The sequence below is a fragment of the Gossypium arboreum genome, chromosome 7, assembly GCF_025698485.1.
Source record: "Gossypium arboreum isolate Shixiya-1 chromosome 7, ASM2569848v2, whole genome shotgun sequence".
Classification (NCBI taxonomy): domain Eukaryota; kingdom Viridiplantae; phylum Streptophyta; class Magnoliopsida; order Malvales; family Malvaceae; genus Gossypium; species Gossypium arboreum.
The window spans coordinates 2336678-2467058 of record NC_069076.1 but is presented as its reverse complement, the minus strand read 5'-3'; the positions used below and the strand labels follow the sequence as shown (position 1 = coordinate 2467058).

Sequence of the window (130381 nt, the reverse complement as noted above, 5' to 3'; positions counted from 1 at the left end):
TCACTCTAAAACATATCTCAAACATCAGTGTATCATTCCAACATAAATCATGTAACTATAAATCAAAACTTAATTTCACTTAAGCTTGAAAACTTAGCATGAACACATCCAAAACAAAAGATACATATTTGTTTAAAGAAACGTGAAAAAGGCTCAAGTTCATCATTTAACTTTACAATTGCTTGAGTAATCTAAGTTTTTGTTTACATGCCAATAATTCAATACGAATGGTATTTGAACACTTGAATTACAACCTTAGCAACTCGATGGATGATGCAATGTTCCTAGGCCAACACCATGACTTCTTGATAAGTCCAACCTTATGTGTTTTAAACAACTAATGCGTGAGCTTAAAAAGTTTATAAACAACTATGCGTGAGCTTAAAAAGTTTAGTAAGTGGCTAGGGATAAACTTAAATAAATCTTGGCGAATTTAATGAAAAAAGACTAAATTACATAAAGTACAATTTTTTTCTTATCTCTGTCATAGACGTTGGGAGCTTTCTGAAAGTACGAACAACTTTTTTCGTACTTTTTTTTTATAATTATCATATATATTAATTAAAATAATAAAATATCTTAATAAAATATTATTTAAAATAATAATAAAATATCACCAACATCATAATTATAATCCAAGGGTCCATATTCCTTTCCTTAATCTTCAAGTAAATCCAATGGTCATGATTCATCCATACACACAATGGCAATTTAGTAATTTTACCAAAACCATCTTTCTTGCAAAATGAGCATTTTGCCCTTGACACTTTTTAATATTTACAATTTCACCATTCACACATTTGGAAAAATTACACTTTAGTCCTTGAACTTTTCCACTTTTCACTTTGAATCCTCAAGTTTTGAGTATTTATTATTTATTCTCATTACTTTTCACTTCTTTACGATTTAGTCCTTGCTTCAAATCATTATCTCACAACATATTACTTGTTTTAACTTCCTTCAATATCCGATACTCTTTTCTACTAACATTGATAATTCACATTTTATTTACTCTTGAGATATCTTGATGCAAATATTCCCGAATTTACAATTCTTACTATCAATGAGACTTTAAGGATGTTACAATAAGGATGTTACAATAGTATTTTAATAAAAGAATATAACAGAAAATGAGAGAAGAGTCACTTACGGTATATTTCTTAAAGGTTGGTTTTGGCAAATTGGGAGAAACTAACCCTAAAGAAGAAGAAGAAAGGAAAAGGTAGAGCAAATCAATCTTGGATTTAAGCAATTGAGGTGCGTATCTACTTAGATTTTTTTTTTTTTTGAGATTTTTTTGTGTTTTGAATGGTTTGGTGTTACACCCAAAAATATATTTCAACAATCTTCTCTTTTAAAATTTTTAGTTGACTTTCCAGTGAGTTTCTGAAAACATTATTGGTACTAATTGAAAGGCTCTTTAAAATCTTTCTATTGTATGCGTGGCATCCATTTTTGTTGAGTAATTTAGAAGAAAATAATTGTTTGAAGTTTTTGATGCGTGTGTTTGGTTAGTTTTAAGTAGTTAACTTTGACTCGCTGAAAATCTTTAGGTGCTGGTTTGTTTCAAAATGTAGCTATTTTATATATATATATATATAGGATGAAGTATGTAGTGTGATTTGGTATAATTATCTTGGTCATATTAGTCATGTGTTAAGAGATATAAGACCCTAAAGAAATTTCTTAGGTTAATCAATTTTGACAAAAAAATTTAAGATATAATAACATTTTCTTTAAAACTTTTAAGACATTTCAAAATTTTAGATTTTGGATACCACTATACCATTAAAAGTTGAAGTTATATTTTGAACTTTTTAGATTACTATATATCTCAAAACTTAATTTCAAAACAAAATTTATAAATGTTTTATGAGATTATGAGATTATAATTTTTATGTCGAGTGTTTTGGTTTAGTTAAATTTTAATTACTTATCATAACTTTACATATTTGTAGATTATTTTCTTATAAATGTATTACGTCTGTTATACCTCGATTCGAAGTTTGAAGCAAATATAGGTGATGGAGTGTAACGTACATTGCTGCTAGCATGCTTGAAAAGCAAGCATTTAAAAGCAATAACTCCATGGTTGTATCCTCATCACATTCCTCATAATTCATCAAAAAATTTTTTCAAAAATTTCATTATATGCTATGAAATATCATGCATCAGTTTTTCATTAAAACAACTTAAAAAGTAATTAAAAAGAATATCATGCATTGCTAAGAAAGAAAATTTCTGTTCTTAGTGATCTAAATGGAATGAACTTGTTCGTCACATCCAAAGAAATCAACTTCCATGTCACCTTCTTTTTTTTCTTTTTCCTTTTTTTTCATTTTGCATTATTTTTAAAGGATCTCCCCTCCTAATTGACAACTATATCCACCCGGAACACCTGGGAACCCGACAAACACCACTTGGAGATAGCTTTTCTTGCCTAAAACTTTGTGTCTTGATCAAACTTTTCTTTCAGTTTGTGGAGAAATTAATGAAAGGAAATGATGGAAGATGGCGACTTGAGCTATTCTAGTGCAATATTACACCGTGTTGAGACTTTTTTTTTCTTCTTTTTTCTTTATATTCCCACTCTTTTTTCATCAGTTTTCTTCCATTCTTAAAAGCTCTTGCAGTGATCATGGCATACCTCACTTGACATTTATCTGAGTTTTGATTGGTGAAAATAATCTGAGTTTTGTAATATTGGCAGACCAGAAGCCATACTGGAAATATCAAAACCCTTTTCCTATTACATTATTCCAAACTGTATGTAATTGCAGATTAAATTGAATCTATCACAATCACAACATCACGTTACACCCTTTGCTAAAATATACGGTATGTTCTTAGTTGGAGAACATAAAAAGTGAACAATAGAAATAAGTAAAAGAAAAAGAAAAGGAAATAAGAAAATCTTTGCAGATTTTCAATGGAGAAGGAATATTATTAATTCATGATTCATTAGTGACAGTAAGAAGCAAAAGTGAAGAACTCTTCCACTATATTAAAGTTTCAATTGGATTTTAAATGACAAAATACATTGAATTCCACCAACTTTTATATTGTGATGAAATAAGACAACTTGTAGTTGCAGTTCAATCAGTCAATCTTTTCTGGTAAAGCTTTTGTATATAAACAGGTGTATATTATATATATATATTAAGCTAAAATTGGAAATCAACGTCAATTAAATCATCATCAGTTTCTATGAGATGAAATTTCATATTCTTGTTGTCTTCAAAGAGATTTCAAGATCCAAAATCTTGTGATCAGAAAGCATCTTTAGGCACCAACAATTATGGCAAAGATGCAATCTTTAGTGAGAGAATAACTATACCGTCATTTCGAATCCAGGGCGAATGCTTTTAAGATGCGTCAATCAAATTTATGATTTTTTTCGAACTTTTGTAATCTTTTTTCTAATCTTGATATTGTGATACTTTTTTATACTAGAAAAGATAAAAGTATTTCAAAGTTAAACCTCGGTAAAATTGATTCTAAATATAGATATATTACATTAATTGTTATTAAATTTTCTTTAAATTATGTTTCAATCATTTAATTTTTAAAAGTTACGTAATAATTATTAATATTATTGAATTGTTACATTTTGTTTATCCGATCGTTAACTTTTATTAAATAGTTTTTGATTGAAGTATCATTTGGTGTTGCGCCCATATCTTATGCCCCGTATCGGATGATGCCATTGGAGTTAAAGGAACTGAAGAAGCAACTACAAGATCTTTTGGATAAATGATTTATTTGACCAAGTGTCTCACCTTGGGGAGTACCAATCTTGTTCGTGAAAAAAGATGAGACTTTCCGCTTATGCATCAATTACCGCCAACTGAACAAAGCAACCGTGAAGAATAAGTATCTGCTACCTCGAATAGAAGGCTTGTTTGACCAACTAAGTGGAGCTACCATTTTCTCCAAGATTGACTTGCGGTCTTGTTACTACCAAGTAAAGATCAAGGGTAATGATGTTCTAAAAAATGCATTTCGTTCATGTTATAGACATTATGAGTTCTTAGTAATGTCGTTCGGATTAACGAATGCGCCAGCAATATTCATGGATATGATGAATGGATTTTCCAACCCTACTTGGACCGTTTTGTAGTCGTCTTTATCAATGATATTTTAGTCTACTTTAAAAGCGTAGAAGATCATGAAGAACACCTAGAGATTGTGCTAAGGACTCTGTGAGAGAACAAGTTATACACGAAATTCAATAAATGTAAATTTTGGCTAAGAGAAGTTCATTTCCTAGGTCATGTTATTTTTGCAGAAAGCATCAAGGTAGACCTTGATAAGATCAGAGTTGTGCTTAATTGGAATCTGCAAGGAAATGTCACTAAGGTACATAGTTTCTTGGGATTGGCAGGTTACTATAGACGGTTTGTAAAAGGGTTTGCCATGATGGCAACACCTCTCACACGACTGTTAAGAAAGAAAAAAAAAGTTCAAGTGGACAGAGGCATGTTAGAACAGCTTTGACAAGCTAAAAACAGTTTTAACGGAGGCCTCAATTTTAGCTCAACCAGAGTCTGGCGTAGAGTACACTTTGTTCATTGACGCATCCCTGAACAGGCTGGGATGTGTGCTCATGCAAAGAGGAAAGGTTGTGGCATATGCATCTCGCCAACTCAAGCGATACAAGAAAAATTATCCAACACATAAATTGGAGCTAGCAACTATAGTGCTAGCACTAAAGATCTGGAGACATCATCTCTATGGGAGAAGTGTTGCATGTTCTTAGACCACAAGAGCTTGAAGTACCTAATGACACAGAAAGATTTAAATCTACGCCAACGATATTGGATGGAGTTGCTGAAAGACTATGACTCAGCAATCGAGTACCACCTTGGAAAGGCTAACATAATGGCGGATGCTTTAAGCAGGAAGACTATAGCATAGATCGCTGCTTGTAGAATTGACTGCCCAACCTTTCTTTCTTTCTCAGATTTTAGAGGAACAATTAAAAGATGAGAAGTGTGATGATTACGATAGGCGAATGGAATATAGAGGTACTACAAACTTCACTTTGGGACAGGATGGCGAACTTTGATTTATGGGAAAGATGTACGTTCCAGTAGGAAGTGATTTGAGGCAAGTATTGTTAAAGGAGGCTTATTAAGGACCCTTCTCACTTTATTCAAAAAGTGTTAAGATGTATCGTGATTTAAAAAATTTATATTGGTGGCCTGGAATGAAAAAGGAGATATCAGAGTATATCTTGAGTTGTTTGACATGCTAGTAAGTGAAGTCAGAACATCAAGTTCCTTTTGGGAAGCTGTATCCTTTAGATATTCCTAAATAGAAGTAGGACAAAATTACCATGGAACAAAGGCTAAGCTTTTTGGGGGAGGGAGTGTTTACAGAAAAGATGAGTGAAATTTGTGTCACTCCATCCCCTATTTGTAGTACTGGGAAACTTAAGTTATTCCTAATTAAATTCTAAAAGATAAATAAAGATAAATGCTAAAATTAAATCTAAATAATAATCTTTAACAATTATCCTAATATAATTAAAATTTAAATAGAGTCTTGTGTTTATAAAATCTCTTCTTTGCACTTTTGTCCCCAAAGTCTTCCACACTTTGTATTTCCGGCACCACTTCTTTCCTATTTTGCAAGCTGGCCCATTTTATCTTTAAATTCATGTTTTTTTGCCCCTAAATTTCCTTTTGCTTTTGATTTAGTCCCTATAAGATAAAAAACCATATATATATAGCTCAAATTAGTAAGATCCTACTCAAAATAAATATGTAATTAATATATAAAAATATGTCATTCTAAAGTATTTTCAAAGAAAATGAGTTTTCATCCAATTAATACATTAATCTAATTCGTTAGGTATTTATATGTACTAATAATCGTTTCACATTTTTCCATTATTCTAACTTAAGTAGAGCTTCGTGGGAAGTTACTTAACTAGAATGATATTAAGTGTATGACCATCAACTTAACATTTATCATAACATGTACCATGAATGAGTCGTCTTAGGACAATCACCATGAGTAATATGCAAGATTAGTTATCCTCTTTAAATAGAAAAGAAAGCTTTCCTCAGTGAAATCACATGATAATACCTACCTCAAGACCAACAAATTATCATATGTCATTACAAGATAGTTATTTCTTTTAAAGAAATCTCCTTAGTGAAATCCACATGACATTACCTACCTCAAGGCTGGTAAATTGTCATGCCATCACAAGAGACCATTCATGGAGGTCATAGGTCTTGTTTAGGGACCTTCTCCCACTCAATCTTTTAAAAACCATACAAGGTTTCTATATCTGATTTCATTTATGAATGATTAAAATGTCATGAAAAATACATGTGACATTCGTTTTCCTAAACTATATGACATGCTTATCATGCATATGCATGAACATATTTTCCAGTAAATTTAAACGTCATCATGCTATATATAAAAGCATAAACTAAATTGACTTTGACCAGCTAAAGTTTCTATGAGCTCATCCTCGAAAAATTTTAAAATTAAATTTACATTTATTATCCTAAAGCATACTTTGGGTCTTCTGGGTGAAAGTCAAATATCCTGATTTTGGGTGTCCTAAAATCCAAAACTTTGAAAAAACCACTAAAGGGATCTATCGCCAAACTGTCGTCACCAACATGGGTCATCGTTGTCATCGCTGCAGACACCACCGTTGCTACTGTCGTCGACTGTTTGATCATTGTAGACCACTATTGCTTGGACCATTGCCGGTCTTTTACCAATTGGCTGGGTTGAGTTTGTGTCGTCCAATTGATTTTGGATATGTCTCGGTTCTCCGAGATTCACCAAAAAATTAGGTTGCAAAAACTCTAAAGTCTATTTTCGGCTCACATGAATTATTTTAAAAATAAAATAAGACCTAAATGAATATGATAGTCCACGATCTAATTACGTATTCCCAAAATATTTGGGTTATGCTAATACTTTGCTAAAAGTTATTGCTATAGGATTGTAATTTGAAAGTGAGGCAACTTTGTTGAGTATGTTACTGGAGTATAAGAAGGTCGTTGGATGGACTATTGTAAATATTAAAGATATTAGTCTATCTATTTATCAACACAATATCTTGTTAGAAAAGGTAAGAAACCAGTTTTGGATGCACAACAATGACTAAATCTAGCCATGGAGCCAGTTAAGAAAAAAAATCACCAAGTGGTTGGATGTTGGAACTGTTTATAAAAAATACTTTTTGCCATGTGCCAAAATGTGAGGCTACCATGTGTCACCATGCAATTGGTCGTCAATATCACGCCAACTTATTTTAATAGTGCTAGTTAAGTACCTAAAAAATATACTAGGTTTACAAATTTCAAGTTTAGGTACCAGTTAGGTCTAAAAAAAAGTTAATGTACTAAGTAGATATAAGTTGCTAAGTTCAAACACCTCCATATATATTAACTCTTTGTAAAAGTGTAGATTATTTTGTAATTAATTGTTACCTATTGGATGAGGATAAATTTACCCTTAGCTTCTTTTATAATATCTTGCATTAGGGGTATGTTTAGTTGGGTGGAAAAGTGGGCGAATGGGAGGAAGGAGTGAATAAGTAGAAAGAAAATAAATTGAGTGTAGTTGATTAGGGAGAAAATAAGAGAAATGAATTGTTCCAAATTGAAATGACGAGAAGAGATAAAATGAGATAAAAGTGTATGTTAGTTCAAAATTATGCATTTTTCTAAATTTTTTTTATTTCCTTTCCTTTCGTTTTTCAACTCTAACAAGTAATAGAAAGAAAAATTATATTTTTCATATTTCTATTTTTCCATCTTTCAATTAATTAAAAGTCCTCGATGAAAAGACATTAAAAACGAAAATTAAAATATTAGAAAGAAATTTTTAAAAAAAAGAATGGTGGTCGATTGAGTATCTCAATTGGTATGGGTTTTGTTGTCAATGCAAGAGGATGTGAGTTTGAGTGTGCTAAACTAAATTGCATTATCCTCTTATTTAAATGTTGAGAATAAACTAAGAGTAATTCTGAACATTAAGACACAAAAAGTAAAGTGTTACTAGATATTAGATATTAGGTTGATATAGAAACTCATAATTAATTCTTCATTATTTTAACAATATCATTAATCAAATACATATTTATATAATGGCGTTAGTCCATTAGCTAATGTACCCATAGATTTCAAGTATTTTGATTATGATTTTCTTTTTTCTCTTTTTAAGTACTAACTCATTAAAAAGTCCATAGTTTTAATTCACATATTTAGCCTAACTATGACACTTGACAAATTGTTGACCTTTTTTTTTTTTTTTTAGCATTTCAACTTTTGCTGATTTACCGATTTATAAAAATAAATTTAGTATTACTCTTCAAAACAAGTCGGATCAGTAGTTAAATCGGTTAGTTCGGTTCAATTAAAAATTATTAAAATTTTAAATAAAAAATTAGATTAATCGATTTTTTAGTCAATTCAATGGGTCTATACTGGTTCTCAATCTTACCGATTCAAAATCACTCTTCGAACTAACACCTTAGTTAGTTCCCAATTCAACAGGTCCAATCGACTAGTCCAATCCAATTCAAACAATATTAACTTTCCAATTACTGATAAAAAATCTATTTTTTAAAGTATGATCTCGATTTTAAATTTTATAAGTGAAAAAAAGAAGTAAACTTACAAGGCAAGGTGGATTTTCTTAAATCCACCCCCGTTTCATAGTTCATATGTTTAGCTCCACTCCCCGCCTCTAGACCTGCTCATGGGTCGAGCCACTCGGCCCGACCCGAAAGCCCGTCCGAAAAGTAGAAGGGTTTGGACAAAAATATAGACTCGAAAAATGGGCTTGAGAAAAAAAATAATGCCAGTTTTAAAGATGGATTGGGCTTCAGGTAAGACATTTTTTGCTCAAGCCTAGCCTAGCTTGACTCGATTTCACTAAATAAAAAAAAAATTGTTATTTTTTTATTATTTTAATGATATTTTCTTGTTATTTTCTCCCTATTTTGCTACCATTTCACTATTATATTGCTACTATTTTGTTGTTATTGTTTGGATATTGTATAACACTTATTTTATTGTTTATTTTATTATTATTTTAGAGACATTTTCTTGTTAAGTTGCATTTATTTTAATATTATTTAAGTATTATTTAAGTATACATAGTTTTTAAATTTTATTTTCAAATTGTTCAAAATATTTATTTTAATATTTTTAGTATTTTGGTGTATTATATATATTTAAAAATTATGTAAAAAATAATATAATATAAAAAATTTAATATGGGCGGGTCGGATCAAGCTCGGGTTTTAGCATTTTTATCCAGGGTGGGCTTGGGTAAATTTTTAGGCCCATTTTTATAGTTAGGCCAAACATGGGAATAGTAAATGGGCTTAAATTTTTACTTGGGCCCAGCCCATGATCACCTTTACCCGTCTCGCTCCATCATGGATATATAATTTTGAAAATCATTATCACTTCTATGGATTTCAACGTTTCCATCTCCACCCCAACATGCTCTGTTTCAATTTTATCTTTGTTGCTTTTCTTTATTATTTTCAATTTTTAAAAGTGAAATAAATATTTAAATATAATTCTTCATAAATTATTTAAACATTAAATCTATAATTTTTTTAAATACATTATTAAAATTTTACCCTTTTAATAGTTTATATATAAAAAAAGATAAAATAATAATTTTATATAATGAAGAGGGCGCGAGACAAGATAAACAATTACCACAATCCATTCTCACCATCCCAAAAAAATTCATCATGCATTACCCCCACGTTAATTTTTCAAAAAAGAAAATTTGTTCCATTTAAAGTAAATCATTTCGGAATCCATTAAACAGTTCAAAATTGTCATCCATAGTTTAAAGAATTTTTCTTTCTTTTATATTAAAACCAACTCAACTTTTATATAATTGATACTTCATGACTATTAAAAATGGAGAGATTCGAAATAAAGAAGGAGTCAGCTACACATTAGTTATTAAATTATGGATAATTTTTGTTTCGATCACTTAACCAAAAAGTTACATTTTGGCTCTTAAATTATTTAAAATTTTCATTTAAGTTATTAAATAATTCAAAAGTTTTTTTAAGCTAATTGAGTTGTTATTTTTTATATAATTCCACTAATAAAATTCAAGTGATAATTAAACAATCGATATGATAGATTGATACTCATCCAGAAATAAAAAAACATATTTTATATCCATTTAATGTGCTTCAATGTGATTAAGTTAATGTGGTGGTAAGGGTCCTTTACAACAAGCAAAAGAACGGGACAAGACTAGGCTAGGCCACTGTGAAGCAAATATAAAGCTCTATCACAGCTTTTTCTTATCACGATTTCTGATATCCGTAAGAACAGCTTCCATAGCTTTTGGCCGAATCTTTTCCCATTTTCAGGAAAACCCATCATTTTTAATTTTTTTAATTTTAGCTTTTGATTGTTGAGCTTTCAAGATATATATATATATATATATACATATCACAACCACCACTCTTTCCCATTCCCATTCCCCACCATCACCACACCGCCATCATCAGTTTCTAAAACAACAAAAGAAGGTATAACATAGACAGTAGTACTTTCACATTCCTGTCCATTATTCATGCAGAGAATTTGACCTTATCAGAAAAATAAAAGAAAGTTTTTTCTTGCAAGAACGTGCCCCAATGACCCACCAAATAATGGTTTCTCTTCTGGACTAAACCAAACTAAAATCCTATGTTGCCTCAATTTGGTAAAATTATTGTAGAAAATTTAACTCTTCTACTATAAAAATAGACGAGTTAATTTATGTACATTAAACAAAAAAATAAAATGATTTTTCTTTTAAATTTTATTCATTTCTACTGTTAAAAATTATTTCTTATACGTTAGAATGAGGTACATGTGGATGTCACGTATAACTATCTTATTCGGTCAACCATACTAGTTTTTAACAGTAAAAATCGATAGAATTTTTAACAAAAATGATCTGTTTGCTCTTTGATATAATATACATGAAATAATTTGTTTATTTTTTTAGTAAATTGGACAAAATACAATCTGGCTCCTAGTATAAAGATCTCCATAACATTTTTACCCTTCCATTTTATTTTCACGTGTTCAATAATTGTGCCTGACATATAAATATAAGGATATGATCTTTAAAGATCCTCCAGATACACGAAATAACATATAAATTTTGAACATAACTATAAACGATATTCACACCCAAATTCAAGTAACCCGTACATAAAAAGTATGGAACAATTTTGCAGCTATTTATGCAATAGTCCAAAAATTTCAAGGGTGAAACATTATCCCTCTGCAATTTGCTCTCCTTTCTTTTGCCTTTCGAGATTTACAACTAGGGTGTGATTGAGCCAGTGAAATGCTTTAGTTGATTCAAATTTTGAGACATGAGTTTGGTTGAATCTTCAGCTCGATTTGAGATAAAAATTAAATTCTTTTAATTAGTTTATTTAAGTATATTTATCTTATAAATTTTCATGTTTAATTTCTTTAAACTTGAGCTCAAATTACTTTAGTTGAGCAATCTACTCAGTGAAGTATTAGTACACTCAAATTCAGTCCATTCAATTGGTCAACTATATGAACTCACAAAGGTGAAGAGAGAGGCTCGCAATGGTTTTGACCCCCAAAATGCAAAATTTATCATATAATCCTTCTAAATTTTAGGTAATAAAAAATTATTATAATAATTAATTTGCATTTTCCCCCACATTTTATTCTTTTCTACTTTCCTAAAATAATTTTCTGGTTTACATCATTTGCTCTGTTAATTACAACCACTTGATAAAAGCACATTGAAATTGATGGAGTGGTGCTGCTTTTTATTGGGAATCCTGGCTGATACCAACTAAAAAATTGCCATCAACCAAGACAGAAAAAAGATGAGGGAAAACCTAATCAATCTGCTAATGATTTTCCCCGGAAAGGACACCCTTTTTTGTCCAATGAAACCAATCTTGTACGCTTAAGATTGGGAGCATAAAAATCCCTCCAAGTTCCTTCAACAAAGATTTCTCATAGTTGAGATTAGACAACCCAACTGGCAAACATCTATACTCCAGCAAGGACCTCTACTTTTTCTATTTAAACTTTTATATGTATAAATAATGTGTGAGAGGAATAATTTCCCTTGAATTTTATATAAAATTAAAGGTAATCTACATTATTAATCAATAAATTATGAATAATTTTTTTTTAGTTACTTAATTAAAAAATTTTATAATTTAGACACTAAATTATCAAAAAATTTCATTTAAGTCACTTAGCTATTAAAAGCTTAAAATTGATGTTATATGGCTTTCTATGTTAGTTTTGTCTTCACCAATCGAAAGTTTTTTTTTTTTTTACAGTTCAATTTTATTTTTTATGAAACAATTTTGGATGTCACAAATCTGCAACCAAAATTCAAACAACTTTTATCTTCAATCTTCGACACCAATTGTCAGATTAACTTGGATCTAAAGTATGTTCTTCTACTCATTGATAGATATTGATCCATCGTACCGATCATCAAATCGTTGCTTAAAGCTCAATGGTGAAACTTATTTAAAAAAAAAAAAAACTTAACATCCCAGTGACTTAGATAATTAAAAACTTTTGAATAGTTCATTGAGTAAATTGTAACGTTTTTTAGTTGACCAAAACAAAAATTTACCCATAGTTTAGTGATTAATAGTGTAGTTTACCCTAAAACTTAAGTAGTTTTGTACACTACTTTTACAATCTTTTGAATAATTAAGATTTCAACAATTCAACTGTCACATTTCATTTGTATTTACGTATATTGTATATTTCAAATTTTGAGTAACTATTTAATCAATTTAAACAACTTTCAAATGACTTTCAAATGTTTAATGTATATTGATAGAAAATAATTTTATCGGCAAACATGATAAAAATCGAATTGATTATAAATTTTACATGTATAACGAGTACAATTATATTACTAAATTGAATGGATAATTTGTTAAACTATTAAAAAAAAACAACAACTAAGATAATTTTACATTTCTCACATAATAATTTTTTCGACATTTATTATCATTACTTCAAAGACCTCTAATTCTTTTAAACAAACTAAGTGCAGATGGTGTCATAAAAGCAATAAGCTTAATCAACTTCTCCAATTGAGGACATTTGTTCATAAATCTGTACCACCTTGGGAGCAGCTTTGCCATACAATGTTTATCATTTTTCAAATATGTGGAAAAAAAAACTTGAAAAAGAAAAAGAATTTACTTATATTAGGAATATATTTTTATTCTGAACTTGGATATAATTTTTCCTAATTCGAGGCAAACTAGTCCGACCAAAAATATTATTTAAAATTAAAAATATTATTTTATTAAAATTTAAAATTTTAAAAATATAAAATTATTAGTACAAAACTAATTTTTAAACAGTTTATTAATGTATAAAAAAGTGATTCGAAGTTTTGAGTTTACCCAATTTGAACCATACTTAAGTAAAGAAGTTTCAAAATTTTCAGTCCAAAATTCAATCTAGTCCTACCTATAAGCGTTAATGGCTACGAGTTTTATTATTATTATTATTTTCATATGACATAACGATAAATTTAGTCCTCAATTTCAATTTAGCCCTTATTCTAGAGTTAAATTTGATTATTAAACTTTCAAAAAGTTGTCAAATTGTTTTTTTTTTAACTGACATGTCGATTAAAGCATTAATTTTTTAACCAAGTTGCTGTGACAATCCACGTGTGCTTTATGTTGACACGACACTATTTATCTTGTATGCCACATCAACAATACTTTAATAATCATAAAATATTCAAAAAAAGAAAATTGTATAAAATTGAAAAATAAATAGAAAACTCACATGAATTATTACACTAATTGTCATGTTTAAAAGTTTAACATTTTAATCAATATTTCTATTAAAAAATAACAAAAATTAATTGTCAAATACTAACCAAATTTAATTAAAAATAAAATTAACAAAAATATAAATATCAAAATTAAAATTATCATTATGCTTTCTCATACTTACTCCCTTAAATAAAAACTAACTGGAGATATTTGTGACTTCCAAAGTGATTGCTATTTATGATATTCCTTTCCTGGTCAAGATCATAAGTATGTTAAAGAATTGATTGATTTTATGTAACACACAAAAAGAAAAATTGATTGATTGAATTTTCTTTTTCCTTTCCAAAAAATTTGATAGAGGCCATAAAATCTCCTCACTTTATTAGGTAGCTGGCAAAGTGCTTGGAAGGATGCTTTTCTTGCATATGCACATTTAGTGACTAAAAGTTTAAAGAGTACAATTTTTTTTTTAACAATAAATATGATCAGCCTAATTTGAATTTAGGTCACATATACAGTGATAAATACATTAATCGTCAAGTCAACACATAGAATTTAAAAAGTATAATTTTTTTTTTTTGTGAAATATATGATGAAAATTGTCATTTAGCTCATGTGTTAAATAGGGTAAATATTCTATACTTCTCTTTGGGTTTAATTTGTTTCTTTTTATCGGTTGAATTAATCTTTGGCAGGTAAATCTAAATATTAAGAGTTAAATCATAAATATCATTAAGTAGTTAATTTATAATTAATTAAGGTAAATTATTTTGTTAGTCACCTTAAAATATATTCCTTGCTATTTTAGTCACTTCAAAAGAATTTTATCAATTTAGTCACTAACGTTAATTAATTTGCTCAAAATGGTCACTGTATTATTTTCTCCTAAACAGAAAAATAATCGAGCATGCCACATAATCATTTTATTCCGGGATTCTATTGTTTTTATAACAAAAAAAAGCCAAAATGGCGGTGCTAAAGGCGTTAGGCTAAAATGAAAAAGGGTTAAGGAGAAAATGACAAAACCCAAAAAACTAAACCATTAAATAGTTTAAATGAGGTAATATGTTAGGATCCAGTGCCCTTAGTGTAGTTGTTTCGTCATTAATGTTTGTAAATTTTTGAATAGATTGATTAATAAAATTCTATTGTTAAAATTATTATATTTTATATATTTGTTCTGAATGATTTTTGCTTGAAAAGTAAAATGTATAAGTAAATATTTGGCTCCTGATTACCTAACGTTAACTACTATTAAGTTGCATCATGTGGTCAAATCGTGATACAAAAGACAACTTATATTAGTAGGAAATCCAAATGGTCCATAGTTTAAAGAATCAGAATAAAGCAAATTGATGCAAAGGACTATTACGTTGTCTATTTAGTCCAATTAGGGTATTACATTGTCTTGAGTATCAGAATAGTTGACTCCCAGTAAGCTAGAGATATAGATGTGACATTCATTGTGTGACTTACCTTAATCTTGAGTAACTGACTATGTGTATGTAACTCATATACTTTAATACAGTGGAAACTCGAGTTCAATTGGCATCAAATTTGAAAGCTTATATATTGGGTATATGACTTATGTACGGTATTGATAGGTGCTAAAAGTAACATGTTTTAATCTTATTCTTAATGCATTTTTGGGTGATTATTCGATGTTATGGTGAATTTTATGCTCCTAATAATTTAAATTCATGTTTTTTGTAACGCCTCAAGTTTTATATCTTTGTTTTCGTGAAAAGCTAACAACAATTGTGTATCTGCTTCAGTGGTTAAGTGTTCTGGGTATGTGTAAGAGGTCCCAAGTTCAAGCCTTAACTTTGGCAAATTTTGATATTTTTCTGATATAAGCCTTGCATCTGGGGAGTGGGCTTATATTTAATTATTTGTAAATTATATCAGAACAGGCCTGTTGGTTTTGTGGTTAGGTGGAGTGTGGGTTTGCTAGAGGCTTTGTGTACTAATCCCTACGCGGGTATGGGAGTTTATTTTTGCTCTGTTGTCGGTGAGAGTTTCGATTGAACTGAAATTCTGTGTTGGTTGAGATGTAGTGTGTTTAGTGTGAGAAATTTGAGGGATTAGGGGATATCCTATTTTTATTTTTTATTTTTTATTTTTTTCTCAAATTTTCTCTCTTCTGCCAAATTTCTACTCAGATTCTTGACGTTTCTTCTCTAATTTCCCTTTTTTCTAAGTTTTGCCTTTGATTTCGATCTTCTTGCATTTATGTTCGTCTATTTGTTTTCTAATCACGGTGGTTGGGGTGCTGTAGCCTTCGTCCGGTCCGTTATGTTGTGCTCTTGGAAACTGATTTCGGGGTTTTTAATAACGTGGTGGGTTCTTGTTTAGGTGCTGTTTAATGGGGTTCAGGACATATCATTTAACAAGTAGTTTATTCGAGCGATCGTTTTCCTTTTGGTAAGAAATTTCGAGTTTGTCATTTGAGATTTTGGTTGGAATGGTCTCGATAAATGAAATTGATCGGGTTTTTGGTATTGTTCGTAGGTTCAAGAGTCTCGAGAGATCTGCACTGCAGAAACGACACTAGGTGTGTACCCGAAATGCAAAAAACAAGGTTTAGATAAAAGCTGAAAAAGGCTACTATCGACGCTATATAGGTGTGTGGTTACCTGTGTGATAGGCCATCTGAGAGGACACGGCCGTGTAATCGACGAAAGCATGGCCGTGTACAGCATATGGTCATGTGGTGGCTCGAGTGTGGCCGTGTAAGCTACACGGGGTAGGACACACAGGTATGTGGACGAATACAGGCATGACTTACAAGCGTGTCGATTATTAGGCCAGGCCGTGTAGGCCACACGGGCAAGACCAATCTAGACGTGTGGGCCACACGGGCATGTGGACCCATTATATTAAGATTTTTCATAGGGGCGCTCGGGTCGTACTAATCAACTGTGGGCCTACCTAGGGTCGGTAAATGCTATCTAACCCTAAAACCAAATGATCTATTAAACTGAAATATAGTTATGAGCATGCCTGTGTTTGTACATATGTTATCTGTTTATAAAAGCATGTTTAGTATAATATATTTGTTAATTCTGTATGTGTGTTATGTTATCTGATATTGGGTACGGGATGATGTTTATTGGAGGAAGTGTTCTAAAAGACATTTTTGAGCCTATTATCTAGTAGCATGGCTGCACTATATCTGTTATGTGCCGCATCAGTACAACATGGTGTGTAGGGTTGGGTGGGTGTTTTAAACCCCATATGGAGTGATGGGATGGTCGAAGATGGTGTGTAGAGGATGGGGGTAGGATATCTGATTTCTGATCCTGAATTGTATTTCTGTATCTGTATCTGAGATGGGCTTAGGCCGGAATATGAATCTGTGACTATAATAGGCTTAGGCCCGAATTTGTATCTAACTGGTTCTGATTCCTTGGTTGTGTTTATGCTTAATTCTGTGGGGTTACACACTGAGTTTATGTAAACTCACTCTTTTCTGTTTATTTTGTACAGGTAATCCACAGTCTTAGGCGGATCGGTGTTGCGAAGCCCCTCGGTGACCACATGTTCGAACTGATTATGGTTACGATTTCATTTTTATATTCTGGTTTATTCTGGTTTTTATTGTACTTTGGACTTTATGGACTATTTTCACTTTAATTTTGGTTTGACTGGTATTTTTTTATTTTATAAACTGCAAAACGCGATATAACTCAAATTTTTACCAAAAGCAAGAGTTTTTTAAAATCCAGAACGGTTTTCTAAACAAGCGATTTCAAAAGCTGCCGCTACAAATACGTTTTACCTCTAAGCGATTAAATGAATTAGAGCTCAAAATTGATAATAGCGATAATAGATAAGGAACTGGTATAGTTTTAGCTTAACGACAACAGTTTTTAACCTCATTTCATGTAACACATCCGGATTAGGTCATAACGTCTAGGTTGGGTTTGGGGTCTTACATTTTTATACTTAGAAGAATATTTGGGAGTAAAAGGAGCAAAAATCAAAAAATCGGAGCGAGTTACAAGAGTCACAGGGGCTAACCCTTTTCCACACAGCTAGTCACACGGTCGTGTGAGCCACACGAGCTACCACACAACCATGTGGAAAGTCGTGTCAATTTTGTAAATTTGGACCCTAAACTACGAGAAAATACAATTTTTAGGTTTTTCGGGCATTCTAAGACTTATATATGACAAAAATATGAATATAAGAGTGAGTCGTCATAGAATATTCAAGAAAACAACTTGAAAAACACCATTGAAGCGGATTCTGAAGCAAATTTCCGTCAAAATTAAAGACTCCCAATTGATTTCTCAAGAGATTATAACGAGTTTCTTTATTTCTTTCGGATATACTGTCTTTGGGATGTTTTTATTTGCAAGCATAAACTAATTTTCTAAATACCTAGGGAGATAAACCCTATGATGAATTTTGTCGTTTGATTTTTATTTTACGCAATAAAGACTTAGATCTTGTTCTCAATTATGTGTGCTTAATTCTTGGTTTGATATTTCTAGATTATTGTTCCATGTTTGATGTGCTTAAATTAGAGGAGGAATATACCCTATTTAAGAGTAAATCTTGTATAATTGAGTGGAATTGCATGCAATCTTAGAAATAGGACTATATAAATCTATCGGATTAGAGTCAAATCTAATAGGAGAATCCATAAATCGAGTTAATGCGATAATAGGGGTTTTAATTAGAAAGAAATTTCAATTAATCAACCTAAAGTTAGTTGCTCTTACTCTTGAAAAAGATATTAGCAGATATTAGCATAATTTAAGGATTTCTACGAATCAAGACACTAAGTGAAGAAATTACGTGATTTAGATCGATAATGACAAATGAAATCTAGGCGAATTTTTTCTTGGGTATTTTTTTGCTTTTTGGTTGTTAATAGATTATTTTCCTATTTTGTTCTTTGTAATGTTTGTTAGTTAATTAATTTAATTAATTTCAGTTTTCAATCAACCACTCGAATTTATTGGTTAAATAATAGAAAGACGGTAATTACTAGTACTTTTAGTCTTTGTGGGAACGATATTGGTGCTCACTTTAGCTATACTATTAATTGATATGTGCATTTGCCTTAGTCAGATTTTTAGTTGGTTTCGTGGATATCAAGTTTTTGGTATCATTGCCGAGGACTAAAATATTAGGAAAATTTTATTTCTATTAATTTACCCAATATTTATTTTTATTTTTATTTTAATATTTTTATTTTTAATTTAATTTTTACATTTTAATTTTCCGTTTCTTTGATTCTGATAGGTTCTTTTGGTTTATAACTAGAGGAAACCCGTTGGAACTGTTAGTTTATGATAGTGAGATCGAGAAAACTGCTCGTAGAAATCGGAGAGAAGTTAGAGAAGCAAGGACAAGTCAACAGAATTTAATACATGATCAAGAGGAAATGGATATTAATATGGAGATGGAAAATAATCAAATTAATCAGCAGCTCCTGCTCCTCGAACTATGTATGATTATGCTAAACTCACTCTGATTGGGGCTGAATTGAGTATCGTTAGACCAACTATTGCTGTAATCAATTTTGAGATTAAGCTGAACAAAATTCAAATGGTTCAACAATATGTTCAGTTTGATGAGTTGCAAGATGAAGATCCGAATGCTCATTTGGATGATTTTCTAGAGATTTGCGATACGTTAAAGATTAACGGTGTTACTAATGATGTCATACACTTACGGTTGTTCTCAACCCTTTTGAGGAGCAAAACAAAACAGTGGTTGAATTCACTTCCATGAGGTTCTATCACTACTTAGGCTCAAATGACTGAGAAGTTTTTGTTGAAATATTTTTCACCAACTAAAACAACTAAGTTCAAGAATGATATCTCTTCTTTTGTTCAAAATGATATTGAGACTCTTTATGATACATGAGAGAGATTTAAGGATTTGTTGAGAAGGTGTTCTCACCATGGACTACCTTTATGGATCCAAGTTCAAACTTTTTACAATGGTTTCAATCCCTCGACTAGACAGATGATTGATGCAGCAGCTGGCGGAACATTGAATAACAAAACACCTAAGGTAGCCCAAGAGTTTATTGAGGAGATGGCACTGAACAATTATTAATGGCAAGTTACGAGAGTAAAACCTGCCATGGTAGGTGGAGTTTTTTATATTAATGTAGTTTCTATGTTGGCAAGTCAGGTTGAAGCTCTTGGTAAGAAAATTGATGGTTTGAGTTTGGCTAAATAGGTGAATCCGATAATGCAATGCGATGTGACTGGAGCAGGAATGATCAATCCGAAATGTTTACCTTTCGATTCTAACATAGAGCATGAGCAAGTCAACTTTATGAGTAATAATTCTAAACCTCAGAACAACCTTTATAGCAATAATTATAATCCAGAATAGAAGAATCATCCAAATTTCTTTTAGGGTGGACAAGGTAATCAAAGGTCACAACCCCCTTCGGGTTTTCAACAATCTTATCAGTAAGAAAAGAAATCGAACCTTGAGAAGGTGTTAGTTAAATTTATTTTGGTGTCTGAAACTCGATTGTAAAACACCAAGACAGCTCTGAAAAATCAGCAAGCATCGATTCAAGGGCTTGAAAATCAGGACAACTCACTAAACTGGTTTCAGAAAGATAGCAAGTTATTTTACCTGGTCACACTAAAACTAACCCAAAGGAGCAAGTCCACACAATCATTATTCAAAGCGTGAAAGGTTAGTCGAGCCTGAAAAGAAGCTTAGTCTAGAAGCTGTTGAGAAAAAAGATTGGGTTGAAAAAAACAAGAAAGAGCATAAGTCGGAGGTTAGAGAATATAAACCACGAATTCCATAAGCAGCATTGAAGAAAGACCGCATAAACAACCAATAAGATAAATTTCTTGAACTTTTGAAAAAAATTACATATTAACTTACCTTTTGTTAAACCTATTTCACAGATGTCAACATGATTAAATAATTCAATAATATAAATAGTATACAATGTGAAATTTAATTCAATAATATAAATAGTAGACATAAATTTGAAAAAAAAGTTTTTAGGGTTCGGAGGAAATAAAAGTTTTGAGAGAAAGCAAAAGGGAAAAAAAATTGGGGGTTTGGGGAAGTAAAAGTTTTGAGGAGAAAGTAAAAGGAAATTTTTTTTAGGGGTTTGGAGGGAAGTAAAACTTTTGAGGGAAATCAAAAGGAAAAAAGTTTTGGGGGGTTTGGGGGAAGTAAAATTTTTAGGGGAAAAGTAAAAAGATTGGAGTGGGGTTGAGAGAAAGGGAAGTAAAAGGGTTTAATATTTGGTTTATTCGAATTATTCGAGTTATTCAAATTCGAAAATTTAACTGAATTTTAACTCGAAATTGGAAAAAAAATCAAGTTGATCCGATTAACTCAATTATTCAATTCAAATAATTAGAAATTCAAAAAAAATATTTTTTTTGAGTCGAATCAAATTTTGCTCACCCCTACTTGCACAAATGATATCTTCTAAACAACATTAGATAAGGCTTAAATCATCCAGATATGTTTCTATGGCCTAATTCGTTTTGATTCATGAATCAAGGGATGATAATTGCTTCGAATCCTAACCAAACAGATCTCCAAGATATTTTACTCAATGTAGTTTGGATATCCAGGATGAACCGTTAGATTTCCCAATCAATTAAAGAAATCACAGCCCAAACAACTTTATTACCAAAATTTGTCAACACAAATATAGCAGTTTTTCTGAGTGGTCACTGTTGTTACTATCAGTTGACACTCATTTAAACACAAATGTAAGCGCTCTCTAAAAAATACCTCAACAAAATAAAATTTTAAATCTTATTTAATGGTAACTTTTATTATTATAAATAAATAACTCTTAAAACGTTAAAAAAAAGAACTAAAAAAAATTTCGATTTGATTTATTCGATTTTGATAAGAAATCGATTCGGTTTAGTTCAATTTTGATAAATTAATCAATTTATCTAATAATTGATATATAAAAATTAAACTGACCGAATATATACCCTATTAATTTTCCATTGCAAATCAAGTCCTTTATTTGATATCAATAAATTTCGAAATACATCAAAATTCACAATATCATCGTATCACTACTATATTACAATAATGGTTAATTTTGTGGTATTGTAAAGTGTGATTGAAGTTTACACTAAACAACAAACCTGCCAAAGTCAAATATTAGCTATAAGTAGATTCTATAAAATTTGTATTTGCTTATAAACTTCCAAATCAATCAATTATCTGAAAATGAAAATCTATAATTATATAGCAAAATAAAATCATTGTCGGTACGTTATCACATCCATTCTTTTTCAAATAATTCTTTATAAGAATAAATCTCACTAATAAATCATCTTCATACCAAGTACTATTTTATATAAAGTTGATATCTATGTATGTCCTTCATTATTGTCTACACCCTAGAATTAGCTATTTTATTATTGATTATAAAACTCAATTTATTTTTTCAATTAATAATGTTTATACATGTATATGTACTATATATATATATATATATATACACAACATATACATATATATGTCATTTAGATCATTAACGTCATGCCATACGTAAAATTGTTTGTTGGGATGAACAAATATTTTATTGGGTCTTATATTTATAATCTCTAATCTAATCTCATGTTAGAATATAATTTGTGTAGGTTAAAATATTTTTAAACAATTTCTATATTTTATTATTTTATTTAAATAAGTTTAATAAGTTTAATAAGTTTTCACCTTTTTATTTATATAGTATACGTAAAATTTAAATTGATGTATTTTGATTTATATTTAAGTTTGTATTTGGTCGATTGACTCTTAGTTTGATTAGTATGGGTATTATTGCCAATGCAGGATGGCGCGTATTATCCTTTTGTTTATGGATTGAGGAGAGGTTCTGGGTAGTTCTAGGTATTGTGTCAAAAAGAGCAAATATAATTAAAAACTATAATGAGATTGTTAAAAAAAAACTGTATTTAATGTTAAAAGGTTGACTTATATTAAGGGCTAATTTAGGTATAAATTAAATGTTATGAGCCTACTTGATATATGCTAAAAGTTAGGTATAAATTAAAATATAATTTTTAATATTTTATTATTTTTAAAAAAGTATAATGAGTTTTTTGGGTAGATCGAGTTTGCTCGAAAACGGGCCTAGGCTTGAGATTTTTTTAGAATCGGGCCTTGGCTTAGCCCAGCCCATGGGCACCTACCCCATACTGATACCTTTTCCAAGTTTTGTAAGTGCTACAAATCAAGGCGCCCCTTCCTTGAACTGTAAATGATTTTTGCGGAGGTTGGGGGCAAAATCCTGGCATGGGGACAATATCTTTAATTGTTAGGGTCCAAGATCAATTGTCTGACAGATGACATTTTGAAGACTTTTTTTGAAGGATTCCACCCCTCAACAATTTTATTTATCAAATTATTTTTTCAATCAACTATAACTAAAAATAGATTCAGAGAAATTTAACTTAGTTTATTCATATTAACATTTTTAAAGTAATTTTAAAATTTTTACAATTTAATTTCTAAGTTATAAAATCAAATCAAGTTAAATTAAATATGCTTAATTATCACTCCAAACAACATCAAATTAAAAGTATAATTACTCGTTTTGCTTTCCAATTTTATAAAAAAATTATTTTAGTCTTTCATTTAACTTCTCGTCTTTTTTGGCCATTGAACTTGTATTCTTTGTCAAATCACTTTCAAAATGTATAAAAAAAATTAATGTATGTTAACTTTGTTAACATGACATACACGTGGATGCAATGTCAACAATTAATTAAATTTTTAGACTTAAAAAATTCAAAAAACCATAAAAATTATTTTTAATATCTTTTCACATTTTAAAAAATAATAATTGCTAACGTGACATACATGTAGACTATCACAGGAATGCCATACCAACAAAGTTAACAAGCAATTAACTTTTTCATATTTTTAGGATAATTTGATAAACAATGTAAATTCAGGAGCTAAAAAGACAAAAAATTTAAATAAATAACTAAAATAATTTTTATTTTTAAAGTTAAAAGGGTCAAGTAAATGATTATACCCAAATAAGTCAAATTAATTTTCTATCTTTTTTTTTCTCAGCCTATGCAGCACTTGGAATACAAGTCAATCAATAAATACCGACGGAAATTGGACAAAATATTAGAATATAATCGTAGATTCTTTGAAATTGATCTTATAAGACATGATGTCAAATTATAGGTTTGGTCCTTTTATTACATTCAAATTTAAAATTTAGTCCTTATAATTTAATTTAAAATCATTTGTAATGTACATTTATAATATAATTAATTAGCACAAATAATTAACACGGCTAACAATTTTAGTTAAAATGTACTAAAATGGATTTTTTCCTTAAGATTATCATTCCAACAAAAAAAATTTATATGTTAGTATGGTCAATTACAAGATGATTAAGCCATGATGCAGATAAAAGGGTGTTTTTAAAAAAAGATAAACATAATTTTTACTGGAATAGTTAAAAGGATTAGCTATTTAAATTAATTAGTGATAATATAAAATAAAAGACTAAATTATGTGTATAGAAACTTAATTAAATTTGAGCATAGTAGAAGGACCAAAATTATATTTTATATACACTAATAAGAACTTTTATATTTAAATTTTCCTATGTTACATTAAGAAGAAATATACAAAATATCCATATGCTTGTGTTCATAAATTTTAATATAAATTTTTACACATTAATATTTTTATATAGATAAAATTAATTATTTAATCTTTTATGGTCAACACATTGGCTCACAAGCTAATTTAATATCTATAATTGTTTTTAAATAATTAGCATAAATTTAATTTTAACAACTGATAAAATATGCTGAATGGAGGAGGAAATAGGTTTAAGTGCGTTTATCCTCTCATTTAAAGATTGCATAAGAGTTATGAATAATTCTAAAATTATATAAAAATAATTAACATATATTAATACTAATATTTTAATTTACCTTTAAATTATGATCTCAAAAGGGTTTGATTAGAATGTCCAATTGCAAGTTAATTTATGATCATACATGTTTCAAATGCAAAATTCTATTTTTAATGGTATATTTAAAAAGTCCTTCTATAAGTTTATTTAATATCTATAGTCAATACATTAGGGGATAAAAGAGGTAAAATATATAAATACTCATTTGAATTTGTTCGAACAAATGTATCATTAGTCTTTTGTTATTATTTAACAATAAAATAATTAATTTTTTTTAAAATGACTCTTATTTAAAATGACTAACAATATAATTTACCCAAAATACTCCGTTACAACATTTATTATATATTATGTAACACAAATTTAATATATTATCTAATAATAGTCAAGTGCTTAAGACAACGGGTGTTCTTGTTAGCAGAAGCCTATATTCAAGTGTTTCTTTTCCCTACAAATAAAAAATATAATAGATTTTGTACTTCCTCCTATAGTTTGTCTTATCACAATATATGTATCAGCTTATTACATGTAATATATTTTGAAAATGTCGACTTAGTGGCAAATATATTCATTATTGTTATATAGTTCGCACACATGTCAGTAGCATAAATAACGTTAGTTTCGTTGTTGATTTTGTTTGAGAAAACGTCTTATCGAATCATTTACCTTGATCAAGGGAGTATTAACCCTCCGTTCTTCTTAAAAAGGTTAGGTATCTATTTTTAAGTGTAAACGCTCCTCAACTATAAACATATCCTTTGGTTTATTAAGATTCACTTGGGCATAACAACTTTGTATGAATAGAAATAGAATGGGGTCCTCCATGAATATCTTTTATGTTCATGAATGCCCTTTACGTATCTGGCGGGCACTGAGTAGAGTTGCTCATGGATTAGGCCGGGCTTAAGTATAATATTAACATATTTTATACTTGACCTGACCTGAAATATGAGTCTAAAATTTTGTTCAAACTCACTCATATTTACAAAACGCTAACTCAAACCTATTTTAGGTTCCCCCTTAAAATTTATTATTTTAATTTAATAATTTTTATTTTTTAAAAATTTTTATATAGTTATCTTAATATTATTTTAATGTTTACATTAAAATAGTATTATATATTTAGTATAAGTTTATTTTTTAATGTATTATAAATTACATAATATATAAAATAATAAAATATAAACTTTAAAATGGTCTGGGCCGGGCTCAGACCCTAGATATTTAAGCTTGGGCCCAGCACATATCTTAAACCGGCCTAATATTATTTCTCAAATCCTCCCAAATTTTAAATGAGCCTTCGGGTTAAGGTGAGTAGCTCGATCCATAAACAGGTCTAGCGTTGAGCACTTATCTTGCTATGTCATAGTAGTGGATAAGAGAACCACTCTTATAAATATCTTTCCAATGATGAAGAACAGATTGATTTTCTAACCCTTAAAGTTACTCTGAACAATTATTTTTTTTTTCAATAATCAATTTGTTCTCTTATTTTTTTCGGTCTCTTCACTTCCTTAAATGAATCGATCTCCACAAAACCACCATTTACTCTTCCCTACTCTTCGCCCTTGTTGTGCCTCGTATCAACAGTCATATTAACTAAAAAAAATAAAAAATATATCAAAATCAACGGGTTTTATATTTGGATGAACATTGATGAAAACAATATGGTCAAAGGTCATCTATCCATTCCTATTGCACAATTCCCAAGCTTGAAATTTTTTAGTTTTAAAATATGAGAATACCAATTTTCAATGTTCATTTTCTACTATTATATATCCCCAACATCAAATTAATTTCCTCAATAAATGAAATCAAACTTAGGAAAGCCATTTTTTTAGGAATAACTTAAAAGCTAGGCAATGATAAAAACTTGAGGAAGAAAGTCTTGTGATTGGTGGAAAAGAAGAGCACGTTTCAAGTTAAATGAGGTAAGAGAAGACATCATTGATATAAAATAATATATAGAGAGAGAGATAGAGATAGAGAGAGAGATAGAGATAGAGAAATCGCATATAATTTTAATTACAATAAATCATATTATATCATTTACTAATAAAAATATAAAGCTTTAGTATTCTATAAATGATCAAAACCGAAATTATGGATTACATATAAATTAATTAAAATATATATTTGAAAGTAATAAATTATCAACAAATCTATAAATTTGAAAAATAATAGTAATTGTAACGTTTAATTGTGTTTTATTTATATTGCTTTTTCTTATACGTTTGATTTATATTACTTTGAAATCTAAATTCATGTCATGAAATTAATCATGTTCCTATCGTAACTTTAAAAGTTTTAAATAAATGAAACTTTTCTTATTAATAAGTATTATTATGTGATTCAGTAACCATGCTCCATGCATTACGTCGATAATGTGTTAGATATAAATCAATGAAAATCTTACATTTATTTTTATATTTTTTTTTATGATAATGGGTGATGAAGTTTGTTGCGGGTGTTTATCATTATTCATGGGTGGGCAAAATTTAATTTAATTAAAAAAAAGTTGAATTTCAAGTTAATCAAATCGAGCTATTCGAGTTATTCAAGTTAACTTGAAAAATAATTCGAGTTTCGAGTTAAATTTTACAATTCAAATAATTCGAATAATAAATTAGTGTAAATATCCTTTTGGTCCCTGTTAAGTTTGAAAATGAGGAAATTTGTCTCTTTCTCAATAAAAATTACAAAATAATTCAAAATAATTTTCAAAAATTCAATTTTTTAAAAATTATAAAATTTAAAAAAACTAAAAAGTATAAAAGAAAGTTAAAAATTAAAAATTTCTAGAATAATGATTTTGGGACCTAAATAAGTTAATTAATGATTCAAGTTTATCATACTAAAGTACTTTTTCTATTTTGCTTTGAAAAAGTTTTCAAATATATGTGGTTTCAAATTTATGTGCTCTAACATGGAATTAGTTATATTATAACAATATTTTAATTTAACATGTTTAGTTTTTAATTTAACTCAAACAATTTCACTCGATTCGACTTGAAAAAATTTCAAATCGAGTTAGGATGATAAAATAGAACTTGTCAACTCGATTAAATTGAACTTTTTTTACTTGACTCGATCAAACGCTCACCCCTAATTACCGACCCGCTACTTGACTAGAACCAACCCAACCCTCTTTACTTTAGTAGTGGCAGCCTATACAGTTCGCTTATATGAGTTCACACATGGCACAGTTCGCTCATATGAGTTTGTACGTGGTGGGTTCGCATCATCATGCAAGCGAACCCATACTTAGAGGGCACGTGTTAACCTTAGAATAACATACATGTTGACATGTATAGAGACCTACCTAATACGTCATATAAATAGTAAATTGGCCTCCATAAGATATAGACTCACAAAACACTTAATAAAGTTCATAATTTAATAACTTGGTGAATGAAAGAAAATGTGAGGAAAACAAGAAGCAAAAGCTCATAGTTTTTCAAAGCACTAATAGCACCTAAGCTATGAACTATTAGGAAGGATTTTTTAAGGCAAGTTATTATATCGTGTTTTTTTTTTGTTTTTTTTTATAAAAAAAATCCTATGTTAATAATTTGTATTAAATACATTTTGAAATATTGGTATGTGTGCAAATTATTTATTTACATAGTGTCATGTTTTATATATAATTTTTCATATTATATTTATGTGTCTAATATTACAATTCTCATGTTTCTTTAAACACACTATGTGAAGAAAATGATTATTGAGTTTTATAAATACAAAAACAATTTATATATTTGTATAACTATAATCATAATTAATTATTAAATGAACAAACAAAATTATAATTATAATTACAATTATTGCATTCGTATAATTGTGATCAGAATGAATTATTAGGATACACAAATGAACAAACTGATAAGCAAAAATATATTTGGACAAGGCGTAGTCAAACTTAAACCAAAATAAAATTTGTGTTATGCCTCCCACGTCTAGCACCCTTGTGCCGCGAAGGAAGCATCACTAGAACACCACAAATAGCATTGCCATGACACCATCAAGGATAGTCACCACATTAGATCCAATCCCATTAATGCTCCCTACTCCCCAAGCTTACCAACTCACATTAAGATACATCTAGGTCATGCCCTAAATAAGGTTTAATTTGAACTTTACTAAGAAGGCAATCATAATATAAGAGACCTCGTCCAAACCTCCTTATTCTATAAATACCCCATCTTCCAAAATTATGGAACACAAGATGGGATTATTAGCCATCTTTATACTAAAATACCACCTTGAACCTCTATACTTTAGTTGTTTTCTACACCACACACAGTGTGAACCGCTAATACCTCAATCAACCCTAACATCTTTTATAATTTAATTGTTACAACAATTGGCGTCATCTATGGGAAATTGGATGAAAAGCTATGGCTCAACCGACCCAAAACACCCTAAAAGTGAAAAAAAATGAAGTCAACTATAAGCAAATTGATCAACAATACCAAAACCAAAATTACAAATATTGCTATAGAGATAGCTACCATGGTTAGGATCAATATTATTTGCAACAACTAAGGGTGAAATATCAGGGTGGTAATCAATATGGTTAACCATTTGGTCAAGGAAACTACTATCAGCAACCTTGGGCAGAGTAGCCACCATGGTTCAAAACTATATGAATCAACTTGATCTAGTAGGAGGCAACCATCAACCACAACTTCAAAGGGTTAAGAACCTCACAATGCAAAATAGAACTCTTACAACACAACAATACACTAAACTACTATAGCAACTTAAGCTCTTGTTAGAGGAGTACAACCAATAATAAGAGACAATATAACAAAATGTCAAAATCATTAAGAAGTTAAGAGTAGAGCGAGGTCATCCAGAAACATAATTATTAAGAGGTTAAGAGCAAAGGAAGGCCATCCAAAAATGGTGAATGTAGCAAAAGAAATGATATCCAATAAGGAGTAGTTCTCAAAGGTAACTTAGGAAGTTATTAGATCATTTGCCTACCGGCTTGATGAAGCATAGTCTAGCTTTAAATATACCTTCAAAAGGTTTATTTCCTTTCTCAAGGTCTTCATTTGTTACTCAATGAAATCTAGTTGGGGCCATGCCCGCTCCTTTTGGGCCACAACTTACTCTCTTCTTCCTACATTGCCTTGGCAATCCCTGCGCCAGCTACAGATTATCCAAGAAAAATAGCGTGAAGTTAGATGTGCTAGCTAGGATCACATTCCTAATCAAGATTAAACAACGAGAGAAAATTCTATTAGAGTACTAAGAATTCCTAAGTTACAAAGCTCAAGTCTACATTTTAGATATATTAGGTTAACATACATGGATTATTTCCATAAAGAATTATCTAAAAGATAAACACCTTTCTACAAACCTAAAACAAGAAATCAAAAACTAAACAACAAATCCTACTTCAAGGTGTTTTGTCAAAGAAAAAGTTTTCTCAATTGTTGTTATGCTGCTTAGAACTTGAAGAGGTGAGGTATGTGCTATAAGAAATACACAAAGGTAATTGTGGGCATCACATAGGGCGAAGTATGTTTTAAGCTCCTTTAGGTGATTTCTAGCCTCTGCCCTTTGCAACATAAGGAATCGTCATACTAGGACCATTCCTCATTACCATAACTTAAAAGAAATTTATACTTGTAGTTAGAGAATACTTCACCAAGTGGCTCAAAGCTAAAGACATTACTACCATCACTAAGAAACAAGTAGATAAATTCTAATTGAAGCATATAGTTTGTGGGTTTGGGATCTTGAAGATTATCATCACTAATAACAACACACAATTTGAAAAAAAATTCAAATATTTTTGCTCCAACCACGATATAGTAATTGGCCACATATCTGTTAGGACACTCAGACCAGCAGACAGGCTTAGATAGCTAACAAGAAAATCTTCGAAGGATTGAAGAAGAAAATAAAGGATTCAAAAGAGTCTTGGTTAGAGGAACTCTCGAGAATATTATGGGCACTCAAAATAATGTTGTACACAGGAATAGGGAAATGCCATTCAACATGTTGTATGGGTTTAAGGTTATCATACCAACAAAAATTGGTGTTAATACATTCAAGAACACACATTTCCAAGAAAAACCAAATGTAGAAGCCTTTTATGCCAATTTAGATGTCTTGTAGAAGGTTAAGAAAGCAATTGAAATTAAGCTAGCCATTTGTTCTTAAAAGATAGCAAGATATTACAACACCAAAGTACGCCATCAACAATTTCAAGATAGGGACATATGGTCATGCGAAGTGTGGATGCTATTATCCTAAAAGGACAAATAGGAAAAATTGTAATGTCCCAAAAGTCATTGGTGTCAAATTATGGTTTTGGGACCTTATTTTCGTAAACTGAGCTCATGAATATCTGAAGTTATATTATTGGTGAATTGAATTTTGGGTAGGAAAATTTCTTGAATTAGTGATTTATTAGAGCATAAGGACTAAATTGCAAAAGTGATTGAAGTTCAATTGCTAAGGAAATTTTAATTATAACTTGAACTAGGAACTAAAGTTGTAATTATACCACCTTAATTATTGTAGTGGGCAGTGGCTTATGATGATATACTTTTATTATAAGGCCAAAATCATAAATTAATAAATATGTTTAAAACATAATAAAAATAATAAATATCAAAATGGATGGAAAGATAGAACATTTTTCTCTTTATTCATGTAAGGCAAATTTTGGCAAGAAAAGGAATAAAAAGCATTGGCCCTATGGTCTTGAATTTTAAAAATTCAATTGGTTAGTTCAATTTAGTCATTTTCTTGTATTTCTTATGTTTTTTGAAGTCTTGGGAGCTTAATCTATCTAACCCATGTTTTAATTTGTCAAACCCGAGTACTGATATTATACAAGAGTATCGATTTATTTGTATGATAATGAAATTTTGCAAAAAAAAAACAAATTCAAGTTTTGGTATCAATACAAGAAGTTGGTATTGATACTTTTAAGAAGGTATCAATACCATCAACCAAGTATCAATACTTGTTTCCTAAACTTTGTAATTTTGCCATTTTAGTCATATTTCATGCTCAGACAACAAATTTTGGTATACGTAAACTTGGTTTAGGACAATTCAAAATGTATGTATGTTTATAATTGTATGTTTGATTCATCTACGATATGTTTGATGGATGTTGCCCTGGTAACGAATGTAACATCCTATTGCTTGGACCCAACAATCAGGTAATAGGGTGTTACATTTAGTGGTATTGTATATTTGATTCATCTACGATATGCTTGACGGACATTACCCCGACAACGAATGTAACATCATGCTGCTCGGACCCGGTGATCGGGTCGGGTAATAGGGTGTTACAAAAATTATCATAAATTGGGAAAAACCTTACAAATAATTTAAAATTGAACATAGATTATATAACACACCTTAACAACTAAGTCATCCCAAGGATAGGGAATGTAAGGCACCTAAAGAGGGTAAAAGCTCTCTTGTTAAGGTATGTAAGACTAGGTATGTTTCTAAAAATAATAGAAGCAATTACTAGAAAGTGTATCAAGTTATCTAGTTGTATGTGTGTGCGTGGAATGTATAATATGTGTTGTAATTGTGTTGATATGTATGAAGCATGTATTGATGTATGATTTGGTTAAGAAAATGAGTTAACCTACCTGAATATATGTTTATATGGGATATGTGATGTGAGATTGAAAATGCTTGGGAATGGGGTGTATCTGAGTGTGGAGAGATTGTGATGTGAGTTTGGACACCGCGATGGTATTCAATGAAGTCTGTCGGGACAATAAAAAAATGAATTTTGATATGAAAATTTGGAAGAAAATTCATGGCCATAGCACATTCTGGAAAGGGCGGATGAACCGCATTTATCGATTGGGGTTCTTTGTGCGTCCCAAGGTGATGATGGGCAAACCTCACACGATGTGAGTTTAGGCAAATCCATATCGCAAACACAGTAGTTCATGAGGTGCATAGGTGGCATTTTGTTAGTCATTGTGGCATTATATTACCTTCTATAAATACTTTGTTTATTGCAGTTGTGGCATACTTTATATGTCACATTCATGGCGTATTCTGTCTAGCCCTATTGGCGTACTCTGGTAAGTCTCTGTTAAGGATATGATATGTCTGAAGCTTTAGTGTGAAAATTTTTGTGATAAATCAAATAAGTCTTAAAAGAAGTTTCTTGAAAAGAAGTATGATTCAATATGATCAAAGAGGGTATTCACCATGGTTATATGTTAGAATCGTAAATGGGCATATTCGATATAAGAGTCTGTCAATTTGAATTATCATTCTATTAAGGTGGAATTCTGAGTTAAGTAGTATTCGTTTTATATGCATAGTATTATGTTTTGTTCTAAGCTCTAATAGAATCAGATTTGTTCGTTATACTGGACGTCTTGTGCCCTATAATAAATATATGCATAATTCTTTTGAATGATCTGAAAGGTTCTCTATCAGTATGAGTATGCATTGGTATCAGCCAAATATATATATATATATATATATATATATATATAAGGAGATTCAAACATTTAAGATGAATAAATTATCAAGAAAGATTAAAAGGTATATTGTGATCAACACTCACTAAGTTCCTACGAACTCACTAGTGATATGTTTATGTTTCAGGTATTGTTGTTAATGTAAGAGGGCTAGGACAGACAACACTAGGAATGCGCTAGAGATGTTGCAAATGGGGATACTATGGATACAGAGGGATCATGGCATAGTTTAGTGTTACGCCCGAAGAGTCAGTTTTTAACAAACTTTTATACTGTCATAAGTTGTAACAAGTCTGTTGAAATATTTTATTTTATTTTATTTTATTTTGAATACTTTCCTTTGTTTTTAGATGTTCAGTTTCTCAGTTAAATTAATAAGAAAAATGTTTTTCGTAAAGAGTAATTGACAAATGTTTCAAAATTCAGTTAAGTATTTTGGGTAGTAACACTTGAGATCCGAACCCGACAAATCGGATCGGGTTGAGGGTGTACATACCAACCTACATTTGGATACATTTACATTATCCCTAACTTAAGTATAAATTGGAATTTACTGAGGTAATAAGGATATGAGCAACCCACTCCAAACCTCATTATCCTATAAGTAGCCCATTCCAAGATCATAGAGAACGCGATTGAACCATTAGCCGTCACTCTGCTAAAGCACCACCCTAAACCTCCATCCCTATATGGTTCTTCGTATCACAGGTAGCGTGAACCACCACCTTATTCAACCCTAGCACCTTGTATAACTTAATCCTTATAACAATCTGAACTAAAAGTCTACACACGATATAGATCTTTACCATTAAACCAATACTTCATTAGGACATACTATCAAGTTTAAGCAAGTCTTTTGAAAACCCATTCTATAAATTAAAGCATTTTAATTGTCATAATATATTAGATAAAATCAATCTAATTATGAGGATAACTGTCATCTCTTATATTTCAAATTTATTATTTAAGTATGACTTCAAATTTAAAAATAATATATATAATAGGTTTTATGCATAATTTATTTTTGAGTTTGACATTTTTAACGTGGTAATTGTGTTAATTTTTAGTGTAATATGGTACTTATATTTGACAAAGTTATACATTTTGGTATCTAAAGACAACAATGTTAATCTTTTAGTGTTAAATTCAAGTTTTAGAGTTGATTTTATGAAAATTCATAATTAGCTAATAATATTAGCAATAAAAATTTCGTCAAATCAACCCTAAAATCCGAATTAAAAATACGTCCGTCAGACCTTTGGATACCAAAATATGTAACTTTTCTCAAATATAAGTACTAGATTGGATAAAAAAACTAGCATAAGTATCACATTAGAAAAAAAAATGTCAAACTTAGGTACTAAATAATACATTAAGCCTATATAATATGACAGTCAGCTTTAATAGTATTGAAAAAGGTTTGAGTCTCACCATTCATAGATGTCATGTATGTGTTCTCCTTCATATTATTCTCAACTCAACTCCCATCATGTATCATGTGTAGCTCATGTCTAAATTTATTTTAAGCTAGATCCAAATATATTCTTTTTTTTTCAGATGTGCTTTAAGTTAATTTCAATTTTAGCAGATATATATTATTTGTGATTTGTAATATATTTGTAAATTTCTTTAAAATAAATTATATAATGTAAACAATTATAAATATTTTACATTCACAATGACTTAAAAATAATTTCTTTTTCATCAACTAGCTAGTAATGTGGTGGTAAAAAATATCAGTTGTTTAAATTTATGATATTAGGCCTCATATTTAAAGTTAGATGACTTTGAGATGGTAATTAAACTTACTTATGGACAAGAATTTAGGATCCTTTCCTTATTTATTTATTTATAGACATGAAATTTAAGATTATTAATTGAGAAATTAAATTTGTTGCTTTGGTATCCCATTCAAATACACGACTTAACGTCACTAATGACGCTTTGTTAGAAGAAATAAAAGTCAACCACGATACCTTCTCTCATTACCTTTGCATGTTCATCCCAATGTTTTTTTTTCTTTTTTTTATATATATATATTTATAATATAATCGCTCGTTTAAAGATTCATTTTATTATAAATACGTGCGTTTATTAATATTTGAATTTTGAATTTTGGGTAAGTCATCCGAGTTTATTCATATTTTTATTTTAGTCATTCATTTAAAAATTTGTTATTTTAATTATTCTTGTTTGATAAATTATAAGATTTAACCGTTCTTTTGTTAAATACTTTTGGTTACCAAATAGAATTCTAAGGTGGCTGCCTTTTGATTGGTAAAATAATAAATTTAATATTTAATATTTTACATTTTCTAATTTATTCTTAATTCTAAAAATTAAAAATTTTACTCATGATATTTGTAAATTTTGTTAATTTGATACCATCCTAAAATTATAAAAAATTATAATTTTAAAACTCCAAAAGGTTTAAAAATTATCATAGAAATGCATAAAATTTTATTTAAAAACATATAAAATTTGTTCCACCGTCCACTAGACTTTAAATCCTGGAGAGACTTAAGTTTTTAATTTAAATTCGGGAGAGATTAAGTCTAGAGCATGCATGGTGGAATAAATTTTATATGTTTTCTATGTATTTTTAATTTTGAAGTTTTAAAATTATATACATTTTAAAATTTTCGGATAAGATCAAATTAATAAAATTTGTAAATGTTGTGAGTAAAATTTATTTTAGAATTGAGATTAAATTGACAGAATGCATATAATATTAAAGACTAAATTAGTTATTTCACCAATCAAAAGATAACTATGTCAACATTTCGTCTAATGACCAAAGGAATTTAATGATATAATGACTAAATTTTACAATTTATCTAGTAGGAATGATTAAAATAACAAAATTCTGAAATAAGGGACTAAAATAAGAATGCAAGTAAACTCGGTGACTATCTAGGTAGTTTACCCTAGAATATTTAAGGGTATTCTCTTAATTTTGATTAAGTTTCACAACTAAAACAAAATTTTTAAAAGTATTATATATAATTATATACGTAGAATAAAGTTAAAGATAATTATTCGATATACTAATGAAAGAATTTTTTAACTTTACACACAAAATTAAAAAGTTAAGACATTAGTTAATTCTTAATCATGTTTGTATAGCTATTTTTAAAGCAATTTTTAGTTTTTATTTGAAATTTTAATAAGTATATTTATATTTTAAATTTTTATATACTTGTATACATGAATAATATTATTGATTGAGTTAGTGTCACAAATGAACACTATACCAACTCAATATTGATAAAAAAACAATAATAAACAATTGTATTCATTTAGTATTCTTAATCGACGTGTTTCGTGTTTAAATTTCATTTTACTCATAGTTTAATTTAATTTTTATTTTAATATAGTACATATTTCATGTATTATTATTAATTAATTTCAAATCATACTTTTCATATTTATTGTATGTTATTTTTAAAGACATATTCTAAATACATGGTTTCTATACACATATGTTTGTGATAAGATTTCTATATTAATAATGTTCTTAATCGAGTTAGTGTCACGAGACAGTTAGTGCATTTAATATTATTTATCTGATGTATTTATGTTTTTAAATTTCGTTTTACTCATAATTTAATCTATTTTCATCTTAATATCGTAAATATTTCATGTGTTATTATTATTAATTAATTTCAAACCATATGTTTCATTATTTATTATATAACAAATTTAAACATATATTTATATTCTAAATTTATGTTTTTAAATACATACGTGATAACATTTTTAATATATATAATATAGATTCAATTTTTAAAATTTTTATCCTCAATTAATGATCATAATTATTGACAAAAAAATAAACATCATAATTATCTTACCATAAAAAGTGAATAATCCCTGTGGGAAAAATTATTAATCTGTAGGCGCCCTTCCTTTTTGGTTTTTATTTCCTTTCTGAATTAATCAACTTTCCTTTAATAAATTTTTAAGTTACATGCTAGTTCGTGATTGTTTCTCTTAATAATGTTATTTTTAAAGCTTAAATTTAGATCTTCTCTTTAAGAATGCAATATATTTTATCATTGTACCCAATCACTTGTTGGTAAGTTACATGATTTTGGGTTCTTTCTTCTCTTCCTTTTGTTATTCATCAACTTGTTTCTAATAAATTATTATTAAAGTTAAATATTAATTGATTTTTTTTAAAATTATATTTGAACTAAACAATTTTAGAGTAATCGAGAGATTAATTGATAGTCAAAATGAAAATAGATAAATAAACAATAACCAAATTTATGGTTTATCCATTCATTTTTATGCCTTGGAGCAGACATTTTTATACTAGTAATTGAATTCTTGAATTGGGATTTGTGGTGTACCGATTCATTTATTCCTTCATAATTCTTTAAATAGGTAATGAACTTATGGACAAAATTGATATTTTATAGAATAACACCTATGTTTTACTTGTTTAACACTTTAACCAAATAAAATAATATATGTTTAATACATGATTAGCAATCTCCCTACCAAATAATGGGCTATTTATTCATCTTGTTAATACACTAGTTTTTCCTCATGTTAAAACATATCTATTAAACAAGCTTTTTTCACACTAGTAACAAACGAGACGTAAAAGTTGTGAAATCGGTTGTATTAATCTCTTTTCCTTTTCTAGATTTAGGGTTTGCAAATCATGGTGTCATTGTGTTTATGACTATATGTCTTAATTAATATATAGAAATCATGAGGTATGATATGGTGCGGTAGTTACTCACTTCATTCCTTAATTATGAGATCAAGGGTTTGATCATTACTCATAGGAATAGGGCACATTTCATGATTAGTTAATTACCTATTTAGAAAGCACCTGTGAAGAGGAAATTAATAAAAAATATGGTTCAAACCCATACCAAATAAATATTTGATAACAATTTTAACCACAGTTACATTAAAATTAAGACTTGAAAACAAATGTTCTGTATTATACATATATACATAATACATATTATATAATAGAATGCTAGGATTTAATACAATTTTTTAATGGCTAGAACAAAAAAATGAAAAAGAAAATGGCGAAATATAAAAGGAAATTATGCATCATATTTGTCGATTTGATGGTACCCATGTGGGTAGCACAAGTCATCTCTGGTTCGAACTACCCCACTAGATAACACCTATATATATAAGACGTTTCCCATGTTTGCTGCTTAGCCAAAAACATCTCCCTTCTCGTGTTTCCTTTCTCACTTGCCTTACAAGACGACACTCTTTTGAGGCAAGCAAAAAAAAAAAAAAAAAAAAAAACCAAACCTGTTTGAAACAAAACAAAACAGGTTGCACTGATCTTAGGTGGTCTGAGAATCTTGGGGTTTGTTTCGTTTCTATATATAATACATGGATGATGATCAGAGAGAGAAGCTGAAAACTGGTGCAGTCAAGAAAGTAAATGGGCCTATAAGGTCCATATTCATGCATGCTGACGCTGTGGATTTGTGGTTGATGACTCTCGGCTTCATCGGCGCCGTCGGTGATGGTTTCAGTACACCTCTTGTTTTGCTTGTTACTGGCAAGTTAATGAACAATTTTGGTGATGCTTCAGCTGTCACTTCAGACACGTTCATTCAAAATATCAACAAGGTCTCTCGTTTTTTTCACTTTGTAATTTTGTTTTTCCTTCTTTTCTTTTAAGACACACATGCAAACACGCCTGACAGGGCACGTTGACTCAAGCAGAAAGCTAACAGGTTTTATTTTATGGGTGGCAGAACTCGGTGGCTCTTTTGTATTTGGCTTGTGGGTCATGGTTTGCTTGTTTTCTAGGTAGGGTTTTTTTTTTCAATGTTTGTTTTTCCCAAGGAATTATAAATTGAATATATGATTCATTTTCATTGATTTTTGGGTTTTCAGAGGGGTTTTGTTGGTCAAGAACAGGTGAAAGACAAGCAACTAGAATGAGAGCCAGATATCTGAAAGCAGTTTTAAGACAAGATGTGGGGTACTTTGATTTGCATGTTAGCAGCACAGCTGAAGTGATCACTAGTGTTTCAAATGACAGCCTAGTAATCCAAGATGTCCTCAGTGAAAAGGTTTTTTTACTTTTATTTCCAAATTTAGACATTCATAAACAAAAAGACGCTAACGATGGGAAATTAATGTTATGTAGGTACCAAATTTTCTGATGAATGTTGCAATATTTGTGGGGTGCTACATGGTAGCATTTATAATGCTGTGGAGACTAGCAATAGTAGGCTTTCCTTTTGCTGTGCTTCTGGTGATTCCTGGTTTAATGTATGGAAGGGGATTGATAGGAATAGCTAGAAAGATAAGGGAGGAATATAACAAAGCTGGTACAATAGCAGAACAGGCAATATCTTCTATAAGAACAGTTTATGCCTTTGTTGGTGAGACCAAAACCATTGCAGAATTCTCAGCAGCTTTACAAGGGTCAGTCAAGTTGGGGTTAAAGCAAGGTTTGGCTAAAGGTCTAGCAATTGGAAGCAATGGGGTGGTTTTTGCAACTTGGTCGTTCATGGCTTATTATGGTAGTAGGATGGTCATGTACCAGGGTGCTAAAGGAGGAACTGTTTTCATTGTCGGTGCAGCCATTGCCATGGGAGGCTTGTAAATTTCTTTTAACCTTTTTTTGGATTATTTTTTGCTTTATAAAAGAAATACATTCAAATATGACGATCTTTTTTACTGGTTTTGATGGAATCATCAGGGCATTGGGGGCTAGTTTGTCAAACCTGAAGTATTTCTCTGAAGCATGTTCAGCTGGGGAGAGGATAATGGAAGTGATAAGAAGGGTCCCTAAGATTGATTCAGACAATTTAGAAGGTGAAATCATGGAAAAATTTTCAGGATCCGTGGAATTCAAGCATGTTGAATTTGCATATCCATCAAGGCCTGAAACCATGATTCTCAAAGATTTTTCCCTAACCATTCCAGCTGGAAAGACTGTGGCATTAGTGGGTGGGAGTGGCTCGGGGAAATCCACAGTCATAGCACTACTGCAAAGGTTTTATGACCCACTAGGGGGAGAGATACTCCTTGGTGGGGTCGCCATTGATAAGTTGCAGGTCAAGTGGCTAAGGTCACAAATGGGTTTGGTGAGTCAGGAGCCAGCACTTTTTGCAACAACCATAAAGGAGAACATACTTTTTGGCAAGGAAGATGCTACCATGGAAGAGATTATCGAAGCTGCCAAAGCCTCAAATGCCCACAATTTCATCTGCCAATTGCCACAGGGTTATGACACTCAGGTTAATCCTTGCCCCTTTAACTGCTTACTAAGCAATGAAAAATTAGCCATTACTTCCATTCTTAAAAAAAGGTAAAAATAATAAAAAATTCTTCACCACTGAAATTCTAAATTGTATTGAAGCATGTTCTTCTTAGGGTTAATTCAACATCAAGCTTCGGTAAGAAATGCATGGAAAAATATGGTTTAAGAAACAATATATAAATATTTGATATTGTCATGAAAATGTGTGTGATGAATTTAAATATTAAAAACGTTACATATAAAAATTAGTAATTTGAAGATGTGACTCATTTTTCTAGTCTAAACAGTAAAAAACATAAGTTAGGCTTTTTAATTTAGATTGTCAAAATCAAGGTTAAAATATGTTGTTAGTCTTTATATTTTGACAAAATTTAATATTTAATCTTTGTAATTAAAAATGTTAAAAATTAATTTATTCTATTTTTATTTAAAAATATCATTCAAGCCATTGAAATAGTAAGCATATAATTAGGTTGCTCACATTTGATGTGATATATAATTAATAGAAAATAAACAGGTTAAATTGATAAATTTGGATGAAACTACTAATGAAAATAATGATTGGACTAGAATTTTTAAATTGAAAAGTAGGAGGATTGAATTTTAACTTTTAAAGTACAAGGATCAAATCTCAAATTTTATACAAGTGCAGGGTCTAATAACAAATTTTACATATTATAGTAGCAAAAGTCATAATCATGTTACCAACTTAAATTAGGAAAATCACAACTCTTGGGCTCAAAGGCTATGCCAACAATAAAATTATATGGGGCCTTAGATCACCATTCTCCCTCAGCTGGACCAAAGTATGGTTCATTGAACACTTCTCACACATAATTGGCAAATAAAAAATTTTAAAAAGTTCAAAAATAATTCGAAATAATTTTTAAAAATTCAAAGATTTAGGATGATAAAATTCAACCGGTTAAAAAATTAAATCAAGTTAAAATGATAAAATGCTTGATTTGATCGAACATTCACCCCTATTTTTATGTGTTGTGATCATATATTCAAACCATAGATTTCAATAAGCTTGGACATGCTAAATAATGAAGTTCTGTTCTTTGAATAGGTTGGCGAAAGAGGAGTTCAAATGTCAGGAGGACAAAAGCAAAGAATTGCTATAGCAAGAGCAATTATAAAAGCACCCCAAATCCTTCTTTTAGATGAGGCAACAAGTGCACTAGACTCGGAATCTGAACGAGTGGTGCAAGAAGCAATAGACCAAGCCTCCATTGGCCGAACCACCATAGTAATCGCCCACCGCCTCTCTACAATCCGCAACGCTGACCTTATAGCAGTTTTCCAAAATGGCCAGGTTATAGAAATTGGATCACATGATGAGCTGATAGAAAATCAAAATGGTCATTACACTTCATTAGTCCACCTTCAACAAACAGAGAAAGAAATGAACCCTGAAGAAGCTAACTCAACTTTACCTACTTGTGCTTCATCTTCAATCACAAATATGGATATCAACAACACAAGTAGTAGAAGGCTTTCATTGGTTAGTGGATCAAGTTCTGCCAATTCTTTTTCTCAAAACCGTGCTCCACTGGCTGGCGATTCCGTGGTGGAAGATCAAGAAAAATTGCCAGTCCCCTCTTTTAGAAGATTGTTGGCATTGAACTTACCAGAATGGAAACAAGCAATGATGGGATGTTCATGTGCAATCCTATTTGGTGCAGTACAACCTGTTTATGCATTCTCACTAGGATCTATGATATCAGTATATTTTCTGACTAATCATGATGAGATCAAGGAAAAGACTAAGATCTATGCCTTATGCTTTCTCGGGTTGTCGGTGTTTTCATTTCTGATTAATGTTGGCCAACATTATAATTTTGCATACATGGGAGAGTACTTGACAAAGAGGATTAGAGAGCGCATGCTTTCAAAGATACTCACTTTCGAAGTAGGCTGGCTTGATCAAGATGAGAATTCAAGTGGGGCTATTTGCTCTAGACTTGCCAAGGATGCCAATGTGGTATGTATTTTCTTATGCTGATCTTTGATTAGGTTGAGTTTTCCAAGTTGTGACAATGATTTGCAGGATTTGTAGGGCCAATAATCTAGACCACTTTATCGATGGTCGGGAAGTAAGATGGTTTTGATGACTATCCTGCATCGTGGTTTTAATTGTTCTTTTTGTTTTTGAAGGTGAGATCTTTGGTTGGTGACAGAATGGCACTAGTTGTTCAAACCATTTCAGCAGTAACCATAGCTTTCACCATGGGGCTGGTCATAGCTTGGAGGCTTGCACTTGTGATGATAGCGGTCCAACCAATCATTATCGTTTGTTTCTACGCGAGACGTGTCTTGCTTAAAAGCATGTCTCAGAAGGCTATCAAAGCCCAAGAGGAAAGCAGCAAGCTAGCTGCAGAGGCAGTTTCCAACCTCCGAACCATCACTGCCTTCTCCTCCCAAGACCGAATCCTGAAAATGCTCGACAAAGCCCAAGAAGGCCCACGAAGAGAGAGCATTCGCCAATCATGGTTCGCTGGTATTGGCCTTGGCACATCAACAAGCCTAACAACTTGTACTTGGGCCTTAGACTTTTGGTATGGTGGTAAACTTATGTCACATGGCTACATCACTGCAAAGGCTTTGTTTGAAACCTTCATGATCTTAGTAAGCACAGGTCGAGTAATAGCCGATGCAGGAAGCATGACTTCTGACCTTGCGAAGGGCTCAGATGCAGTTGGATCAGTCTTTGCTATATTGGATCGATACACTAGAATTGAACCTGAAGACCCTGACGGTTACAAACCCGAAAAGATAACAGGCCATGTAGAACTTCGCGACATAGACTTCGCGTACCCCGCCCGACCAGATATTATGATCTTTAAAGGCTTCTCACTCAAAATTGAAGCAGGTAAATCAACAGCATTGGTAGGACAAAGCGGGTCGGGTAAGTCAACCATCATCGGATTAATTGAGAGATTTTATGATCCTCTTGAGGGAGCAGTGAAGATTGATGGTAGAGATATAAGGTCATACCACCTTAGGTCGCTAAGGAAACACATTGCACTTGTTAGCCAAGAGCCCACATTATTTGCTGGTACAATCCGAGAAAACATTGCATATGGTGCATCTGATGAGACAGATGAAGCAGAGATCATTGAGGCAGCTAGAGCAGCCAATTGCCATGATTTCATTTCAGGGTTAAAAGATGGGTATCATACATGGTGTGGTGACAGGGGAGTTCAGCTATCTGGTGGCCAAAAGCAACGCATTGCAATAGCAAGAGCCATATTGAGAAACCCTGCAATTTTACTCTTAGATGAGGCAACCAGTGCCCTTGACAGTCAATCAGAGAAAGCAGTACAAGATGCACTTGAAAGAGTAATGGTGGGGAGAACCAGTGTGATTGTGGCACATAGGTTAAGCACCATTCAGAACTGTGACCAAATTGCAGTGTTGGATAAAGGCAAGGTTATAGAGAAAGGGACCCATCAATCTTTGTTGGCTAAAGGACCCATTGGAGCATACTTCTCATTGGTTAATCTCCAAAGGGGACCCCACAACAACACTGCTCACTCCATCAACTAAAATTACTTGGGAAAAAGATACTGTTAGATTAGGCTTTTTATTTAAAGCAAACCATCCAAACTTTGATGGTGAAAGGCCTAACTTATTTACAATATTTTCTCCCCAAATTTTCCCTTTCTATTCCCTATGCTGAAAGGGAGATCTGCAATCACTGTAATATCAACTTTGATTTTTCAATAAAAGCCTATTTCTATCTCTTTTAAATGGTAAAGAAATTTATTTTAATATCAACTTTTTTTAGGAGTAAATAAGCAATTCTACTATAAAATGAGTAATTTAATCTAATTTTAATCAAATATTTTAAGGGAATAAAAGGGTGAATAATTTAATTTCTATATTTTAAAAGGTTAAAATATCGTCAAGTCTTTGTTTTAATCCCTTATTTTTATTTAAAATCTTTTGTTAAATTCAAGTTCATTACAACTCCATTTTTGTTACATAATTACTTGAGTGAATTTTTTAATTTCAAAATGTCACGCTAGCGAATTTAATAGACAAATTTTAATGATGTTAATAATTAGACCTACATTTTAAAAATTGAAAGGTTAATGGACTAAATTTGTATAAATAAAAGTAAAGAAATTAAATTTCAAATATACTAAGAGTACAAAGTCTTGAAACATATTTTAACTATTTTAAAATGAAAAAATATTATTTACACTTGCCAGTGGAGTTTTAGACTTAACAAGTAGGGTTAAGGGTTGACAAGTGTCCTATAAAGAGATATAGTAAAATACTTTTTTAAAAAATAAATATTTAAAAAAAAGTGACATGATAATTTTTTAAAATTATTTTTCGAATAAAAAAAAGTACACTGCTAGTGTACTAAATAATAACCTTTTTAAAATTATGTTGAATTTTGATACTTTACATATATAGTTTTTATTAAAAAGCCACAAAATGGGTTAAAGTATTATGGAAGCCCTTCCACGATAAGTCAGATTGTATTTTACGCCTCTACTCAAAAAATGAGCAAATTAGTCATTGTAGGATATATTAAAAAGCAAATTGGCCTTTTTTATTAAAAAAATTCATCTCTTTGTATTATTAAATATTGACATGACTGATGGAACAACCATATAGTGGCATGTGGCATGCCACGTGTACCTCATACTAATATATATGGATAAATTTTTAACAGTAAAAATAAATAGAATTTTTAATAAGACCAGTTTTTTCTTTGATCTAAACATACAATGACTAATTTATTTAATTTTTAAATAAATAAGACAAAATACAATCTGACTTTTAGTATGAAACTTTCGTAGTAGTTTTACCTCCAAAGCTATTCCATTAACCATGTGAAGCATCTGAATTAAAATGTCATGAAGCTCGAATGGATAGTATAAACCGAAGCAAATAACACACCCCTAGCTAAGCTCAATCGACAAGGATCCTTTTGGATGGACTTTTAGCTTTAGTGCGGTATGTTTAGTTTTTTTTTTTGTCTCACGCTACAGTATCGCTACAATATCTAATCTCACTATCACCAATATTTTTACACTAACCATAAATAAACCTTAAACCCTAAATTCACGTGAGGGGTCTAATACCCTCTAACTCCAAACCGTTACCAAAATAGGGTTACGAGGCATTACTGGACATATCAAACAACTTACGAATAATTCACAATTAATATAACATTCATAGTATAATTTAATAATTAAGTCCCTATAAACAACTTACGAATAATTCACAATTAATATAACATTCATAGTATAATTTAATAATTAAGTCCCTATATTGGACTCTCGAACCCCAAAACATGTATTAAAAGTAGAATGAGACTTGTTCGAGTATTCCGAAAAAAATTTCGTAAACTTTTTTTTTTTTACAAAAATTTCGACAGTATTTCTGCTTATTTTTACCTAAAACCCCTGCAAATTCAAACAAAAACCAAACCAATACCAATGTTTCAACTAAAGAATTTTGCATCTTAAACACTACTAGATCATACTTAATCCATTGATTTATTACTTAAATTTTAAAGTGTTAACATATAAGGAACTAATTCATATCTTTCATTTCATTTCAAAATTTAATACCAAGTTTACTAATTTATAGCTTTAAACTTACTTATCATCCAAAATTTCATAACTATCTAATTAAAACAAGATCATTTAACCTATATATATATATATATATATATATATATATATATACATATACATATGCATGACTCATGTACAACCACCTAGTACATGCCACTTAAACAAAAAGAAGAAATACATCACCAAAATTTTCTTGTTGGAGTTGGGATATTTCGGATCTTGAATGGATCTTGAACTCTAATGACTGCATGACGAAACAATCAGTATCTTTGAGTATTTCATACTCAGTGGTATTACTATAAACCAAACTATTTAACATTAATAAATTACAACATCAACCATAAGCTTTATAAATCATTTAAACCAATTATACATAATTATATATCACTTCATAAATCTTAAATTCATATTTCATTTTTTTTCACATACTAATTCAATTCATAATTTAATTCATACATTCTTTCTCGTACTTTCCACTAGTGCTAAATCAATCAATCTCATTTTCAAATTTTCATTTCAATTATTTACCCTATTAACAAGGCTCGGACTCTGATAGATACTCAGATTCCACCCAAACACACCAGAATATCTAACCCAAACACACTCGGAATAATATAAATCCTCATTAACACACCGGTATAATATAGCCTCCCAAACACACCGGTATATCATATCCTCCCAAATACACCAATAAGGCATTAAATGCTTATTCGGTTAAACCGAAGCATATAATAACAAAATCATCTTCTCAGCCGAGCTACAAATCTCCTCATCACATCACAATCCTATTGCATGACATTTGTATCCAATTTAGTCCGACAAGTTAATAGGGTATTATTTTACTTTTCCAATTTCGAATTCATTTCCACAACAATTTCAAATATTCAATCAATTCAAAACATCTATCATCTCAATTCACATATAATTCAATATTCACACATATTCTTACTTAATTTCAAATATTATTACTTACCTTATCTTAGATGTCCCATGATTACAAATTCAATATAACATTTAATAAATAGTTTGAGTTATAGTAATACAAACCTAGAATACGCATTTACTCCTCAACATCTTTTCTTTTCCTTTGGATGCCGATGCTTCGTTTTCCTTGTTAGCTACGAAAATAATAATAACAATTTACATTATTAATGACAGCATTAATTTAATAATCAATTGAATTTTTCTTCAATTTATTCCTTAATTCCAATTTAATCCTAATTAACTCTTTTATTTGTTTAACTTAATTTATACTTCATTTCTACTCAATTTCCTTCCATATTCACCCTAACAATCTAATGTTCATTATAAAACCCTAACTTAAAATTTCTTTCAATTTAATTTCCTAAAACACAAAATTTATAGCTTCTTTTACAATTTAATCCCTTTTTCAATTCTAACTTAAAATTCATTCAATTAAATCCCTAATTCTTCTTTTTGTTCAACATAACCCATGCTTAAAAACCTAAGAACTTCCAAAACCTTAATTTAATTTCAATAAAACTTTGTTTTAAAGCTTCTAAAACATCAAAATTAAGAGAAAAGGACTAAATTTAGCTTACCAATTAAACTTGAAGCTTTAAAATCCCAATTTCCCCCTTTTTTTTTCCCTTTTTCTTCCCCTGTTTCCATTTTGTTGTCTGCCTCTTTTCTGCTCTTTATTTTCTTTTTATTCTATTTACTTATTTCTTTTAGTTATTTTATATTACTTTAATATTAAGTAAACAAATTATTTTATAACAAATATACCAATATTTTTATTACAATTGTCATTATTCCATTTATTTATTATAAAAAAAATCTTATAATTTAATTATTATCATTTACTTATTATATAAGAAATTATATATATATTTTACACATATTCCAATAATAATTATGCACTTGTCTTATTTCATAATATAATATAAATTTAATAATTATTAATAAATATAAATATCTTTTACTTATTATTTAAGAAAATATACAAATATATATATTTTCTACATGTGTATAAATACACATATCACACATGTACACTTTTATCATCATATATTTGGCACAAATTTTAATTTATTTATAATCTAATAGCGAAATTTTAAATCAAATAATAATAATAATAGTAATAATATTAACAATAATAATTAATAAAATCTAAGAAAAACCTTACATTTTTCTATCCATTTTGCCGCCTCAATTATTACAAATGGCTTAATTCCATTTTAATCCCTTTTTCTTTCTATTGTTTTAGAATTAAACTTTTAATCTTTACTCAATCTAGTCTTTTTTACTAATTATTCTAAATTAAACTAGCTTCACCTAAATAAAACCTAATTAGACATATAACCAGACTCATAATTATTCCTAATAATTATTTACGAACTCGTTTCACTAAGACGGAGACCCGATAATATACTTCTCCGGTGCCCATGAATTTTGGGTCATTACAGGGAATTAAGTTTTCAAATAATTACATAAAAATCACTTTCTAAGATAATAAAATTTATAAAAATACCATATTTTAAAAATTATCTAGAAGAATAGGGTTATTTTTAGATTATTTAAAAAAAATGGTATTTTTTCTTCTTCCAAAAAGTAATTTTATCATGTCAAATGACGAGTTCACTGTATTTGTAACATGTGTCACACTTTTTAATTTTTGTAGAAAAAAATTGAATTAAATTATCATGTGTCAATTTCAGATGAAGCCGTCATGTCAAGTGACAATTTCACGTAAAGTTAATACATGACAACTCAGACTATTATTCTTATTTTAAAATTTTATAGTGTGACATGTGTCTCATGCTTAATGAACCTATTATTTAACATATACTTTTTAAAAAATCTAAAACAATGCCGTATTTTTTAAATAATTTTAAAATACAATAGTTTTATAAAATACTCGAACATTTCACTTTACTTTTGATTTATTTAAAATTGACCCATAACCCAAATTAATCTAAATTAAATTCAGCCCAATAAATAATTTAATTAAATAAAATCAAATTCAAATTCAAATTAATTCCTTATTAAATAAAAATTTTAATTTAATTTTAAAGCTAAATCAAAATTCAATTTTAACTCTGAATTAAATTTAGTCCAAAATTGGTATAAAACCCAATTTTGAACCAAATATTGCTAAACTCATATCAAATAACACCCTCTCCAAAAAAAATAAAAATTTACATAGGAAATAACAAATTATTAGATTATTATTGGTAAAAGTATTATGGAGACCTTTATATTAAGAGTCAAATTTAATTTTGCTTCTTAAATTTAAAAATTGTATAAATTAATCTTTATACGTTAAGTTAAAGAGCAAATTAATCATTTTTATAAAAAAATTTCATCTATTTTTATTGTTAAAAATTGACCTTACTAACAGAATAACCAAATAGTTGCACATGGCATGCCATGTGTGCCTTATTTTGACATACATGGATGAGCTTTTAATCATAGAAATGGATGAAATCTTTAATAGGATGACCTTTGCTGTTTGATTCAATGTACAATAATTAATTTTGTCATTTTTTTATTGGAGGAAGCAAAATATAATCCGACTCTTAGTATAAGGTCCTATACGACACTTTTGCCGAATGTTAGCAGGACATGGACTGGCCTCCATGGAATGATTAAGCTCATAGTGAAAGCTAAAAGCTAAGGGGCGTTTTATCACCCACTAGAGTACAAAAACAAACTATTAACACTAATGATTTTCATAATATCATAAATTCTTGATTTGAACTTTCATCTAAAATACACCAACTCATTTGAATGACTAAGTAGAATTATGTGCTCTACTTTGTAGATTAATCAAAGAGTAGTAAGCTCCTGTTGGCCCCTTGGCTAACAAAGATGAATGGTTGCCTTTCTCCACCACCTTCCCTTTGTCTAACACAACAATAAGATCACAGTTTTTAATGGTGCTCAGCCTATGTGCAACAACAACACTAGTTCTTCCCACCATCACTCGCTCTAATGCCTCTTGCACCACTTTCTCAGATTTACTGTCAAGTGCACTGGTTGCTTCATCTAACAATAACATTGCTGGGTTCCTTAATATGGCTCTGGCTATGGCGATCCGTTGCTTCTGGCCCCCAGATAGTTGCAGACCTCTGTCTCCACACCAGGTATCATAACCATCTACTAGACCTGCTATGAAATCATGTGCATTTGCTGCTTTGGCTGCCTCAATGATTTCGGACTCATCGATTTTATCAGGTGCTCCGTATAGAATGTTTTCCCTTATTGTGCTAGAAAATAGTGTTGGTTCTTGACTAACAAGTGCTATGTGTTTCCTCAATGACCTGAGGTTGTATGACTTGATATCTCGACCATCAATCTTCACAACTCCTTTTACAGGATCATAAAATCTCTCAATTAAACTAATGACTGTTGATTTACCAGATCCACTTTGTCCCACTAATGCTGTTGATTTCCCGGCTTCTATGCTAATTGAGAAATCTTTCAAAATGCTCACATTAGGTCGAGCCGGATATGCAAACTCAACATCACAGATTTCTACGCATCCTGTAATTTCTTGTGCAAGGTAACCACTAGATTCATCAGGTTCAATCCTTGTGCAGCGGTCTAATATCGCAAACAAAGATCTAACAACCTCAGCGCTCTTGGCCATGTCCGATGTCATGCTTGCAGCTTGAGCAATTACAACGCCGGTGCTAACCAAAATGAGGAATGTTTCAATAAGGGCTTTAGCAGTGATATATCCTTGAGATATGAGTTTTCCACCATACCAAAAATCAAAGGCCATAATACAAGCAGTAAGCAATTGAGCTGAACCAAGTCCTAGACCTGCAAACCAAGATTGTCTAACATTCTCTTTTCTTGGAACTTCTTGGGCTGCTTGCAACATTTTCATGATTTGGTCTTGAGATGAGAAGGCAGTAATAGTTCTGTGGTTGGAAACTGCCTCTGCAGCAAGCTTGCTACTCTCTTGTTGTGCTTTTCTGGCTTTCACAGACATTTTTTTAAGTATAACCATTTTAGTGTACATGCTAAGGATGATGAGCGGTTGGACAACAATCATGACAATGGCAAGTCTCCACGCAATGAATATGCCCATCGCACAAGCTATAGTTACACCCGAGATGGTTTGCACAAGGAGAGACACTACATCACCAAATAAAGATCTCACCTGGAAAAATACAAGAACATATAGTTAGGTGATGTCCATAATCAATTATATATAGTCATAAAGAAGGTTAGAAAATGCAGAACATACCACAGTAGCGTCTTTCTCTAACCTAGCACAAACAGTGCCACTGGAATTTTCATCTTGGTCAAACCACCCAACTTCAAAAGTCAACACCTTTGAAAGCATCTTCTCTCTTATCCTCTTTGTCAGGTGCTCTCCCATGTAAGAAAAATTGTAATGCTGGATAATATTTATTATCAAAGAAAACAACGAAAGCCCAAGGAAACTCAGAGCATAAACCTTTATCTTTTCTTTAATTTCACCATGATCTGTGAGAAAAAATATTGATATCATTGACGCCATTGTGAAGGCTGAAAGTGGTTGCACTGCACCAAATAAAATTGCGCTTAAGCATCCCAGAGTAGCTTGTTTCCACTCTGGTAAAGTCAAGGCCAACAATCTCCTAAAAGATGGTGCAGATGTTTTTTTATTCTCAACATTCATTTCTCCAACTAGTGAAGCATGATCTGGTGCTACAGAGTTGGCTGAACTTGTCCGACTGGGTAAAGAAAGTCTACGGCTGCTTGTAATATTGATTTCCGTGTTTGTTATGTAAGCGGAGTTATTCGTAGATAAATCTTTATTTCCTTTGTCTTGGACTTTTACTTGTTCTGTTTGTTGAAGTTGCACTAGCATGGGATAGAAGCCATTTTCGTTGACCATTAATTCATCATGTGACCCCATTTCCATGACCTGACCATCTTTGACGACAACAATTAAATCTGCATGTCTAATGGTAGAAAGACGATGTGCAACGATGATAGTTGTGCGTCCAACGGAGGCCTCGTTAAGAGCTTGTTGCACAATACGTTCAGATTCAGAGTCTAATGCACTTGTTGCCTCATCTAGTAGGAGGATTTTGGGTGCTTTAATCATGGCTCTTGCTATAGCAATTCGTTGTTTCTGTCCACCAGACATTTGAACCCCTCTTTCGCCAACCTGTTTAATATTAATCTTTAAACCATATATGATGCTAGTATAATCAAGTTTGTGCATTATAGTTTATATAATCTAATAAACACAAAAGGTAAGCAGACAAACCTGGGTGTCATATCCTTGAGGCAACTGAGAAATGAAGTTATGGGCATTGGAAGCTTTAGCAGCTTCAATAACCTCTTCCATTCCAGCATCCTCCTTTCCAAAAAGTATGTTCTCTTTAATGGTTGTTGCAAACAATGTAGGCTCTTGACTCACCAACCCCATTTGTGACCTTAACCACTTGAGCTGCAATTTATTAATAGAAACCCCATCAACAAGTATTTCCCCTCCAAGTGGGTCATAAAACCTTTCCAACAATGATATCACAGTTGATTTTCCTGATCCACTACTACCCACCAAGGCCACAGTCTTTCCTGCAGGAATTTTGAGACAAAAGTTCTTGAAAATTATGCTTTCAGGTCTTGAAGGGTATGCAAACTCTACTTGCTTGAATTCAATTTCTCCTAAAATATTATCCAAAATTTCCCCTTCCATGTTATCCACATCTATTTTTGGGGTTCTTCTTATCACTTCATTTATTCGTTCGGCAGCTGAACATGCTTCAGATAAAGGCTTCAGGTTGGATAAACTAGTACCAAGTTGTCTGTTCAATAAAAGGGAAAATAACACCAAAAATATCAATGAAAAAAAAAAGTTTTATATAATTATATAAAATACCATCTTAGATAAGAATTTAAAGTCCTATTCCTAATAGAACTTGAAGTTCAAAACTCTTACTGGCCACCAGTAGCAATGCAGGTGCCTACTATGAAAATAGTTCCTCCCTGAGCTCCATGGTACATGACCATTCTGCTACCATAGTAGGTAATGAAAGCCCAAATAGCAAAGGTAATGCCATTGCTTCCAATGGCCAAGCCTTTAGCCAGCCCTTGCCTCAGCCCTAACTTCAAGGATCCTTGTAGAGCTTCAGAGAATTCAGTTGTGGTTTTGTTTTCACCAACAAAGGCATAAACTGTCCTTATAGAAGCTATTGCCTGTTCTACTATTGTGCTGGCCTTATTGTACTCCACCCTAATCTTCCTTGCAAGACTTAGCAAAATCTTCCCATATATTAAACTAGGAACCACCAACAAAAAAACAGAAGGGAAAATCACAAGGGCTAATCTCCATAGGGTCAGAAAAGCTGCAATGTAAGTTCCAATAAATGTAGAACCTCTTGCTATTAAGTTTGGGACCTGATGCATATTCAAAGAAGTTAATCAACTTACAATCTGAAGGAAAGTAATTCTTTTATTTTTTCTCTTTTATTTTGATTGTTGAAGATTTTAGTTGAACTGACCTTCTCACTAATAACTTCTTGAATTATGAGACTGTCATTGGAAACACTTGTGACTACTTCAGCTGTGCTTGTTACATTCAAATCAAAGTAGCCTACATCTTGCCTTAGAACAGCTTTCAAATACCTTGTTCTCATTCTCGTAGCTTGTCTTTCACCGGTTCTTGTCCAACAAAATCCTTCTGAAATTTTAAAAAAACTTTTAGATAGCAAAATAAGAATTAATGTGGCTGTAGAACTTTGTATTAACTTCAAGCTCACCTAGGAAGGACCCAACCCATCCGCCACATGCACTCAGAACAACATACAGAGCAACCTGTCAACCAAAGAAGACAAACCAAATTGTATCTTATCAGATTATAAGCAAACATACTATATTACTATGTTGTAAGTTTGTAAGTAATAACATACTTCGCGAACGTCGTGGACGAGAATACCAACAGATGAAGCTTCATTAGCTCCACCAACACTGTTAAACATACGACCAGTCAAATATATAATCAAGGGTCCAACAGTGCCATCTGCAACAGCTCCAATGAAGCCTACAACCATCAAACACATATCTACACCATCAGCATGCATGAAAATGGAGCTTATAGATCCATTTTTATTCTTCTTAACAATGTTTCCAATATCTTTACCACTCATTTTCTTATCTGCCATTTTGGCCTTTCGTTTTCCTTCCTCCATTATCTATACCAGTTGATGTTATAAGGGCAGCTATAGAGATGCAGATTTGCAGCCTGACAAATGATAGCTTAAAAACCAGGAAAGAAATAAATAGAAGGCGGATTTTAAGCTAGGATCGTGGACTTCCATTATATTATTTTTATTCAATATAAAGCTCTGCCATCGTCACCCATCATTCATAACAGATATAAATTAATTAAATGACTTGGCTAATTTTATATGAATGTTGACAGGTAATCAACAACTTGTAGCATTTTTTTTTTTTAAATTCTTATCACGTGAAAAGGAACATAATCACACCAATGATTCGGATAATAGTTTAAGCAATAAACTTTCGGTAATGGTTAGTCGATCTACCTGAAATGGCATCTATCATTTCAGATTCCAAGCAGAAAATGAACAAATGTATAGGAAAAGACAAAGAAGTAGTTGGTTTGTAACAATTAATAAGTAAATTATGTGATGGGGTTCCTATGGGAAGCAAACTAATGAAATATAAGCTACATAAAGTTGGTCCCTTTACCATAAATGCTTAATGATTTCCTTTTCCCCATCACCTTCCTATATTCACCATAACAATTTGTTCAGTCTGGTAAGGTACTTAACCTATTACCTGGACTTATTTTTTTTCTAAAATTGTCGTATTTAAAATATGTCTCATGTATACATGTTCAATTATAAATTTATTGGTATCAGAAAATATGATTCTGGAAATCTCGTTTTCATAAATTGAATTCGTAAGAATAAAATAGGAAGATATACAAAATTAATAGAAAAATATATTAAATATCGATTAAATAATTTAATCGAGAAAATCGTTAATTAAAGCTTAGATTAAACTTCAAATAAGTTGTGTATTTTTAGATGATAGTTCGAGACAAAAATTTTTGATACTACGAAAATCATTACAGTAAAAGATCATTTTTATGCTTTAGTGGGTTAGCTTTTACCTTTTATCTACGAGCTTAGTCATTTCATGGAGGCTGGTTTATGTCCGGACACCATTAAAATCACCCATAATTTCCTGTGTAGATAAATTTTTTGGGGTTATTTTATTTGAGTTGAGCAATGTTGGGCATACATATGAATGGAAATTGGGTTTAATACCAATTTTGGACTAAATTTAATTTTGAGACAATTGAATTTGGATTTAATTTTAAAAGTAAATTAAAATTTTGATTTAATAAGGAATTAAAATGAATTTTAATTTGATTTTGGGATTAAACTAGAATTTTGATATCAAGATTTGATTTAATTAAATTATGTATTCTCGTTAATTGAGTTTATGGGCCTCACATTTTCAATTCCTAGCCGAGTTTACACAGTCCATTAGTCCTAAAGTTTCAACTTTTTCTAATTAGCGGTCACCTAGGTTAGTTTTAAGGTCAAAAGTAATTAATACTTTAATAGTAATTATAAATTATTACTAAATTATGACAATAGGTCTAAAACCCTTAAAATTGAGTTATAATGAAAAAAAAAAATCAATTAGGCCCTTTCATTAATAGTTTTTCTTGTTGACTGGTTTTATAGTTAATATATATTAGCTTGGTTGACGAAAATTGACACATGGACAAATTGTTGACCTGCCATGCCATATTAGCATATATTTAAAAATAATAAAATTTTAAAAAATATTTAAAATATTATTAAAACATTTACATCTAGAATTAACTTGGACAAAAGATTATCTAACTTCATTTGAATACAACTAATTATCCTAATTTACTCAATATGAAAAATTTGAATATTGTAATATATATATATATATATATAAAAGAATATAAAATTATTAAAATGGTAAAATTATAAACAATCATTAAAACATTCTAAAATAATAGAAATATGACAAAAAAATACACATTTAGAATGAACATATATATATATATATATATATCGTTGTTTAAGTCCATTTTGAGCCTGTTATAACCACTTGTCTAAATTTATTCGGACATGGATTCGAATATTATAAAATTGTTTAAAAAGTAAATAAATATTAATTATTAGTTATTAGTTATTTAAGATTTATTCCTAATTTTCTTCTATTTTAATATTTAAAATTAAATTGTTGTAAACTTAATAAGCCTACATTATAGAAGCAAATTATCATTAATTTTTGAAGTATAAATATTAAATTTCATTTGATTTCAAAATATAAGTGCATTATAGATTGTTCTAATAATTATTTGTAATTTTACCATTTTAAATATTTTTTATAATTTTTACAAGCTTAAAATTTTATGTTTTAAATTAACTTAGACAAATGGGAACTTAGATAACCATTTGTCCAAGTTTATTCTAGTGTCATGGGGCTAAGATTTTAGTCTAGCAATTCGTGCGGCCTTTGGCAATTCGTTTGTTTCAAATCCGCCTAAGTCAGCCTAACTCTCTCAAAGTGAAAATTCTCGATAGAAATTCTTTAAGGTACTAAAAATAAAGTGGAAGCAACTTAAAGACAAAAAAGCAACAAAATAACAGAAAAGCTACAAGAAAGAAAAACCACTCCAAGTGTTTGAGTAAATGCTTTCAATAGTACTCAATTACTATGAAGGATTATAACTGAGTGGTTACAAATGAGGGTGGAAACATCTATTTATAGTTGAGCTCCCCCAGATCCAACGGTACAGTTTGCTTTACATCGACGGTCAAGATTAAAACCTATACACAATTGAGATTCTTAAAGGATTGACGCAATCCTTTAAGATTACAAAATAAAATCTTATCATATTATAAATCTTCTAAGATTACTTTTCATATTTACCAAGGTAGCCCTAATTTTTTCTTAAGTGCTTCACTAGGCCATCAAAGCTTCAAGTATATGGGTTTCTCCACATATTTCATGAACCAGGCCAATTCAAGTGGGTTAAATAAGCCTTATTTAATCAATTGACCTCCATGGTATGCTTTTTGTGCATTAGTCACGAGCTTTGAATCGTGGCCCATGACACTTGACATGTGTTTTTACTAATTAAACACAATCTCTTAACAACAAATTGTTATTAAACAACCAAAATTCAATAATTCTATTTTCATACTTAATTCACATCTTTGGGTACTGAAAAATTTACTTTTACACTTTTCTCAACAAAATGGTAAATTTACGACTTAGTTCATATACTATCAAATCTTTACAATTTGGTTCCAAATGAAATTCTCATCATACCAATACATATTCCAACTTGTCCTTATGTTTATTAATCAATAGTAACTCACTTTTCACATTTTGGTCAAATTGTATTTTAATCCTCGAACTTTTCAAAATTCATGATTTGGTCTTTTCATCACACTTTCATGTCTAAAATTATTTTCATTCATTCTTATATCCAAAATCACTTATTTTCATAAGAATTCCTTTAACTAGCTTATTTTCCAATTTCTTCGAAAATTCACTATATCCACTACTAGAATAGCACTACATGTCTAATCGAAAATTTTGGGATGTTATAGAAGACTTTCAATGAAGTTTCATGCTTTGGTGTTCGCTTTCTTGATAATGTTTACCCTTTGGTGGAATTTGAGGTGAATCAACTCATACACTACTCAATATAAGGCATCTACAATCTTATAAAAAAAAGCATAAAGTGGAACAACATATTGTAATTTATGAAACTAACAATATGAACTTGCATTTACAAGTTGTCATTATAATTTCTTATCATTTGTTTCCTTGTAGAAATTTTGGACGATATAACATATTTATGAGACACGATATGCTCATGATTTATTCCAACCATTTTCAGAGTTTTGTGCCACGACTACAGTTTTGAGGCTGGGTTAGATATAAAAAACAATTTGTTAATATCTCGAGTCGTAGAAAGAATGCCCATGCCTAATTTTTTTTTCATTCTACCAAAGCGAAAGTAAGAAAAATAGTTTTCCAGGCTTATATTGAGAAACAGTCACCAACAATTTCTCTTGCATTTCTCATACAAGAATATGCCATCTATCTAGAAATGGGTTTGCAGTGCTTGAACCATTCAATAAGTGGCTTGAGTGTTCAAAATAGACAAAAGAATAAGTGCCCCCAAGCTAAATTATTGTTATTGTATGCAGGGATTGTTTCCATATTGAATACCAAGAACATGCTCTTGAGGCATAGCTCCATAACTATGTAGTTGGTTGTATGATTGCTCCTAGCCTTCATATAATCACTTTATGGCCCTTTACTTTACTTGCCATGCTTTCTTGTACAAGACAAAATAATGATATATATTCCAAATTTTTGCAATCAAGACTTAAATGAGTATGGAAGAATCTACTTCGACCAATGCAACAATAGAATCGTAAATTAAACTGTGATCCAACTTCGAATGATCCTACAATACACTTGTTACAAAATATGTATATGGATTGTTATATTTGTGAATTTCCCACATATGTTTGGTCTTAACATAGGTTGCCCAAATCATCTGTAAGGATCTATTATCCTAAGAATAGTTTATTTGTCATTTCTATTTGTAATTTTTTGAACAGATTGGTTTAATAAAATTTCATTATTCAAATTAATAATGTTTGTATTTGTCCTCAACGGTTTTTGCAAGCAAAGAAAAATTTATGCAAATATTGGCTCACTAATTACCTAACGTTTAACTAATGTTAAATTGCATTATGTGATCGAATCATAATGTGAGAAGACAAATTATATTAGTATGCAATATGAAAGGTTCATAGTCTAATGAATTGAAATTGAGCAAGTCGATTAAAGGATTGTTATAGTGTCTATCAAGCTCAATTGGGGATATACCTTGTCTTAGGTATCAGTATGGTTGACTCCTAAAACATAGAAACATAGATGTGATTGTCTGGATTAACAATACATCATACAAGACCTAAGTTGAATTAATCCTAGATCCACTTATGGATTAATTCATTTTTGATGTTCGTAGTGTAACTTATCTCAATCCTAAGTAGGTGACTAACTATGTGTGCGTGACTTGTATACTTTAATGTATTGAAAACTTGAGTTCAAACAATCAAAGAACCAAAAGCTAGTATGATGGGTATATGACTTCTGCATGACTTAACTTCATTTACAATAGTGGAATTCATAGCTCAATAAAGGGTTAATGGTATCCTCTCAATGGAATTACATGATAGGTGGAAAAGTAACGTTGCCTGGGTCATTTATCCAGGACAAATGATTTAATTACTATCTTTTAGTAATTGATTTTTTATGAAGGAAGATGTAATAGTTACCATGAGATAAAATAGGATCATATTAGGTGAACGAATTTAACCCAAAGGGATAATGATATCCTATGGGGACAACACACTTATGACAAGGTCATTGTGCAAACATCTATAAAGTTGTTTTAGTAATTGTATATAATAAGGGAGAGTTCAATTGTAACCGCCCATTTTCAGTGTTGTTGGAAATAGTGGTTTCGGGACCATAATTTTGATGAGTGAATTATTATTTTATTATTTATCTAATTTTTACAAGATTATATTAAGGTTGTATTAAGATTTCGTTAAGAAATTTTAATTTTTAAATGGTTAATTAAGTGAAAACAACTAAATTGTAAAAGGTGTAAAAGTTGAGTTTTATGTGTTAAAGGGGTCAAATGGCTATGGAAAGGAAATCTAAAGGATCTAAATAGTAATTATACCATCCTTAATATTAGTGGACAAATACGGACATGATTTAGTTGATTTTAAAGTTAATAATTAAGGTTAAAATGGTAATTTAATAATTAACTTAAACTAAAATAAGGCAAAATTGGTATCATCTTCCCTAATTGTTTTCTCCACCAAAATTAAATGAAGAAATAGCCATTTTTGTGCTTTAAAAGTTTAGCTAGTACAAATGCTTGCATGGTATGTGATTTCGGTCCCGTTTTTAATGATTTTTATGTTTTTGAGTTCGTTTCAGCTTAATCTAGCTAGCCAATGGGTTAATTTGCAAAATTGTTAAAGGTTGAGGACATTCCATGAATGTTTTTGAATAAGTTTTGATGTTATTTGATATATTATTGGTTTTGGTTGTAAAATAAACATGTTTTGTTAAGTGATTTTTGGTGAAATTGTAATTAGGGATTAAATTGTTAAAAATGTAAATATATGGGTTTTATTGTGAAATTTTTGTATTAATGGGTTGTTTCAAGGTCTCTTGTAATATTGGTTAAGTTGGATTTAGGCTCAAATATGTTATATTTAAGTTTTGAGCTTAAAGACTAAATTGTGAAAATTTAAAGTATTAGGGGTAATTTTGTAATTTTACATAAATATGAACTATGGATTGAATTGAATACTAGAATTACTTAATTGAATGAAATTATTTATTTAGATCAAGATAAACCACAATCGAACTTAAATCGAGGAAAAGCTAAAGCTTCAGATTAGTGTTCAATTCTACTTCTACGCCCTGGTTATCGAGGTAAGTTTGTATGAACTGTGATCATTTTAATGTTAGCTAAATTGAATGTTTTTTATGTTGTTTAAATATAAATTAATATATATTTGTATCCATGTTATGATGAATTGACGGATAACGAGCCCCGGTTGAACCTTAAGAATTCTTAGTATACAAATGACATGTCATTAGGGATTTCATGTTTTGGGTGCTGGTCTTGAATGTCTTATCAATGGCTGAGGTCCTACATTTATTGCGGATTCTCTTCAGCTCATGTGAGCAGCATCGTGTAGCTTACATTCTGACCCACAGCTCGTGTGAACAATGATGTAAATGAAATGTTACAGTTATATGGAAAGAGGTTACAGTTATATGGAAAGACACACTATATGTGTGAGTATTCTCGAGTATCCAATGCAATCCTAGATAGTTCAACGGGTAAGAAAAGGAATGGAAACATAAATAAGTTAGTGGAAATGTTCATGATTTTATGAAAAGGGTGATGCATATGTAATGTAACTTATGATATAAATGAGCTTATATGTGATGTTGATAAACCTACTAACATGTGAGCTCGATGATGCTCGAATAGGCATATACTAAGCTCTTCCCATTGGTAATGGTTTATGCTTAATCTATGAATTGTATTATTGATGTGGTAATTATGTTTAAGTTTATACGAGCTAACTAAGTACTTGTTGCTTACGTAGTTATTTTCCTTTGTTTTTTAGATTATTGGAAGCTTGATTGGTTGGAAGCTTGTCGGAGACCTATCACACTATCCAACAACTATTTTAGTAGATTTTGAGTATTTTGGCCAAGGTTAATAATGACATGTATAGGTCTTTTGTAATGGATGTTTTAGTATGTTTAAGCTTTTGAGGTTATGGTTGATTTGGTGAACTTTAGTGCCATATCAAGATATGTCATATTGGTTAATTTCAAGTGCTTGTATTGAAGGTCCTTTTGGTATATATGAGACAGTTTGTGAATGGTCATTTATGGTGATATGTAATGATTAAATGAACTAGGTTTGCATGATAGGAATATGACATTATTAGCATGTTTGGTAATTAATGTTTTGATACAATTGTGGTGCCTTTGAATGACATACTGGTTAGGTGATTTAAGATGTTTGATATGATACGTTTGTGTGTATTTGGATGGTTTTTGAATCCCTTGATTGTGTGCTCAAATGGTTTGAATGGTTAGTTATGAAATGGATTTGAAATGGCATGTTTTTAGGTAAATTTTGGGTTCACACAGCCTGGGACACGGGCTGTCACATAGCCATGTGTCATTTGAGATTTCTTAGTGTTACAAGTCAGTGAGTTACACGGCATGGCACATAGGCGTGTGTGGCAACTAAGATAGTTATACGGCTTGATATACGAGCTTGTGACACGACCGTGTGACACGACCGTGTGACCCTACTCAGTGAGTTACACGGGTGAGGACACAGCCATTTGTCCCTTTATTTGAATGTTACACGGTATGGGCTGTGTCACATGGCCATGTGACCCCTATTTTCACATTTTTTCATATTTTTCTTAAACTTCCCGTTTTATTTCAAATTAGTCCTGAATCACTTCTAAGCTATTATTAGGGCCTCGAAGGCTCGAATTAGAGAAAAAAATGCATGTGAATGAATGGTTTATTATATGTTTAATTTATTTAAATGCTATGATGTTAAATATTTTTTTATTGTATGGTAATACTCTATAATCCTAATTCGGCAACAAAGACGGGTTAGAGGTGTTACATCAATCATGATACTTTAGTGGAATCCCTCCATGATTAAATAATGTTATAATTAATAAATAAGAAGTCAAAATTTAATTACAAATTATTTGAACCCTAATTATGTATGTTCAATCGGTCTCTCCACTAGCTTGATATAACCCAAAATGGATTGCATATAGAACTAATACTCTAGAATAAATGATAACAACGATAAAAAGAAATAGGTTGCATGTATCACTATCCACAGTGAATGCGTTTTCTCACTAAGTACAAAAGATGAGTTTTAGGATAAATTAAATTGTTTAAATTATTATTTAATTGATTGAAATTGAATAATTGAAATTTGAAGTGAAATTAATTAATTAATCATCATAGTTTTTGTGAACGAGCAATTAAATATATTTCATCATAGATTATAATAAGATAAAGTTGTCATAACCTTAATGTAATTAGAATTGGGTTGATAAAATAATTTAATTGATTAAATTAATTTAATTAATTAATATTTTGAGAAATAGAAAAAGTGTTTATTGGGTTGGTTAAATTATATGAGTTTGTTAAAAGACCAGATAACACATATAATTGTACTCAGTATACGAGATGGGCCAGAACGTCCATCCCATTTTATAATGGGAGCCAAACCCTAGTTTCACTAAGGGTTATCGTCACCCCTTAATATTCCCTATATGACAAAACTAAATTTTCTATTAAAATATTATTATTTAATTACCCCTTATTCAAGGAAAACTATTGTACATTTTCCCTATAAATAGGAACTATGGGATGAGCTTAATAAAAACTAGTTATTCATATTTAAGTGTTGTTACTCTGTTAGAAAATAGTGGTAATTTATTTTAAGAACAAAATCTTTCTCCAATGAAAATTAATTAAATTTTTTATTCTATGCGACCTATTCGTGAAGTTAAAGCCCACACTCTAAGCAAGTTAAGGTCTGGGGATAGCCGAGAAGATCGTTTTGTAGAAAGCCAGAAAATGACCTACAACGCCTCACTCAAAGCACAAGTACTAATTCGGTCTTGGGTTTATTACTATAAATACCAAGAGGCTTAGTTTTAAGAAAAAAATTTAACTTCCTCTATGCAACAAACACTATTTTTTAAACCGATTTTTCCAACATCATCCATATGTAATCGTTGCCATATTTAATGCATTTGCACGCATAAAATGTTGGCAATAAACTTATTGAATTTGAAATCCATTGATGCCATAATGTTGTACACCTTGATTCTTCTTTGCATAACATCTTTGATGGAAAATTTTGATCAAGTGTAAGGTCACCATTATCTTCAAACTATCTAACAGTTCATGGGTATATTTGGAAAATTCATGCCCACAAGTGAAGATACCTAGCTTCCAATAATAGCTTGAGGGCTCATACATACGACTATTGCGACTCTTTGAGCAGAAACTATTAGTTTATCTTATGCCTTAGGATCATTAACACCTATAGTTTCAATATACACTCCTTCTTAGGCTTGGGTTTTTGTCAAGTCACCAATGTCTTCATTAGGACACTTTGGTTCTGGGATGTTGTCAAATGAATTTGATTGAGATTCCTCTTAGACTATATTTCTCTAACAGTATTCCCTACCATAACTATTAGGCGTCTCCAAACAATATGGTCCGTCCCCCAGAGCTAGTCTGAATAGTGACAGAGCTATCATCTTATCATACAACTCGTTAATATTTGACATCATGAACTCTTGAGTATAGTGCTCAGGATAGGTACCAAGAATATTTTATATTAAGGTAATATTTGACATTGTAGACCTTTAAGTATAGTATTGTGATATTTACCAATAATATTTGGCATTGAGAGATTCTTCAACATCGTGGACTCTTGAGTTTTTTGGTTGAGAAAGATACGCAAATTGTTTAACATTGATGGAATATTCAGATGATATGTAGGTGATTGCGCCCCAGCGTGCGTGAACCAAGTCTGTGAATCAACACAAAAACAATCAAGTGCAAGTGTGACAGGTTGAGTTGTAATATTTGTAGTGTTACAATGGAACACTCGAGTATTCCAAGGATCGAACCTAAGCGAGTTCGAGGATTAAGTAATTCCTAAGTAACAAGCATGCAACCAAGAAGTCTAGCTAGCTACTCACTAATACCTATATTATGATAATTCATAACTAAGGTTAATTATGCTAATGAATTACCTAATACTAAAAAGGACCAAATTGTAAAACAGAAAAAATTAAGAAATTAACAATTTAATAAACAAAAGTGGTTGGTTGACTTCCATATTGCTAATTAGTCCTTGGACTGGGGATCTAAAAAGCTTAAACTTGTAATTAATTCAATTTTACCTCTCGGTCCTTATTTTCCCAAATTAGACGATTTAGCCCGGTTTATCTCTCGACCTCACCAAACCAACTTGGGACAATAAAATTGGTGCTCAATATGATATCCTCTCGGTCTCACCTATTTATATTTTCCCTTAGAGGCGTCAATTCTAAGTTTTGAAGCTTATTCAATTTAGTCCAATTTTTACAATTTAGTCTCTGTACCAAAACTAACAAAATAACATTTCCATCAACCAACCACCATAAATTTAGCTACTCAACATCAACCCAAAATACATTCAAAGAATACATTAAAATAAGTGTAAAAATATGGTTAAAGAAAGTTTAGTATTTTCTTGATGGTTGCTCGAAGGAGATGAAGGTGTCAAGAATGGAAGTGAAAAGTAATACTAAAAATCATATTTTTATCCAAGAAAAAAAATAGAGTTGAGCTATATTAATGACTATGGATTAAATTGAAAATACAAAGAGAGTTTTGAGTATTAAATAATAATTGAGACAAAGCTACAGTAAAACTAACTAACTACCAACTAACACAATTAAAAACCTGAAAAGTTAAAACTAAACCCTAGTAAATTGAAGAAGAAGATAATTAGAAAGCTAAAAAGATTAAAGAAAAGTAAAGGCAGCAACTCCCTTTTTTGTTCTTACCAAAAGTGGCTTTTAACATCTGGTTACAGCCCAAAATTTTGGATCAAAATACCCCTGAACATTGTATTGTTTATTGGGGTTGGTGTTGGACAAAAACTATCCCGGCAGTAAATTTCCTCCCCGTCGGGTAATGGTATTACGACACCCAGGCTTTGGTGTCGCGATACCCAAAACAATAGCAAACTTGGGGTCTTGTTGGTCTTGGTGTCACGATACCCACTCATCGGTGTCGCAACATCACTAGAGTTAGCCCCAATTTTCTTTACTTCAGCACCTTTAGGGATATCACTACTTCCATGGAATCAGTACCGCGATACCCACTCTGAATGATGTTTTCCTCAAGTTTGAGCCGTTATGGTCTCCTTACACCAACTCAATCACATTGTTAGGTCTCTTATGGCATTGTTTGGCCAATTTGGGTCTCAAAAGGGTGTAGAACTAAGCAAAAATGTTTATTAATGCTTAAAACTAAAATATCGACAAAAACATATAAAAGACACTTAAATTACTTGAAAATAAGTTCTTCAAGAGTATTGGAAAGCCTAATGTTACATATCAAACTATAACAAATCAATAGGCATTGGCATAGTCAATTGACTTATGTAACTTGAAATCTCATACCCAATAATGGGATATTTTTTACCTCTACTAACAACTGCACAACAACATCCTCGCTTTCTCGATGCTCAAACTCCATTTTCTTAACATCTTCATTACTGTAACTCCCCAATATTCCTTGACTCGAAAATGGTGCTAAATCGAGAGCAAACAAGTTAGAATTTGAGAAGGCTATAAATTGGAAATTATCGATGTTAGCAGAGAGTGAATATAGATATTGCAAAGACTTGAAAAGGCTTATATTGTGAGAGATAAATTCAAGGTATTGACTAGATTGTAAGAGAGTAAAAAGTATTAGGGCAAAAGAGAGGAAAAATTAGTTAGAAGGATTGAATTGAATTGAAGGAAAAATGAGGGACTAGAGGTGAAAAATTACCGAAAAAGAATATGACTCATAAAAGGTATTATAGGAAAATTTGAAGGATAAAATAGTAAATGATCAAATAAAACAATTATGGGAATGTAATGATTAAGGATCAATTTGCGTAAAATTTTGATTAGTTGGAATATTTTAATATTAGATATTTTTAATCATTAAATTAATTAAATAATAGCATAGAAAAGTTGAGAAGGATGATGAAAATTCATTCATCTTTCTCCAAAAGTCATACGCTACTTCCATCCTCCACATTTCCAATATTTCCTTTTTTACAAATAGGTCATTTCCACCATTTTCAAGCCAATTAAGATTAATTCCTCCAATTTCCTTTATGAAAATCTAGTGAAATCAAAAGAGAAGCCTAGTAGCTGTTTTAATTTTATGAGGAGTCCAACAATAGTTCCCTTGGAGGAGACAGAAAATAAGAATTAGTGTTTGATTGTAAGTGATCAAGGTAAGTATGATAAATTTTTCATGAAATTCATAATAGTTTTATTTAAGGAATATAGACTGTGATATTTTATTATGATTTTAATGAGAACATATTGAGTTTTTTTTATGTATATGAACAAAAATAGAGAAGTGACATCAAGTTAGGGAGAATGGCAAAGTGATAGCTAAGGAGTATAAAAAGAAGAAAACAAGTTTGATTTCAAGCTTTTGGTTGTAAGTACAACTAGAATTTTACTTGGTTTAAATAATTTTAATTAGTATGTTTAATTAGATGTATAAATGTTTACATGATTTTTAATTATTAACTATTATGCTATACATAAATAAGAAGTTGATTAAGAATGATGAAATTGATTATTTAATATTGATGCGTCGCGAAACTAACTAAAAATTTGACTAAGTTAATTGCACCTATCAATTAATAGTATAGCTACGGTGAGTAAAGATATCGTTCCCATGAAAATTAAAAGTACTAGTAATTATTGTCTGTCTATTATTTAACCGAATAATTCGAGTGATTGATTATAAATTAAAATTAACTAAATTAATTAACTAATGAATACGGAAAAGAATAAATCACGAAAATAATCGAGTAACAACTAAGAAGCAAAACAATACCCAAGAAAGAATTCACCTAGATTTCATTTGTCACTATCAATCTAAATTATGCCCTTTTTTTACTCAGTATCTTAATACGCAGACCTAAATTATGCAAATATCTCTTTCAACATAAGAGTAATTGACTTTAGGTTGATTAATTGAAATTTCTTTCTAATTAAAACTCTAATTATCGCATTAACTCGTGCTATAGATTCCCTTATTAAATTTGACTCTAATCTGGTAGATTTATGTCGTCCTATTTCTAGAATTGCATGCAACTCCACTCAATTACGCAAGATCTACTCTTAAATAAGGTCTATTCAACCTCCGATTTAAGCACATAGAATATGGATCAATAATCTAGAAATATCAAACTAAGAATTATGCACACATAATTGAGAACAAGAAGCTAAGTATTTATTGTGTAAAATAAAAATCAAAGAAAAGAATCCATCATAAGGTTCATTTCCCTTAGGTATTTAGAAAATTAGTTTATACTTAAAAATAAAAATATTGAAGATACAATATAATCGAAAGAACTAAAGAAAACCACGATAACTTCAAAATCAGTTTTTGTGGTGTTTTTCGAGTTGTTTTCTTGAATATTCTCTGACAACTCTCTCCTATCTCCTTATTTTTGTCATATAGACGTCTTAGAATACCCGAAAATCTAAAAATTGTGATTTTTTGCAATTTGATACATAATTTTGTGAAATCAAAACGATTTACCACACGCTCATGTGGGTCACAGAGCAATATGGTCTAGCGGTGTGGAACAGTTCAGCCCGTGCGGCTCCTACAGCTTGTTTCGACGCTCTGGTTTTCACTCGTTTTTCACTCATTTTCTCTCAAATGCTCTATTAAACATTAAAACATGAATTTAAAGGATTAGGAGCATAAAATTCGCAATTAATATCAGATAATCTCCTAAAAACGCATTAAGAATGATGTTAAAACATGTTACTTTTAGCACTTGTCCTCAAGTAAAATTCTCAACCCACATTCAAATTAACTTCCCTCGATTTATTGTTTTCACCGACAATGTCTATAACACCCCTAAACTCGACCTAGAAGTCTAGACCAAATTCGGATTGTTACATAGGTCACCGAAGTGATCGTGAGGAAATTTTACAAATCAATTTATCCCAGTAAACCAAAAGCATTTAAAATTGTTTAATAACTAACTAGTTCAAATTTAAAATAAAACTCGAAGTAAAACCTGTTAAAAATATATGAGTAAAGGCATAAATTGGAAACAGTACCACCGTATTATAAATCCCTACAGTTCAAATTAAATCGAGTATCAAATAAAAACTAAAGTGAAACTTATAGTTTAATTTCTCTAAGCCTGCCCAAGACCTCTGCACACTAAGTCCAGTATCCAGAATCCAGAACTGTACCTGAAAAGGGGAAACAGAAGAGGGGGTGAGCTACTCGAGCTTAGTGTGGAATCAAAACTAGTAAAGCAATGGAAATGAAAATAGAATAGAGACTTAAAGGCTTTAGAACAGTTCAGGTTCAGTGGCGAAGCAGAACCAACCTACCGAACTACACGAAACCGGTCGATATATGCAAAGCAAACCTTACCATCAGATGATAGTCGAGTATGTACGCTTGTAATCAATTTACCCCATATGTAACTCTACAGTCATATGGTCCAATCAGTCACAGTAGTAGAAATTTCCAATAGTTACAGGTTGGGCCTAAGCTCTTTCCAGAATCAGTATCATTAGGGCCTTAGCCCATCACACTAACTATCTAGTCAAACAGTCGCAGTCAAATCTATGAGTTTCTCTTAGGCACTAGTTCCTTTCAGACAATCAGTCAATCACATCCAAATACAGTATCACGTTCAGTCAAATTTATCATTCAGACATCTCTATCGAGCAGTACAGTCACCTTCAGTCGCACAGATGCAATCAGATGTATATGAGTGCAAATGAGTTATAAAATAACCCACCCATCTAGCCAACACACTATCTCCATCCAACCCTACACTTCTTGTGGGGATTTAATCAACCCACCCATCCCTGCACTCCGAATAGGACCTCGAAAAGCCCATCCAACCTTATACTCCATAGGATGTCATCTCGGGTTGTCCAGAAACGATGATCATTAGCATTGTCCTTGACCCTTAGGGAATTAATACTGCCTTCAACCCTCTGGGAATTGGGGCTAACAGTGTGCAGATAAATTGCCAGTCTCATATATTACATAGCAATGCTAGCATATAAGCTGTGTAGTGCCATGTAGTAAACCGCGGTACAAACGTGCAGTATGAACTGCCAAATCAGATAATGGTATGTAGCGTAGCTAACGTACATGCGGTATAGTGCAATGCGGTAATCCGCTATACCGTTATAATGTCATCCTAGGTTGCCCGACAACGATGGTCATCCGTATTGTCCACGACCCTTAGGGTATTGAGACCGCCCCTGACCCTTTGGGAATTGGGGCTAATAGAATGCAGATAAACTGCCAAATTGTAAATCTCCCTTCTCTTCAACATCCCACCCCAAAAGCTTTGTATGCAAATGTACCAATTTAGAATGCAATTTCAAACAGTCATTCACAATTTTTCAATCAAATTCAGAAATGTACACACTCGTTACTTGAGTTCAATTTCAATTACAAAATAACCTCGCTTTTCAGTGACACGCAGTCAGACAGTCAGATAGAACTAGCTGCACACATGCTCACCCAGCTAACCAGGTTCAGAATCAAACATGTCACACAACCAATCACCAATAACGCATTATCCAAACTCAGAACAAAGTCATACCTACCCTCAATAAACCTCAGTCGAGGGTTGGAACACATAGAGATTTGATTGCACTTAATTTGCGCTAAAATCAGAACTTGGTGAGTTAGGGCCACACGATTGTGTGCTTTAGCCGTGTGAAGCAATCCAGGCCGTGTGAGGGTCCAAACACCCGTGTGAAGGGTTGCACATGGCCGTGTGACGGAGGCACACACTCGTGTGAAGCAGGGACACGACCGTGTGAACAGGTTGTGTAACTCTCTGTCCAAAATCACTAAAATAAAGTGGGGGGAAGACACGGCCTTGTGAAAGTCTCACACACCTGTGTGGCCACTAGACACGACTGTGTGTTTCGAAACACACAGCCGTGTGGAATCCCTAAATCCCCAAATCATCCACACGATCGTGTGGCACCCAAAATCGTCCGAAAACTCTAATTCCCAAATCCACACGGCCATGTGTCTCGGCACACGCTTGTATGGTCGTCAGGGAGGTCACAAAACCACCTCAAAAATAGCCCGAAACTACTATCTAAGCCACCAAAATCATCCTCAATCTTTTCCCTATCAAGAATATATTAGAAAGTAGCAGTTTCTTCTCACTTTCAATGTCTGGAACCCATGATCTTCAAGTTAACACAAAAACAAAAAATATGTCAAAACAGAAATTTTGCAAAAACGATAATGTAAGGACAAGGTTTCTAATCCCACACCTATTTCGACGATGAAGCAATCAGAGACGACGACAGGGGAGTGTAATTCCAGAAACCAAAAAACAAAAACTATTCTTTGAGTACTTTTTTTTTTCAAAAGCGAAAACAGTAAAAACCAAGAGAAAAGTAGAATAGAAAACACATTCAGAAAGAAAGAAAGTAAAAACAATAGAAATAAAAGTAATAATAATAAAATTAATAACAACAACCAAAAATATATTAAATTAAAACAAATAATTATACACTTTTAAATTAAAACATCAACAAAACAAAAAAATATCCTCCCAAGCGTGCACACAAGGACTCAAACCCAAAACCTAAAGGTTCGCAAACACTCACTCAACCACTAGACCAGCAGGCCCATTTTGACACTAAATTGCACAGCTAAACAAATATGTGCAACCTCCTCACTATCCTTACACTCAAAACCCAGAACTTCTAGGCCCAAAATTTAGGGTGTTACAATGTCTTAAGATAACTTACAAATAATCATGCATTAGAAATTTAAACTTAAATGGAACTAAAGAATACAAGTAATCCAAGTAGAAACTTTTAAAGCATAAAAAAATAGGTGATTACTTGAAATTCAACTCAATAAGAATGAACACCCTCACTAAGGTTCACTCAAAACAGTCAAAGTGTTTAAGGTTCAAGTAATGTGCACTCAACAGTCGAACAAAAAATGTTATTACCATAGGCTTGCTTGAAAATCAAATCTCTACCACTATATAACAAGGTGACAAACCAAACAAGAGGTATTTATAAGGGTGTAACGATGCTTAGGTTAAGAGTGTGGAAAAGGTTAGAAAATTTGTTACAATCGAGAGCTGAGTTAATAAGTTACCAAACTAGAAAAAAATCAGTTGTTGAATTAAAAGAATTTACATCAACAAGAAATAAAAGGCGGATGTGAGCTTTTATACAAACGATGAGACTCACGATTCAAGTAAAAAAAATTCTTTTTTTTCTTTTTCTTTTTATTTTCATTTATTATTTTAATATTTTTTTAAAATAAAGAGAAAATTCAACAATGCAAATGATGAAACATAGTTAGGCAACTAAGCAAATCGAATCTCGATAAAAAAAAGTCAATAAAAAAGATTATTTACAACATTAATATGGGTTACAAGTTAACACAAATAGGTGATAATAGTAAAAATGTGTTACGATCAATTGGGTTAACTAAGGTTTAATTCAACGAGTGAGCTATTTACAGATTAAGCGGATTAAATATTAAGTGTCTCTATCATCTCAATATATCAAATCGATAATGTGGTCTCGACATGTATACCCGAAGCAAGGTCTAGTTTAACAAATTAAGTTGACATACTCACAACTAAAAATAAAATTAGCATGAAATAAACATGTATGCTCTATAGGCTCAAAAGCTCACAAAAAATTATTGTTTTGATGTTAAACTTGTAAATTTAAAATTTCAAGATAATGCTTTTGTTTAGGGAGACAACTTAAAATAATAATAATTGTAAAAAAAAAACTTATCGTGCTTGACTCTCTCGTGTCTTAAAGTATAAATCACACAATGCATAAAAATTCACAAATTAATTCCCAATACAATTAATAAAAACTCCAAGTTAAAAAAATTAACTTCAATGTTAGGTTTGAGAAAACTACCTAAACAAGAAAAAAAAAATTCATGGACTATTTCGCATAAACATATAAAATCCTACCCACACTTAAGATGTACATTACTCTCAATGTACTAACAAATATAAACATAATAAGCAAAATGTCATAAGTGAGGAAGAGAACTGAAATTGTCCTAAATTTGGATGATTTTATCAGAATAGTGAAATCTGAAATCGTATGAGATCCTAAATTAAGTACATGGTTCAAAGCAAACTAATAAGAAAATAGAAAAAAATAAAATAAGATAAAGAGATAACAAAATAGAAAAGTAACTGACAAAATAATAATAGTAAAGTGCATAATAAAATAAAATAAAATAAAACATATAAGTCCGAAAAATAAAATAAAAACAAATAACAATAAAAATAAAAGATAGTTTGGGGGACTTTTGGGTGTGTGACGACAGTGAAGAAAAGACGGTTAGGGTTTGGGTTTGGTGAAATGAGGTTGAAAGGAAACAAAAAAAAAACTAGCTTTAAAAAAAAAGGTACATGGCCATGTGTCAGACCATGTAGGTCACATGGTCGTATATCTTTACCAGGCCGTGTTACCTATTAAAACCTTTTAAAAATTGCTCAAATGTTCACATGGCCTAGGACACGCCCGTGTTTTTAGGCCGTGTACACCACACAACCATATCGTCAAGCTGTATGAATCCACTCATACTGTGTATGTCAAAAGAAAATTCAAAAATTCACTCTAGTATTTACACGGTCCATGACACACCGGTGTGTCTAGGCCATGTGGATTCATTCAGGCCATGTGGGGTTAGTTTTTTGCTTTTCCTATGGTCATGTCAAAGGATGTGTGGGTCATATGGCTGTGTGGTCTACCCCAGACCATATGACACTTTTTTTGGTTTTTTAAATTAATAAAAAAAGTTACGTAAATAAGAAATTAAGCATACAACAAAATTAAATGAATGAAAAACATTCGAGTTGCCTCCCGAGAAGCGCTTGTTTAAAGTCTAAGCTCGACTTTCATTTTCAAGCTTACGGATAAGTTAGATTTTGGAGTCGAATCTCCTCTCTCCCGTTATCAATATCACCACTAAAATAAAGTTTGAGACCATGATTGTTTACATTGAATGTGTTGTAATTAAGGTGTGTTACCTCAATAGTTCCATATGGTAATATGTTTCATACCACAAATGGATTTGACCATATCAATTTTAGCTTTTCAAAGAACAATTGTGGATCTAGATTCTCCACCAATCTTTGTCTCCAACTTTGAATTGGGTCGTCCTCTTTACATGCACACCATGATGCTGCTTTGTTACTTCTTTGAATGTTCTCGAGTTCTCAACAACCTTTGTTCGCCATTCATCTAATTCATCGAGATGCATCATTCTCTCTTCACTTTTCCCTTGATTTCCATCACCTTAAAAATGATACGGTTATAACACATCTTTGTGATTGATTTCCTGCAAAGAACATTGAGTTGCATGATTACTAACATCAACAGAATAACAAGTATTATCTCACTCACTAGAAACTCTCACAGCATCACGTGCTTGAAAAGTAACATTTTCATCACCTACCCTCAGCACAAGTTCACCATTATCCACATCAATAATAGTTCTAGCAGTGGCTAAAAAGGGTCGACCTAAGATCATGGATACCTTAATATCCTCATCCATGTCTAATATAACGAAATCAATAGGGAATATGAATTTATCTACTTTAACATATACATCCTCAATAACACCCCTAGGATACTTAATCGATCTATCAGCTAATTGAATACTCATCCTAGTGGGTTTTGGTTTCCCAAGACCAAGTTCTTTGAACATTTTATAAAACATTAGATTTATACTAACACCCAAATCAGCCAAAAAATTTTCAACATTTAAGTTTCCAATAAAACAAAGGGACAGTAAAACTATCTACATCTTTAAGCTTGGTGGGTAGTTTGTTCTGGAAAATGGCCGAGAATTCCTCATTAAGCTCCATAGTGGACAGTTAGTCTAACTTCATTTTATTTGTTAGCAGCTCCTTTAAAAATTTTGTATATTGGGCATCTGTGAAAAGGCTTCAACAAAAAGTAAGTTAATATGCAGTTTTTTAAAAAAGTTCAAGAAATTTACCATATTGTTCATCCATGCGGTCTTTCTTCAACTTTGCCAGATATTGAATTGGTGGTTTGTATTTTCTGACCACCGGTTTATGCTCTTTCTTGCATTCTTCAACCCTATTATTTTTCTCAACAGCTTGTAGATTTAAATTCTTTTCAGGCTCGACTAACACCTTTCCACTTCATACAGTGATTGCATTGACTTGCTCTTTTGGGTTGGTTTCAGTGTTACTAGGTAAACTACCTTGTTGTCTCTCCAAAACCAATTTAGCAAGCTAGCTAATCTAATTCTCAAGCCTTGAATAGATGCTTGTTGATTCCTCAAAGTCATTTTAGTGTTATAGAATCTAGTTTCTGACACTAAAATAGATTTAGTTAACATCTCTTCCAGATTCTGCTTATTTTCTTACTGATAAGGTTATTAAAAACCCGGAAAGGGTTGTGACCTTTGATTTCCTTGATCACCCCAATAGAAATTTAAATGATTCCTCTATCCTAGATTCTAATTTTTGTTGTAAGGGTTATTCTGAGGTCTAGAATTATTATCTAGAAAATCGACTTTCTCATGCTCCATGTTAGACTTGAAGGGTAAGCATTCTGGATTGATCATCCCTACTCCAATCGCATCGTATTGCATTATTGGATTCACCTATTTACTGCAACTCAAACCATCAATCTTTTTACTCAGTGCTTCCACCTAACTCGCCAACATAACAATTGCATCTATATTAAAAATACCGACTGCTTTAGTAGACTTTATTTTTATAATTTTCCACTGATAGTTATTCAGTGTTATCTCCTCAATAAATTCTTGGGCAGCCTCAAGTGTTTTATTATTTAGTGTTCCACCAGCTACTACATCAATTATCTACCTAGTCAAGGGATTCAAACCATTATAAAAGGTTTGAAATTATAACCACAAAGGTAACCCATGATGAGGGCACCTTCCCAAAACATCATTAAATCACTCTCATACATCATACAATGTCTTAAGCTCAAATTGAGCTAAGGAAGAGATGTCATTTATCAACTTAGCTATTTTGGTCGGTAGAAAATACTTCAATAGAAACTTTTTAGTCATCTGAGCCCAAGTCATGATGTAACACCATGGAAGTGAATTCAACCACTGTTTCGCCTTATTCCTCAAAGAGAATGGGAACAACCGTAAGCGTATGGTATCATCAGTAACGTCATTGATCTTGAATGTGTCGTAAATCTCAAGAAAGTTAGCTATATAAGCGTTCGGATATTTATCTTGCAACTCATCAAACTGAATATACTGTTGCACCATCTAAATTGTGTTCGACTTAATCTAAAAATTATTTGCAGCAATAGTCAGTCTAACAATATTCGATTTAGCCCTAATCAGAGTGCGATTTGCATAATCATACATAGTTTGAGGAGCAGGACGTACTGGAAGTTACAGATTAAAGGATTATTATCCATATCCATAATAATGCCATTTTGATCTTAGTCGTCTATTAGAATTTGTTGACCTTTTCTTGCTTCTCTAACTTCTCTCTGATTTCTACAAGTAATTTTTTCGATCTCACAGTAAAAAATTAACAGTTTCAACAGGTTGCCTCTAGTCATAAACTAAGGGCACCTGTAGAAATCAAACAAAATGAAAATTAGAATGTAACAATTAAATTTGTTAAAAATATTAATATTAAAATAAAAATTGCTAAATTAATAGAAATAAAGTTTCCTTAATATTTTAGTCCCCGACAACGATGCCAAAAACTTAATGCGTTGCGAAACTAACTAAAATTTTGACTAAGACAAATGCACTTATCAATTAATAGTATAGCTATGTTCAGCAAATATATCTTTCCCACGAAGACTAAAAATACTAGTAATTACCCTCTTTTATTATTTAACTAAATAATTTGAGTGATTGATTACAAACTAAAATTAACTAAATTAATTAACTAACGAACATGACAAAGAACAAATCACAAAAATAATCGAGTAACAACTAAGAAGTGAAAAATACCCAGGAAAGAGTTCACCTAGATTTCATCTGTCACTATCAATCTAAATTATGCAATTTCTTTATTTAGTATCTTGATTCATAGAAATCCCTAAATTATACAAATATCTCTTTCAAGCATAAGAGCAACTGAATCTAGATTGATTAATCAAAAGACAGAATCCATCATAGGGTTCGTCTCCCCTAGGTATTTAGAAAGTTAGTTCATACTTGAAAATAAAAACATTTAAGATATAGTATAACCAAAAAAACTAAAGAAACCCATGATAACTTCCTCAGAAATTAACTGGGAATCTTCAATCTTGACTAAAATCTGGTTCAAAATCGAGTTCAATGGTGTTTTTTTTTAGTTGTTTCTTGAATATTCTCCAATGACTCTCTATTATCTTCTTATTTTTATCATATATACATATCTTAGAATGCACAAAAAACCTAAAAATCACAATTTTTCGAAGTTAAGTGCGCAGTTTCGTGAGATCAAGATGGCCTACCACACCTCTATGTGGGTCACACGACTATGTGGTTTGGCCGTGCAGAACGGTTCAGCTCGTGTGGCTCCTGCAGGTTGCTCAGGCAGCTTAACTTTCACTCATTTTCACTCCTTTTGCTCCCAAGTGCTTTGTTAAGCGTTAAATCATGAATTTAAAGGATTAGGAGTATAAAATTCATACTTAACATCGGACAATCAATCAAAAACACATTAAGAATGAGGTTAAAACATGTTACATTTAGCACTTATTAAATATCATTTGCTAAATGATTGTTAAAGAGAAATGAAAGAATAGTGAGAAAAATACTAAATTGTAAAATATAAAAAGTTGATAGAAAAAGTAAATATTATGATTGAATGTATAAATGAAGTGATATATACGTTTGAATGACATATAGAATGATATGAAAATGCTATGATAGTATTTGTTTAGTTTTGGAATAAGAGGATTAAATTGAAAAGAATTTAAAAGCATGAAAATTTTATTTTGAAATGCAAATATGATTTTATTTACTAATATTTGTGCTATATTTAGTTAAGAAATGAATAGTGAATAATAGAAATATTTATTAGATTATATTTATTATGTGAATTATTATAGTGAAATGAAAGAATTACGAAAAAGAAAAAGGAGTAAATTGTGAAATATGCAAAACTAGCACGTGGGAAGCTATGGTAAATTTTATTAATGAATATGGATTTTTTATAAGGTTGTGGATTTTGTTTCAGGTGACAAAGAAAGTGATAGTTTTGTTTATTGTTTATTGCAATAATTACTAAATTAAAGTAAATTCAAAATATGCAAATTCTGTTCTGAAATGTAAAAGTGAAGTGATTTTCGTCATAATTTCACAAAGTAGACAAGGTGAGAACTATTAAGATATAGATGACATGTCATTAAGGAAAACCTTAACACCCTCTATTCTAAAATTTACACTTCAACACTCTCTATTTTGTTCTATCGTAGCATTTTGATGCTACTCTATTCTGTTAATGTACATCGATGTATCTCTGAACTATTTTCATATATCATATGTGTTTTAATAAATTTACAATGAGCCTTTGTTAAACAATACAAGACATAAGTAAACCTCTAAATAAAATGGCAAAGTTAAGTGTTAAAAAATAGAATGGGATTGGAAAAAGCTATACTGACTGAGAAATGGTATGATGATACAACAAAAAAAAAATTGATAGGTACTAAACTTATTTAGTTTAAAGCTATTGAATTATGTTTTTCTATTAAAAAATATAATAACAAAATAAAAGGCTAAGTTTAATTCTCATTGTACTTACTAAGCTTTTACAAACTTATCGCTCTACTTTAACATGTAGGTAAAGACATGAAGTAAAGAAGTGCCACAGACTAATCTCTTCACATCTCATCACATCCAAAGAGTTCGGAGAAGAACATGTTGTTAAAAAAATCTGATATAAACTTAAAATTACAAATCATAATCTATCATGACAAATCATTAAAAATAAAATTAGATGCGGAAGCGTACCTAAATTCATTGATTTCTTGAAATATACAAATCATGGGTTTTTATCTTCCAAATTAGCACACAAGAAATTTAGAGAATATTTGATCTCTCTTTACTAAAGATGGGATATTAGAAAAGTTATGTTGTCTGAAATTGGGGACCATAACCCTAATATATAACTTTTGCACATTAACCCTAATTTCTAGTCAGCCCATTATTAATTAGAAACTAGTTACTAGGGTATCTACACATATTTGACTCATACTTTATTTAATAATTAAAACCCAATAAACCTTAACCAAATAAGATCACTTTTAATTTGGGCTAACCTATTATGATAGTAAATAATAACATGTAGTTACCCTTATTATATATGTGATATCCATATTTTCCAACACATGTTATCTCCATGTTATCTCCACTATTTTGTTATAAGTACATGGATGTATCTAGGTAAATGTGCATGTAAATGAATAAAGAACTAACAGAAATCTACACATTGATGAGATAATGTAAAGCATAAATGGTATATGAAATTGTTTAAGGTGTAAAAAGTTTAAGTACGAAAATAATATGAAAAACGGAGTTCACGTTGCGACGACATACCTCCCACCTCGTAACAGCCTGAAGTAAGTAGGTGACGTCACTACTTGGAGCTCTTGATGTCGTGGCATCCTTCCGAAATTTTTGAATTTTTTTACAAGTCTCTGACCAATCATTGGTGACCAAATGAATTGAATTAATTTCAAAAATAGTTCCAACATGAGTTTAATTAGTATTATAATTGTAAAATAATTTCCATTAAGTTTATAAAATGATAAATCGATTCGTAATTATTTGTAGTTGATTAAAAAACGAACGTGACATCTCGATGTCTTGACCCGATAATCAAGTCAAGTATAAGGGTGTTATAATTACCGTTGTGATCCATTGCAATGTATTTACGCACCTATCTATTGGACCTCAAAATTCTATACTTCATTTAGATTTGCACTTAATACTTCTAGCCTAGATTTTTCTCAAGATCTTTCTTTTCATGCTATCCAAGAAAGCATCAGTCTTAAAGGCTATGTTAAACATATTGTTCAATTAGAATCCAACTCTATCTGCAATCTCGCATTAGATTTCCTCAACTTTTCTACCTCATCTTCCAAAACCTTTAAATCTAACTTTGAATAAATATCATGATTATTTGTAAAAGTTAGGAGTTTTCACTCTTGTAATCTAGCAAACCTCATTTGAACATTTAGAATCAGGTTTTTATTCTACTCAGCCTTATGCCAAAGTTTTTCTTAAGCACCTTAATTGGCTAAGACTTTTGCATGATTAATAACTCGATTTTCTAAGCCAGGTGTTAAGATTATGTTCCCTCTCCCTAGACACTCTTACCATAATTCTAAGGTGCTTGACTCTTGCTTATAATCATCTTTTTCAACAGTTTAAATTCCTCAATAAGATCAATGAACTCTAGCAAGAGAAGCACATCTTCGTCATGTCTAACGCCTGAAGTAAGACCAACAAAAGTTGTTATCAGTAGTAATACATACACATATACATATTATAAGAAACTAAGTTAAATACCATCACCTCTTTTTGGATTGTCCGTCCGAAAAAGAAAAAAAAACAATGTTAAATGAAAGGTAAATTACACGAATAGTCACTCAACTTTAGGGTAGCTAACAAAATAGTCACCTAGGTTTCATTTCAGTCACCCAACTTTTGAAAAATAACAAAACAGTCACTAACGTTATAAAAAAGTGATAAAACAGTCACTGACTAACATTTTCCGTTAGTGTCTTAACAGAACTGCTGATGTGGCAAGTTAACTAGCTAATGTGGCCAGTTAACTTGCCACATTGGATGAAGAAATTAAAAAAAAAGCCTAAAAAACCCTTTAACAGAGAAGAAGAAGAGATTGTATGTCTTTGCTGAAGAAAAAGAGGAAGAAGAGGAGACTGTATGTCTTTGCTCCATGTCTGAATTCGGGGGCTGCTCAGCCTATTGAAGAGCATTCTCCATTACGTGTAAAGCAGGCTCTTTTCTCCATGTCTGAATTCGGGGGCTGCTCAGCCTATTGAAGAGCATTCTCCATTACATGTAAAGCAAGCAAAAAGTTTGATGCAGATCGAGGCTTCGGTAATGGGAACACCCAATAAAAGATTACCTAATATATTAGAAACCCCATTTTATTAGGTATCTTTCTTGCATTTCAATTCAGTTGGCTGAGCTAATATCTAATTTCTTGGGTATATAGTATCGATGTTGTTGTTTTTGGTGTATAAGAGGCTACCATACAGTGAAACCTCCAAATGATCTATTGACTTGATGAGAAATCCTTCTCTAGCTATGGGGGAGAAATAGATTCAAAGACATTGGTGGGTCGTGCTTGTGAATGCAGAAGAATTAGATGAGTTCTCGAACAACTGCGGACATCTCCTTCAAGCCATTGGTATTGCAGACAATTCCATAGTTTTCAGTAGTTCAAAGTTGCAGTTCCAGAATAACCGTAGTAACAATTAATATTGGGAGGTTTGGCGACCGACTTTCGTGTTTCTAAAATTATTGTTCCCTTCATTGATAGTATTTATGTTGTCTTGTTTGTGTTTTCTAATGTTCCTGTATGTAAATGGCAAAGGATTGCCTGTTTGTTTGTAAGCAGTTGTATCGTTGTGTTGGTAAAATGGCTGTAAACCTATCTTGCTCTTTTTTGTTCAATGAGCTTATGTACTAAAAAGGTGGATTTAATGACTCTTCTTTTCTTCTTCTTCTTCTTCTTCTTCTTCTTCTTCTTCTTCTTCTTCTTCTTCTTCTTCTTCTCTCTGTTAAAGGGTCTTTTTAGGGGATTTTTTTAATTTTTTCATCCAATGTGGCAAGTTAACTAGCCACGTCAGCTAGTTAACTTGCCACATCAACGGTTCTGTTAAGAAACTAACGGAAACTAACGGAAACTGTTATTCAGTGACTGTTTTGTCACTTTTTTATAACGTTAGTGACTGTTTTGTTATTTTTCAAAAGTTGGGTGACTGTTGGTGTAATTTACTCTTAAATTAACTAGTAAAATCATCAAAAAAAAATAAATAGTTAATGAAAAAATAGGTGGCATCTATTTAAAAATCCCATTATAGTAATATACTAAGGGAGAAAAAAAACACCAATTGACCATTGATCATGCCACAAAGGATTTACATTGAAAAATTAGAGTTTATCTTTCAATCAATTCAACCAATTCAACATTTAAAAAAAAAAAACTGATTTCTAAAAACAACCAAGAATATAATCTCTTCATTTTTATCTTTTTACCTTTAATTTAAAAAAAATTTCTACAATGTCAAAAATATATAGTTTAAGGCTTAAAAAACTATAATTTAGATTATGAAATTCCAATAAAATTGCAGGTTACTGGTAGGTTGTAATAGCACAAATCATGCGCCGAAAAAAATCGTTGTCTTTTAACGCTATAGATCTACACTTGAAAGAAAAAGCACTCAAAAAAATCCAAAATTTTCTTACATCTTAAAAGTCTTCACCAAAGAACAAGTTATAATCATAAACTTTGAAGTTAGATCCCACCAAATGAAGACTTAAGCATAGATAGAAAGACATAGGAAGAAGCTGTGTTGAAAAGTCCAAAGCATGCCTTTGTCTTCCTACCTTGGCAGCAACACCCGCCGTGGAGGAGGATGGGCTCAGTCATTACTCCCTTCTTCATCACCCACCGTCAAATCAACCCTCAAAGTCCACCCCACTCGAAAGTCACGAAAACGTACGGTTCTGATCAACTTCCTCCTCACCAACTTCTTCACCATAGCTCTTTTCCTTTCCTTCATCTTCTTCATCTTGACTCTCTTTTTCTTTGGAATCCCAAAGCCCATTTCATCCCATTTCCAGCCCCCATCCTCGACCCGAAGGCTCACAACCCGGAAACCAGTGACCCGGAAACAACCCCGGTTGAATCCAAACCAAACCGGTGCCGCAGTTGATATAACCACTAAAGATTTGTATGATAAAATTGAGTTCTTGGATAAACCTGGAGGGGCCTGGACTCAAGGGTGGAAAGTTAGCTATAAAGGAGATGAATGGGACAGTGAAAAATTGAAGATCTTTGTGGTACCTCATTCTCATAATGATCCAGGCTGGAAATTTACTGTGGAAGAGTATTATCAGAGGCAGTCAAGGCTTATACTTGATACCATTGTTCACACTTTATCAAAGGTAACTCTTTTTTTTTTATTTAAATTTCAATGGGTTCTTGTTAAGATGGTGAGATGTTTGAAAACAATTCGAATTTGATCAAAGCTTAGCTAGATTGGTTCATGTATTTATTTGTAATAGATGGTATCTAACAGGTCTGGAGTTAGCTAGTTTTGTTGTGTATATATATTTGGAGTTGAATGAATTTAGAGATTTGTTTGGGATTTTTGAGCGTTTTAGTATTTTTTGTTAATGGATGGTACTGAAGTAAAGTGAATCTCAATGAAATTGTGGGAATTTTTTATTATCTTTCTTTGCCTTTGTATAAATATAGAATTCCAGTTATCCTTCCGATTCCTTTGGGAAAGTAAAGTTTGATGTTTATTGGAGCTATGCTACCTTAGCTCATGGTAAGTGTAGGATATGTATATATATAAATATTTCTAAGATCATATGCTCGTAATCATGTTTGACCATGTGTTGACCATAGATAGACAAGGACACTCTTAGAAAAGTGAATTGTCTAAATAACATAACATGAGTATCAGTGAAGTAGATATGGGGTTCATTGTTGGAAGTTAATTTCGGCGAATTCAATGGTTGTCAATGTCGCTTTACCCTTTTAGTTCGAAGCTGATTTACATCTTGAATATGCGTATGTTACACCAAGATGATTTCTGTGCAACATTGATGTTTAGTTCTCTATCATGGATTTGTTGGATGCCTATTTAGTCTGGAAATTGAAAAACCTATAGGTATTTGTGATTTTGAGATTCATGTTCCTTGTGACTTTCAAATATTAATCATATTGAATCTCGACCAATTTATGTATGAAGTATGCATTTAGTTCTGACAATTTATATGGCAAATGAAACCCCAAATCCAATGTTTTGCAGGATCGTCGGCGGAAGTTCATATGGGAAGAGATGTCATATTTGGAAAGGTGGTGGAGAGATGCCTCGGAGGATAAAAGGGAGACTTTTACAAATTTGGTGAAGAATGGCCAGTTAGAAATAGTAGGAGGTGGCTGGGTTATGAATGATGAGGTATACCTACAAGCTGATGTAATCCTAGAAATTCTTTCATTATACTTCAGTGTAGCTATTTCTTACGTTACTCGGACTACGGTGTCTGTATTGGATATGGATGTGTCCCTCATGACTATGTTCAATATATATCCAATACCTCTTGTCTGAATATGCATTAGAAAAGGGTGTCAAACATGAATACTTTAAGAAAAATATTGAGTCAGGCCAACATTCATTTGGACTTTAACAACTTTATTTTCTTGTCCTGATACAGGCAAATTCACATTATTTTGCCATAATCGAGCAGGTAAACCTTGAATCCCCGGTTTCTTGATGATTTTATTTGGCTTTATGATCATCTTTTCAGAAGGTTTTCTTGTGATTTTATGTTCATGTCAATGATTATGATCCTTGATATCATGTGTGAAAATATCAACTTTTCATATATTTTTGGGTTCTCACTTGAAAAGCTCCTATACAATCCAGGGTTTCTCCTGCATTTGTGAAATCCATTAAATTGCTTTGTCTCTTTCTTCCTTTGCGTCCTCAAATTCTTTGTGAAATCCAGGGATTGTCTGTTTCTCGTAGTTTTTTATCCATAAAAATTCTTTGAAACCTTGTTCTTTATGTTGAATTTCCTATATATTTTCAAATGCAGATAACTGAGGGAAATATGTGGTTGAATGACACCATTGGGTTTGTTCCGAAAAATTCTTGGGCAATTGATCCATTTGGTTACTCACCTACCATGGCTTATCTCTTCCGTCGTATGGGGTTCGAGAATATGCTTATTCAAAGGACTCATTACGAGCTGAAGAAGGAACTTGCTTGGAATAAAAACTTGGAATATGTCTGGCGTCAGAGCTGGGATGCTAATGAAACAACTGACATTTTTGTTCATATGATGCCATTCTATTCATATGATATTCCACATACTTGTGGACCAGAGCCTGCAATTTGTTGTCAGTTTGATTTTGCTCGTTCACATGGTTTCTCTTATGAACTCTGTCCATGGGGACAATATCCTGTAGAGACTAACCCAGAAAATGTGCAGGAGAGGGCACTAAAACTATTAGATCAATATAGGAAGAAATCGACCCTGTACCGGACCAATACGCTTCTTGTACCTCTTGGAGATGATTTCCGCTACGTTACTGCTGAGGAAGCAGAAGCTCAATTTAGAAATTATCAAATGATATTTGACTACATCAACTCCACTCCCAGTTTAAATGCAGAAGCGAAATTTGGTACTTTGGATGACTATTTCCAGACCCTTCGGGAGGAGGCTGACAGAATAAACTATTCCGTTCCAAGAGAAATCGGCTCTGGTCAGATCAGTGGTTTTCCTTCTTTATCAGGTGACTTCTTTACTTATGCTGATAGGCAGAAAGATTATTGGAGCGGCTATTATGTGTCAAGACCTTTCTTTAAAGCTGTCGATCGGGTACTAGAACAAACGCTCCGTGCATCAGAAATGTTGATGGCATTCTTACTTGGTCATTGCCAGAGACCACAATGCGAAAAGTTGCCAATGAGGTATGCTTATAAGTTGACAGCTGCAAGAAGGAATTTAGCTCTTTTTCAGCATCATGACGGGGTGACGGGAACTGCTAAGGATCATGTTGTTCTCGATTATGGAACTCGGATGCACACTTCTTTGCAGGACCTGCAGATTTTCATGTCCAAAGCAATTGAAGTGTTGCTCGGAATTCGCCAAGAGAAATATGATCAGACCCCTGCGCTATTTGATCCTGAACAGGTGAGATCTAAATATGATGCTCTACCTATGCATAGAGCAATCAGTGCTCGCAAAGGAACTGTGCAGTCAGTTGTACTCTTTAATCCTCTTGAGCAAACACGAGAAGAGGTTGTGATGGTAGTTGTTAGCAGACCAGATGTTAGTGTTTTGGACTCAAATTGGACTTGTGTGCAGAGCCAGGTTTCTCCTGAATTGCAGCATGACGAAAGCAATATTTTTACAGGCAGGCATCGCATCCACTGGAAAGCTTCAATTCCTGCCATGGGTTTGCAGACATATTATATTGCTAATGGCTTTGCCGGATGCGAAAAAGCTAAGCCGGCAAAACTCAAATTCTTTTCAAAGTTGAGTTCGATTCCATGCCTTGCACCTTATGCTTGCTCAAAAGTAGAAGGAGATACGGTTGAAATCGTGAACCGGCATCAAGTTCTCACCTTTGATGTCAAGCATGGATTGTTGCAAAAAGTAATCCACAAAAATGGTCTGCAAAATGTCGTGGTTGAAGAGATAGCCCTTTACTCAAGTTCGGGAGGCGCATACCTTTTCTTACCGGATGGGGATGCTCAGCCTATAATTGAGTCGGGTGGGAATTTGGTTATCTCCGAGGGTCCCTTGATGCAAGAGGTGTACTCTTACCCGAAAACTTCATGGGAGAAAACACCTGTTTCTCATAGCACTCGCATTTACAATGGAGGCAATACAGTACAGGACTTTTTGATTGAGAAGGAGTATCATGTTGAGCTTCTTGGCAAGGATTTTAATGACAAAGAGTTAATTGTTCGATATAAGACAGATACCAATAATAAAAGAATTTTCTACTCCGACTTGAATGGCTTTCAAATGAGCCGGAGAGAAACATATGATAAGATTCCGTTGCAGGGAAACTACTATCCCATGCCTTCTCTTGCTTTCATGCAAGGGTCAAATGGCCAGAGATTTTCAGTTCATTCTCGACAAGCACTGGGTGCTGCAAGCCTTAAAGAAGGGTTGCTGGAGATTATGCTTGACCGTCGTTTGGTGAGAGATGATGGACGTGGCCTTGGGCAGGGAGTGATGGACAATCGTGTAATGAATGTTGTTTTCCATATCCTGATGGAATCCAACATTTCTTCAACTTCAGATCCTGTTTTGAACCCTCTTCCACTGAGTCCATCTCTTCTTTCTCATCGTGTTAATGCTCAATTGAACTATCCTTTACATGCATTCATTGCTAAGAAACCACAAGAAGTTTCTGCGCCGACACACTCAAGATCCTTTTCTCCTTTAGCTGCTCCCTTACCGTGTGATCTGCATATCTTGAGTTTCAAAGTCCCTCGACCATCAAAATATTCTCAGCAGCAGCAGCAACTTGGAGATCCTCGGCTTGTTTTAATGTTGCATAGGCGAAACTGGGATTCTTCTTACTGCAAGAAGGCCCGATCTCAATGTACTGCCGTGGCTGATGAGCCTGTAAATCTATTCAACATGTTCAAAGATCTTACAGTGCTGAATGCAAGAGCAACTTCTTTAAATCTTCTGCACGACGACACGGAAATGCTAGGGTACACTGAGCAATTCGGTGATGTTGCTCGAGATGGACGTGTAATCATCCCTCCCATGGAAATTCAAGCATACAAGTTTGAATTAAGGCCACACCAGTAAATGCAGTGAGTCGATTTAACTACTGTATACCCTAATGATCCGGATTGAATCAAGTTCATAGCAGAAGAGAGCAGATCTCTCGTGTCCCACTGTCGACACAGTTACGATCACAGGCTATTTACTCTGTGCTGTTATTTCAAGAAATATCAGGAAGGAACGGTAAGGTTTTCCTTCATCGAACTATCATTACAGGATAGTTTTGTAACACTGAGAAATTCATTTTTCTGTATTTGTTTCGAGAATGGAGGTTATTTCGAATCAACTGTCGGACCATAATCAACTTCAGATTTTGCTTAGTTAATTTGTAGTTTAGGCTTATATATATAGATGATATATGAAGTTTGTGTTCTCAGAAGTGAATTTTAAGAAGCATATGCTAGCATTAGTCATGGTTCCAATATATATTATATATATATATATAAAAAGTTGCAGATTCTTGCTTGTGTTAGAGAAGATGATATTTTATGCGGAGGTAAAAGTATCATAGAGGTCTCTAGTTAAGACTACATTTTGCTTTCTCTACCTAAAAAATAGGTAAATTAGTCTTCGTGCATTAGATTAAAGAATAATTTGGTCCTTTCTACTAAAAATTTTATCCATTTATACTAATAAAAATTGATCATTGTATATCAACATGAGACATACATAGCACACCACATGTTGAAAATTAATTTATCCTTGATATAACGTATAGGAATTAATTTGTACATATTTTCTTATCCAATGATAGGTTGATTAAGGTGGTCGGAGTACAGCTTTTAACTGCCAATCTTTTCTTGTAAATTAATTATGAAAACATCTTGAAAATTAACATGTCAATTGGAAAACCTTAAAGAAATGCTTCTGAAATTTAATTTATCTAATAGCTTTACGATTTAGAAAAAAACGAATCTAATTAACAAACTCAACTACGCGATTCATTTAAAATAAATCACTCACTCCTACAGCAAATAGCAACCATAAGAAAAAAACTCAGATCAGTCCAATCAATTCAACTAATAAATCATAAAATGACATTCAAATAAGTAAACTTTTTCTATTTCTCATTCGTATTTCAATCAAGAACAAAACTCCATATTGCAAAAATAAAATAAAAAACAAAAATAAAAAGGGACCAAACGAAAAGCAATAAAAGAATTCTAGTTTTTGCATTCTGGATTTGAAAACTTCGAAACTTCAAATTGATAATCACACACTAATATCTTACATCACGAAGCTTTCGTGGTAAAACTATCCCGCGGCTGTACTTTGATCTTGATTATGCTCTTACTCACCATTTCCAATATCCTTGCCGGTCTTTTTTCTTTTTCCGAGGCCAAAAAATCAGGACTGCGGTGACAAAGAGCCTTGTGGAGCGGCATTTCAATTGTCATAAAATGATCTCGTCTTGCACGCTCACATTAAGGGTCTTATTCGGAAGAACAATACTATTGATCACAACAACTTCATCTTCTACTATTACAGCCTCTCCTGCAACACAACACAAAGTAAACTAAAACTCAACATTTCTTCGACTGCATCGGAGATTTTATCCGCTAATGTTATATTTTACCAAACTGTCTAGAAATTTGTTAGTAAGAAAAACGTACCAAGGATAGTAATTCCGAGCTTTGCGTTGTAGTCTCCATCGGCCTGGAAAAATAAGGTTGAGCATCAGCCAGCCAAGCAAAATAAATCTGCCTAATGTACCAATGTTCGAGTATGATCTTTTGTTATGGCAAATTTTACTAGTTTCTTCCTAAAATTTGTTGAGCTGTTATCTGATCATGCATGCTACATTCATAAACAAGACTGACTGAACACAAATTTGTTTGATTCTATTTATGTGTGTGTCAATTTACGTATATATATTGCATCGATACATGGGAACTTGCCTGGACACGAGACCATTTTCCTATAGACGACTTCCATCCAACAATAGAATTAATAACAACCGCGTTTTCCTGCCAGAAGAAACATCAAATTATATTTTTCTCGACCAAGTAGAAACCAGCACCAGTTTAATACAATGAAAATCGTGGAAGTATTTTATTTTCAAGTTTTCACTTCCTTACCTGAACCTCAACATCATCCAAGATGATGCAACCTATAAGTCTCACCCCAGCTCCTACACGAACATTTGCCGAAATAGAGACATTGGCACCGATCTGTTCATGAAAATGACTTAGAACACAGTTTCCACATTTGGGCAACAAATACCGAGAACTGGGAGTACCTTTGCAGTCGGATGTACTTTGGCCGAGGGATGCACATAGACATCACCAACAATCGAAGCACTTTTGGTTCCATCTCCACCAGCTAATAGATCAGGGGAGGTATACCGGAATTGAGCAAGATAAAGACCAGAACATTTTAAAGACATCCTGTGTGGATAATAACAGGTTTAAATACAATGATAATTCATCAGGAGAAAACGCAACATCAACCCGAAACATTTTTACCCTGGAGTCTTGATCTGTTCCCAGAAATCCATAGTTTCGTACGTATATAATTGCTTCTTTCCAGCAAAAGGGGACAAGATATCTTGATCCAATCTAACAAAATCTTGGGGAAGAGCCCTACTGAGAGGAAATAGATATCGGCATTAAGATCAGAACTGTTTAAACACGGTAACACTAGTGACAGAGGACAACCTTGTTGGAGACTGCAGCGTTTCAAAGCTTGACAAATGGCGTAAATTAGCTGCAATACGACAAAAAAAAGGTCATTTACCGATAACAAGAGAAAATTTTTCCTCGTATATTAGCCAAAAAAGTATTGTAAAAGCACGAAGACAATACAACCTTGGTCTTCTCGGTGTGTGGAGACTTCTTGAATGGCAGTAAAGATATCAGGAGTAAAGACGTAAACTCCACAGTTAATTAAATCGCTTACCTGCAATCCATTGGAAAAGCCAGCTTAGGACTATTAATCAAGCTATAAGGGAAAGATTAAAATAGCACCATGAACATACAAAAGTCTCGGGCTTTTCGGTGTAGTGCAATAGCTCTTTTGTGATCGGGTCAGCAACCAACTCACCAAACTGACTAGCGGACTCAGCAGATACCTGAATGGGAAACAAGAAAATGTCAAAAGACGACCGCAGGTCCGCAACAAAGACCGAAAAAACGAAAAAGAAAAGAACTTTCCTTGATTACTAACACAGTTCCCATCCCACTGTATCTTTTGTGAGCCTCTACAGAAACGAGCATCTGATTAATATTCAGGGAATCATATTGATAACTATATAAAGTTTTACAAGGAACAGGGAAGTTACCGAGCATGTCTGTCAATGGAAAACTGCAACAAACATCACAGTTTAGCAGGAAGATATGTGACTGTACGAAAAGAAAACGATATGAGAAGTAAATCAAAGCTTCGCACATCAACTTATCAAAATGAACACGAATGAATATGAATAAAAGGAATGCAGAATTCGAACCGGATTGTCTTCCATTATAATATTTCTGAAGTAATAGAGGCCACCAGCTGAACCATGGGGTTTATCCTCTTTCAAGTATCTAACTCAATTTAAAAACCGGAAAAACAAATGTGAGATCCACCGTAGGATAGAAAACTAAAAATTAGAACAATATAATAAATCAGTGCACTAATCACCTCACTGGTATTTTCAGCTCGTTCGAGATCGAAGAGACATATAATGTGAACTCTCTTTCCTCGTAAAATCCAATTAGAAAAATTTGAGCCAAATTCGGTATCTATATAACAAACAAGAGGAAGGTATAGGAAATCAATGAACATAAACATAATGATTTCTAAGGGTATGCCTCAATAGAAGGTAAAAGTATCGTAGAGGCCCCTGCATTAAGAGTCGTATTGCATTTTGCCCCTTCTACTCAAAAAAAATGGAAAAACTAATCCCTATCCACTAAATCAAAGAGCAAACTGATCTTTTTGTTAAAATTTTCATCAATTTTTACTGTTAAAAACTTGTCCCTATACGAGCGACATATTATTATTTTGTTGGTCTGTAACAGCACAAAGAACCAATTTACTCGAGGTGTCCATATTTTGAGTGAAGGGACGAAATGCAATCATAGAATGAAGTGTTTGAATCATGGAATATAAGATCAAAGCGACAATGAAAATACAATAATGTGAGAAATTAGTATGAAAATTTTGAAAGAAATTAATTAAAAAAAGTACCCGTTTACAAGCAGAAATTGGGTGATGAACCATCGGCTGACCAGCTAAAGGGAATAAGGGTTTGGGAGTATTGAATGAAAGAGGTCTAAATCTAGTCCCTGGATAATGAATCCAATCATCAAACATTAAAAACCAAAATCCAAACTCAACCTGAAAGACAAAGGCTAAGGGTGTTGTCGTTACCTTTGGTGGGTCCACCAACCATGATCACAGCAACCACTTTCTCCATGTCTGAAAACCCTAGATCTTCTGAAATCAAAATTTAGGGAAGTGAGAGATCGGATTTCAGTTGAATTCTGGGGTTTTAGTTTGGACAGTGGAAGGAGTTTTGTTTTTTTTTATTTGGTTGTTGAGTTAGATTTGACTCACACTTTTCTCAGACCAAATACGATGTCGTCTGTCACCGTTTCAATTCACAGCTGTTTCGTAAACTTGAGTCCACATCCAGTTTAAATCTATGATTTGAGGGTAAATACTACCCTTCAATTAATTTAAATAAAAATTATTAAAAAATTATTTCAATCAATTTTTATTTAATCCAATCGATCTAATCAACTAATTAATTTGATTATAAAAGTACTAATTTAAAATACTACAATTTAATAAAATCATTTCAACTAGTTAAATGCATTAAAACTGTTAAATTATAAAATATAATTAAATATAAAAATATATATATGTATTTGATTATGTTCATATAATATTTTTATAAAAATTAAAAAGATTGAATTTTTATTTTATTGGCATTCACATCGTTGTATTATTATAAAGGTATAATAATTTATTTCGTTCACTAATTTTATAAAAATTATTATTTTAGCCCTTAATTTAATATTTTATCCTTTTAATCTTTAAATTTGTATATTTTATAAAATTAACTCAAAATAGATTGAAAGATAACGTTTTTAACTTTTTGATGTGGCATATACGTGAATAACACGTCAACATTTAATTAATTTTTAATTTTTTAAAATTCAAAAATATATAAAATTATTTTAAAAATAAAAAATCTCATGCATGACACGTCAGTAAAGTTAAATTTTAGAGTGAATTGATAAAAAATACAAATTTAAGGGTTAAAAGGTAAAATTTAAATAAATGACTAAAATAACTTATTTGTAAAGTTAGAGGGCCAAAAAATTATTATGCCATAAAGTCTAGAAATTAATTTCTCTGTTATGAAAGTCGTTGTAGCCTGCCACAATAGAGGACTAAAATGTCATTAAGTAAACCATTTTTCTTCTTCTTCTTTTTTGTAATAAATGTTGTTGCAATGTCATATTAAAGAAAGAAAGAAATTACATGTTGTATTTGAGATTAAAATTTAGCATTTTAAAATTAATTATATAATCAATTATGACTTTTAGGTATTCTTTCGTAAAGTTTTAAAACATTGTCATAATTTTTTTCTATTTTTAAGTAAATAAAAATAATAAATAGCTTTTATCTTATGTAGTATTTTTAAAAAAAATTATTTATATATAAAATTTTAACATACTTTTACTATTTTAAATATAAAATATTTATTTTAAAATAATAAAAATTAGAATTAATTATAATTAAATAAAAGAATTCAATTAATTTGTTTTCTAAACACCATGTTTGAACTTTTAACCATTTAGAATATGCATATGTTACATTAAGATGAATTTTGTGCAACATTAATGATTATTTCTCTATCGTAGATTTGTATTTGTATGTAAAAGTACTACAAAGATCTTCGTATTAGAAGTTAGATTGTATTTTATCTTTTTACTAAAAAAATGAGTAAACTAATTCTCAGCCATTAGATCAAAGAACAAACTGCATTTCTGTTAAAATTTTCATATATTTCTGCTATTTAAAAACTAGTGTAGCTAATGAAAGTCGTATAATTACACGTCCTTATGCTAACATACAAGGACCAATTATTAACGGTAAAAATAGATGGATCAATTTATTCTTTGATATAACGTATATAGAATTTTGAGTAAATAAAGCCAAATGTAATCCAACTTCTAGTATAGGAATCTTCATGATACTTTTACCTGGATTTGTGGTATCAAAAATCAATACAACTCAAACCCATCTAACCTGCTCAATTGCCATATCCAGCATGCAGCAATATCCATATATAAGCTTTCCAAAACAAGTATTTCAACATTCTTCTAACTTCTACTCAAACTATACTTCAATAAACATGCCAATAAATAATTATGAACCATAAAAACAAGTTCTTTTTAAATTATAAGCAGAAAGGTCATACAAGAAAATAATGTACCACTGTTGGTTTCATTACATAACCGATTACATCTTCTTGTTTGGATTTCACTCACCTGAACCTACGAGAAATTGACACTGATCTCATGTGTAACAAAAATAAACATTTCCCCTTTTTCACCCTTTCTACTGCTTCACAGAAAACATTGATGCTGAACTCAACTCTTACGAGTATATACATGCTCCGGGATAGAACCGACAAAGATGTACTCCTTACAACACAGCATATGGATTGGAGCTATCTGTTGCTTTTGATCATAATAAGACTCAGTCCTAAAGATGAATGACCTACTCTCTATTCTCGACAGTGTAACCTAAGATCAATTACTATAGTTCCACACATTCCACTTGCAACGTCAAATCCTTGATTCCAGCATCATGTAAGATGTGCGACACTTGTGATTTCATAGCAGCCTTGTCAGTTTCTGCTGATATATGAAGGTGGACTGTTCCAACGATATCTGTGTTTGTAAAGCTCCAAACATGCAAGTTCTGAACACGACAGACCCCTTTCATGTTCGAAATATCACTTATGGCCTTCTTCAAAACCGGCTCTTGAGCCCTTGGAACTCTTTGAAGCAAAATTTCGGAGGAGTTTCTAAGCAATGGGATAACCGATGATATAATTAAAACCGAAATGAATATTGAACATGCAGGATCAGCAACTAGCCACCCCTTGTACTTAATTAAGAGAGTCGACATAACAACTCCAACACTTCCCATGGTGTCTGCCAGAACATGCAGGAAAATCCCTTCCATATTGTGGTCGATGTGTCCATGCTGATGCTTCTGGGGCAACTTCCCTTCTGATTGAAGTTGGTTCTGTAGGGGTAACTTCCCATGGTTCGCACCTAGATCATGATGATGATCATTGTGATCATGATGATGGGCACAATCATGGTGGTCATGAGCATGGTCATGTTGATGTCCATGGCTGTGGTGATCATGATGGTGGGCACAATCATGAGGGGCATGATTGTGATCATGGCCATGGTGGACATGAAATTCGTGTTTCTTGTGATCTTCGGCATGGTAATTGTTGCTGTGATGTTTGTTCCCGTGATGATGTTCATGGCCAGAGCAAGAATCTTGGCATCCATCAGAAACATATACAAATTCATGGTGTTCAACATGACTCTCATGATCATGTGAATGCTGATGATGATGGTCGTGAGAGTGGGAATCAGAATGAGAATGCGAGTGCGAGTGCGAACATGATCCGCCATGTGCATGATGATGCTCCTCATGAAAGAATATCAAACCGACCACATTGACAACAAGCCCTCCAATCGAGACAGTTAAGAGACTGTTGGTTGATATTTCTTGAGGATCCAAAATCCTCTCGAAGGATTCCAACACAATTAATGCCCCGACTAGAACTAGGAAAACTGCATTAGTATACCCCGATAGAATCTCAAATCTGCCTCTACCATAATTGAATTGACTATTAGCAGGCAACCGTGAAATATACGAAGCATAAAGCCCAATAGCCAATGCCGCACAATCGAACAACATGTGACACGCATCCGATATCAACCCAAGACTATTACTCATGAAGCCAGCAGCAAATTCCACAACCATGTATGCAGTATTAATCAATAGAAACAATGCAATCTTCCGAGACTTTCGCTCACTCAATATATGTTGAATTGGTTTCATTATCGACATGCTAAAAGACTCCGATGATTCTACCCCCAATTCAATATAACTTGTATAAACCGGATCAAGCTCTCGAACAGCAAAGTACAACATCAAACCGCACAACAACAATCCCAAAAGCGATAACTCCTTGAAATAAAACAACTCCAAAACAATGGTACAAACAAAAGTAACCATAAACTCCCTCTGAAAATCTTTAGAACTCATTAACTTGTCATCATCATTGAAATTCTCACTCAAAATCACTCCAAAAACAACAATATTCACCAAAGGCCAACCTAAATTATCAATAGAAATATTTCCTCCTCCTTGACTTTCGTAAACAAAGAAACTAACAGCAGCAGGAACAAAAAGCATAACAGTGGTGAAAAACGATGAAATCAATCGAACCTTTTTTCGACCAAGCTGTCTAATGCTCCCCCAATTCATGGAAACCTTTTCATAACAACCTAAAAACCCTGATAAAAAGGGCAATAACATTGGCCAAATTCTAACACAACCATCCCTAGGATACATCGAAAACCCCGTCTTATTCAAAGGAAAACAATCTACTCTATCCCAACTTAAAGATAATAGCATTAACCCAATAAATAAAAAGCAAAACCCAATAATCTGAGACGAAAAAACCGACCTTTTCTTGGGGTTATTATTCTCCTTGGAAAATAGCCTGCCAGCAAGGTTTCCCGATAGTTCAGCTAAGATCATAGCAGCTGTACCACAGTATCTAAGAGCTTGGAACCTGAGAAGTAATATAATGGACAAAAGGAAGGACTTAGAGAGTAGGAGTTTGAGTTGAGGGGTGGAGAGAGAATTAATGGGGAAAATTGGATGGTTTCTGGGGTTCCTTTTGGAGAAGAGGGTAAAAGAGAGAGAGAGGAGGAAAGAGAGGAAGGAAAGGAGGAAAGAGAAAGGGAAGAGTGAGAAAGAAGGAGGGGAAGAGCGGATGAAAGGAAGGAGAGAGTAAAGAGAGCGAAGGGATAGGAGGAGGAGGAGAAGGAAAGAAATGGAGGATTTCTTTTGGGAGGAAGAAGAAAAAGAGGAAGATTGGAGGGAAAGGCGGTGTTTTGATGGAGTTGCAGTTGGGGTTGTGATGGAAGGAGGGTATGAATACGAAGGGTAAGATCTTGGGGTAGTTTGGGTTGGGGTTGTGAAAGCAGTGGCGCGTGGAGGGACGGACAGGCGGTTGGGACGGTGGTGATGGTGGTGGTGCTCCGCCATTTGGATTTTTCTTTTCCTTTGGTGACTTTGGGTTCAATTTTCCCGACTCTGATTTTGGGAGAAAAAGATACCTGTCGGGGCCAAACTTTAAATCTAATAAATTTCCTTCGATATGCATTTCCTAAAATCACCCAATGAAATAGTGACAAGTCTCAAATTAAACTCCAACGCTATAAGTTGAAAGTGAAAAAGGATAGGTGTCATTATTTCATTGGATTAAAAAAAGGATCTAATCAACTGTATGTAAATTTGCCCCGATCTGCCGAGGCTGAAAATTATGACTTGGACTGGGTCGCACCAGGAAGACAATTTTTATAATTTAATATCGGGATTAAGTCACATTTTGTATCTGTATTTTCACAAAATGTTTAGTATGGTATTCGTATTTTAAAAATGTTTAATATGGTACATAATATGAGTTTTATTACATGATACTTATGTTTTATAAATTATCTATGTGGTACATGTGCTTTGAAAAAGTTCAATGTGATATATGAATTATCAATATATATTTTATTATGATACTTAGTGTTAAGATCATCAGAAATTGCTAAATTAGCCAATGAAAATTTTACACGTATTAACCATATATTTAGTTATTTATTTTAATTTAATTTAATTTATTTTTATTTTATTTATTTTTCTACATAATTTTATATCATCTATGTGGACTTAGTAATTTGGAAAAAAGAAAGTTCTATGTTGAATTTGCATTAGATGTTTAGCAATTCACTAATAATGTTTACACTAGGTATCATAATAAAAACATATGTTGATAGTTCAAGTACCAAATTGGGTATTTTCAAAGTACAAGTACCTTATTTGACATTTTATGTAAATACAGATACCATAAAAAATACATATTAATAGTTCAGGTATCACATTGGACATGTACCCTAGCTAGCTTGATTGGCCTAACTCATTTTGGGTAGGCTTATGTAACAACCCAAAATTCAATGGTGTCGAAAATTGTGGTTTCGAGACCTCATTTCTGTAAACCGAGTAATGATATTTATGGAGTTCGTATATTAATGAATTGAAAATTGGTTAAGTGATTTAGCCAAAATTGTAAGTAATTAAGGCTCATGGACTAAATTATAAAAATTTAATCGCTATAAATTTTTTAATTAAGATAAGACTTAGGGACTTGAATTGCAATTATCGGTAGGGCCAAAATAAACCATTTCTAAAAGGATGTTAGTGGGCAGAGATGGATGGTGCCATTTACTTAATTTAAGTAGTGATTAAGCTTAAATAATTAAGGTTAACTTAATTAAACTAGTTTAATTAAAGTAAAATCATAGTATAAATAGAAATTGGTGGAAGGAGAGATGCAAGATTCATCTTATCCAACCAGCCAAGAAGAAAAGAAAAAGAAAAACAACATTTTGTACTTTCAAGCTTTTGGTTATTGAATTGGTAAAGTACAATCAAGTTATTTTCTTGTAATTTTTATAGATTTGAGGTCATGAGAGCTTGATTTAGCTAGCACATGTACCAATTTGTAAAACTGTTAAAGTTTTAAAGTTGCTACTATTGAGAATTGAAAGAAATTGGTGTGAAATTGTTAGAAACTAAGCTTAAATTAAGAAAAAGACTAAAATTTGAAGCTTAGTTGTTAGTTTTATAAATCAGGGACCAAATTGAATAAAATAAAAATTGTTATGAAATTGAGGTAGGAATAAAAAGTAGAGGGTCTCTAATGAGTATATGTGAAATCAAATTTTAATCCGAAGGTCTAGATCGAAAGTTTTGCTTGTCTCAGGTTTAAGGGCTAAATTCAATAAATTGCAAAATATATATGATTTTGAGTTTGAATGTGATTTGATGTGGAATTTGATATTGCCTTATTTTTGAATTATTATTCGTAGTTAAAGACGACGCAGGACCGTCAAAAGGAAAAGGAAAGACGAGAGCCGTGATGAGTGACGCGAGCTTTCAGTTTGTATCTCTATTACCCGAGATTAATCTAATTACTGCATATTCATGACATTATGCATTATATAATGTTGAGGTGAGTTGTTAATGGTTATTGAGTTGAAATTGAATATCGAGACATAAACTAAATTGAATAGAATAGAAAGTTGTATGACTTATCTGATATAGGATATTGGTATGAAATTGAGCTGAATTATGTTATATTATATGATGAATTGATGTTGAATTGAGAATGATGGGATTTTAATTGAACTATATAATGATTCGAAAATTGGTTACTCTATTAACTGTAAAGGTTTATACTTCGATTTAGTCGATGATGCACTTATGTACCAATATATTTACTTTAGTTTATCTGATGATGCACTTATGTGTTAGTATACTTGTTCGGTATATCCGATGATGCACTTACATGCTAGTATATTGCTTCAGTACATCCTATGATACACTTATGTGCCAACATGATTACTTTGTTTTATCCAATGATGCACTATGCATGGCAATATAATTGATTCGGTTTGTTCGATGATGCACCTCGTGTGCCAATATAATTGGTTTAGCTTGTCCGATGATGCACTATGTGTGCCAGTATGTTTCCTTCAGTATACCCGATGATGCACTGCAATTCTAGATTAAGATGTAAGTTGTCTATTTCGTGCACCCATCTTGAAATTCGAGTTAGGTTAATAGGGTTATATAAATATGATTTGGCTATATGGTTGATTGAAATGAAATGTGATATTCGATAGTATGTGAAAGACCATACGAAATGGCAGAAAACATGCCTTGGGGGCCGAATGTATTAAAAGAGCTTATAAGCTCGAAAATGATAGAAATGTGATGTGAAATGTTGATCATAGCAAATGAATGAGAATGTGTCTGTAGATGATAATGTGAATTGATTAAGTTGGATAAAATATGAATAAAAATGAGATTAAACATCATATTGGTACATAAATGCATATGTAAATAATTGAATTATTATATTGATCATGCTTATTTTGTAACTTGAAATATGGAAATTACCACTGAGCGTAATTGCTTAGCGTACGATTTGTTTTCTCCATGCGCAGGTATAGTAGATTCCAAATAATTCGAGCAGTTGTTCCAATGTCCAGCAAGTGATCTTTGACTCAACAAAGTTTGTAAAGTTCTCTTTTGATTAGTATATGGCACATACATAGGGTTTAAGTCGGTTTTGTATCGAAAACAATTGAATTTAAAACTTGGTTGCTCAATGTTGTTTTGAAGTATCACTTTGGCATATTTTAGCTTAAATGCAATTTACATATTGTTGTTTTGGTTATAACCGAAATGTAAAGTATTATTATAGGTCTCCCAAACTTGTACCATGTTGATTTTTATAGAAAAAGTATGTCACGTCGCGACAACATATCCCCAATGTCGCGATGATGAGTAGGCTACGATTCACGTCGTGACAACGTGTATTTGAGGTTACAACAAATCCTACTCAGTATGTTGTGTCACAATGAGGAACCTCAACGTCACGATGTCAACTAGATGTTTTAAAATTCTTACAATTTGGTCCTAATTCAACCTTGAGATAGCAATAGAGCTTTCGTAAGCTCATATAAGACCCAGAAATAAACACAAAACATTTTATATACATGTTTTCATATATTGAGATGTTTTATGTTATAAATTGAACAGTGAATTGATCGTAATTTCTTCAGCAACAAATGTGACACCTTACAACTCAGACCTGACGATCGGGTCGGGTATGGGGTTTTACAGACTTACAGTTTGGACTTATATTTTTAACCTCAGATAGCCCCGACTTAGTCTGTTTTACTATTTAAAATAATAAAAAAAATAAAAGTTTATATTAACATTATTTTATAATTAAATTAAAATAAAATAATTTGTTATTATTTTTAAAAAAGTGAAATGGTCCACTTGGACGAAAATAACTCAAAATTGGATTTTTTTTTTTCAAATTGGGCATCTGCTTTATCTCGCCCATGAACACCTCTAATGTTAATAAGGTCTTTCCAAAGTTTGAGCTACTAGTTTAGCCCATATTAAATTATATTTGAACAAGTATGTTTTTAATTAATTCAAGTATTTATATATCAAAATTATTTTTAATTAACTTTAATTATAAAGTATATGAAATACTAGTAAAATATTTTTTAAATAATGATACAAGCACTAAATGTAATTTTTACCATTAATCATTACTATTAAATATTTTAATGTACAATTTTATTCAACCACAACAAACACTTTTAGATATTTATAAAAAATAGAAAAATTCAGCAATGATCATCTACAATTTTATGTTAATAAAAATAGAGAAAATTTTATAGGAAAATGTAATTTCACGTCTGATAAATCAAATTTTTATTCAAATTTTTAATTTTAAAATTTAATTTATTTTCTCTTATTAGAAAGAGAATTTGAAATCACAATTTCAATGTGTATCCTTATCCTAAACAACTAAATTATCTTTAGAATTTCACCATAAATAAATAAAGATCGAAAAGCCAAAATCAATAGAGTTGGGGATGTTCATTGCCATGCTGATCGTTGCCTTGTTGGGACCCTGAAATCTATCCCAACTTAATCCATTTTCAAGTGCCCAAATCTTCTATGATTCAATACATTATAATATTGTTATATCGAAATATACTTATTGTACATGTTGGGCAAAGTTGATGGCTTTGACAAAAGGTACAATCGTAAGAAGCCAAAAGATTGTTGTCATAGCATGTGCTTGCCTACAGAGGATTAAAACACCCATTGCCCATCTTCAATCACTGCCTTTGCCCATACTCCTCATTAAAGTCCAAAGCTTGGTGTATAATATACGTACGGATACTGTCGATCATCTTCTTACATTTTGTTTGTCGTAAAAAAAAAAAACATGAAAACCAAAGTCTTTTACTGTTGTTTGGTCTTGTTTTTTCTGGGTTTTCAGGGTTATGTTGATGCAAGACTATTAGTAGAATCAAAACCGGATAGAGATGATACTGCTGCTTATGCTCGTTGGTTGGTCTCCCAGAATTCTTGGGGTATTTTAACGTAATTAATACCTCTTCTTCTTTTTCTCTCTCTTTGGACTCGTTATTACAAAACAATCAATAGCTGTTCTGATTCTTGTTTTGGGATTGTTATTTGGATTCTGTGTTTTGTTTTCTTGTTCTTTAATTGTTTGATTAAATGACTCAATTGACTGTTATTGTTAAATTCTGAGTTGCAATTGTTAAAAGTTGAAGCTTTGACTTCCTTCATTTTTGTTGTTCCATTGATAATATTTGTTGTTTGACAGCATTTTTGTTTAATTCAATTTCGAAATTGAGCAAATTAGTCCCTAAAAAAATAGGTGCAATTTAATCCCGTCAATTTTGAGAAAATTAGGTACAATTGATGGAAAACATTAATGTTGATTAATTCTCCTTGGTTGCTCACTGTCGAAATTGCCAAGATTAAATTGCTCTATTTTTTTTTGGGAGGACCAATTTGTTCAATTTCAAAATCGAGAGGGACTGGAGGGGTCCTTTTACCTTTATTATTATTGTTATTAGCTGAGCTTATTGTCATTTAATTTTGCAGTACATTATCAATTGAGTTGGAAGGGTCACCATTTGGGTAAGTTTCTCACTCCCTTGCACACACACATATGTATATATGTATATATATACTTATAGGTAATGAAATGAAGATAGTCCTCATGTTTAGGCTCAATGCATTTTGTTCCTGTCTTTGGCTTATGCTTATATTTGGTATCTTTGGTGGTAACCTATGTTATTTGGACTTGATGAGTGTCAGATATAGGTGTATATCCACAGTTTTACATATATTTGTTGGATTATACTCTCATTACTTGTGTCAAATATATGGTGGACATAGGTACTTTAGGGCAAAAGTCGAGTTTGATGATATCCCATTACATTTTTCAGAATATTAGGAGCTTTCATATACAATTCACCAGTTCGGCATCATTGAGAAAGCATAAGAGTGCTTTAAATCCGGAGTTAGGACATAGATGTATAGTTATTTACCTGTATGTCATCGCTCACAACTATACAGCAGGTCCCTGTTTTTTGTAATAAACATACAGTATTTGAATCTACTTGTATGAACATGTCAAGAGCTTTTAAAATTTGCTGCAGGAATGTCGTCTCGTTTAGTGATGGGGTACCTGGAAAAGGTACTGGTGTCCCATATTTCTATTTGACAACCCTTGATCCAACAGCAAGAAATGCATTAAAAGACCATCGGTCCTCACTTGCAATCAGTGAGTATCCGCTTGGAACCTGCAGCAATGCCGACCCAGAAAGCCCTGTGTGTGCAAAAATCACACTCACGGGAAGGGTATGTTGCTAAATCCAGCTTTGTTTTATCTCGATCGAGCTTATTTTGTTGCATATAGTATGTGGATATAAATAAACTCCCAAGTCTTTTCTATAAAGATGATAGCTTGTACCTTTTTTACTACTCGAACTGTTAGAAGGAAAAAGAAAGAGTGTAAAGAAGAACGAAATGACCTTTTTAATGATTGTTAAGCTAATTTAATTGTCTTGTCTTGTTTTAGTTGGTCCTACTTGAAGCAAACTCCAAAGAAGCAGAGTTCGCTCGAACTGCGCTGTTCACAAAGCATCCGGAAATGAAGGGTAATTCTTAACCAAAATATGTATATCCACCAATATGCATATATCAATATGTGGATATGACCCTCTCAATACATGGAAAAACTTGGTAACACATACCAATATTCTACTGATCAAAGTTTGCGTTGTTTGGACAATACAGGGTGGCCTAAAGGTCACGATTTCCAGGTTTTCAAATTGGAAATTGAAGACATTTTTATGATTAACTGGTTTGGCGGCCCTAAACCGCTCACAGTTGATCAATACCTCAAATACAAAATGTGAGTGTCAAAGCTGTATACCGTGTTTGCTTTTACGATTGTATGCTAATTAATTCTTTTGTCTGGTTGATATGGATTTTTGCTATCTACAGGAACATATTTGCCATCGATAAGTGAAAAAAGTGAAATACAATGCTGAACTCCATTCTTGTACATGATTATATTGCAAGTGAATGTAAACTGTGTTTAATGAAAACTTGTAAATAAATCGAACTATTGTTTATGGTTCATGTTATTGAAGTAAGAAATAATCCGAAGCCAAAAAAGAGAAAAGGTTATTTGATTATTGTTTTGAAATCTTTGAAAGTAAATGATGAAGTTGTATGTTCTTTAGAATCAATAGGTTGCAGTTTTCTATGTTTACCTCTAAATCTTTACGGCAAATGTGTAACAGGTGAGAGTTCACCTTTTAGTGTTTGAAAGTAAAGTTTGAGCTACTGCTTGATATCTATGTTATCGACTTACCGAGACTCTGGTTTGAGTATCATATCCTTATATGCATGTTGTCGGATATAAGTGTTGATACTTACGACAGATTTTTATCTGAAGTCTATATGTACTGCCTATGTATGAGTTTTGGAGAGCACAAACCTAGTCATTAGAAGAACGTATTTGAGTGCTATTTATGTTTAATCAAACTATTTTATCGACTTGTGCTAAGCTTTCAATAGAGAAAGTCTGGAAGTAAGGCTGGAACGAGTATGAATGAGGTTAAACTTAAATCATCTCTAATATTGTTGATATTATAATGAAATACTTTTTGAGTGAGGCTATATATATAATTAAGATTAAAAGTAATTAAATTTCGAATCTACATTTAATAATTACATAATTATTTATTTATTAAGTTAATCTATTAGAAGTATCATGACTGAATTTTTTTGGTTATATGCCACTACGAAAGTTACTCTTTTTCAAGCTTTAATTCAATGGATTTGTCATATGTGTTTCTCTCACGGGATATCTATGATATTTTTAGGTTAAATTTGTTTGTTTAATTTAATTCATTCCATCTTATGGTCATAGTGAATCTTTCGTTATGAAAATGATCATTACTCAAATCAATAATGATAAAATTATTTATCCGAGACAAATGACTCTATAGTCATGTTTCATTTTCATAATTTGCTTTGAGAGGATAACATTTACTTTACTTAATTTCTTTGTTTAGTGTTTTATCTCTAAGATAAAATACTCCAATTCCATGAAAGTGAATTGATTTAACACAAAAGGTCATGACATATAAAAAAGAATGTGGCGACCTCATCCCTTGGCTTCCCTGAGAGTCAAGGAATCCATAAGAGTGTCATAAAACAGGTAAAAGAATGTTGCAACTTTGAAGATTGACTTAAAAGATTAATTGCAAAGCATTTAATGTCACAACACCAACTTGTAAAGGGTTTAAGAGAACTTTATTTATTGATTTGAATATTGCAGAACTTAATTTTATCGATCCAAATCGATTGAGCTCATCAATTTTATTTTTATTTTAAAAAGTATATAGTATTTTAAACATTTTCACTAATTTAGATATAAAAAGTTTTATTTTATTTTATATAATAGTAAAAATTAATTATAAGTTAAAATTTAAATTTAGTTTGTTTCGGATTACAACTTATGAAATGCAAATTAAACCAAACCAAAAATATTCAAATAATAATAAAATCGGAATTGAATTAAAATAAATAAAATTATATCATTGTTTAAAAGTAAATATGAATCCTTCAAATAAAAAGTATTTATCAATTTTCTATTATATTAATTTTTTTAAGTGGAATACATAGAAATAGAATTACATCAAGTTGAATTGAATAAAAGCATCATTAATCTAATCTTATTGAAAGAGCTCTAGGACTTCAATCGGGGCACTATTATAAACATGAAGACTTGATTTCCCTGCTAGACTCAGTTTCGCCAAACAATCAACAACTTTCTTGAAATCTCTAGGGACATATCTGATACACCATTGCCCTTCAATTTTCATAAGTCTTCGAACTCTCCTGAGCATAATAATACCATAATTTGTCATCAAATTTTCTTGTAGGGCCCTAGCAACTCGAGATTATCTGTTTAAATCGTGACCCTTTTAAAACATTTGCTAAGCATCACGAGTAAACTATCCAAGATTCCTTTTAATTCTGCTTTGAAGACTGAACATCATCCCAAGAAATGATTAAACTCCAAGATCCAATTCCCATGTTGATCACGTAGAACACCCCCAATAGAAACACTTCCATCAACATTAACAATTGTACCATCAGCGAACAAATTAACCCACGTATTGGCCATGGCTGCCTAAGAATCAAAATATTGAGGGGAATGCTGGTTACTTTTGTAACACCCCATACCCGTATTTCGAGCCTAGAATAGGGTACGAGGCATTACCAAACTTAATATGATCAATCATGTAAAAAAAATCAGCCATAAAATTTTTTCTATATTAAAAACTTTCATACATATGTTTAACGTCCCTTATATGGGCCTACGGGGCCCAAAACATACATTCAGGGTGGTTCGGGACCAAACCGTAAACATATGAAACTTTTGCAACACTTAGAAATTTTTCACACTTTGGAGAGTCACACGCTCGTGTTTTCAACCCATGTAACTCTCTGTTTATAACTTCATCACCCTTGTCAGTCGTACACTTCATATAAATAACAAGAAACATGTATGGGCCTAATTCTCATTCAATTTCTCATATATATACACAATTTCACGTTATGTAATCATACAACATATATCAGCCATATCTCTGTAATCTAAATATATTTTCATAACAATTTATCTTGATTTGAGACTATTTCATATTTAAGCTTAAATAACTAAAGTATTTGAAATATCATCTTTATGCAAATAGTACACATGAGGTATATAATTCTATAATTATGAATAAACACATTTATCAAACATTTTCCATATTCATATATCAATGTCTCATGTCTCCATATATCAATAACCGTCATTTTCATGAATTCTGAGTTCAATTTCATAATTATTTGTCTCGTGTTCAATTTATTCCATATCAGAATTTTATTCATTAAAACATTTGAATTATCAATACATATGGACAGTACATTCAATATGAACAATTATATAATCACAAATGAATTCATTTATCAACCAAGTTCTATACTCGTATCTTATCAACTCGTACTTTCTTGTATTCCATGTAACACTTACCAAACTTTGTCAAATTAGTGAACATCTTACGAAATTGAGTACTTCGTTTTCTCGATGCCATAGTTCAACTATGGTCTTACATATCTTCACATAATGATGGCATAGCCCAGCTATGGTCTTACACATATTCATATATCGATGCCATAGCCCAGCTATGGTCTTACACAAATCACATATCTCACTGATTCCATATCTCAGATATGGTCTTATACAGTAGCATATATCACACCGATGCCATATCCCAGATACAGTCTTATACGGAAATCACTTGTCACTTGTCACTTGTAGCCGAAGTACCACTATTCACTGTTCAGGTAGCCGGAGCTACCATTTTTCACTGATCAGGTAGCCGGAGCTACCACTTTTCACTGATCAGGTAGCAGGAACTACCACTTTTCACTAATCAGGTAGCAGGAACTACCACTTTTCACTGATCAGGTAGCTGAAGCTACCACTTTTCACTTGTCATTTGTCATTGATCAGATAAGTGTAGCCGAAGCTATCACTTATCACTTTCACTTTTCCTTGATCAGATAAGTGTAGCCGAAGCTATCACTTATCACTTGTTGCCATGGTCCAACCATGGTCTTTTCCTTCAATTCATCTTGTCACTGAACTGAAATGCTCAATTTGATCATTTATTTAATTTTCATGCTTTTACATTATTCACGATTTTATCATCAATACATATGAAATAACACATCATGAAATTCATAAAATTAATAAATAATCACTAAAATTTAGTCATATAAACTCACAAGTTCAATTTTTGTATTATAACGATAATCATAATTTCATAATAAATATACCAAATAAAACATTATATCATTTCTAATCCAACACTTATCGATTATAATCGGGCATGTGATCAATTTATGCACGAGTTATTCATATATTTTTGTATATTTTCCTCCTCCTCTCCATCCATATCCTTAGTATAAACAACCACTTGTAGGTAACATTATCCATAATTTTCACTATCTACTTATGTGAATATTCAAGCTGTCCATCTATATCATAGTCACTAAATTATTTTTATCTTGAGCTACAGAACTCCAAATTAAGATCCATAAATTTTACCAGAAACTAGACTCATATGTCTTCTTACCATAAAAATTTCATAATTTTTGGTTGGGCCAATTAATACAGTTTATTCATTGAAGTCTCCCCTGTTCTGCTGTCTGACAGTTCTGACCCTTCTTCACTAAAAATTAATTATCTTCTCGTACAAGATTAGAATGATGTCCTAGTTTGTTTCTCTTGAAAATAGACTCATTCAGGATTCTAAACATATAAATTTAAGCCTCTAATTATTTTTTTCCAATTTTTGATGATTTTCCAAATTAAAAACAGTGGAACCCAAAATCATTCTGACTTTGTCTCACAAAAGTTATTGTATCTCATGATTTACAATTCCATTGCTTACATAATTTCTTTTATAAGAAACTAGACTCAATAAGCTTTAATTTCATATTTTATTCATCCTCTAATTCGATTTCTAAAATTTTTGGTGATTTTTCAAAGTTAAACTACTGCTGCTGCCCAAAACAGTTTTAGTGCAAAATGTTGATTTCCATTTTACCCCAAATTTCACAATTCATACAATTCAGTCCTTGCTTAATTAACCCCTCAATTAAGATAATTTTCTCAATTAATAATTTTTATAGACATTATAAGTTATTTCATAACTATTGAAATTCATAATTTCCACATAAAACTCTAACTTCAAACTCTTTTACAATTAGGTCCCAAACATTCACTTTCTATTCAATTCTTTCAATAAAATCAGAATATAAACAATTTAAAGCTCTAATTCCATTCCAAATCATCATATACTTCCAGCACTCATCCATAACAACTTCAAAAATTAGACATGGAATCAAAAACTAATGAAATAGTAAGTTGGACCCAATTGTAAAAGTCCAAAAACATAAAAATTTCAAGGAGAAAGCAAGAATTAAACTTACATGAAGCTAAAGTATGAAAACCATCTTGAACCCTCCTCCATGGCTATTTTTCAGCTGATGAATATGAAGAGAAATGAAGAGAATTCTAGATATTCTAATTTAGTCCCATTTTTATTTAGTCAATTTTCTCAATTTTCCAATTTAGCCCTTATTTCACCCATTTCCTGATTTTTCTCAGCTATTGCCGCCCAAAATATCTCCTTTGGGCTTATTTTCACTTTAGGTCCTTCCTCATTTGACAATTGAGCTATTTAATCCTTTTAGCAGCTTTTACACCATTTTCAATTTAGTCCTTTTTATTTAATTAACCACCCAAACGTCAAAATTTTCTGACTAAATTTTATTACTGCCTCACCAACACTCCATAAATATTTCTAAAAATATTTATGGTTCGATTTATGAATTCGAGGTCTCGATACCTCATTCTCGACCCAATTTACCTAATTAATTCTTTTAAATCACCAAATTCACTAATTCAAAAATGCATTTATATTCACATTTGACTCATAGGTATTAATTTATTAAATTTTCAACTCACCCGTCAGATTTAGTGATCTCAAATCTCTATTCCCGATACCACTGAAAATTAGGCTGTTACAACTTTTATGGTTGAGATCAAATTGCTGCGCCCAACTGATGGAAACCTTAACAATCTCAATAGCTGTCCAAGTGATGTCTTAAAAGATGAATAAGGTTATTGTTTTTCCAAATACGCCATGCAATTAGGCCAAAGAGACAAGACCAAGTTACCCCTTGTTCAGATAGTCGCACACAGGAGCCAAGATTAAAGGTCAACCAATCCTATAAGGATCCAGAGAAGAAATAGTGTTGCCTATCGAAAGGAATGACATGTAACCAAACTTCCTTCGCAGTCGAATAATCTCAAAGTACATGAAGAGTATCCTCAATTTCACAATCGCAAACAGGACAAGAGCTATTATGATCAATTCCCCGTTTAGAACGCTCCGAATTAGTCAGGAGCCTTTGCTTAGAAGCTAGCCAAAAGAAAATTTTTACTCATTGCAGCCCTTGAAACTTCTAACTATTCTTCCAGAAGACATCCTTAGCATTCCAAGAATTCTCCTTAAGAGACCAAAAGGCCCTACGAACCGAAAAAGATCCAAAAGCCGTGGGTGTCCAAATAATTTTGTCTGACCCTCAAGAGGGATGGGGAGGAGGGATACTAACTATCTGCTTAATCACTTCCTCAAACAACCAAACGCAAAACAAATCGAGGTTCCAACTACCATCTAACATAACCATATTACTAAGAATGCAATCCAAGTCAAGGTTGGCATGAGAAGGGCCTACAAACAGGACCCAATAATCTTTCAAGCAGCGAACGCTTTCCCCGTTACCTATTGACCAAGCTAAGTTCTCGAAGGGTTATACCTTAGACAGAGACTTCCAAAGATGCGAACTGTAGCACTTAGAGATGGATTCAAGAAGTTGATCCCTCATGTCATACTTTGCTTGAAGAACTTGAACCTATAAAGCACACTCCTTAGTCACTAAATTAAATCCAATATTCATAAGAAATGAGTTATTTTGGTCTCGTCAATGATGAAACCCAAGACCACCATGAGATCATGGTTGACAAATTGAGCCATATTAATTTCTAATGCAAATTTGTTGCATGTGATTTCAAGAATTTAATTCTTATTTAATTTTTAATTAATTTTAAATAACTTATTTTTAATTATTATTACCTATCATTGATAATGATAGTTTTTCATTATTTAAATAATATAAAATTTTAAAAATACATAAAAAGTAAACTATAATATTAGTGCAACAATTTTAATAATAATTCATGTAAAATACGAAAATTATTCACAATTAAAAAAACGATTTTAACAGTGCTTATTTCACAGAGAGGCTGGGACGATAGCATGTGAATCGACTGAGGCGCGCAACGGTGGTGTTGGAGACCGAATAGAGAAAAAGAAAGAAGATGAAAAGAAAAAGAGAAACGATAAATTGTGGGTTAAGGACCTCCAGTTTTGAGTGTGATTTTTTGTATTTTTTTTTTCCTTCTCATGCAAACTAACTCCCTAATTATAATAAAAAAAAATTCAAAAGTTCTAGATTAATCTAACTTAATGATTTAACCAATCTACAACATAAAAATTGAAAAAATAAATAAAAGCTATTGATATAAAATTAATCTAAATTATTTTAATAAAATAATATATTATATAAAATAATACCAATTCATCTATCTCCTAATTATCCTAATTAAGTAAAATATATTAATAAAATCCATAAGTATTATAGTATAATTTCTTTTTCCTTCAGATTTCTCCTCTGGTTTAACTTCATTGACTTCTATTCACTTTAACAACAACCCTTTTGAACCATGGGAGATCCCAGTGAGCTTAAAGGAAGCATCTTCTTGAGAACTTTCTCAGGCAAAAATGCCAATATCAAAGGCAAATTCCCGGATTTTTTACCCTATAACTTTCCCATCTTTGACTGAACTTCATTTGGATTTAAACCATCTTAAAAAGAAGAATTGCCTACTGAGTTTTCTAGTTCAATGATTCAACTTTATGGGTAAATTTTATTATGTATGGAATTTTATTTTATAAATTATTGTGTAATTATATTAAGTTTTAAAAAAATAAGCAACTAACTCGGCTTTCGAGCGTTGATCTAACAATAGTCGAATATCTTTGAGTTGCTCGGGTAGTCTCACGTAACTCGACTTATGGTTCCACCTATACAAACAATATGTTAATTTAAACATATAATAAATAAACAACAACTACCATACAAACTACATATTTATTAAGAAATGACTTTTACCTTGTTATCAATGGAAATATATATGGGTCATTCACTCGGGGACGTAAAAATGGTAGTCGCCACCAGACCCATGACTACAGTAAGAGTAGACAACCATTATTGATATATTATCCGATTTCGTCACTCGACACAACTCTCGGTACAATGTTGCCAACACGGTTGATCCCTAACTCATTCATCTGCATTTTTTGAAATAGACTAGGTGCAGTAGCTACCTTATGTGTACCAAATTATGAGATTTATCGGGCATTAAAATGCCCCTAATTAATCTCAAGATGAATGTCTGGGCGTATTATTCTTTGACGACATTAGGCACATTCAAAGGAAGATCTTTAAAATTGGTTGTCAACCACTTCATATCTATCTGACCACCTTGAAACTTGTTAAGCATCTTCTCCAAAGATGTCTTGCAGAGGTCCTCTTTACTAGGAACAACCATTGACCCCATGACGACTGACCCATCAACTGGTAAATCAAATTGTAAAGTTAAGTCCTCGAGTGTGATTGTACACTTGTCACATGGAAGATGGAAAATGTGTGTCTCACGCCTCCATCTTTCCACCAACGCGTTGATGAGCGTAGGATTGAGTTTACAGCCCTGAACATACGAGATGAATCCCTTCAAAACAAGATTATCTTCCTATTTATATTGACAAAAAAATTATTTAAAATATTTTAAGGTTAACTTAATTGAAAATAATGAAATTCAAAATTCCGTCTTACCATTATCACTTGAGTGGCAGAAATGTGTTTGTCGTCGAAATAAATCAGAGTTTTTGTTATTCATGATAATTTAATCAAAAAAAAATATTTTTAAACAAATATATTAAAAAATTTAGAACAAAACTTGAGAAAATTGAGAGAGTTGAGATAATTGAATTTGAGGGAAAATAATAAAAAATGGTCTAATATTTATAAAAAAAATGGTCACCGTTAAACCCTTCAAAAATTTTACTATAGTTAACGTTCAAAAGAATTACCGTTAATAAAAAATGCTTCCAACACCAACTGAACACGCCACAGTCCAACTGAACGCCCTTATTTAAAAAAAAAAACCTAAAATGCCAAATAAAAAAATTGACATATATGTGTACTAAATAATTTTTCTTAATATTATATATTGGTGGATTTTCTTTGTATTATATGTGCAAAGTTACAGTAATTTGATGGCATTGAACAAAAAAGAAAAACCATTAATTTGATGGCACATATTTTGACAACGAGTGCTAAACAGACAACAAAACATCAAATAATTCTCTGTTTCGATTGAAACAGAGAACTGAAGAACCAATGGAAATTTAATATAAAAAATCTGAAATTTTATAAAACAACAATAAAGATAAAAGGAGAGAACGGGTGGTGATTTGAGTTTGATTTGCAGTTAGCCAAAGTAAAGCGATGACACTTCAAGCAACTTCCTGCAACTTTGGAGCCATTTCATCTCTGCTTCGTCCTCCTAAAATTTCCCGTCATCGTTTCGTGATCAGGGCTGAAGGTAAAAACCATTTTTTTTCTTCATTTTATTGAATACCTAAGTTTCGTGTCTTCATTTTTATCTTGAATTTTATGGATTCGAGTTGCGTTTTTGGCTTTTTCGTCCTGGGGTTTGAAGATTATGTGATTATGTGGATTAAAGTTGCTTCCTTTTTGTTCTTATAGCTTGAATTTTACGCTGTTTTGCGTGATTTTGATATAATTCATTGGGTTTCGATGTTATCCATTTCGTGAGTTTTTTGTCTCTTGTTTTTGATGAATTGCTATTTCAGTGGAACCATCAGAGAAATCTGTGGAAATCATGAGGAAATTCTCAGAACAATATGCACGTCGCTCAGGAACCTATTTCTGTATGGATAAGGGAGTTACTTCTGTTGTAATCAAGGTATTCCTCCGATTCTTCATTTCTATCCAAGTATCCGTGTTCAAAACCCGCTGCATATCCGGATATGACTTGGGGGTGTGAATCAAACCCCCGAGAGAGGGCCGGAGGGTCTTGATACAAAGTCGCTTGGTAGCCTCCGTGTTGTCAAGTAATCTGGGTCCAAACTTCCTTGCGGACTACATTCTACAGGTTACGCTTGGTCTAGTGCCAAACCAAGTACATACCCGACAATTCAAGCAACATGGGACTTTAGGATCTGCTTATGGTTTGGTTTGAATTTCAGTTTCTGAAAACCTTCACATATGAGTCCTTATCCAGTTTTCTTCCCATCTAGATAAGATATTCAAAGGACTGAAATGCAGAAGGGTAAGCCCTTTAGTATTTCTGCTGATATGGAAGCTCAATATGCTTCACAATCTTAGCGCTCGATGTATTGTTAAAGTGAATTCGGCTTTCATAGTTGAGTTCAGGCCTATGTGAAGTTTCATACTATTAAGATCTATCCAGGAATTTTGAAAATGGTACTTGTGGACGGGGTTAAACTTGTATTAGATAATAATAGGCACAAAAGTAACTAGGGAAATCAAATCGGTCTTGTTCGAGCAAAGAAAAGTTGTTATAGTTTTTATTTATATTACCTGTTATGGCTTCATTCAAGTAAGCTCATGGGAAGGGTAATTTGAAAAAAGTCCTGCATTCTTTAGTATTTTATCCTAGAACTTTCCTAGTAGAAAGCTTATGCGGAGTTGGTGAACCTAGGTTGTAATTGAAGGAATTGAGTACCAACTTCTAATTTTAAATTGGTGATGAAATCTTCAGTTCAACAGCAGTTTTTGTTCTGTCGGAGAATTTAGAGCTGCATATTTTTAGTAGTTGTTGTACTCGAGAAGTTATGTTAAAAAACTTTTAGTTGTTTTGCATGCAAACTGCAAACAATGGATGGGAGGATCAAGACCTGTTCATTCATAAATGATAAGATAGATTGGAAAACAAATATATTGCAATACTCGATTTTTCCAACTATCTGTGCCTTAGTTGAGTTTTATCAAGTGTGATGTTGGTTCACTCATCTGCTCAAAATTTGGATATATTATACACAGGATAAAAAATTTGAAAAGGGGAATAAAAATCTCATTTTGGATTTTTGAACAGGGATTGGCGGAGCATAAAAATTCGTTGGGTGCGCCACTTTGCCCTTGTAGGTAAGTGTTTTCACTATGATCACTGACTCTTGTTTGGAACTATTACTCCTATTATTCTCACTTATTTTGATATTTATAGCTATATCAGATTTAATAACCATTTAAAAATCCTATATATTACAGGCATTATGATGACAAAGCTGCCGAGGCCAGTCAGGGATTTTGGAATTGTCCATGCGTTCCTATGAGAGAGAGGTAAATATTGTTGCAATAAATTTGATGTATATTCCTTGTATTAAATGGTGCACCTGCAAGTGTTGTAAGTAGAAACGTCTTTCGTTTCATCCTAGAAAAGCACACGCAATAAATTGCCCATCAAAAAAAATTGGCCAGGTATGGTATAAACACTTTCAAGCCTTAAAAATAATGGCTGCATTGTCATGCTGATTATGGATAAACACTTTCTGCCTTATAAATAATGGAAACTTTTGAACTGAGATAACTGTCCTAAAGAACTAGCTAGTAATTTTTTGAACTCATCATATGATATCAAATTACCATGCAAGGATATCTCCAAATTACATCTACGTATGAATAATTGAACAAAAAAACTTGCTGCAAAGTAAAGCCATATGTATCTTAGAGTTGATAATGTCGTTAGATGATAAGATTCCCCGTTGTGTTGTCTTTAATATCATGACAAAGGGTGTGTAACTCTGTTTGGCTTGGAGTTCCAATTCATGTTTGCACACCGACATTTCCTGCATTCGTAGTTGTACAATGAAAATTCAAGCTATTTTATGGGTTGAAACTTTAAAGTTTACGGTTTCCTTATATCTAGGATAACAGTTAAAACACGTCTTTGTTCAAGGCAGTTGCCTTGTACGGTTAAAAAGCTGGCTGATTAAGTTTAGCTCGAGAAACACTGATGCAGGTATTATGTTGATCTTTTCAATTTAATCCGAGTTCTTATTCACTTTCTACAACTATTTGGCAGGAAAGAATGTCACTGCATGCTCTTTCTCACTCCGGATAATGACTTTGCTGGCCAAGATCAGGTTTATATTGGGGCTACTATGTCTTTTTTATCTGTACTTACAAGCCGGACTTAGATATGAGTGTTATGTGTTCAAAAAGTTTTTCCATGTATTTGGAGGGCCGTCCTCATATCCAAGTCCAGATATACTTCATACACAGATGTCAAATACAGATACTTGAAGAAAAATGAAGAGTTGGAGCAACATGGCTTACGAGCAGGTAAAAGTACCATGGAGGCCCCTTACTAAGAGCCGGATTGCATTATGCCCCCCTGTACTCAAAAAATTGACAAATTAGTCCCTGTACATTAGATTAAAAAGTAAACTGGTCCTTCTGTTAAAAGTTTTATCCATTTTTGCTATTAAAAACTGGTCCCTGTACGTCAGTACGAGGTACATGTGGCACACCACATGTCACTATTTAGTTATTCCGTCAAGTATGCTAGTTCACATGTCACTATTTAGTTATTCCGTCAAGTATGCTAGTTTTTAACTGTACAAATGAATAGAAATTTTAATAAAGAAGATCAATTTCTTCTTTCATCTAATGGAAAGGGACTAGTTTGTCCATTTTGTAAGTAGATGAGGCAAAGTGCAATCCGATTCTTAATACAGCGCTCTCTATGGTACTTTTACCCTTACGAGTATCATATATATATATATATATATATATATATTAGAAGATTTCTTGTGGTGTTTGCTCTAACAACATTCATATTTTTCTTCTTTGTGTGCAGACCATAACATTGGAAGAAATCAAGGAAACAACAGCAAACATGTAACACTTGACCAAATTTTATTTCTTAAACAGTCATAACTTGTTTTTTGGCCCTCGAGAAAAGAAGAAAAACAGAACAGAAGTCGAATTTTATATGTATATTTGTATGTCAACAGGGGGATAAATTCATTTTTTTTGTTGCACCTCCTATAATATGCTATTATAATTATTAGCTATTTGTATCAACCTTCTAATTGCTGCCATTGATTTTGGAATTTCTTTTGGCTATAAAACTTGTGAGTTATACAATGCAATTGTTGAGATACGGTAAATAGTGCCATGAAGACACCTAATCTCTCTACGTAAAAACGGATAAATTAATTTTGTACATTAGATCATCCATTGTAGATCATCCATTGTAGGATTAAAAATTAACTTGGCAGATGTAAATAATCGGATAGTAATACATGACATGTTCCATGTAACTCATAACAATAGAAGATGATGAAATTTTTAACAAAATGATAAATTTGCTCCTTAATTTAAAAAATAAGGATTAATTTACTCATTTTTTAAGTAGAGAAGATAAAATATAATTCAATTCTTAGTAAATATTGAAGTCTTATAGATGATTCAAAGAATTAGCATTTACAATAGTGTCTCATAAACCATTAAAGTCCTAATAGGCCTTTAAAGATGGAGTAGTCGATGATGAAGGTCGCCCACTCTTGCCACAATCTTTCCCATTCCTTAAACCAAAAGCCACCAAGAACTTCTCGTTCCAGCTTCCTCTATCGGCTGCCGCTGGAGTGGTGGAGGAAGAAGCCTGTTTGCAAGCATGATCGGCTGGAAACCGGTGTTTTAAACAAACCTCCAATCGACATGTCTTGCAAATGGTTCTATTAGAGAATGTCAACGTTTCTTTGCATCTTTTAACAGGGCAAGTTGGTTTCTTCTTCTTTCTTGGATCACAATTCCCAGACTTCTCATGTTTGTCCAATATCATCTTCTCTTGATCTTCTTTTCCTGTTATTTCGATCGACGTCGAACAGATTTCACAAATAATCACCTTCCTACTGTTATGTTCCGGTTCCGGACATTCATGAGACTTACACGATCTATGTTCCACACAAAACACCTACATAGGTTGTACAAAAAGTTAATACCAACAAAAGTCAATAGAAAAAATATAAAAACCGATCTTTATCCTAACACAATAATATCTTAACAAAATTGACTCAAAAAGTTGAGTCCTTTAAAGACTGACATTCAATAAATTTTGAATCCAAATCTCTTATCTATGAAAAGAAAATATTAGAAAAAGCATAAACCCTATTTTCCTAATCCCAACAAAATTGATTCATGAAGTCGTATACTTTTAAGAGTTGATATTCACCAGATTTTGAATCCAAACTTGTTACCTACGAAATGAAAACATTAGAAAAAAACATAAACCCTGTTTTCCTATTTCTTAATATCTTCCATAGTGTCGTATCCTTTAAGAGTTGATCCAAACCTATTATCTACGAAAAGAAAACAGTAAAAAAAGCATAAAGCCTATGTTCTTAACGCAATAAAGTCTTAACAACATTAATTCATACGGTCGTATCCTTTAAGAGTTGATATGCAACAGATTTTGAATCTAAACCCATAATCAAAATTGAATTGTCTTAAACTTCATACAAATCGAATTACGAATGATAATATGAGAGAAGAGAATGTACCTTATGACAGGCTTGGCATTTGAAAGGAAGAAAATCTAATTGATGACAACCTGAAAGTTGACAATGTTTACCCAAATCAGGAAAAGCTTCGGTTCCTCCGGCCATGATGATATTTCTTTTTAATTTTCAGTGAGATGCCGGAGGAGGGGGATGACTTCCTTGTTATATAGAAAGGGTGTCTTGGGGGCTAAGCCAAGTCGTGTATTGAATACGAATGAATTCCGTGTTGAAATCGGCCTTTATAGTTTTGGGTAGGGGAGAGACACGGTGACCACTGGATTGTTGGGTTGAAATCCCAAAACTCTCCAATTATAAGACGCCACGTATTGTTTAAGAAGAACGCGTCGCCAATGATTTCGTAATCACTTCCGTACTTGAGTTCAGGCCCATCAGGAAGTTATTTGGGAGCCCATTTCAGCCCAAAATCTTTTTTTATATTATATATTTTCATAATTGAATCAGATCAAATTGATTGAATAAAAAATCAGAGCGTGAAATTGATTTGAAATAAAAAATTGAATAGAAATTATTTTTAAGTGTATTTTTAATATAGTTATGAATACAATGACTACAATTTAAAAATATAAAAGATTATTTCAAAATAAATACTAACTCATTTGCAAAATTAAATAAATTCAAAAATATCACAGTTGATTTGGGCCGAATATGGTAGGCCTTAAAGTAGTTCATCTTAGCATATTAAAAAATTATTATTTTACTTTTTTTTTTAATCTCTAAATCGTTTGTTTTGTTCAGCGGAAATACCAGCTTTTGGGTCGGTTATCGCCTGCCTTTTTCCTCTCCCATCAACCATATCTTTCTTTCTTCTTTTCATTCACTACACATATCTTCTTTCTTTTCAGTTTGCAGATCTATTTTGTGGGTATCTTTTTTTTTTCACAAGTTGTGATGGACAAATGACAGTGCCTGTCGTTAGCTAAAACTCCACCCGCCACCAGTAGTATTTTTCTTGGAAAGTGGGTGGCCCTTCGTCAACTTCTTAATTTGTTTATGTTCTGAGAGTATTTTAGAATAATAAATTATTTCACATGTCGATTTGGAACCATATTGTCTTAAGTTTTATATGTTTTTTTGGTTTGCTTTTCTATTGTTTAATAAGTCTTTAGTTTTAGCACTTTTTGTTTGCTCTTGTAGTACGTTTTTTAGTCTTACTTATACATGTAATATTAGTTTTATAAGTGATTTCAAGGATGATTTTGTTGTGGCCCTCTCTAGTTTAGTGAATGCTCAATTCTTTTATCAATTTTTGCTCGCCGCTTTGGACCATCCCGGGCTAATTTCTTTATCGTATTAAGTGTTTACAATCACTCTAGATATGTCGTGTTTAAGTTGTGACAAAGCCAATTTTCAACGTGTCATAATGTTCTATTGATGTTGAGGCTAAAGCCTTTATTATATTGATAGAGCTTATCATTCATCATCTACGACGAGTGTTTACTATTTTTTTTCCTGAATTATATGATTCCATTCATTAAATGAATTAATAAATTTATCTTAAAAGAGTTATTTATTTTGATCAATGAAATTTTAAAAATAGTATATGTTTTAAATTATTTTGAATGAATATGTTTTAAATTAATATTAAAAGATATCTTTTTTTTATTTGGGAAAAGTATTCAAACCTCAAAAGTTTGATAAAAAAATTCACTTACTTTTATGATTGAAAAACGCCCACTTATCCCTTTAAATATGATTTTAAAAATACATTAGCCTTAAAAGTTCATTTATTAAATAAATTTTGAATAAAAGATAATTTTACAATTTATTAATGGATTGTTATTTTATTTTTATTTTATCTTCAATCTTTATATTCATTTATTTTTAATTTAAAATAATAAAAATCCAATTAGTTATAAAAATGTTTTAATTATTATTAATTTAATTATTTTCCAAGTATTTTTCAGTTAATATATGTAAATATTTTTTGAAATTACACGTAGAATCATAAATACAAATACAATAAATACAGAATAACTATAACCAAACTTAGACCAAAAGAAATCTATATAGGGCCAACATTGGGTGAGACATAAACCGTAATAAATATGGACAAAAAATTCACACATGGTTTACATAAAGTAAGCCTTGAACTAGGCAATTGAACTAGACAAAGTAAACTTAAAATTTTAAAGTTCCTAGGATTTTAACCTTATCATTAAACTAAGGACTTATTTATACACTACTCAATTGGGCCCAGATATCTTAGTAATTGAACTAGGCAAGCTGAGTCCACCAAAGGCTGCAACAACTTGACCTAAAGGATCAAGGCCGCTTAAGTAAAGTTGGGAAAACAGGCTCGGGCTCGAAAGTTCGTCCATGCCGATTTTAACTCCAAAAAGCTTGAATCCATAATAAATTCTAGCCCAAGGAAAGCCCAAAATTTGTAAAAATCTAAGTTTGAGACCTATTTAACCCCAAGCCCGAGATAAATTAAAAATTTATTAATAAAGTTTTATGAAAATGTATTTATAATCATTAAAGATTCATATTAAAATTTTATTAATAAAGTTTTATGTTAAATTAAACAGTGAAACAATTTTTTTAAAATATTAATCTAATATAAAATATTTTTAATACTATAATTATATGTATAATAAATATATAAAATTAATAATTATTAACATTTATAAAATTTAACTTTAATAATAATATAAAATATATAATGACATAATGTATTAATTTAATAATGCGATAAGTTGTGTTATTCTTATCACAAATGACTAAACATGACCAAACATAGTTTATTATACGATATTAATAACATTATTAATAAATTTAATTTTAAACTATATATCTTTTAATAAAAAATTTATAACAATATAAATAAAAATTTAAAATTTGTTTATCAATTTAAAAATATCTTAACAGAATATATTAATAAAAAATATTTTAAAATTCATAAACATATAAATCCAATTCTTAATATAATTACGTAAAATCAATTCATCCAAAGTAAATGACCTATCCAATCAAATAAATTATGAGTAATAATCCACCATAATAATAATTAGGAAAATTTTAAATATTTTTCATGTTTAATTACCTGTATTAATATTAATTAAGGTTAATATTACTTGTCTTTTAACTAAACTCGATAATTGTATTTTGGAAAAATTAATAGCTAAAAGTTAAGAATAAAAGTGATTTATCGGTTGAGTCTAAATTTGATTGACATAGATATTATTACTAATATAGGTAAACGTAAATTTGAGTGTACTAAAACGTATTATTCTCTTATTTATGAGTTACGGAAGAACTACAAATAATTTTAAATATTATATAAAAAGAAAAAAAATTTATGTTATACTTCTTTTAAATTTTGTTTTATAAATGTTTAGGGACATTTCTTAAACATCTTTACTATCATTCAACTTTCAAAAAGAAACTTTTAACTTTTTTAATTGAAAACAAATTTTGACTTTTTGGTTTGTTTATTAATCTATTCTGTATAGTAAATCCTTAAGTTGGGTTCACTAGTTTATTTGGTATTAATTTAAATGAATAATGATTAAAATATTTTTATAAATTAAATTATATTATTATGAAGGTATTTTTATTTATATACATAATTTTTTCACCTATATCGTAAATATATCATAATTTAATTTATATTAATAGAGTTTCGAGATCAAATAATAACTCAAATAATATCATTTTAACTCTATTATGTAAATTTTTCTTACTCTGAATAATAACTGAATATTATAATATTTTTAAAATAAAATATTCAAATAAAAATTTATTTAAGAAAATAATCCAAAATACAAATCTATGAATTGCTTTAAAATCATTAACTAATTTGTGTATCATTCTTTTGACTTGTATACAAACAAAAAGGGTAAATGATGACAATTTGTAAAGGCATAGAATCTACTTTAATAAAAGTAAATATGGTAACATAAGATTAATTAGTAAAGCCAAAACCTAATGTCCAATCCAATTGATATCAATATCATGGGACCCTTGCTTGTGTTAGATTTTGGACATCCTTCACAATCAAAATAAGTTCAACATTATTTTGATTTAATTGACTCCTATAATCATTTTCAACATTTTTGTATTTATTATTCTCACCTTAGCACATCTTCTCCTTCATTTTTCTCTTTATCCGTTAAATAAAGGAAAAAAAATTAAAAACTGACTTAAATTAAAGTATTTGAATCATTTATGAAATATAAGTTAAAATTTCGTAATTACATGAGCTAAACAAAATGTTATCATTATTTAATTTATTTATAATATAAAAAATACCATATAAAAATTGTTGATTATTTTTCATTTGTTTAAAAATTATTTTTAAAAATATTTATAATAAAATATTTTTAAAATTTTATCAAATAATATTCAAGTAACGTGTTTTAAGCGTAGATGCCTTCCATAGTTTTTCTCTCTTACAATAATTTAGGTCACATAAATCCTCTTTTAAGACATCAATAATATCTAATAGATCTAAGGTTGAAATTTTAACAATTTTTTCTTTTATCATAAACAAAATGGAAAAAAGATGAACATTCTAAAGTGAATTCCAACCCATTTTCATTGTCTTAAATATTGAAAAGAAATCACTAAAGGGAAGGGGAAAGAAAAGGAAGAAGACATGACAAAGTCTAAAAAGGAGTGGCAATAAAGGTATAGTGTAATAAAGAATACATGTAATAAAATAAATATAAAAATTATTTTAAATCTATGGAGTTGGTGTATGGGTAATGATAAAGAAAAGAGATGTCATCCAGCCTAAAACACTTAAAAGGTCGTCAAATAAAAACCACTTTTCAAATGCTACAACAACTTAGCACTTAAGATTTCATTAATAAATTTAGTAAGGTTGTATTGCCCATTGCCTCACCACAAAACTAGGAAACATTTTATTTTCTTTTAGAATTGATGGGTTTTTCAATGTATCGATATTGTTATTGATCGAGTTGAGATTATCTCTTAATTTAATAGAGATAAATTTAATTGAAAAGGTAACGAATTTACATAACATTATCAAATTAAATTATTATTTTGAACTCGTCACTTCTTCAAGAACTTAGGTTCTTCGCAAACTTCAAAAGTAAAATCCCAACTCGATTAAACACAATATCAATCCATTGAAGATCCATCAATCCATAATTTAATTTTAGATATTTTAATAATTTGATACAGGTTTTTAATGGGTCAGTAATGGAATCAAACTATGTTTAAGCCCAAAAAAAAAAAAAAAAAGGAAAAGTGTAAATTTAAAGCTGTGAACCTTGTTGCGTGATTCAACAGCATTAATCATTGCCTCAACGTATTTGAGACGGCTTAAAATAATTTCTTGATTTACTAAAAGCAGGTTCATTAAAAAAAAGGTAAAATTTATGAATGATCCATAATCATTTCACAACAATTTAATTTCATCCATGATCTTTAGAAGCTGCATTAACAGTTCCCTGAAAATTGATGAAAAATACACTAAACGCTCTATTTATTAAATGAATTTTAAATAAAAGATGAATTTTTACCATTTATTAATTACTTATAATTCTATTTACTTTTGTTACATTCAATAAAAATGGATAAAATAAATAGAAAATATGTAGATAAATAATAACAATGGGTAAACTATAAAATAGTCACTTTTGTTTGCATTAAATTATATTTTAGTCACTTATGTTTGAAGTGTTACGTTTTAGTCACTTATATTATTGTTTTGTTACGAAGTGGTCACTCTACAGTTAAGCTCCGTTACCTCCCTAACGGAGATCCTACGTGGTAGTCCAAATGGATTTTAAATGTCAACTTTGATGTCCTATGTGGCAATCTAAATTAAATTTATTTAATTAAAAACTTATTTTTATCCTAGCAACTAGGCATCTAAGTTGACATTTAAAACCCATTTGGACTACCACATGGGACTGCCATTAGGGAGGTAATGGAGTTTAACGGTAGAGTGACCACTTCGTAACAAAACAATAACGTAAGTGACTAAAACGTAACATTTCAAACACAAGTGACTAAAATGTAATTTAAGGCAAATAAAAGTGATCGTTTTTGTAGTTTACCTGTAATTCATTTATTCATAATTTTTATTAATATTTTATTTGCATCTATTAATTTCTATGTTTGAAAAAACAATTTTTTTATTTTAATAATGTTTATTTTATGTAAAAATAAGAAAATGATATTAACATAATCATATATGAATATGAATATGAATATGAGTAAGTATAATGCTAATAATCTGATCGCGCAAGTTGTTTTCTGCTTTCACTTTATTTTAGTAAATACGATAAGATATTATTAATATAATACATAAACTAATAAAATTAATTATAATTACTTTATTAATAATATTAATTAAAACAACATATTAAAATTACTTTAGATACAATTTTACTAAAGACATTAAAATAAATTAAAATGTTTCTTCATTAAATAAAAGTTTATCTTAAATAAATAACAAGTTTATACATTAAATATTTTTATGGACCGTTATCAATATTATTATTATGGATATTAGAGGTAGAAGAAAATAATAAGTTGAATTGTGTTTATTCTGTCAAAATAATACTTTTATAGGTAATTACATCAACAACCTCAACTAAAATAAATGAATAATAAGTAAACATGACTAACAAACATAACAAGAAAATAATTACAATTTAAAGACTCGATCCAACTAGAAACATAATTGACAAACTTAACTAGAGAAATGAATGTGTTTTATCACTATATATAGTAATGACATATGAATTAATTTGAAGTTTTCGAATTAAAGTTCAAAATAGAATTAAATTAATTAGTTATTATGAATCTCCTGAATATGAAAATTAAATATATTTTCTCATAGATTCTTCTATGGTAAAGTTGTCATGACATTAACGGAATTAAAATTGGTTAAGAAATTTGTTTAATTGGAAAATTAATTTAGTTAATTTGATTAATTAAATCAATTAATAAACAATATTTGTTTTGAGAAATAGAAAAAAAAATTATTGTGTTGAATTAAATTTTAAAGTGCTATGTCAAAAGTCCGGGAAGCACATATAATTGGATCCAATATAAGAAAGACCTTAAACCCCTCATATTATATATGAAGAGCGGCAACCCTAGTGTTATTATCTAGGACGTGTCACCCCCTCTCACCTAGTTAGGCTAGAGAAATGTTTTATATTAAATAAATATTATTTGTGCTATTCCAATTCAACCAGGATTCTCCTATCTCTTCCTATAAACAGATAACATTGGTAGAGCTATTGATAGACAAGTTTTACATGTAAGGTTCATATATTATTATTCTACCACAAAGTAATTAGAGTTTATTTTCTTAGAATAAATTCTATTTTTTGAGAATAATAATTTCTACCAACTTCTTTTGAGAGAATTACTTTCCTACTAAAGGTAATAAATCGTATTTGGTTCTATATTTGGTTCTTTCTTGTTTGAGCCCACACTCAATATAATTCGGGGTACAAGGCTAGTAGAGAAGACCATTCAGTTGAAAGTTGGGAACAATTCAAATCTGTCTCGCATAAAGCACAACTACTTTTCGATAGAATGTTTATTACTATAAACATCACAAACTAGCTTGATTTTAAAAAAAATTATACTTTCACCATAACAATAAATTGTTTTCACAATAAAAAATTTCCAATATTCACGAGATGCTTCTTCTTCATGGAACTTCAATTTTATTTGACGTATCTTTAAAAAGAATTGTGTAACATCCCAAATAATAGAAAGTTAGATTTTTAGAAATTATTAAGAATTAAATCCTAGCTTAATGGTTAAGAGCTTGGTAGAAAGTATAAAGAACAAGATTCAAGTATCCTAAATTGCATCTTTCCCTTCAAATCCAAAAGCTCCATCCACGTTAGCCATCCTATTTTTGATGATTCTCAAACAAATGGGCTATTTGCCCATTAAACCTCAAACTCTTGCTCAACCTAATTCTTTAAAAGTTTGCTCTTAATTTAACTAAAAATCCTATTTGTTATTTAAGCAAATTAAAAACCCTACCTCTACTCTTATGTTTCTATAATCTTAGAAAACTCTCTATTACAATTTTGTTTTCAAAACCTCACTATTGGAAAAAAAATCTTTGAATTCTTGAATCCTTGCAATCAAGCCCTAATCCATCGTCTTCATCAAAATCATTGAAGTTTGCGTCGCTTAGTCATCGAGTCCCTGTCAAAAATTAACAAGTATCTCATTCCCTGCCAATTAGGACCTTCCAATTTTAGGTAACAACGAGCTTTAACAGATTTTTCAATCCGCTATTGAATCTTTAAAGTTTTTTGTCAAAAAACCCCCTTAAATCTTGAAAAACCCTTATTAATCATCCCGTTTTACCAATTGAAAGGCCACTGTAAGTGTTTGGATCGAGCTTGAACGTGGGGTAGTCATTTGAGATCCCGAGAAAACAAGGTGGGTGACTTTTTATGAAAAATCATATCAAAATTCGAAACTACCCAAATACACATGATCTACCACACGGGCGTGTGGCTTGCCTGTGTAGGTCACACGATCCCTCACATAACCATATTCCCTTGTTTTCCCTCGCATTCTCGATTCACATACAGCCGTGTAGATCTTGCACCTCACCCCCTTCGCATCACACATGGTTTAAAGCCTCACACACGACCATATGGCTCTTGCACCTTCACCCTTAGGCATTGCACATGGCATGGGGCTTCACACACGTGCTGGTCACACGATCGTGTTGCCTTTGAACCTAAAAATTATAGCTTTGCTAGATTTTTATTTATTTTAAGCAATTTAGTCTCTAATTAGGTTTTTAACAGCATCTAGAGAACTAGATTTTAGAAGTAGGTCACGGGCTAGGAATAGAATGGATAAGCACATAAATGAATGATTTATGATTTAAATGTTTATGATTGATAGCATAAATTCGTGAATGATTTTATGGTTACTAATAGAATATAATTGCTTAGAAATAAGTGTTTAAATCTGTGAGTGATTATATATATTTACTAATTATTATACATGCCAAATAAATGTTTTGCATGCCTCAATGATTGATATATTTATTTCCCTATTTTTGCTATAAGATAGAATGTTGAACGATTATTGAATGAATGAATTGAAAGATCTAATTATATTGAATATGCATGGAGGATGTTATGAAAGGTGGAAGAATGACAGTTCATACTGCATAAACGAATGTTCGTTGTGTATTCACAGACTGAGCAGATTCCAATTGTGACCTTATTTACTAAGCATCCATGATCCCTCTGACAGCTTTTATCTGTAAATGGTTGTGAATCCTCAGCCAAACGATAGCTTTTGTCTGGAACCAAAAGAATGTAGTGGTAAAAGTCCATGGCTATAGTAAAAAGGTAGAGGGGGTTCTAGGGAACTCCCTATTTGGAGAGCTAATGGTCGGAGGTAGGATTAACAAATGTTAAAAGAAAAGTTAAACGAATGTTAAAAGAAACATTAAACGAATGTTGCATGACATACTATGCATCCTCATTGAAAGGCACATTGTAACACCCCTAACCCATATTCGTTACTGGAACAGGGTTACGAGGTATTACTGGACTTATACACTAGCATTTATACAAAACCAAGTCATAAATTTGCATTCCAAATCAATTCTTTTCAAATTCCACTATAAAGTCCCTAATATGGGCCAACGGGGCCCAATACATACTTTGGAAGTGGTTCAGGATTAAACTGGAAACTTTGGAAATTTTTCTTTGAAGATAGGGGCACATGCCGGTGTGGCCTGCAACATGGTCGTGTGGCCAACTCGTGAGGATCCCATGGCCGTATGGCCAGCCCGTGTGGAATTTTGACTTCACATTTAAGGATGCAGGAAACACACGGTCATATCACATGCCCGTGGGCTTACCGTGTGCCGTGTGTCACACACGGCTAGACACACGCCCGTGTGTCTAACCATGTGGACAAAAATAGGCCGTTTTTGGCTACTTTTCTCACCGTTTCATCCATTACTGTACTTAAACACAATTATACACTAATAGAGTCCAACCAATCAATTATTTCAAGCCAAAACATGTATATTTCATTTTCAAACACAAAACATCACATTCAACTTACTTTGCATACTTAATAATTCATTCAATTACATTATCAAATCAACCCCTATACATGCCATATAAATCAAAAAGTTGTTTAACAATATCTACCGGAATAAATCTGGATAGTGTGATCCTTGATGTAGATCCGATCCTCCATATGTATATAAGTTAATCTACAAAACGAATAACATACACAAGTAAGCTTATAAAAGCTTAGTAAGCTCATAGGCATAGAAGAACAAATCTTACCGAACATTGTACACAATCATATATCTTATAATTTAACTAAATATTCTTGTAAATCACAAAATCATTAATAAGCTCATATGAATAATTTCCATATTGCTATTCACAAATTTTATCTTCCTTGGGCCCATTTCTAATTTACTTCCATAGTCAAATTATGGAACACTAATGGAATTGAGTACTTCATTATCACATTGCCATGGTAAACCATGGACTTGCACATAGTTTCATATCACACACCGAAGCCTTAGCCCCTCCATGGTCTTACACGGATCACATATCATACCGATGTTATATCCTAGATATGGTCTTATACGGAGTCATATTATCACAACACACTGATGCCATAGCTGGGCTATGGTCTTATACGGGTCACATATCATATTACACCAATGCCATAGCCCAGCTATGGTCTTATACGGAAGCACATATCACATCTTTTCTGTCAATTCATCATGATCATAAAATGAAACTACTCAAAACTATTGTTCCAACTAATTTGTACTTTTAATTAAACATTATTTAGTAATTAATACAATTTGATAGTATTCATCTACCATAAGATACCTTAGCAATCATAAGAATTTCATAATAAAACATTGAACTTTGCCATATGAACTTAGCTGGGCTAATTTGCAAAAGTCGTAGAAATTCAAGGACTATTCTTGCAATTTTTCTTTTCCACGATTCACTTCGTTTTCTTGATCTATAATTATAAAATCATTCCTTCATTAGCATCTATTTCGATTCTATTCTACTTCACAATTTATGCCCTTAAATTTTTGAAATTACACTATTACCCCAAACTTTTTAATTTTTAGAATTTAGTCCCTGCTCAATTTATTCATCGATTGAGCTAATTCCTCTCAAATAACACTTTATCAAGACACTATAAACTACTTCAAAGCCTTTAACACTCAAAATTTCATCACAAAACCCTAATTCCAACAACTTTCACAATTAGATCCTAAAAATTGATTTCTATAAAAATCTCTTCATAAAATCATCATATAATAAAATTAAAACCTCAATTCCATGATAAATCATCATAAATTTCAACACTTATTCATGGTAGCTTTCAAAATTATCCATGAAATCAAAAACTAATGAATTAAACATGTGGACCTAGTTGTAAAAGTCTCAAAAATACAAAAATTACAAGAAATAATCAAGAATTGAGCTTACATGTAGTAAAAATATGAGAGACCAGCTTAAAATAACCTTCAATGGTGTTTTTACTGGAGTGGATGAAGAAAAATGAAGAAAACTCTAGATTTCCAATTACATCACATTTTTAACTATTCAATTTTTACTTCTTTTCCAATTTTACCTCTTGTTCACACCTAATTTCAATATTTCCTACATACATATGTCGTCCAACCCAATAATAGGTGTTTAATTGCCTATTTAGTCCTCCTTTAATTATTACTAGATCTATTTAATCATATTTCATATTTTTGTACTTAATTCAATTTAGTCCTTTTTCTTCAATTAATAACCGAAATGTTAAAATTTCTTAACGAAATTTTAATATTTCTTCAATTTTGTACCAAAGGCAAGCGTGGTAGGGGTAGATATTATAAGGCTGCACCTATAGAATTACCCACTGTTCAGGGTGGGGACCCTAATTATGATAATGATTAATTTGAGAACTCTATTGCTAATGGGGGTGGAGGCATGGAAAACGGTCAAGAAAACAACAATTATACGGTAACTCAGACAATATTGAGGATATTAAAATGGGTTGTTAGTGTCCGAGGCTGATCGGGGAGCCGCGTTACCATAGTGGAGAGACTCCGATCAAATGGGCCTGAAACATCCAAGGGAGTTTCTGGTACGACTTGTATTGCAGTTGAGTATTGGCTGGAGTCGACTAAACATACTAGGACATGGGCTCGGCATACGGAGGGTCTCAGTTTGTCGTGGACTTTATCTAAGAATATTATTATTAATTTCGTTCTCATTATTGATATTGTCATTATTATTGTTTATGGATCCATGACATGGGATATAAGGTTTTAAAACTGATCATTTAGGATGCATGATATGGATTATTAAGAAGTCTTGAAATTAGTTGAAATGTTATTTATATTTATTATTAGGGTTTTATGATGAGATTGAGTTTAATTCTTATATATATCTAATAAAAATAGGTTTATTTATTTTAGAGTATGGTACATATTTGAAGCTGCTATATTCTTAATAAAAATTTACTTGTATAAAATAGGTTTAGATTTGAAAATTGATTTTTAAAAAAAAAAGACTGAGTCATTTTGGTGGTTAATGTGATCTCTTTGACTCAAGACTACTGTATAGGCT

At 31.5% G+C, this 130381-nt stretch overlaps 8 protein-coding genes and 2 non-coding genes across 14 annotated transcripts; 5 read left to right on the top strand and 5 right to left on the bottom strand.

The window, feature by feature from the left end:
• Window positions 1-19657: 19657 nt before the first annotated feature.
• LOC128296009 (small nucleolar RNA R71) lies at window positions 19658-19764 on the bottom strand. Its single transcript, XR_008286557.1, has one exon. It is a non-coding gene; the product is annotated as a small nucleolar RNA R71 (small nucleolar RNA).
• An 18650-nt stretch (window positions 19765-38414) lies between these two features.
• LOC108466421 (ABC transporter B family member 15-like) lies at window positions 38415-44286 on the top strand. The gene is made up of 7 exons (XM_017766745.2): window positions 38415-38871; window positions 39000-39054; window positions 39142-39320; window positions 39398-39855; window positions 39956-40496; window positions 41592-42506; window positions 42680-44286. The coding sequence occupies exons 1-7, from the start codon at window positions 38629-38631 to the stop codon at window positions 44069-44071; spliced, it is 3783 nt and encodes a 1260-aa protein (XP_017622234.1). The 5' UTR covers window positions 38415-38628; the 3' UTR covers window positions 44072-44286.
• A 5528-nt stretch (window positions 44287-49814) lies between these two features.
• LOC108471629 (ABC transporter B family member 15-like) lies at window positions 49815-54550 on the bottom strand. 2 transcript variants are annotated; one of them, XM_053030453.1, is made up of 8 exons: window positions 54233-54549; window positions 54003-54133; window positions 53853-53907; window positions 53595-53773; window positions 53033-53490; window positions 52358-52898; window positions 51344-52255; window positions 49815-51256 (listed from the first exon to the last, which is right to left on the bottom strand). In XM_053030453.1, exons 1-8 carry the CDS (start codon window positions 54279-54281, stop codon window positions 49880-49882), a joined length of 3702 nt encoding a protein of 1233 aa, XP_052886413.1. In that variant the 5' UTR covers window positions 54282-54549; the 3' UTR covers window positions 49815-49879. The 2 variants fall into 2 exon arrangements, with proteins under 2 accessions (XP_052886413.1, XP_017628710.2); XM_017773221.2 differs by having other exon boundaries at window positions 54003-54550.
• Window positions 54551-75529: 20979 nt separating this feature from the next.
• Window positions 75530-75636, top strand: LOC128295717 (small nucleolar RNA R71). The gene has a single exon (XR_008286276.1). It is a non-coding gene; the product is annotated as a small nucleolar RNA R71 (small nucleolar RNA).
• Window positions 75637-81855: 6219 nt separating this feature from the next.
• Window positions 81856-87642, top strand: LOC108454878 (alpha-mannosidase 2). 2 transcript variants are annotated; one of them, XM_017753487.2, is made up of 4 exons: window positions 81856-82782; window positions 83658-83807; window positions 84064-84096; window positions 84448-87642. In XM_017753487.2, exons 1-4 carry the CDS (start codon window positions 82204-82206, stop codon window positions 87187-87189), a joined length of 3504 nt encoding a protein of 1167 aa, XP_017608976.1. In that variant the 5' UTR covers window positions 81856-82203; the 3' UTR covers window positions 87190-87642. The 2 variants fall into 2 exon arrangements, with proteins under 2 accessions (XP_017608976.1, XP_052886412.1); XM_053030452.1 differs by lacking the exon at window positions 81856-82782 and adding an exon at window positions 82785-83171.
• Window positions 87643-88179: 537 nt separating this feature from the next.
• LOC108489693 (uncharacterized) lies at window positions 88180-91805 on the bottom strand. Of its 3 annotated transcripts, XM_053030450.1 has the most exons (16): window positions 91705-91805; window positions 91519-91584; window positions 91336-91433; window positions 90787-90887; window positions 90611-90689; window positions 90446-90506; window positions 90320-90364; window positions 90143-90237; window positions 89973-90063; window positions 89823-89871; window positions 89631-89750; window positions 89405-89552; window positions 89244-89336; window positions 89064-89132; window positions 88779-88821; window positions 88180-88659 (listed from the first exon to the last, which is right to left on the bottom strand). In XM_053030450.1, the coding sequence occupies exons 2-16, from the start codon at window positions 91562-91564 to the stop codon at window positions 88559-88561; spliced, it is 1239 nt and encodes a 412-aa protein (XP_052886410.1). In that variant the 5' UTR covers window positions 91565-91584; window positions 91705-91805; the 3' UTR covers window positions 88180-88558. The 3 variants fall into 3 exon arrangements, with proteins under 3 accessions (XP_052886410.1, XP_052886409.1, XP_052886411.1); XM_053030449.1 differs by having other exon boundaries at window positions 91519-91788; XM_053030451.1 differs by having other exon boundaries at window positions 89631-89747; window positions 91519-91788.
• A 1723-nt stretch (window positions 91806-93528) lies between these two features.
• On the bottom strand, window positions 93529-96636 carry LOC108481854 (uncharacterized). Its single transcript, XM_017784950.2, has one exon. The coding sequence runs from the start codon at window positions 96469-96471 to the stop codon at window positions 93922-93924; it is 2550 nt and encodes an 849-aa protein (XP_017640439.1). The 5' UTR covers window positions 96472-96636; the 3' UTR covers window positions 93529-93921.
• A 4576-nt stretch (window positions 96637-101212) lies between these two features.
• On the top strand, window positions 101213-103643 carry LOC108471617 (uncharacterized). The gene is made up of 6 exons (XM_017773213.2): window positions 101213-101454; window positions 101986-102021; window positions 102546-102747; window positions 102968-103046; window positions 103186-103303; window positions 103396-103643. Exons 1-6 carry the CDS (start codon window positions 101297-101299, stop codon window positions 103418-103420), a joined length of 618 nt encoding a protein of 205 aa, XP_017628702.1. The 5' UTR covers window positions 101213-101296; the 3' UTR covers window positions 103421-103643.
• An 8709-nt stretch (window positions 103644-112352) lies between these two features.
• LOC108469987 (ferredoxin-thioredoxin reductase catalytic chain, chloroplastic) lies at window positions 112353-116330 on the top strand. Its single transcript, XM_017771151.2, has 6 exons — window positions 112353-112756; window positions 113028-113140; window positions 114293-114342; window positions 114466-114537; window positions 115280-115340; window positions 116057-116330. Exons 1-6 carry the CDS (start codon window positions 112660-112662, stop codon window positions 116099-116101), a joined length of 438 nt encoding a protein of 145 aa, XP_017626640.1. The 5' UTR covers window positions 112353-112659; the 3' UTR covers window positions 116102-116330.
• Window positions 116331-116638: 308 nt separating this feature from the next.
• On the bottom strand, window positions 116639-118039 carry LOC108484006 (zinc finger AN1 domain-containing stress-associated protein 12). The gene is made up of 2 exons (XM_017787605.2): window positions 117762-118039; window positions 116639-117175 (listed from the first exon to the last, which is right to left on the bottom strand). Exons 1-2 carry the CDS (start codon window positions 117864-117866, stop codon window positions 116717-116719), a joined length of 564 nt encoding a protein of 187 aa, XP_017643094.1. The 5' UTR covers window positions 117867-118039; the 3' UTR covers window positions 116639-116716.
• Between the last annotated feature and the right edge of the window lie 12342 nt (window positions 118040-130381).

What these genes read in the sequence shown, in the direction of transcription:
- LOC108466421 (XM_017766745.2), top strand. Translation starts at nt 38,629, where the DNA reads ATGGATGATGATCAGAGAGAGAAGCTGAAAACTGGTGCAGTCAAGAAA. An exon ending in ATGGTTTGCTTGTTTTCTAG is followed by an intron (nt 39,055 to 39,141) that starts GTAGGGTTTTTT and finishes TTGGGTTTTCAG; the next exon opens with AGGGGTTTTGTTGGTCAAGA. An exon ending in CACAGGGTTATGACACTCAG is followed by an intron (nt 40,497 to 41,591) that starts GTTAATCCTTGC and finishes TTCTTTGAATAG; the next exon opens with GTTGGCGAAAGAGGAGTTCA.
- LOC108471629 (XM_017773221.2), bottom strand. Translation starts at nt 54,281, where the DNA reads ATGGAGGAAGGAAAACGAAAGGCCAAAATGGCAGATAAGAAAATGAGT. An exon ending in CTCAAGGATATGACACCCAG is followed by an intron (nt 52,256 to 52,357) that starts GTTTGTCTGCTT and finishes AATATTAAACAG; the next exon opens with GTTGGCGAAAGAGGGGTTCA. An exon ending in TAGAGAAAGACGCTACTGTG is followed by an intron (nt 51,257 to 51,343) that starts GTATGTTCTGCA and finishes GTATTTTTCCAG; the next exon opens with GTGAGATCTTTATTTGGTGA.
- LOC108454878 (XM_017753487.2), top strand. Translation starts at nt 82,204, where the DNA reads ATGCCTTTGTCTTCCTACCTTGGCAGCAACACCCGCCGTGGAGGAGGA. An exon ending in TTGTTCACACTTTATCAAAG is followed by an intron (nt 82,783 to 83,657) that starts GTAACTCTTTTT and finishes AATGTTTTGCAG; the next exon opens with GATCGTCGGCGGAAGTTCAT. An exon ending in ATTTTGCCATAATCGAGCAG is followed by an intron (nt 84,097 to 84,447) that starts GTAAACCTTGAA and finishes TTTCAAATGCAG; the next exon opens with ATAACTGAGGGAAATATGTG.
- LOC108489693 (XM_053030450.1), bottom strand. Translation starts at nt 91,564, where the DNA reads ATGGAGAAAGTGGTTGCTGTGATCATGGTTGGTGGACCCACCAAAG. An exon ending in TCCATTGACAGACATGCTCG is followed by an intron (nt 90,365 to 90,445) that starts GTAACTTCCCTG and finishes TCGTTTCTGTAG; the next exon opens with AGGCTCACAAAAGATACAGT. An exon ending in CACACACCGAGAAGACCAAG is followed by an intron (nt 89,872 to 89,972) that starts GTTGTATTGTCT and finishes GTCGTATTGCAG; the next exon opens with CTAATTTACGCCATTTGTCA.
- LOC108481854 (XM_017784950.2), bottom strand. Translation starts at nt 96,471, where the DNA reads ATGGCGGAGCACCACCACCATCACCACCGTCCCAACCGCCTGTCCGTC.
- LOC108471617 (XM_017773213.2), top strand. Translation starts at nt 101,297, where the DNA reads ATGAAAACCAAAGTCTTTTACTGTTGTTTGGTCTTGTTTTTTCTGGGT. An exon ending in AATTCTTGGGGTATTTTAAC is followed by an intron (nt 101,455 to 101,985) that starts GTAATTAATACC and finishes TTAATTTTGCAG; the next exon opens with TACATTATCAATTGAGTTGG. An exon ending in TTGGAAGGGTCACCATTTGG is followed by an intron (nt 102,022 to 102,545) that starts GTAAGTTTCTCA and finishes AATTTGCTGCAG; the next exon opens with GAATGTCGTCTCGTTTAGTG.
- LOC108469987 (XM_017771151.2), top strand. Translation starts at nt 112,660, where the DNA reads ATGACACTTCAAGCAACTTCCTGCAACTTTGGAGCCATTTCATCTCTG. An exon ending in TTACTTCTGTTGTAATCAAG is followed by an intron (nt 113,141 to 114,292) that starts GTATTCCTCCGA and finishes ATTTTTGAACAG; the next exon opens with GGATTGGCGGAGCATAAAAA. An exon ending in ACTTTGCTGGCCAAGATCAG is followed by an intron (nt 115,341 to 116,056) that starts GTTTATATTGGG and finishes CTTTGTGTGCAG; the next exon opens with ACCATAACATTGGAAGAAAT.
- LOC108484006 (XM_017787605.2), bottom strand. Translation starts at nt 117,866, where the DNA reads ATGGCCGGAGGAACCGAAGCTTTTCCTGATTTGGGTAAACATTGTCAA. An exon ending in AATGCCAAGCCTGTCATAAG is followed by an intron (nt 117,176 to 117,761) that starts GTACATTCTCTT and finishes CAACCTATGTAG; the next exon opens with GTGTTTTGTGTGGAACATAG.